At 33.1% G+C, this 141,988-nt stretch overlaps 16 protein-coding genes, 1 non-coding gene and 1 pseudogene across 29 annotated transcripts; 13 read left to right on the top strand and 5 right to left on the bottom strand.

Moving 5' to 3' along the window:
- Positions 1-9,194: 9,194 nt before the first annotated feature.
- LOC100245075 (aspartic proteinase nepenthesin-1-like) lies at positions 9,195-10,982 on the top strand. Its single transcript, XM_002263928.5, has one exon. The coding sequence runs from the start codon at positions 9,283-9,285 to the stop codon at positions 10,750-10,752; it is 1,470 nt and encodes a 489-aa protein (XP_002263964.1). The 5' UTR covers positions 9,195-9,282; the 3' UTR covers positions 10,753-10,982.
- A 1,584-nt stretch (positions 10,983-12,566) lies between these two features.
- LOC100250210 (UV-stimulated scaffold protein A homolog) lies at positions 12,567-19,255 on the top strand. Of its 4 annotated transcripts, XR_009467768.1 has the most exons (4): positions 12,648-13,035; positions 13,824-15,665; positions 15,773-15,814; positions 18,723-19,255. XR_009467768.1 is itself a non-coding variant. In XM_002264035.5 (2 exons), exons 1-2 carry the CDS (start codon positions 12,844-12,846, stop codon positions 15,582-15,584), a joined length of 1,953 nt encoding a protein of 650 aa, XP_002264071.2. In that variant the 5' UTR covers positions 12,567-12,843; the 3' UTR covers positions 15,585-15,913. The 4 variants fall into 4 exon arrangements, 1 of the variants encoding a protein (XP_002264071.2); XR_009467767.1 differs by having other exon boundaries at positions 13,824-15,814; XR_009467769.1 differs by lacking the exon at positions 15,773-15,814.
- A 6,548-nt stretch (positions 19,256-25,803) lies between these two features.
- Positions 25,804-36,135, top strand: LOC100262215 (E3 ubiquitin-protein ligase SINAT3). The gene is given in 4 exon segments (XM_059742953.1): positions 25,804-26,024; positions 35,036-35,422; positions 35,627-35,873; positions 35,876-36,135. Coding segments are annotated over 4 exon segments (825 nt in total). The 5' UTR covers positions 25,804-25,925; the 3' UTR covers positions 35,968-36,135.
- Positions 26,116-28,693, top strand: LOC100257109 (E3 ubiquitin-protein ligase SINAT3). Of its 3 annotated transcripts, none has more exons than XM_059742954.1 (3): positions 26,116-26,652; positions 27,614-28,000; positions 28,205-28,693. In XM_059742954.1, the coding sequence occupies exons 1-3, from the start codon at positions 26,638-26,640 to the stop codon at positions 28,526-28,528; spliced, it is 726 nt and encodes a 241-aa protein (XP_059598937.1). In that variant the 5' UTR covers positions 26,116-26,637; the 3' UTR covers positions 28,529-28,693. The 3 variants fall into 3 exon arrangements, with proteins under 3 accessions (XP_059598937.1, XP_059598939.1, XP_059598938.1); XM_059742956.1 differs by having other exon boundaries at positions 26,129-26,342; XM_059742955.1 differs by having other exon boundaries at positions 26,130-26,673.
- LOC132255153 (pectinesterase QRT1-like) lies at positions 29,565-32,316 on the top strand. Its single transcript, XM_059742957.1, has 3 exons — positions 29,565-29,728; positions 31,013-31,216; positions 31,330-32,316. The coding sequence occupies exons 1-3, from the start codon at positions 29,630-29,632 to the stop codon at positions 31,546-31,548; spliced, it is 522 nt and encodes a 173-aa protein (XP_059598940.1). The 5' UTR covers positions 29,565-29,629; the 3' UTR covers positions 31,549-32,316.
- Positions 36,136-37,610: 1,475 nt separating the features above from the next.
- On the top strand, positions 37,611-40,241 carry LOC100267384 (E3 ubiquitin-protein ligase SINAT3). 2 transcript variants are annotated; one of them, XM_003633894.4, is made up of 3 exons: positions 37,611-37,858; positions 39,171-39,536; positions 39,743-40,241. In XM_003633894.4, exons 1-3 carry the CDS (start codon positions 37,754-37,756, stop codon positions 39,815-39,817), a joined length of 546 nt encoding a protein of 181 aa, XP_003633942.2. In that variant the 5' UTR covers positions 37,611-37,753; the 3' UTR covers positions 39,818-40,241. The 2 variants fall into 2 exon arrangements, with proteins under 2 accessions (XP_003633942.2, XP_010661950.1); XM_010663648.3 differs by having other exon boundaries at positions 39,813-40,241.
- Positions 40,242-40,827: 586 nt separating this feature from the next.
- LOC100245070 (uncharacterized) lies at positions 40,828-46,161 on the top strand. 4 transcript variants are annotated; one of them, XR_009467772.1, is made up of 6 exons: positions 40,828-43,338; positions 43,635-44,281; positions 44,413-44,622; positions 44,760-44,983; positions 45,099-45,201; positions 45,786-46,161. XR_009467772.1 is itself a non-coding variant. In XM_059742969.1 (5 exons), exons 1-5 carry the CDS (start codon positions 41,010-41,012, stop codon positions 45,136-45,138), a joined length of 3,450 nt encoding a protein of 1,149 aa, XP_059598952.1. In that variant the 5' UTR covers positions 40,870-41,009; the 3' UTR covers positions 45,139-45,377. The 4 variants fall into 4 exon arrangements, 1 of the variants encoding a protein (XP_059598952.1); XR_009467770.1 differs by having other exon boundaries at positions 40,870-43,338; positions 45,645-46,161; XR_009467771.1 differs by having other exon boundaries at positions 40,870-43,338; positions 45,843-46,161.
- Positions 46,162-46,289: 128 nt separating this feature from the next.
- On the bottom strand, positions 46,290-46,935 carry LOC100250204 (uncharacterized). The gene has a single exon (XM_002263545.4). It carries the CDS (start codon positions 46,933-46,935, stop codon positions 46,351-46,353), a length of 585 nt encoding a protein of 194 aa, XP_002263581.1. The 3' UTR covers positions 46,290-46,350.
- On the bottom strand, positions 46,290-50,853 carry LOC100255375 (phosphatidylinositol 4-kinase gamma 4). Of its 2 annotated transcripts, XM_010663642.3 has the most exons (3): positions 48,814-50,853; positions 47,682-48,077; positions 46,290-47,379 (listed from the first exon to the last, which is right to left on the bottom strand). In XM_010663642.3, exons 1-2 carry the CDS (start codon positions 50,164-50,166, stop codon positions 47,700-47,702), a joined length of 1,731 nt encoding a protein of 576 aa, XP_010661944.1. In that variant the 5' UTR covers positions 50,167-50,853; the 3' UTR covers positions 46,290-47,379; positions 47,682-47,699. The 2 variants fall into 2 exon arrangements, with proteins under 2 accessions (XP_010661944.1, XP_002263546.1); XM_002263510.4 differs by lacking the exon at positions 46,290-47,379 and having other exon boundaries at positions 47,452-48,077.
- Positions 50,854-51,652: 799 nt separating this feature from the next.
- On the bottom strand, positions 51,653-54,452 carry LOC100260453 (uncharacterized). Its single transcript, XM_002263483.5, has 2 exons — positions 53,669-54,452; positions 51,653-51,971 (listed from the first exon to the last, which is right to left on the bottom strand). The coding sequence occupies exons 1-2, from the start codon at positions 54,263-54,265 to the stop codon at positions 51,810-51,812; spliced, it is 759 nt and encodes a 252-aa protein (XP_002263519.1). The 5' UTR covers positions 54,266-54,452; the 3' UTR covers positions 51,653-51,809.
- Positions 54,453-55,372: 920 nt separating this feature from the next.
- Positions 55,373-60,227, bottom strand: LOC100265671 (probable sugar phosphate/phosphate translocator At3g14410). Its single transcript, XM_002263442.5, has 8 exons — positions 59,723-60,227; positions 58,392-58,499; positions 58,264-58,298; positions 57,504-57,616; positions 56,977-57,238; positions 56,599-56,867; positions 55,863-56,018; positions 55,373-55,652 (listed from the first exon to the last, which is right to left on the bottom strand). Exons 1-7 carry the CDS (start codon positions 59,822-59,824, stop codon positions 55,894-55,896), a joined length of 1,014 nt encoding a protein of 337 aa, XP_002263478.1. The 5' UTR covers positions 59,825-60,227; the 3' UTR covers positions 55,373-55,652; positions 55,863-55,893.
- Positions 60,228-64,441: 4,214 nt separating this feature from the next.
- LOC100255379 (dynamin-related protein 5A) lies at positions 64,442-71,653 on the top strand. The gene is made up of 16 exons (XM_002263306.4): positions 64,442-64,752; positions 65,457-65,520; positions 65,642-65,761; positions 65,916-66,017; positions 66,151-66,201; positions 66,321-66,382; positions 66,734-66,824; positions 67,769-67,833; positions 68,571-68,765; positions 68,965-69,084; positions 69,319-69,389; positions 69,525-69,750; positions 70,343-70,393; positions 70,579-70,807; positions 70,973-71,112; positions 71,196-71,653. Exons 1-16 carry the CDS (start codon positions 64,624-64,626, stop codon positions 71,322-71,324), a joined length of 1,845 nt encoding a protein of 614 aa, XP_002263342.1. The 5' UTR covers positions 64,442-64,623; the 3' UTR covers positions 71,325-71,653.
- A 252-nt stretch (positions 71,654-71,905) lies between these two features.
- TRNAA-CGC (transfer RNA alanine (anticodon CGC)) lies at positions 71,906-71,978 on the bottom strand. Its single transcript has one exon. It is a non-coding gene; the product is annotated as a tRNA-Ala (tRNA).
- A 6,093-nt stretch (positions 71,979-78,071) lies between these two features.
- Positions 78,072-82,307, top strand: LOC100260458 (wax ester synthase/diacylglycerol acyltransferase 11). The gene is made up of 7 exons (XM_002263101.4): positions 78,072-78,587; positions 79,491-80,057; positions 80,841-80,907; positions 80,992-81,101; positions 81,299-81,508; positions 81,660-81,797; positions 81,935-82,307. The coding sequence occupies exons 1-7, from the start codon at positions 78,312-78,314 to the stop codon at positions 82,106-82,108; spliced, it is 1,542 nt and encodes a 513-aa protein (XP_002263137.1). The 5' UTR covers positions 78,072-78,311; the 3' UTR covers positions 82,109-82,307.
- A 3,019-nt stretch (positions 82,308-85,326) lies between these two features.
- On the top strand, positions 85,327-88,907 carry LOC100248474 (wax ester synthase/diacylglycerol acyltransferase 5). Of its 2 annotated transcripts, XM_002263373.5 has the most exons (7): positions 85,327-85,749; positions 85,955-86,521; positions 86,635-86,701; positions 86,799-86,908; positions 87,870-88,079; positions 88,284-88,421; positions 88,557-88,907. In XM_002263373.5, the coding sequence occupies exons 1-7, from the start codon at positions 85,471-85,473 to the stop codon at positions 88,728-88,730; spliced, it is 1,545 nt and encodes a 514-aa protein (XP_002263409.1). In that variant the 5' UTR covers positions 85,327-85,470; the 3' UTR covers positions 88,731-88,907. The 2 variants fall into 2 exon arrangements, with proteins under 2 accessions (XP_002263409.1, XP_019081272.1); XM_019225727.2 differs by lacking the exon at positions 87,870-88,079 and having other exon boundaries at positions 85,379-85,749.
- Positions 88,908-103,198: 14,291 nt separating this feature from the next.
- LOC100241611 (wax ester synthase/diacylglycerol acyltransferase 5) lies at positions 103,199-105,878 on the top strand. The gene is given in 6 exon segments (XM_019225730.2): positions 103,199-103,542; positions 104,442-104,492; positions 104,494-105,006; positions 105,177-105,243; positions 105,417-105,526; positions 105,642-105,878. Coding segments are annotated over 6 exon segments (1,248 nt in total). The 5' UTR covers positions 103,199-103,251; the 3' UTR covers positions 105,858-105,878.
- An 18,379-nt stretch (positions 105,879-124,257) lies between these two features.
- On the top strand, positions 124,258-128,215 carry LOC100246741 (wax ester synthase/diacylglycerol acyltransferase 11). 2 transcript variants are annotated; one of them, XM_002263216.4, is made up of 7 exons: positions 124,258-124,572; positions 124,750-125,316; positions 125,684-125,750; positions 125,938-126,047; positions 126,846-127,055; positions 127,231-127,368; positions 127,833-128,215. In XM_002263216.4, the coding sequence occupies exons 1-7, from the start codon at positions 124,294-124,296 to the stop codon at positions 127,986-127,988; spliced, it is 1,527 nt and encodes a 508-aa protein (XP_002263252.1). In that variant the 5' UTR covers positions 124,258-124,293; the 3' UTR covers positions 127,989-128,215. The 2 variants fall into 2 exon arrangements, with proteins under 2 accessions (XP_002263252.1, XP_019081274.1); XM_019225729.1 differs by having other exon boundaries at positions 127,888-128,215.
- Positions 128,216-138,562: 10,347 nt separating this feature from the next.
- Positions 138,563-141,988, top strand: part of LOC100251870 (wax ester synthase/diacylglycerol acyltransferase 5-like) — a 16,380-nt pseudogene continuing 12,954 nt past the window's right edge.

Raw genomic sequence — 141,988 nt, forward strand, 5'->3', positions numbered from 1 at the left:
GTACAGCCTTAGAAGGCTCATTTTCCTTTTAGCTCTTCTTTTGATTGAAAATGTAGTTGTAAATCCTTGTTTAGAGTGACCCATAAATCACAAGATTCACAACTATGCTAATAGTGATGCATCGGATCCCATCAAAACTTCATAATTAAATGCACTTGCATGAAATTAGTACTATGATGGATGACTTCCTGAAAGTCCTCATTTTACACGGCTTTAAGGAAAAAACCCTAAAAATTTAAAACTAAACTTTATAATTATACATACTTGCATGAGAGTAGTACTAAGATGGGTGACTTTCCGAAATTCCTGGCTTACACGACTTTAAAAAAACCCTAAAAGCAAGCTTTATAATTAAGCACACTTATATAATTAGTACAAGATGGATATTCCTTTTCTTACACGGCGCACACTTGCATGATAATAGTACTAAGACGGGTGACTTCCCGAAAGTCGTAGTCTTATTCGGCTTTAAATAAAAACCCAAAAACCTTAAAACTAGTCACAGTGAGCACTGATGCCTATCCACCTTGCCTTGACCATGCATTTCTAGGTGTTGGCAATTGGACGTCATAAATTTTTCTCACATCACATGTCACCAATCCACTTACAACACTTCACTATGGTATTTAAATTCGAGTGGTGTCCTTGTGCTACCTATCTTAAATTTCTAGCTACCCATTAATTTAATTTTAATGTTTAAAATTAATTTTTAAATACTTTAGTATTTGGAAAATTTTCTGAATCACGGAAATTCTACTGTAAATATAGGTAACCTGCATCAGTGTTCGGGTGTGAGCGTTTTAATTTTAATTTTTTAAAGGAACCTTTTAAATTAATTAATACCTTTATTTTATCAAATTTATAAGATTATAATGTAATTTTATAACTTTTAAGGTTGACAATTGTAGAGGGACAATTTCGGTGGGTTAGTCTTATTTGACCAGAGCCTAACTCGATGTTTGGACGGATTGCATAATCATTTTTTATATTCAAATCGGGATCCAAGTTTTGTAAAATCGAAGCCTAATTTGAATTTAAGTTAATATTTTTATAATATTTATTGTCCTTTATAATAATATATATATTTTTAATTTTTTAAAATTATTAAATAATAAATTTATTTTTACCTTTTTATTATTATCTTATTTATTATTTAAATTTTGATATAAATATATAATTTTTTTTTTAAAAAAAAATATTATAAATGAATTTTGAATCCAATGCGAGACTAATCTAACCAATATCTCTAAAGTTGGAGTGAACGTTGGTTTAGGGTTGTTTCTTCATCTTTTACTTACGTGGCAGCCCCTAAGTGGATATTGCAGGAGCAGAGCGGTGCTGGCATGCACGAGCAATAATTGAGTTGCGTGATCAGCGGCGATGAGCGAGATCTAGAATAACAAACGAGGCGGTGAGGTGTGGTGGGCCCGAACCTTCACTTCATTGTAGGCCCAGACAGCACTGTGGGCCCAACCAACATGGGCTTTGCTTTCTCTGAGTATGGCACCTGTCTCCTTGAAGAGGGAAGTGACTTTCCTTTTTTGTCGGTTGCTTGGAAAAATATCAAAACCTGTTTGCTTTTCTTTTTCCTCTCTTAAATTAACATATTTTTATTATTATTTATGTATGGATCAGTGTCACTTGTAACCCATCATGAAGAATGTGTTTTATTAATGATTTTAAGGACATTTTTAAATTTCTTTTAACACAAAGAATAATAAAAAAATTTAAGACTAAAAAACTTTTCTAAAATCACTATCAAATAAACTATAAAAGTGTATAAATCACTATCAAACAGATTGTAAAAATGCATTCAAAAATGATTCTACAAAACGTTTATAATATTTCTAATACTTAGAATGATAAAAATTTTCAAATATTATAAATATTAAAAGTGTTTTTTATAATCATTGCTAAATGGGTTCTAAGAATCATTTGATATTGATTATAGAAAACGTTTTTAGTATTTTTAACATTTGAAAATTTATATATTTCAAATATTAAAAGGACTAGAAACACTCCTATAATTATTATCAAATAGATTCTAAGTATATTTGTCTTGGATTTTACTAAATACACTTCCTAATTGATTTGAAATTTCTTTAAGGGTTAAATACACTTATGCTCCTAGTTATAAAATCTTTGAAGATATTGTTCTTTTTGTATTTTAATTTGAACACGAATTTGAATTTGGATAGTATCAATTTTTGAAGTGAAAATTTTCAAATGCTTTTGAAATATGATTGATTTTTAATTTTAAATAGATGATCATGTAAGTGTTAGTTATTCTCACATGTAACTTCAAATTTAGACGACACTTTTTTTTTTCATTTCAATCTTGTTCTTCGTTTAATAAGTTTAGAAGACAAAACATTGATTTTTAAATATAAAGAGTAAAATACATCAAATGTTGATGGGTAAAATGTGTTGAACCTTTTTAGAAAATACTTTGAGAGAGAATGCAAATGAATATGGTAAGGGAGGTATTTGATGAAGTTTTAAATTTGGTTTATTTAGTAAAAATCCCGATGAAATTAACTCTTTGTTTTTAAATTTATTTTTGGATTTTTTTTTAAATGAAAACAAGTTAAATTTGTAATACAACATAGACGAGTCATATTTTTTTATAAATCTTTATTCAAATTTTTAGAAAAGCTGAAACATATTTAGATTTTTTTTTTCTTTTAAGAGAAAAAACAAACAACTTGTAAATTGTTTTTTGTTTTTTTTGTTTTTAATTCAACTAATGAAATAATTTTAAAAAATATAATATAAAGGTTTTTTTTTAGATTTAATAAAGAACTTTTTCCTTTTTAGAAGTTAATCCAAATAAGGTTTAAAAACAACTCCAAATAGCATCTATATTTTTCTAATGGTTGATTATTTTTTTAAAATAATGGCACTTATAAATAAAAATATATGAATTTTATTTTCTTCTTGAAAATAAAATTTCTAAAATTTTGGACAATCAACTTTTTTAATGGGCAATGAGTGGTAGTTTTCCTCCCATTATAAGAACAAATGGACCACATACAAGTAGCACACATGATGGTTCATGCACGTTCACAAGGGACCATATGATCCAGATGTGCCCTCCCATCTTCTTTTGTCTGTTATATATATGACTAAATAAGTCAACTCAAATACGATACAAATTACGGTATATTTATTAAATACGTAATACGCTTGTGTAACCTATTTAATAATCATCTTAAGTTTTCTTTGAGTTAATGTGACTAATTTCTTAACTTGATGATTTAATTTACTTATTTTAAAAAATAAAATTTTAAATGAGTTATATGTTAAGGAAGTTATAGTTGTAGTTTGTTAACCAACATGGCTTTAGATTAAATTTATATTATTTAAGTTAGATTAAAAAAGACAAAAGTGTTTTATTGAATAAGTTATGTAAGTAGAAAAAAATTTGATTCAAATATGATTACACTCTGTGTAAATTCAAAAAAATATGTTAAGGTTCAAGTCATGTTGATAAATTGAATCAAATTTTGTCCTTTTTATTTGAAACGTTCTAAATTTTTATAAGATCATTTATTCATGATAAATAATAATAAAAACAATTTTCATTTTAAAAATATTTGCAATAATTGATTTTTATATATGATCACGATTGATAAATAGATGGTTGTAAGTAAATTCCTTGTTGATATTAAAAAAAATAAAACATAACATTTAAATCTTGATTTAATAAGACCATGAGTTTGGATTGTTAGAAAGTTTTAAAATGATTAATTTTAAAAATAATTAATTAATTTTTAAATAAAATGATAAATTATATTAAAATGGTATATGAAAATTTTATTAATTAGTTTTCAGATAAAATAATTAATTATTTTTTAGATACAATGACTGAAAAGCCCTCTAGGATGTGATGTGAAATGTCGTGAAGGGTTAGTTATTAAAAAAAACGGAGGATTTGAACGTACGATTCCATGAGTCATGGCAATAACGGTGGAAAATATCTATAGAAGGAAGTCACAACTCACAAGATAAGGGCCCACAACTCACAAGATAAGGCCCCATGCAAAAGGTCACGTGGAGTGACCAATGCCATTGCAAAAGAGCATGATTTTTTATTTTTTTTTTGTATTTTCACCCATTTTTTGGCTTTTTTATTTTTGTATTTTATTCATTTATGGATATAATATTTATAAATGAGAACATGAGAATTCCATGAATGTAGTTTCAAAGGGAGAGATAGGATTGATTGGGTGAATCATGGAAAATTTTATTGGATTCATTATTATTATTATAAAAGAGGAAATTTTGATTTATTAAAATTTTATTAATATAATATTGTAGTCAAATAAAATTTTAATAACTACATTAATAATAATTTTAAATTTATTTCTTGGTTTTCAATTATTTTCTTTATTTTATATGATTTGATTAAATGAAAATTTTCACATATGCAAGTGTCATGCAGCCAAAATACATTATTGACTATTGTTAAATTAATTATATTTCTAATTAACATATAGTTTAACTCAATGATTATTAATAGGTCATTCAATATTTATGAAGATGATAGTATGTATTTAATATTACTCATTGGATTTATATGCAATTATTCATCTATTACCAAAGTATGCTTTTGAGTTGATTGTTAAGTTTTGTTGGATTGGTTTTAAGATGTGAAAGGCTATTATTTAAATTAAATAAGTGTTTTAATACAGTATTTTAATAGATGCGGCTTTGGCATTTTGAGAAAAACTTATCATACTTGAATTTCTAAGTCCAAGTAAATGACATCGGAATCTTTGTCTATGAGATTTTACTCCTTTCAACTCCATCTAATTTGATTAGATCTCTATTTTGGAGCTTAGTTTAAATTTTGGACACAAGGTTTAAGGATAAAAGATGAAGTAGTCTATTTTTGGGTTATGGGAGGACAGTACGAACCTCACATGGGAGTTTTGTGATGAATGTTTCATTTTGATTTTTAAATTATGAATCTCGATGCAAAAATCACAATAATGGACTCACTTGGAGGATTAGACGAGCAAATAGGGTGATATCAAAGAACATGCATGCATCAAGGTTCATAACCTTTTGAGGAAGAATTTACAAATGAGACCTCTTTGACTTTCAAACAAGGATGACTATGGTTGTATTAAAAAAACTTTCAATATAATTTATTTTTCGTGAAAATATTTTAATTAACTTTATATTTTCATATTTAATGAAATATAAATAGTATTTATTGGTGTAAGGAGTTTTGTAGGTTTGTGATGTTCCACATCGGATAGGGGAGAATGTTCCTGACTCTATATATGTAGAGACTCCTCTTAACCAAGTAGACGCGTTTTAAAGTCGTGAGGGCTCTCTTGGGCCCAAAGCGGACAATATCTAAATGGTTGAGTGCGGGTCGTTACAAATGGTATCAGAGCCGATCCTCGACCCCGGTGTGGGGGTTTGTTTGGCTCTGTAAGGGGTGTTTGTTTGTTTGGCCACAACGAGGATGTTGTGTCTGTATGGGGGGATATTTGTGATGTTTCACATCAGATAGGGGAGAATGTTTCTGGCGCTATATATGTAGAGGCTCCTCTTAACCAAGTAGACGCTTTTTAAAGCCGTGAGGGCTCTCTTGGGCCCAAAGCGGACAATATCTAAATGGTTGGGTGCGGGTCATTACAAGGTTGGTAGATGGTCAAGCCTAAAATCATCCTAACCTTTGCTTAGTGAGCAAATGACAACTTGCTTTGTGGGAATGAGCTTTTGCCCTTTCTATAATCAAGTTATTTTAAGGACGCCTAATAATGCATAAAACAATTGGCTCAGGGTTGGAAGTTCAATCTTAGCAACAAGTGTGGAGTGTAAAGTTGAGTATGGGTGATGAATTAGGGTTGAAAGGGTGACAAATATGATTGCTTTCTTCCAAGGCTTAAGTGCTCTCATCTAGTCGTCATTGACCTAACCATGGGTGATTTACCATAGTTAGGTTAACATACATTTAGTTGGCTTACAGTAATAAAGTTTAGATACCATTTATTAGTAAACTCTTGATCTCCTAGGCGACATATGGGCTATCATGCCTTAGTTATTATTAGTTGATTAGGGATGCCCAAATAGTGTTTGATGGACAATCAGAAATGCTCCATACTAATGGGATAAGTCAACATCCACATGCCCGTAGTTGTGCCAACTTTTAGAGTGAACCTACTTGAGTTAAAGGATTTAAGTAGCCTTGTAGTTGTGGATTTTTACATAAGGCCATATAATACTCAATCAAGTTGATAGCTCTGGTTGTGCATCAATGTTCAGGCTTGCTGTTATGGGCTTTTTTATAGACTAAATGTTTGTAGATTCATAGTGTTTGGGGAATGATAACTCTTGCTTGTCCATAACGGTGTTGGCCTTAAGGTCTTTGTGGATTTTTTTAGGGTTTAGATTTGTCTAGGAGGACCCATTGCTTCAATGCTGCCATTCTCGACCATATGGTGCATGAGAGGTTAAATGATGCTTGGACTTTCTGTACACCTATGGATGGGAAGTTGGTTCAACTTAAGAAGGAATGAGGAGAAAGCATGGGACTTCTAAAAATTGAATTTTGAATGTAAGACATGTGGCAACATAGGGTTTGGCACCACCATGCATCACATTAAGTAGTTGTGCATCGATGGGTCGAGGTTGACGTCAAATGGTGGCTACATAATCCCCAATCTACCTTCATTTATAAATAGCTAATCTTTCCTTACAATGCCACATTTTACCTTTTTTCAAGCTTGCCATCATTTTTTTCTTTCAACCGTTATTCTATTTATTGCTACCATCTTTGGTGTTACTTAGACTATTTTTTATTTTTATTTTTGGCTCTACTCCTTGTTCTCTTATGTAGGTCTACATGGGCATTAGTGACCTTGATCAGTGCCTCAATTATTTGCATGACAAACCAAGTGCTACTAACTCAATCCAAGCTTATGAACCTCACTATGGTGGAAGTAAAAAAGATAACAATAACTACAAAGCTCTAGATGGTGAAAAAAGTGGTTAATTGAATGAAGCCTTAGCCATGCAAGAGGTGGCAGTCCTTAGAGATCCACTTGTCCTATCCAATAAGGATAACTTGTAGTGTATTAAATGCCCACCGGTTAGATAGGTAATTGATCAAGTTATTGATTAGAGCCTTTAGAAAATATCCATGACAGCTAGTTTGCTTCAAATGCATGTATAAAGGCCTTTTAACTATCATTGTTGTTCTTCTAAGAACCTAATATTGATTATCGTTCATGGGGAGAATGTTTTTTTAGTATACCATTGTTCAAAATCTTGCATTTTTAATTAGTCCACTTCAATTTTAATTTTGTTTATATCCCTTAAGCCAAATTGTAAAACTAGGAATTTGTTTCACTAAATTGTTTTCATTCTTGTGAGGAAAAATCTTCAACAAATTTTCTATGAGGAAAAAATTATGTGTGGGGTATTACTTAAGGGTTCTCAAGTGTACAATATCACTTGAAAATTGTAAAGGTCTTTTGAACTACAATCTAAGTGTAAAATGTTTGGAGGCTCTGGCTTGAAAGACCTCGTTGATAGTGAAACATTCACTTTGTTGGACCTTGAGTAAAGTGGATATAGGCCGGGACTAGGTTGAACTACTATAAAACTTGGCATTTAGATTTTCTTTTCCCTTCTTTATTTATTTTAAGCAAATTTTCTTTTATTGTTTTATATGATATTATTGCTTAAGTTATCTCTTTGCATTCATAATTGATAAATTTGTAAAAATTAACCATCACCCAATTCAAATACCATAAGTTGATTAGGTCATAACATAATGTCATCTCTTGTTCTTTTTCTTTGTGGGGAATCTTCAATGCTCAAGATCAATACGTTCTCTCCTTCAACCTTGATGATTCAACCATAAGAGACACTATGTCAGCGTGGGAGCTCTCATATGATATTTGTCGAGACTTAGCCCTTCAAGATGTGACTTGATTTATAGATAGTGCTAAAATCCCACAACTCAATGACCCATTTTACTAATTGCTTAGATAGCTTTAACTTATAAAGTGTTTCTCGGATTGCCTAGGAGTGCTCAAATTTGATTTGGATTTATCTTAATCTCTCGTCACATTATTAAGTGGCTAAAAACTTACCTAAATGTCACAAATGCATACTAATAAAGATTGAGTACCATGTAAATCTAGATTTCTAAAACGTCATGAAAGAGATTCCAACACATGCCATTGGAACTTCCCTAAATGGGAATGCATGTACAAGATTATTTTTCTTCTAATGGGAAAGCTCGATTCCCAAAAAAACTCAAAGCAATAGTAAGTGTTAGAAAAAATCATCAATTAAACAATGAATACAAACACAACTCTTTACCAAACAAAAGTAAACGAAATTCGGATATTTGTCCCCATAAGGGCATTTTGGACTTTTCTCCCAAAAATAAATTAAAATTATTGGTTGATATCTTTCCATAAAGATTGTACATTAGAGTACACCCCACTATGCTATACACGTACCTCAAATGTGTCATTTGTCAGTCAACTTATTCGTCTTATTGCACTTTTGTCAAAAAGTTTATAGATTCTCTATCTTTTGTTTTATTTTAGAAATATTACGATTTACGAATGAGCAAAAATTAATGTATAGAGAGAATTTTGAAAATTTAGTGTTTAAAATGTAAAAAAAATTAGACTGAATTTTTTAAGGAGTTAAAAGTTATTTTTTAAAATAATTAAATTATTTATAATTAAAAAAATTGGAGAAAAATTGCTTCCGACAAAAATCTTGATTTAATAAAAAATTATTATATTTTTTAATAAAGTTTTTGTAATTCTTTAAAAATTATGATTTTAATTTCAAATTAAAGTAAAATAAAAATATTTGGATTTGTTTGATAATTAGAAAATAATTTTTAATGTTATTTTTTAGAAAATATTTATATTATTTTTACAATTTTAACACCTTGAAGAAAAAGAAGTGAGAAAATTAATTTTCATATTTTTAAATAAGATTTTATTTTTAAAAATTATTATTATTTTTAAAATTGACAACCATTTTTTACATTTATTTGATATATTTTAAAGAAATAGCATTATATTTTTAAATATTTTATTTAGATAAATAATATAAATTGGGCCCCACTGCGTAGTGACTAGTGGGGTCGTAATTATTTTCTTTCATTCTATTTATTAAAAGTTCAATATTCACACCTTTAACCGCTTTTTCTCTCTCCTTTCTCTCACCCTCGCTTTTATTTATATACTGTCTCATCTCTGCTACCTCTTCAGTGTTTTTTCTCTCTCTACCATGGAAGGAAAAGCAAAAGCAAAAGCAGAAGCACTTGCTATCCTCTTTTCCTTCCTCTTACTCTCTTTCTTCTCCTTCACCGGTGCCGATAAGCCTCTTGAATACCAGTCTCTGGTTGTGCGTCCACTTGGTGAAAATCCAACCACTAAGTCTCAACTTTCATGGACCGAAACAGAGACCCAAATCAGTACCCTGCCGGTGTCGGAGACGGACCCCACCATGACTATGCATCTCGAACACAGGGATGTTCTGGCTTTCAACGCCACCCCAGAAGCCCTCTTCAACCTCAGGCTCCAGAGGGACGCATTTCGGGTTGAGGCCTTGTCGAAAATGGCGGCCGCAGCCGGAGGCAGGCGTGCCGGACGAAACGGGACTCATGCCCAGGGCGGGGGTTTTAGCAGCTCCGTGACGTCGGGGCTCGCTCAGGGCAGCGGCGAGTACTTCACGCGGTTGGGTGTTGGGACTCCTCCGAAGTACGTGTACATGGTGTTGGATACCGGATCGGATGTCGTGTGGATCCAGTGTGCCCCGTGCCGGAAATGTTATTCTCAGACTGATCCTGTCTTCGATCCGAAGAAATCTGGGTCGTTTTCGAGTATCTCGTGTAGGTCGCCGCTGTGTCTCCGGCTTGACTCGCCCGGCTGCAACTCGAGGCAGTCGTGTCTGTACCAGGTTGCGTATGGTGATGGGTCGTTCACATTTGGTGAGTTCTCCACTGAAACGCTCACCTTTCGCGGAACTAGAGTGCCGAAGGTGGCTCTCGGCTGCGGCCACGACAACGAGGGCTTATTCGTGGGTGCCGCCGGTTTGTTGGGTCTCGGCCGTGGGAGACTCTCGTTCCCCACCCAAACCGGTCTCCGGTTCGGCCGGAAGTTTTCATACTGCTTGGTGGACAGGTCAGCCTCGTCTAAACCGTCCTCCGTTGTGTTCGGACAGTCCGCCGTTTCGCGAACCGCTGTCTTCACTCCTTTAATCACAAACCCTAAACTCGACACCTTCTACTACCTCGAACTCACCGGAATCAGTGTCGGCGGCGCCAGAGTTGCGGGCATCACCGCCTCTCTCTTCAAGCTAGACACCGCCGGAAACGGCGGGGTCATCATCGACTCCGGCACCTCCGTCACCCGCCTCACCCGGCGAGCTTACGTAAGCCTCCGCGACGCCTTCCGGGCCGGAGCAGCGGACTTGAAACGGGCGCCAGACTACTCACTCTTCGATACCTGCTTTGATTTGTCGGGGAAGACGGAGGTGAAGGTGCCGACAGTGGTAATGCACTTCCGCGGAGCTGACGTGTCGCTTCCAGCGACGAACTATCTGATTCCCGTCGACACTAACGGCGTCTTCTGCTTCGCCTTCGCCGGAACCATGAGCGGCCTGTCCATCATAGGGAACATCCAGCAACAAGGGTTCCGGGTTGTCTTCGACGTGGCGGCTTCACGGATCGGGTTCGCTGCCCGCGGCTGCGCCTGAACCGGGTCAGGCCATGGAGGGTCAAATCTCTTTCTTACCCTCTTCTCCTTTTTTTTTTTTTTTAAGTTTTTCTTTAAGTTTCAATTTTAACCTAAGCAGCAAAAAGAGAGAAAGAGAGGAAGTAGGGTTTGGAATGGAAGCGGAACGTGCCTCGCACGTGTGGGTTATATATATTATGTAAGTGTAATACAGGGGTAATTTGGTCAAATACAAAATTGAGTTTACCTCTATCTTCTAGTCGTGATTGTGAATGATGAGATTATATAAATTTATTGTGGTTTGGAAGATGAGGTTGAAAAATGATATTTATAGGTGGAAACCTAGTGGTATTTAATCATCAATCTTGTCTACCCAATTACCATTAAGTATTGGATAGCTAATTACCAAAAATAAAATTAAATTCTTTCATCAATTATAATCCTAAATCGGTATAAAAAAATTACTTATGTGACTACTTCGAGGGTAAACTAGACATTTCCAAATATTATACAAAATATTGGTAATTTATAGGTCTTTTTTAATATATATATTTCGATAAAATAATATAGGAAATTGAAATGAATATTTTGTTTTTTATTTTTTTTATAAATGGAGATAAGTTTGGTGATTTCATTTTTAATGTTTAATCAACATTGGGAATGATTATTTGTTTTTATTTTAATATTTGATAATAATAGTAATAAAAAAAATGATAATAATATCTTTATATATAGTTTAAAATATTATTTTTATTTTTATTTTTAAAAATATAAATTTTGAGAATTTTTTTTTTTACTAAATAATAAGACTAACCATTATAATTTTATTATGAGACTTGTTGAATGAAATTTAAGGGTAAAATAGTAATTTTAGATTTATTATAAAATAAATGAATCAAAATATCACAAATTTGTGATGTAGCATTGGATTTTTTAAATCATTTTTTATTTCATTTCTATGTTAATCCAATTTATCCAAACATGGCATAGGAACAAGGAATGAAAGAAATGAAATATCTATTATCACGTAAAAAAATACCCCTATTTTATATTTAAGTTTTTAAATAAAATTTTATTCTAAAAAGTAATTAAAAACTAATTCTTAAAATATTACCAAATAGATGTTGCATTCTTTTATTTGATAAGAAAGTAAAAATAAATCTAAACATATAAGAAAATTTAATTAGAATCAAATATAATTTTTATTTTAATTTCAAGTTCCAAGAATCCAACAGGTGGATTTTCGTGATAGAAGAGGGAGCAAACAAGAGCCATTCGCGGCAGGCTTTGTCTTGACCAAACCAACCCCTTTTTGTCATATATGACGTCTAGATTCGTACCAACAGCTTATATGATAGCTCAAGCTCCATCAGCTACACAAGAAAAACAAAGGAACAAAGGGGTGGTGTAATTTTCTGACTTGGAAATGATTTTGAAAAACACTTTTCAAACTTCTATTATTTTAGATTTTAGAAACAAACAAAACCTAGACATGAGACACATGGCTGAGAATCAAATCTCACGAGTCACAACCACCAGCATAAATGGAGAGAAAGCCCATGCTTAGTAATGGTAATACTACATCCCCAGGATGGTCAGGACTCAGGAGGAGGCACATGGCAGCAAGTCAAAAATGGTGGCCACCAAATCCTTCCCATTATTACAACACCTAACAGCAGAGGTGAGTGGGCTTTTTTCAAAAGCTGTAACTGCTGTCACTTTATCCATGAGTCCCAAAGAAAGATTTCTTTTGTTTTTCCCAAAGATTATGGTGGGTCCAAGATGCCACATCCACCCACTATAAGAAAATTCCATGAGAATACCAAACCCTAAATCCTCTCCCAACCCCATGTGACATTGACCAAAGAACATGAAACATATAAGCAATTAATTGGTCGTTGGATGATAGAACAATTGTCTAATCCTTTAGGGAGAGAGATGGATTGAAGCTTAGTAATTCATTTGGGCTTGGTTTGACAAGGGGGTCAGCATGTGGCCCAGATTGATCATGGGCCAACCAGGCCCAAAATGTACCAAGGATGAAGCTACGGAGAGCATAAACCCGATCCAATTGACTTTGAGCACTGAGGTGTAGATTGAGAGATCGTGGACGATGGAGGAAGAGAGCGGAGGAGGGCCGAGGGTGGTGGCGATTTCGCTGATAGAGAAGGCGACGAACTCCACGGCGTCGGAGGTTGACCCGCGCCTTCTCAAATCCATCAAATCGGTGGTACGATCTTCCGATTCGGAGCTCCGAATCGCCGCCCAAACCTTAATGGACCTCATGAAGCGAGACCATGCTCAGGTTCCGTTTCTTCAATCCTTGTTTGTTTGTTTGTTTTTTTTGGTATTCTTGATGTTTGGTTTCTTGAGAAAGCCGAGAAAAAGAAAGAAGAGAAACGACAGTTTTAAATTTTCTGTTCTTTGTTTTGGTTTTGAGAGATTGATTGAATCTTAGGGTTTTGTTGTGCTAGGTTTTGGTTACGAAGTTAGGTTGAATTGCATGTCGAATGAAAATTTATGCTTCGATGTAACTCAGTTGGGATTCAATCGAATTCAGAATTCCTTTGAATCCTAATTCACAATAGACAATATGTTGTTTAAATCAATATTTCCAGATTCCAATGGGAATTCTTTGAAAATTTGAAAAAGATGAAATGAAAATATGAAATGCATAAGTCACTGTTTTTTATAGTTTACGGTTATGCTTGTATCATTTGGTTTTATTCAGATGAATCCAACTAGTTCGAATGACATTATGGGGAGTTGAGTTGAACAAAAATAATGTGTGTTGGTTGTTATTCACTTGAGGCATTCTTGATGAGGTTATTATCCAGGTATAGAGATGACCTATTGGGTTGAATTTGTGGTGTTATTATGTGTTGAAAGGTTTTCTTTTATTTGTGAACATTTTGCGGGTTGAGGGTGGGTGCTTAAGAGTAAAGACTGTTTGTTTAATAGCTCTGGGGTCGGTTTGTATTAAATTACTTCTTTTGATTTTCAGTTGTTTGTGCTCTCTCTCATAGTGATAATCTCTCATGAGAGAGAAGAATTTTGGCTGATAAAAATTGATACTTTGGATGTGTTCCGCAGGTGCGGTACCTTGCACTTCTCATAATTGATGAACTGTTCATGCGATCAAAGCTTTTCAGAACCCTCCTTGTTGTGAACTTGGATCAATTATTGAGTTTAAGTGTCGGATTTAGAAGAAATCAACCACTCCCTGCTCCTGCTGCTGTTGCATCTATTTTGCGTTCAAAGGCAATTGAATTCTTAGAGAAGTGGAACACTTCATTTGGGATTCATTACAGACAGCTCAGATTAGGGTTTGACTACTTGAAAAACACTCTTAGATTTCAATTTCCTAATCTACAAGCAAATGCTGCCCGGATTCAACAAGAGAGAAAGGAAAGGGAGATGAGGTCAAAAGAGATTTTACTGAAGAAGTTTGAAACACTGAAAGAAAAGTTTTCTTCTATTAAAGAGGAAATTCAGTTAACAATGGATGAGATAAGGGAATGTTTAGACATTGTACGTCCTAAAGATGAAAGTGTGCCCCTGGATTTCATAGAGGATGATGAAATGGAAGAGTTCTGTAGTTCTGAATTGCGGCAGATCCGTCTTGATTCATTGAAAGAAGCAGAAAAAGTTCATGAGAATAGTGATAATAAAGTGGTTTTTGATGCATTGAGGGAGCTGTACAAGCTCCTAGTGACAAGGCATTTGGTTTCAGCACAAGAATGGATCTCTGTTCTTATAAGGGTTGAAGTGGCAGATAACAGATCCAGAGACTCGATGCTGAAGGAGTTCATTGATATCCGGAATCATATCCAGTCAGTGAAGAAGAAATGTGAAGAATCAGGCTGTGTTCTTGCTAATACTATGAATGATGAGGAAGAGGATTTTTGGGAGGAGGGTAAGATAGAACTATCTGAGAGTGATAGTTTTACTGCAGCAAACAAGCAAAGTAAAGATCTTGCCAAGGCATCAACTTCCAGCAAAGCAAAAAGTGAAGCTCCTGAATGTAGTAATAAAGAGTCTAATGGCAATAAGAGGTCAGGTCGGGAAAGCATTGAAAGTGATTCAACCTCCCTGAGAAGTAAGCTTTTGGCTGAAGCTCCATTAATGAATTGGGGCTCCTTCTTGGATAACTGGGGTTCAAAGCAAGATGTTTTGGCTAACCAGAGAGGATTGGAGCTTGAAGGCCACTGGGGTAGGGTAGATTATGATGCAGTTATTCCAGCAGAAAAAATTGCAGAGTTGAACATTCAGACAACTGTTTACAAGGAAGAACGTGTCGATATCCAACCATGCCGTGCTCCATTGAGCAAAGGCGGGCTTTGTCAGAGACAAGATTTGAGAGTTTGCCCTTTTCATGGGCCCATAATACCTCGAGATGATGAAGGAAAACCAATCCATGAGAACTCTTCAACAGAAGAGATAACTCTTGATTTAGGGTCTGATTTAGTAGAGCAATTAGCAAAGCAGGCTGTGAAGAATGTTCGAGATAGAGATAAAGAAGAAACAAAGAAGAGAGAATATGATAAACAAGCATTGAAGCGTGCAAAGCTTGCAAAAGTCCGAGAACACAATGAAGCAGTCTTACGAGAAGCTGCAATGGCATCAACTTCAAGATCGGAGGCTTTTGGTGAGGATTTGGGGGCTACCAATATGGATAAACCCTTGGCCAGAAATAAGAAGCAAACTCTAGCCTCCATGTTGCGCAAGAAAATAACAACAAAAGATCGGTTAGGTCAAAAACTTTTGAACACCCGGGTAAGGGATGAAACTATGAGACAGCTAACGCTGGGTGAGGATGCAAACTACAGAGAAGCCTTCCCAAATCAGTGGTAGAACTCTTTTCCCTGTTGCACCATAGGCTGGCTTTCTTGGAGGCAGGAAGTACAATGGATTCATACGCCCAGTAATGCTCAGGTGCATTTCAGGTTTATTTATTCAAACTCTCAAACCTAGTGCATGAACTTGTTGCTGTCTGCCTTCTGATAATCCATTTGCTGATTTAATGCAATCCGGGCTTGAAGAATGGTGAATGATCCAAGGGGAGCCGTCCAGTCTATAATTTTGTAAGATATTTGTTTGTATGTTAAATTTTTCTTTAAATCTTTCTGATAGATTTTGTTTATTGGAGATGAATAAAGATTTAGATTGAAAGTTCTCAATAATGACTTACGAAATTCTTTGGTTCAGAAGTCAGTAGGCGTCTCAAACATTTGATAGTTTATATTTTTATATTCTGATGTCATTGTTTCTACTCTCATGTACATTCAATAAATATAATAATAATAATATTTTACAAATAATAAAATAGAATGCTTATCTAAAGTAATATTAGATTTAAATATCTATATAAAATTATCCTTTCCTTATTTTATTTATATTTATATTAAATTATAATTATATTTTATGCTTATATTTTTTAAAAATAAATCAAATTACCTTACTTGAAGTTACCCACAATTAATTTGAAATTTAAATTATGAGAAAGAATAGAATAGACATGAGAAGCTCCTTCCACAACCACAAATATTTGAAAAAAAAAATAAAAAAAAAATCCTCCTCTTTGAAAAAATAATCTTCATTTTCTAAAAGTAAACTATAATTATTATTTTAATTCTACATTTTTATCTTTAGTTTCAAAAAAAATAAAAAAAATTAATGAGGATAATTTTGTTTAAAAAAAGTAAGGCCAAAAAGATTGAGATTATTCTTGAATATGCCTCTTTGATCTAATTCGTTGTATTTTTATTTATTTATTATTTTTATATTATAATTATATTTTTTAATACTTTGATTATTTTTTAATAATTGGGTTTAGAAATATTTTCTAAAAGATACGCTTTCCATGTCATGTTTATCCTTAAAATGTAAAAGGATTTATATACAAAGCATATCTATTATTTATATTTTCTTATCGAAAAAATACTTCATTTACTTTTTTATTTTATTTTAATAAATACAAAAAATAAAATCCAAATCCATGCTCTCTTTAATTTCTTCTTCCATAAAAGCAAACTGTGAACACTCACTCAGAGAGGTACAGAGCCAAAGAATCAAATCCACAGTTTCAGTTTCTCTCTCTAGTCTCTCTAGCATTCATTGTGAGTTGGGGCGTTGGGTGAATGGAATCGGGAGAAAGCAGTGAATGTGTTGCAAGTTCTGGTTGTCATCATCACCACAGGTCCTCCTTGAGGCATCATCAAAACGGCGTCGTTTCCGGGGTTCTTCGTCGCTCCCTCACCATGGTCCTGGAGCTGCTTAAGTGCTCTGTTTGCTTCGATTTTATGTACTCACCTATTTATCATGTTTGCTTTTTGATCAATTTTGCTTAATGTGTTCTTCCCTTCTCTCTCAGTTTAGTTGTTTTTCTTACTTTAGTCTTTTGACTTTGTCTAAAAGGAAACCAGAAAATTTCCCTGGAAAATTTTTTTCGTCCAAACAAATAGGGTCGTTCTGGTTTTTTTTTTTCTTGGATTTTATAGAAATTGTAATGTTGGGTTTTGTTAGGTGTGAATGTTCTTTCTCTTTTTATTTTTGGTGGTGGTTGATTGCTGGGGAGGGTTTTGGATTTTTTTTTGCCTGAGCTGCACTGGCACCGAATTGAAGTTGTACATTGGATTAAAATTTTTTTAGATGATTTTATTTATTGGATTTTTTTTTTGTTTTTGGTTAAGTTGGATTGAATTGGAGTCAGAAAAAATAAGGTGAATTTGTGGGATAAAGGAGATTTATGAGTTAAAAAAATGATTCTGGTTAGAATTTGAGTTATTTAGGCTCTGAACTTTTATGGCTTTTGAGGTAGATTTTCTCCTGAGTTTATTGATTGAATTCTCTTCTTTTTTCACGTGGTTTCTTGGTTTCATTTTGGATGTGAAGTTGTTGGGGAAACTTAAGAATAACTCCACTGTATGATAAATTTGTTAAGAGTCCAATCCTATATCTTTCTGGCAAAAGGCACTAAATTTGTATTGCCAACTGGATTTTAGAACTGCCTCTCCCTATTCCTGGCCCCTGAGGCCTGTAGTAATTGATTGACAATACCAGTTCTCTTGCTCAGTTCCTTGGTTGTTGAGAAAGAGGCATGGTTATAGAAGAGCATACACCTAGCTCTAGGCATCAAGCACTTGGATCTCTTGGTATGAGTATGACAAGGCTCTGAGTTTGAGAATTCGTGATGCCAATCTTACAAGTGAGATGAAACCGTAAAAGGGTTTGTCTCACATACCTTTTTATCGCACACGGAGGTGTTACACTAAAATGAGTTTCTGCCTATTCAATTCCAAATACTACACCTTGCAACGCCTTACAAAAACTAGGTTGTCACGCGCATAGATGATATCTGACACTCCTTTGATCAGGGACAATATGATAAAGTAGAAGGTCTAAAGGGAAGGTCATTGGAATTACAGAGAGAAGAGTAGACAACATACTAATGATGGTGTTGGATTGTAGAAACAGAGGTGTCGGGATATCAGTATTAAAGAGGAGGGACTATCAATAGGCCTTGAAACTGATGGATTTAGGAGGCGGAATTTTGGTGCATGCGTAAACTTGTATAAGAAAAAACTAAATGTGACTTGTATGATCAAAATTGAATTGTTTTGTCATTTGAAAGCTGTGTTTGGGAGATGAAGAATTCGGAGCTACTTGGCACTTGCTAGTTCCTTTGCGCCTCTGGGGAGTTATCCCAGGCCTGGTTCGATTGTTTCCTTGGACTTTGAACACCCCTTTTCATCTTTCTTCCATTTTTTTTGTCTTTAAAAACATGGTTATATTATTGTTGGTCTTTTCTTTTATTAGCATCCTCCACTTTTGATGATAGAGTGATTTTGATCATGAATGCCTTGAATTGGTATAGTGCCTAAATGTCCCTTCCAGTTTTATAGATATGTAAATGATGTCTTCTTGTTTGTCTAGGAAACCAAAAGTTTTTGTTTTTTGTTGAGCTTTGAAACAAAGGTTTTGTTCTTGTAGTGCCACAATGGACACACACTCTGTTCAAGCTGTAAAGCAAGGGTACTCAACAAATGTCCCAGTTGTAGGCAGCAGCTCGGTAATATAAGGTGTCTAGCTCTGGAGAAGATGGCCAAATCACTTGAACTGCATTGCTAGTATGAGGAGTTTGGATGCCCTGAGATCATCCCTTACCACACCAAGCTCATGCATGAAGACTTCCGGCCATACAGCTGCCCATGGTATGGATGTCCGTGCTCTGCTGTTGGGGATATTCCACTCCTTGTTTCTCACCTGACAGATTATCACAAGGCAGTCATGCTCTATGGCTGCAAGTTCCTTTTTTTAACACGGCAATCTTCAGAGGGAGTGACAGTATTGGAAACTTTGGAATGTTGGTCCTTTGAGAGATCATAGGAGAGTGAACTGGGAACAGATTCTTCATGCTTTTTGCTCGAAATGAAATTTGCTTTTGTGTTTTGCTGCTTCTGGTATATTACTCTTCTGTCATAAATATGGTGTTATGCATCTAAAGGTGCCTACTTGCTCTGTTATTAGTAGTCTGCAGGAGGTTATATTCCAGCCCTGGGGTTTGAACACCCCTTTTCATCTTTCTTCCATTTTTTTTCCATCTTTAAAAAAATGATTATATTATCCTTGGTCTTTCCTTTTATTGGCTACTTTTGAGATAAAGAGTGATTTTGATCATGAATGCCTTAAATCAGTATGGTGCCTAAATGTCCCTTCCAGTTTTACAGATATGTAAATAATATCTTCTTGCCCATCTTGGAAACCCAAAATCTTTTATTTTTGGTTGAGCTTTGAAACAAAGCTCCCATTCCTGCAGTGCCACAATGGACACACACTCTGTTCAAGCTGCAAAGCAAGGGCACTCAACAAATGTCTCAGTTGTACGCAGCAGCTCGGTAATATAAGGTGTCTTGCACTGGAGAAGATGGGCATGTCACTTGAACTGCATTGCAAGTATGAGGAGTTTGGATGCCCTGAGATCATCCCTTACTACACCAAGTGCATACATGAAGACTGTGTAACTTCCGGCCATACAGCTGTCCATGTTCTGGATGGGAGTGCTCTGTTGTTGGGATATTCCATTCCTTGTTTCTCACCTGACAGATTATCACAAGGCAGACATGATCTGTGAGTTCAAATGTCGATTTTTAATTGCTGATGTCAATGAAGAAGAAACCTGCACATGGATGGTAAAAGTAAGTATTTTTTTTTACATTGCCATAACTTTAGATTCAGAAAACATAACATTAAGATGAACACCTTGGCACCATACATTAAGAGAGTGATGCCAAAAACACTGCATACACGATTCACAGGTTTGCTGAAAAACAGTCCCAATATGATAACATGGTTGGTTGTTGGATTATGGCAAATAACTGAATTTTTTCTTTTGTCTTTTTCAGATCATCAATTGTTATGGCAAATACTTTTGTGTTCATGCTGAAGCCTTCTTTCAAGCGTCGACTCCCATTTGCGTGGTATTCCTCAGCCTGACAGGCAACCATGCAGAGGCCTGCAACTACAGCTGCAGCCTGGAGATAGGGGGAAATGGGCGGAAGCTTACTTTTGAGGGCATCCCACGAAGCATTAGAGAGAGTGAGAGGAGTTTGGAGAGTGCGGACAGTCTCATTGTGCTGGGAAGCATGGTGCATTCCTTAGGAGGGGAGACGAGAGAGCCAAAACTTGAAATTACATGTCGGATACGGAAATCCCAGATTCCAATGTGTGCATGTGTGGATAAAACCGGTTGATTGATTGATATGAGATTCATCCTCTGTAGTTTATCTTTCTTTCCACTCTGTAAACAAAGACGAAGAAGACATGAGCAGAACATGAAAGAATTGATTGGGTAGATTCGTGGATTGAATTAATACATCCAGTGATACATGATATAAAATTTTTTGACTTTACAAATATTTATATTATTTTTTCCTTTAGTACTGATTTCATGTTTTATAACTAGGAGCTTTGACCCAAAACGTTTTAAAAAAAAAATCCATAAAGTACCCCAATGTAATGTGTCTGCGTCACGTAGATTGCCACGTCATAAAACCGTAGTTGATAACTACGGTTTTATTTTTTAAAAACAGTCAAAACCGTAATCACCAACCAACACGGCTTTAACTTTCATTTACCTTTACCCCCTTTCCAGATTAGTTTTATTCATTTAAATTAATTGGTTTTAGGTTTAAATTTAAACCAATTATATTTATAACTAATTAGTTACAACAACACTATAATGATATAGAAAAAATAATATATTAAAAAAAATTTACAATCTAAACCTCCAATCAAAATAATTTTTTAAAAATTGAACATTCACATGATTTAAAATTTGAACTTGAAAAATTGGTTTTAGGTTTAAGTTTAAAATTACGATCACCAACTACTATTTTGACTTTTTTTAAAAAAAAAAAATCAAAAATCATGATTATCAATTACAGTTTTGTGATGTGAATACCCACATGAATAAGACACACATCACATTAAAAATTATTTTGAGAATAAAATTATTTTATGAATTTTCTGTTTTAAAGAAATCATTTTTGCCCAAAACTCTCATTAGTACCCAATAAAAAACATTTTTCTTATTATCAATGAATTTACAAAAATATTCCAAAAGCATTTTCATCTATTTAATAAAACAATTAAACTAAATAGTGAATTGATTGGAAAAACAAAGGTATTTTCTTTTTACAATTCTATATTTTAAGAAGTGGAAAAACAAATTCTTTTAGGTTGGCATTTTAAGTTTAACATTTTAAGTCTTTCCATTCCATTTTGATCCCATTTTGAAAGGAGAAAAATGGAAAAAAAAAAATTATTTTTGTTGTATTTAAGTAATTTTCCAATTATTTTACCCACATGAAGTCATATTATATTTTGAACAAGTGCATAATTGCCTTTAATTTTTGCACAAAGTTAATACTCTTCGTTATGAAGGTATAAAATAGTATATTTATAACTAATTATATTTATATTGAGTGTAGTGCCAAATATTTTCATAAAATTATCAAAATACATTTTTATATCAAATTAAAGACATCAATTATTTAGTTTTATATATTACTATTCTTTAAATAATGAGATCATTTAAAGTTAAATATTTTTATTACACCACTTACATATTTTTAATTAATATAAAATCAAAATAATATAATATTTTATTTAAAAAAATTAAAATTAAATATATATATAAATATAAAATTAAAATTAAAGTTGTAGTTGGTGACTACGGTTTTGTAAAATCGTAGTTACCAACTACGATTTTATGATATGACAACTTACGTAGCATAAACACATTAAATTGGGCATTATTTTAGAAATGAGGGTATTTTATGAATTTTTTTTAAAACATAGTATTTTGGGTCAAAGCTCAGTAACTAGTCTTTTGTGCTCTCGATACACGGTCTCATCCATGGTTTTAAAAACCGGATCGGACCGGTCGGTCCGACCAGTTTGACCATCGCCCGGTTACCAGTCCGGTCCGGTTCGGCCATTTGAGCCGGGGCCCTTCAAACCGGAGCCGGATCGCCGGAACTATGGTCGGACTGATGAATCGGATGACCCGACCGGTTTCTGGTGAACAGAACGGCTCTCCTCCCCCATCCAACGCTTCATCAGCCCGGCTCAGCGCCGCCGCCCCGCACTGCCCCCAACCAGATTTTTTCCCCTTTTTGGTGCCAAAACCCTTCCTTCTTCCTCGCCCTTCGCCCTTCCCCACCTGGATTTTTTCCCTTTCCGTTTCCAGCGCCCCGCAACCCTTCCTTTTTCCCCACTGCGACATCCCCACATAGATTTTTCCATTTTCCGGTCCCCCAAAACCCTTCCTTTTTGCCGCCCTTTTTGACCGCCAAGATTTTTGACATTTTTTATTTCCTACCTTGGCCGCCCTTTCCAATTTTTTTTACTCCATCAACATTATTATTTATTTTATTTTATATTTATTATATTTTTACTTCCTGATTTTTAAAACTTGTGATTTTAATTAAAATGAATGAAAATAATAAATATTATAATTTTAAATAAATTTATGATTATAAAATAAGTTTTTGATTTTAATTTTAATTTTTAATTTGAAACTAATTTTATGATTTTTCAAATAAAATGTTAATTTTTAAATAATATATAAATTATTATTATAATTATAATTATTATAAATTATTTTAATTTTAATAATATATATAAAATTGAAATTCGAACTCCCGTGAACCGTGGACTAGAAATGAATTGTGAATCGGTCACCGATTAAAATTTGACCATAAATTGTGGATTGGAAATGAATCGTGAATCAATATAATATTGATGATAGAATAAAATATATTTATGTTATAAGATAAGATAAGATGATCATATAAAAAGATAATATAATTTTTATATTTTAAAAAATATCCGCTTAATTTTAGGATAATATAGTTTTTAATATTTTTAAAAATAATTTTTATATCTATTATTTTATTTTTAATCATTTTACATATTTGTATAATTAATTTTTAAAATAACCTTTAAAAAATAAGTGAAAATAGTAAAAAATAATTAAAAAATATTATTAAAAAAGAAAGTAGAAAATAATTTTTCATTGTTAAATATGTTTTCTTGTTTTTTTAGAAAATAGAAAATTGTTTTAGAAAACAATTGTCAAATCGGTTATTAATTTTATATTTTTATTTTTCAATAAAAAATTTGGTATGGTGTATTTTGCAAAAAAAAAATTAAATAGTTATATTTTAAAAAACATGGAGGTTGCTCTATTGGATACGTAGGAAAAAAAGTTATTATATATATATGTATTATGTTTTTAAAAGATAGCGATTATTTTTGAATTTGATCTAATTTATTGTATTTCTTATTATTTTAATATTATAATTATATTTTTTATAGTTTGATTTTTTTTTTTAAATATTTATACAATATCTTTCTAAATTAATTTTAAAAATATTTTTTTAAAGATACACTTAAGGCTTAACTAACATAGAAATATCATGTTTATCATTAAAATACAAAAGGATTTATAAACAATTTATATTTTCTTATTGTAAAAGGATTTCTACTCAACAAGAATGGTAACTATAGACTTATTCCTATTCAAGTATTGGTTTGTTCTTCTATAAATAAGAACTGAACTCAAGAGAGAAAAAGGGTAAAAAACCAAGGGAGAATTCTTGTTAAGGGTGGGCTGGGAAAAGATATGACCGAAAATGGTGGGTATATTTAATAATTCTTATGAAGGGTAGGGTGGAATTATGATAATTCTTTCAAAGACTTTATTTTGTTTAAATGCCAAGACTACCCTTAACAAGTGAAAAGCCAGCCAACAAAAAAAAAATCTTCTTTTAACCCGGCTGTAGCACTTTAGATTATGATCTGAACTGTCTCCACAAAGCTTGTATTTTTGTGTGAATCTAGCAAGAAATCCATTAAAGGTAAGATTTAAAAAAAAAAAAATGCCAAAAAAAAATAAAATACGTTAGTTTATGTAAATAAATAAATAATTTAAAATTTGGATTGAATGAAAGAACTATTAATAATTTTAACAATGTAAATCTGAAATATTGAAGGAGGTTTTGAGAAAGAAATTACATTTTTTTTTTTGTGTAAAATGTTATTAAATTTTTTTTTTTTGAATTTTTTTATATTATTTTGGTCATATTGAAGATGTGTTTTTATTTTTAATTTATTTTCCGGGTGGGTTGTTTGATATGATTATTATTGATTTCCATTGAAAAGGTTTGCACTTTAATTTTGTTGTTGAGACTTGTTTGGCATGGCAGAATAAAAAATTTTCTCAGTTGTTTTATGCTTATTTGGGTATTTATTAACATATTTGGATTTTCATTGAAAACTAAAAATTATAATTAATTGAAACATATTTTATATAATAAAGAACAATATTTGTTGTATATTAGACATGTATATTAGACAATTGCCCAGTTTCATAAGAAATTTGAAAATTTTAAAATTTTACCTTATCGTAATGTATCGTAATGTTATTGTATTTATATTATAATCGTAGTGTATTTTTATTGTACATTTATATTTTTATATAAAAAATTAATTTTATAGATTTTTTTTTATATATCATTGGATTACCATGAATAACTTATGTATTAAAATTATAATAGTGTATTTTTATTGTCTTTTTATAATTTTGGTTTGCAAGGATGTTTTATGATAGGAATATAACATAATAGCCTAGAAATACTAGTTCAGTAAAAAAACGAATTAAATAATTTGTCATTTTGGTATATTGTAATGTATTGTAATGTTAATATTTTTTCATTGTAACTATATTGCATTTGTATTGTACTTATACTTTATGATTATTAAGAAAGAAGATGTACTTTTCAATAGGTAAATGGATTTGAAAAATCAGGGTAAATTGGTCTAATAAAAATATAAGACTTTCATAAGAATTATCAAATCTACCCACCCTTTTCAGTAATTTTTTTCCCCAGCCTACCCTTAGGTTATGTTTGGTTCCCGGAAAATACTAAGGAAAGAAAAAAAATGCAAAGAAAAATGATTTTTTCATGTTTGGTTGTCCTATGAAAAATATAAAAGAAAATAAAATATAATTAAAACTAATTAAAAACCTATGTATTTTAAAATTATTTAATCTTTATATTAATGATTTAAAATAAATAAAATGAGTTTGAAGTAAAAAATAAAAATAACTTATCAACTTTTAATCCATTTTTTATTTTCTTTCACTTTTTCTTTCCTTCTATTTTTCCTTTGTATTTTCTTTCCCTTGCATTTTCCCTCAAATTTTCTGAGAACCAAACATAGTCTTAAGGTTATGTTTGGTTCCCGAAAAATACTAAAAAAAGAAAAAAAAATACAAAGAAAAATGATTTTTTCATGTTTGGTTGTCCTATGAAAAATATAAAAGAAAATCAAATATAATTAAAACTAATTAAAAACCTATATATTTTAAAATTATTTAATCTTTATAAGTTAAAATAAATAAAATGAGTTTGAAGTAAAAAATAAAAATAACTTATCAACTTTTAATCCATTTTTTATTTTCTTTCACTTTTTCTTTCCTTCTATTTTCTTTTTATTTTCTTTCCCTTGCATTTTCCCTCAAATTTTCTGAGAACCAAACATGGCCTGAGGGTAATTCTCCCAAAAACCAATCTCTCCACAGTTTCAGTCTCTCTCTAGTCTCTGTAGAATTGGGGCGTTGGGGGAATGGGAAACCGCGTCGCAGATCTTCACTCCCTAACCAAGTTCCAGGAGATTCTCAAGTGCTCCGTTTGCTTCGACTTTATGCAGTCTCCAATTTATCAGGTTTGCTTTTTGATCGATTTTGCTTAATGTGTTCTTCTTTTCTCTCTAAGTTTAGTTGTTTTTCTTTGACTTTATTTAAAAGGAAAATAGAAATTTTCTTGAGAAAATTTTTTAACAGGGTCTTTTTGGGCTTTTTCTCTGCTTTTATATAAATTGTAATGTAGGGTTTGATTAGGCGTGTACGGTCTTTCTCTTTTTACTTTTTGGTGGTGGTTGATTGCTGGGGAGGTTTTGGATTTTATTTTATATCAGATTGAAGTTGTGCATTAAAATATTTTTAGATGATTTTATTATTTGGATTTGGTTAGAAGAAACAAGGTGAATTTGTGGGGTAAAGGATATTTATGAGAAAAAAAATATGATTCTGGTTAGAATTTGAGTTTTTTATGTTCTGAATTTTGATTATTAGTGTTTATGTTATTGATAGGATTGATTGCTTGAAAACTTTTCTCCCTTTTGAGGAATATTTTCTCCTGAGTTTGTTTCCTTGCTCTCTTCCTTGGTTGTCAAGAAAGAGGAACGGTTCTAGAACAGCATACGCCTACCTCTATGCATCAAGCACTTGGATCTCTTGGTATGAGTATGACAAGGCTCTTGAATTTGAGAATTCGCGATGCCAATCTTACAAGTGAGATAAAGTCGTAAAAGGGTTTGTCTCACGTACCTTTTTATTGACAGTAAAATGAGTTTCTGCCTATTTAATTCCAAATACTACACCTTGCAATGCCTTACAAAAACTAGGTGATATCTGAAACTCCTTCGATCAGGGAAAATATGATGAAGTAGGTGTAAAGGGAAGGTCATTGGGATTACAGAGAGAGGCGTAGATGACATACTAATGGTGTAGAAACAGAGAAGATGTTGGGATTGCAGTGCCAAAGTGAAGCGACTATCAATAGGCCTTGGAACAGATGGATCTAGGAGGCAGACTTTTGGTGCATGCGTAACTTTGTATCAGAAAAACTAAATGTGACTGTTGCATGATCAAAATTGAATTGTTTTGTCATTTGAAAGCTGTGTTTGGGAGGTGAAGAATTTGGAGCTACTTGGCACTTGCTAGTGCCTTTTTTGACACACCAATCTTCATAGGGAGTGACAGGATTGGAAACTTTGGAATGTCGGTCCTTTGGGAGATCATAGGAGAGTGAAGTGGAAATAGATTCTTCATGCTTTTTGCTCAAAATAAAATTTGCTTCTGTGTTTTGCCATTTCTTGTATATCACTCTTCTGTCATAAATATGGTGTTATGTATCTGAATAAGGTGCCTGCTTGCTCTGTTATTTGCGCCTCTGGGGAGTTATCCCAGGCCTGGTTCGATTGTTTCCTTGGACTTTGAACACCCCTTTTCATCTTTCTTCCATTTTTTTTGTCTTTAAAAACATGGTTATATTATTGTTGGTCTTTTCTTTTATTAGCATCCTCCACTTTTGATGATAGAGTGATTTTGATCATGAATGCCTTGAATTGGTATAGTGCCTAAATGTCCCTTCCAGTTTTATAGATATGTAAATGATGTCTTCTTGTTTGTCTAGGAAACCAAAAGTTTTTGTTTTTTGTTGAGCTTTGAAACAAAGGTTTTGTTCTTGTAGTGCCACAATGGACACACACTCTGTTCAAGCTGTAAAGCAAGGGTACTCAACAAATGTCCCGGTTGTAGGCAGCAGCTCGGTAATATAAGGTGTCTAGCTCTGGAGAAGATGGCCAAATCACTTGAACTGCATTGCAAGTATGAGGAGTTTGGATGCCCTGAGATCATCCCTTACCACACCAAGCTCATGCATGAAGACTCGTGTAACTTCCGGCCATACAGCTGCCCATGGTATGGATGTCCGTGCTCTGCTGTTGGGGATATTCCACTCCTTGTTTCTCACCTGACAGATTATCACAAGGCAGTCATGTTCAATAGCTGCAACTTTAAGCATGGATTTTTAATTGGAGATCTCTATAAAAACCCAGGCCGCAGATGGATAGTAATTGTAAGTACTTTTTTTACATTGCCATAAATTTAGATTCATAAAACGTAACCTTTAGATAAGCACCTTGGCACCATACATTAAGAGAGTGATGCCAAAAACAGTGCATACATGATTCACAGGCTACTGAAAAACAGTCCCAGTAGGATTACATGGTTGGTTGTTGGATTATGGCAAATAACAGAACTTTCTCTTTTGCCTTTTCAGATCATCAATTGTTTTGACAAACACTTCTGTCTCCATGCTGAAGCCTTCCTTATAGGGTCGACTCCCGTTTACATGGCATTCCTCAGCCTGATAGGCAACCATGCAGAGGCCGGCAACTACAGCTACAGCCTGCAGATAGGGGGAAATGGGCGGAAGCTTACTTTTGAGGGCGTCCCACAAAGCATTAGAGAGAGTGAGAGGAGGAGTTTGGAGAGTGCGGACAGCCTCATTGTGCCGGGAGGCATGGTGCATTCCTTGGGAGGGGAGACGAGAGAGCCAAAACTTGAAATTACAAGTCGGATATGGAAAACCCAGTGTGGATAAAAGTATAAAACAGGTTGATTGATTGATATAAGGGTTTTTGAAATTCATCCCTCTCTCTGTAAACAAAGACGAAGAAGACATGAGTAGAATATGAAAGAATTGGTTGGGTAGATTCGTGGATTGAATTAATACAATACATGATATAAAAATTCTTGATTTTACAAATATTTATATTATTTTTTCCATATATTTATGCTAAAAGATAAAGATAAGATGATCATATAAAATGATAATATAATTTTCACATTTTAAAAAATATCGGCTTAATCTTAGAATAATATAATATTTAATATTTTTAAGAATAATTTTTATATCTATTATTTTATTTTTAATCATTTTATATATTTATATAATTAATTTTTAAAATAACCTTTAAAAAATAAGTAAAAATAGTTCAAAAATATTATTAAAAAAAGACAGTAGAAAATAATTTTTCATTGTTAAATATATTTTCTTGTTTTTTGAAGATAATAAAAAATTGTTTTAGAAATCGATTATCGTCGTTCTTAATTTTATATTTTTATTTTTCAATAAAAACTTTGGTAAGGAGTATTTTACCAAAAAAATATTAAATAGTTATATTTTAAGAAACATGGAGGTTGCTCTCTTGGATACGTAGGAAAAAAAATTATTATATATATATATATATATATATATATATATATATTATGTTTTTAAAAGATAGCGATTATTTTTGAATTTCATCTAATTCATTGTATTTCTTATTATTTTAATATTATAATTATATTTTTTATAGTTTGATTTTTTTTAAATAATTATACAATATCTTTCTAAATTAATTTTAAAAATATTTTTTAAAAGATACGCTTAAGTCTTAACTAACATTGTAATATCATGTTTATCATTAAAATACAAAAGGATTTATAAACAATTTATATTTTCTTATTGTAAAAGGATTTCTACTCAACAAGAATGGTAACTATAGACTTATTCCTATTCAAGTATTGGTTTGCTCTTCTATAAATAAGAACAGAACAACTCTCACTCAGAGGTGAATCAAATCAAGAGAGAAAAAGGGAAAAAAAAACCAATCTCTCCACAGTTCCTCTCTAGTCTCTGTAGAATTGAGGCGTTGGGTGAATGGGAAACCGCGTCGCAGATCTTCACTCCCTAACCACGTTCCAGGAGCTGCTCAAGTGCCCCGTTTGCTTCAACTTTATGCCGTCTCCAATTTATCAGGTTTGCTTTTTGATCGATTTTGCTTCATGTGTTCTTTTCTCTCTAAGTTTAGTTGTTTTTCTTTCACTTTTTTTAACAGGGTCTTTTCGGGTTTTTTCTCTGCTTTTATATAAATTGTAATGTTGGGTTTTATCTGCAATGAAACATGTAGAATTCATACATATATCCTATGATCAATGTAGAGATACATGAACAAAAAGGACTAGATAAAAATGTAAAAACGGGTATCAAAACTAAGGTAAAAGTAGCTGTAGATTTGATTATCCTTAAGTTGGTTTACACAACTTCTAACAGCAACCAGCCACTGAAATTAGCCAACTATACATAGTGCCACTCCACAACCCCATGATCCTATCTATACAAAACATATCACCTTAAGCACATGAGGCAATCAAGCTGAACTTTGTGCTCTGTTCGGTAGCTGCAGAAACGTAGATGATCATATAAATCAATGAAAGAAGAATTCCAAAATTTAAAGCATGATAACAAAATGAAACTCTTTCTAAGTTCATTATTCAGTTTGAAATTTGTATGATTACTTAAGAATACTTGGTCCTCCACTTGGTTTTGGGATGAATGAAGGAGAGTAGAGCATTAAGAAGAAGATGATGAATGAATGACAAAGAAGTGAACTTACCTGAAATCGTTCAGCTGCCAAAGGGTCACTGGGATTTTTATCAGGATGAACTTGCTTTGCTTGCACAAATAATAGCAAAAGTTTTGAGAAAGTATTATTCTTGCTTTGAGTGAAAGAAACAGGAGTATGCATTGTTCTGTAAACCAAACAAGGCCATGGGGTCAATCTATGTCCGTCTCAATCAACATTAAATGGCATCGAGAGAAAGGAAACCCACCATAATGTAGAAACTATAAAAATGGTATTACTCCATAAATTAACATCATCAGACAGGTCAGTACCAAATGGCAAAATTCTTAAACTATAAACTTAGATCATCTTAACCAAATAAGAATATCAGAAAATTCACAAATGAGAATTTCAAGAAACACAATAACCATTGAAATTGAATGCAACAAAAGTAAATTAGGTAAAAAGAAATGGAAAACCCATACATTATTTTAGTTGAAATGCAACAAATGGGATCACCATTGAGGTTCCTTTGATACAATGTCTAGTTTTCCAGTAAAGCCAAATACTACTTGAATGACCCTTTATATATATATATATATATATATATATATATATATATATATATATATATATATATATATATATATATATATATATATATATATATATAACTGATATGTGAATACTGCTTACAGAATTCAGTGGTTGCAATGCCTGGACTGCCTGGAATGCAAGCAGTGGCACTGAGTATAAACGGTGATAAAGCCATGTTCTATAATGTCAGGCTCTTGGGGGCACAGGACACCCTCATGGATCTGTCTGGAACACACTACTTTAACCAGTGTTACATCCAAGGAAGCATTGACTTTATCTTTGGTGGGGCAAGATCAATCTATAAGGTAAAGGGGTTGATCTTGATCATTTTGATAATAGAAATTACTGTTAGTGCTTCAATCCAAATGTTGGGTATTTCTGTATGATTCTGATACTTGAATTTGCTGTGTTGAACTAGGGATGTGTCATCGAATCAATAACGACAACTTCAGGAGCAATTGCAGCTCATCGCATGGAATCACCTAATGATGGCACAGGATTCTCCTTTGTAAACTGCACAATCATTGGAATTGGTAAGCCAAACCTGTTTTCTTTCTTAATTAGTGTGTCACATTGCAGGGTGATGTTTCAAGCTACCCTTGCTAAAGTTGGTCACCATTTGTTTAGGAGGGGATGATGGTAGTATGGCAATAGCCACAACACAAATAAAACTGAAAACAACAACCATCCCCTCTTCTCCCACTCAAACAAATCACAATCCCCACTTCCCATTTGAAAACATAACACTAATTACAGCATATCCCACCTTCAAGCCCCCCCACAAACCAAAAGACGGGACAAGTTTATCCCTAGATACCAAAAAGGCTTGACAATAGAAAACAATTGAAATTGATAAAATACAACATATCTAAGCATTTATCAAAAGCTTTAGACAATAAAACAACAGTTTTCACAATCAATAGAATAACTTGTCTTTATTTCACTAAAATAACAATAATACAAATGAATGACAACTTCTAGTCAAGTTTCTCATTTAGTGTCATGTGATTAATTTCACATTTGAATAATTTCACATTTGAAGATATATGGGAGAGTCCCATCTCAGCCCGCTACCAAATTTATTGACTATTTTCAATTCGTTTTATTATTTAATCTATTGGGTCTGTACGCAACAGACATCTTAATTTTGTTTTATTTTTTCTTTCCTTTTATTTCTTATTTTCCTTATATTTTTTCTCAAAATTTTCGAAAATCAAATATAGTCTTAAAATTTTATAATTTGTTCATCTAAAGTTTCAAGAGGTAGCATAGATCAAGTGGTGCTGCATGTACCTAGAATTTGCCTTACACATCTAATAAATAAGCATAATATATCACCTAACTAGATTTCACCTTATACATGCATCCAATAAATATAATAATAATAAATAACCTACGGGATGAGTATTGCATATACTGTAAGGAAATGCTTTTATGTTTTCATGATTTTTTTCACTAAAATGCTTTCATAAGATAATATTAGATTTTAAATATATGTACATATAAAATCATAATTTACTTATTTTATTTATATTTATATTCTTTTATATTTATGAAATATATATATATATAAAAGGTGTCATGCTTGTTTTTAACTTTTTAGTAAGCTTTTTCCATTTTTTGTGTTTTCACATTTTTGCTTTTTTAGCATTTTTATTTTGATAAACCTTATTTTCAAACTTTGTTTCTTTGTTCTATTTAAAAATAAAAAATGAAAACATTTTAAAGAAACAAAGCCTATGTTATTAAGAAATTATAATTATATTTGTCCACACTTAATTTGAAATTTAAATACTCTTAATTTTAGATTTAAATTATGAGAAAGAATAGGATAGACATGAGAGACTCCTTCCATGTATTAATTAATAGAAATATTTGGGCCCAAAAATAAGATAATTCTTGTATTTGGACTAGTAATATTCGTTGACCCAAAAATGTAAATATAACTTCAAGTTAGATATTTTTATGGATTTTAGTTTTAATTGTATTTTTAATTTTAATTTTTTTTATTTTTTTGTTGATGTTAATTAACAAATTTTTTATTCAATTTCATTAGAAAAAAATGAGAAGACAATAAAATTTATATAATATAAGATATAAAATTATTATTAAATAGGGGATAAAAAAGATTTATTTATCCCCGGAGAATCTTAGAGAATTTTTCTAGAATGATTTGTATCTCATGTTATATAATATAAATCCAATCAGGAAGCTTGCCTTCTGTTTGTAGAAATAGTAACTAACTTTAAAATCCATTAAGGGAAGCTTTCCTATTCGTGTCTGTCTCTCTGGTTTGTTCTTCTATATTAAGAACTGAACAACACAGAGAGGAGAGAAAAAAATACCCAATCTCTCCACAGTTTCAGTTTCTCTCTCTATTCTCTGTAGTAATTGATTGACGATCCCGGTTTCAAAACTTGGGGCGGTGAATGGGAAACCGCGTTGTTCCCGGCGATCTTCACTCCCTAACCATCTTCGAGGAGCTGCTCAAGTGCTCCGTTTGTTTTGAATATATGAACCGTCCAATTTATCAGGTGTGTATGTTCTTTCTCTTTTCATTTTTGGTGGTGGTTGGTTGCTGGGGAGGTTTTGTTTTGTTTTGTTTTTTTGCCTGAGATGCACGGATACCAAATTGAAGTTGTTCATTGGATTAAAATTTTTTAGATGATTTTATTTATTGGATTTTTTTTTTTTGTTGAGTTGGATTGAATTGGATTTGGTTAGAAGAAACAAGGTGAATTTGTGGGGTAAAGGATATTCATGAGTAAAAAAATATGATTCTGGTGAGAATTTGAGTTTTTTAGGCTAGTGTTTATGTTATTGATAGGATTGAATGCTTTCCTGAGTTCGTTGATTGAATTCGCTTCTTTTTCCACGTAGTTTCTTGGTTGCATGAAGTTGGTGATGAAACTTACGAATAACTTCCATGCATGCATGATAAATTGTTAAGAGTCCAATCCTAAATCTTTCTGGCAAAAGGCACTAAATTTGTATTGCCCACTGGGTTTTAGAACTGCCTCTCCCTATCCCTGGCCCCTGGGACCTGTAGTAATTGATTGACATTACCGGTTCGCTTCCTTGCTCAGTTCCTTGGTTGTCAAGAAAGAGGAACGGTTTCTAGAACAGCATACGCCTACCTCTATGCATCAAGCACTTGGATCTCTTGGTATGAGTATTTGAGAATTCGCGATGCCAATCTTCCGAGTGAGATAAAGTCGTAAAAGGGTTTGTCTCACGTACCTTTTTATTGACAGTAAAATGAGTTTCTGCCTATTTAATTCCTAATTCTACACCTTGCAATGCCTTACAAAAACTAGGTGATAGCTGAAACTCCTTTGATCAGGGAAAATATGATGAAGTAGGTGTAAAGGGAAGGTCATTGGAATTACAGAGAGAGGAGTAGATGACAAACTAATGGTGTAGAAACAGAGAAGATGTTGGGATTGCAGTGCCAAAGAGAAGAGACTATCAATAGGCCTTGTAACAGATGGATCTAGGAGGCAGACTTTTGGTGCATGCGTAACTTTGTATCAGAAAAACTAAATGTGACTGCTGTTTGGGAGGTGAAGAATTTGGAGCTACTTGGCACTTGCTAGTGCCTTTTTTGACACACCAATCTTCAGAGGGAGTGACAGGATTGGAAACTTTGGAATGTTGGTCCTTTGGGAGATCATAGGAGAGTGAAGCGGAAACAGATTCTTCGTGCTTTTTGCTCAAAATAAAATTTGCTTCTGTGTTTTGCCATTTCTTGTATATCACTCTTCTGTCATAAATATGGTGTTATGTATCTGAATAAGGTGCCTGCTTGCTCTGTTATTTGCGCCTCTGGGGAGTTATCCCAGGCCCGGTTGGATTGTTTCCTTGGACTTTGAACACCCCTTCTCATCTTTCTTCCATTTTTTTGTCTTCAAAAACATGGTTATATTATTGTTGGTCTTCTCTTTTATTTGCATCCTCCACTTTTGATGATAGAGTGATTTTGATCATGAATGCCTTGAATCGGTATAGTGCCTAAATGTCCCTTCCAGTTTTATAGATATGTAAATGATGTCTTCTTGTTTGTCTAGGAAACCAAAAGTTTTTGTTTTTTGTTGATGTTTGAAACAAAGGTTTTGTTCTTGCAGTGCCACAATGGACACACACTCTGTTCAAGCTGTAAAGCAAGGGTACTCAACAAATGTCCCACTTGTAGGCACCAGCTCGGTGATATAAGGTGTCTAGCTCTGGAGAAGATGGCCGAATCACTTCAACTGCATTGCAAGTATGAGGAGTTTGGATGCCCTGAGATCATCCCTTACCACACCAAGCTCATGCATGAAGACTCGTGTAACTTCCGGCCATACAGCTGCCCATGGTATGGATGTCCGTGCTCTGCTGTTGGGGATATTCCACTCCTTGTTTCTCACCTGACAGATTATCACAAGGCAGTCATGCTCTATGGCTGCAAGTTCGAACTTGAATTTTTGATAGAAGATCTCTATAAATGCCAAAGCTACAAATGGGATGTAACTGTAAGTACTTTTTTTACATTCCCATAAATTTAGATTCATAAAACCTAACCTTTAGATAAGCACCTTGGCACCATACATTAAGAGAGTGATGCCAAAAACAGTGCATACATGATTCACAGGCTACTGAAAAACAGTCCCAGTAGGATAACATGGTTGGTTGTTGGATTATGGCAAATAACGGAACTTTCTCTTCTGCCTTTTCAGATCATCAATTGTTTTGACAAACACTTCTGTCTCCATGCTGAAGCCTTCCTTATAGGGTCGACTCCCGTTTACATGGCATTCCTCAGCCTGATAGGCAACCAAGCAGAGGCCGGCAACTACAGCTACAGCCTGGAGATAGGTGGAAATGGGCGGAAGCTTACTTTTGAGGGCATCCCACGAAGCATTAGAGAGAGTAAGAGGAGTAGCTTGGAGAGTGCAGACAGCCTCATTGTGCTGGGAGGCATGGCGTTTTCCTTAGGAGGGGAGACGAGAATGCCCATGCTTCGGGTTTTAGGTCGGATATGGAAAGCCCAGATTCCAGGATAAAATTGGTTGATTGATTGATACAAGGGTTTTTGAGATTCATCCCTCTGTAATTTATCTTCTTTTCACTCTGTAAACAAAGACGAAGAATCATGAACAGAATATGAAACAACTGATTGTGTAGATTCGTGGATTGAATTAATCCATTCAGTGACACATGATATAAAAATTGTTGATTTTACAAATATTTATATTATTTTTTTCCTATAGTACTGATTTCATGTCTTATACCTACACCTAGACTCTCTTTTTATAAATCCACAAGTCAAATTAATTTTTAAATTGGTATTTCTGTGGTATGAATTTTTTATTATTATTATTTTTTGGAATTATTTTGATAGGGATTTACTTTGAAGATTTTTTTTTAAAATTAATTATTTTTACTAGGACCCTCCATTTTTCACTGGAATTTTTTTTTAAAAATAGTCAGATAATTTATAAACAAGCATGTATATTAAGAACTTTTTGTAATAAATAAAAAATAAATAATATCAAGAATAGAAAATAGAGAAGACCATAAAAATAAAATAGGAATATTTGGTTAGAAGGGTTAAAATAAGTTGTATTGAATACAATGTAAAGATTTATTTACTATAATGAATTTGTAATTGTAAATTCACTCAAATGCTCCATTTATTAATTAATAGAAATATTTGGGCAAAAAAGAAGAAGATAATACTTGTATTTGGAATAATAATATTCACTTATTCAAAAGTGTAAATATAACTTCAACTTAGATATTTTTATGTATTTTAGTTTTAATTGTATTTTAACTTTTAAAATTTTTTATTTTGTTGTTAATGTCAATTAATAAAATTTTTATTCAATTTTGTAAAAGAAAAAGACGAGTAAACTTATATAATATAAGATATAATATCATTATTAACTAGAAGATTAGAAAGATCTTATTCATCTCTCGAGGATCCTAAAGAATTTTTCTATAATCATTTGTATCTCATATTATATAATAAAAAATTTATAATATATTTATTTGTAAAAGAGTTTTAAAAAATTAGAATAATAAATTAATTTTGGAAAATTTTATTTAATATTATCAAGTAAAATGGTTATTTCAAGAAATAATTATTGTGACTTATGAAAAATTATAATATTTTTAAATGGATGAAAAAAAAACTGATTTATAAAAGTTGAAATCATTTTTTCTATATTTTTTTAAATTAGTGAAGAAAGAATACCTATTTTTTCCTATATATTATATCTTTGAGTGTCATAGATATAATTCATTGTATTTTCTATTATAATTATATATTTTTATAGTTTGATTTTTTTTAAAAAAAATTATATAATACTTTTCTAAATTGATTTTAAAATAATTTTTAAAAGATACACTTAACTAACATTGTTATAGCATGTTTATGGTTAAAATACAAAAGGATTTGTAAACAAGTATATCTATTATTTATATTTTCTTATAGTAAAAAGATTTCTATTCAATATGATCTGATTATCTTAGATTTGATTTAAATTTAGAAATTAGAAACATATTATAAAATTTTTTTAATAAATATAAAGTAAATAATATTGAGAATAGAAAGTAAAAAAATAAAAAATAATAAAAATAAAAAACCAAACAAAAATCTAAATCAATTAAGGAAAGCTTACCTCCTAGTTACAGAAATAGTAACTAACCCTACTCAAGTATTCGTCTCTGGTTCTTCTATAAATAAGAACTGAATCAGAAACAGTAACTAACACTATTCAAGTATTCATCTCTGGATCTTCTACAAATAAGAACTGAGCGACACTCAGGAATTGGGGCGTTGGTGAATTCTCTGGCGGTGAATGGGAAACTGCGTTGTTCCCGGAGATCTTCACTCCCTAACCATGTTCGAGGAGCTGGTCAAGTGCTCCGTTTGTTTTGAATATATGAACCGTCCAATTTATCAGGTGCGTTTGTTCTTTCCCTTTTCATTTTTGGTGGTGGTTGGTTGCTGGGAAGGTTTTGGATTTTTTTTTTTTTTTTTTTTTCCTGAGATGCACGGATACCAAATTGAAGTTGTGGATTGGATTAAAAATTTTTAGATGATTTTATTTATTGCATTTTTTTTTTGGTTGAGTTGGATTGAATTGGATTTGGTTTTTGCCACTAAATTTGTATTGCCAACTGGGTTTTAGAACAGCCTTTCCCTATCCCTGACCCCTGGGGCCTGTGGTAATTGATTGACAATACTGGTTCTCTTCCTTGCCCAGTTCCTTGGTTGTCAAGAAAGAGGAACGGTTCTAGAAGAGCATACGCCTACCTCTATGCATCAAGCACTTGGATCTCTTGGTATGAGTTTGGCAAGGCTTTGAGTTCACACAGAGGTGTTACACTATATTGAGTTTCTGCCTATTTAATTCCAAAGACTACACCTTGCAATGCCTCACACAAACTAAGTGATATCTGAAACTCCTTTGATCAGGGAAAATATGATAAAGCAGAAGGTCTAAAGGGAAGGTCATTGGAATTACAGAGAGAGGAGAGTAGATGACATACTAATGGTGCAGAAACAGAGAAGGTGTTGGGATTGCAGTACCAAAGAGAAGAGACTATCAATAGGCCTCGGAACAGATGGATTTAGGAGGCGGACTTTTGGTGCATGCGTAACTTTGTATCAGAAAAACTAGATGTGAAAGCTGTATTTGGGAGATGAAGAATTTGGAGCTACTTGGCACCTGCTAGTGCCTTTTTTAACACACCAATCTTTCAGAGGGAGTGACAGTATTGGAAACTTTGGAACGTTGGTCCTTTGGGGGATCATAGGAGAGTGAAGTGGAAGCAGATTCTTCGTGCTTTTTGCTCGAAATGAAATTTACTTCTGTGTCTTGCCATTTCTGGTATATCACTCTTCTGTCATAAATATGGTGTTATGTATCTGAAGAAGGTGCCTACTTGCTCTGTTATTAGCGCCTGTGCGAGGTTATCCCAGGCCTGGTTTGATTGCTTCCCTGGAGCTTGAACATCCCCTTTTTATCCTTCTTCCATTTTTTGTGTCTTTTGAAAATGGTTATATCACCGTTGGTCTTTTCTTTTATCCGCATCCTCCACTTTTGATGATAGAGTGATTTTGATCATGAATGCCTTAAATCGGTATATTGCCTAGATGTCCCTTCCAGTTTTATAAATATGTAAATGATGTCTTCTTGTTTGTCTAGGAATAGAAAACCCGAAAGGTTTTGTTTTTCGTGGATGTTTGAAACAAAGCTTCTGTTCCTGCAGTGCCACAATGGACACACACTCTGTTCAAGCTGTAAAGCAAGGGTACTCAACAAATGTACCAGTTGTAGGCAGCAGCTTGGTGATATAAGGTGTCTAGCTCTGGAGAAGATGACCGAATCACTTCAACTGCATTGTAAGTATGAGGAGTTTGGATGCCCTGAGATCATGCATGAAGACTCGTGTAACTTCCGGCCATACAGCTGCCCATGGCCTGGATTGCCGTGCTCTGCTGTTGGGGATATTCCATTCCTTGTTTCTCACTTGACAGATTATCACAAGGCAGTCATGTTCAATGGCTGCGACTTCGAGCTTGAATTTTTAATTGAAGATCTCCGTAAACACTCAGGCTGCAGATGGTTAGCAATTGTAAGTACTTTTTTTACATTGCCATAAATTTAGATTCATAAAATGTAACCTTTAGATAAGCACCTTGGCACCAGACATTAAGAGAGTGATGCCAAAAACACTGCATACACGATTCACAGGTTTGCTGAAAAACAGTCTCAATATGATAACATGGTTGGTTGTTGGATTATGGCAAATAACTGAATTTTTTCTTTTGCCTTTTTCAGATCATCAATTGTTATGGCAAATACTTCTGTGTTCATACTGAAGCCTTCTTATTTGCGTGGTATTCCTCAGCCTGATAGGCAACCAAGCAGAGGCCTGCAACTACAGCTACAGCCTGGAGATAGGGGGAAATGGGCGGAAGCTTACTTTTGAGGGCATCCCACGAAGCATTAGGGAGAGTGAGAGGAGGAGTTTGGAGAGTGCGGACAGCCTCATTGTGCTGGGAAGCATGGTACATTCCTTAGGAGGGGAGACGAGAGAGCCAAAACTTGAAATTACAGGTGGGATAAGGAAATCCCAGATTCCAGTGTGTGCATGTGTGGATAAAACCGGTTGATCGATTGATATGAGATTCTTCCCTCTGTAGTTTATCTTTCTTTCCACTCTGTAAACAAAGACGAAGAAGACATGAGCAGAACATGAATGAATTGATTGGGTAGATTCGTGGATTGAATTAATACATCCAGTGATACATGATATAAAAATTCTTGATTTTACAAATGTTTATATTTTTTTTTCCTTTAGTGCTGATTTCATGTCTAATAACTATAGTCTTTTTAACAATTATTTTATAATATTTTGTAGGATAAAATTCTATTTGAAAATCTTAAAATATTTTTAATCAACTTTTAATATTTTTAAAGATAATTTTTATGTCTCATGATTGTTAAAAAATGGTACTTAAAAAATAAGTGAAAAGGGTAAAAAATAATTAAAAGTTGTTCTCTCCATATTGTATTTTATTTTATATTCTTAAAAACAGAAAATAAAAATTAATTTTTGGTTATCAAAATGTGTTTTTCTGATTTTTTTTATTTTAGAGAATAAAAAATTATTTAAAAAAATAATTATCTATTAATTTGATATTTTTATTTTTCAATAAATTTTTTTGATAAAGAGTATTTTGCTAAAAAAATATTAAATAATTATATTTTGTATTTTTGAAACATGGAGGTTGCTCTCTTGGATACGTGACTGTTTTATTCATTCCAGTGAAATAAGCCATTAAAGAAAAAAGGAAAGAAAGAAATCCACCGTCTAGTTGCAGTCCAAAACGTTGCGTTTTGACATGTAACGGCGTCGTTTAATATACGACGTCAGTGGGTGTTTATCTTGTACCTGAACAAAGGGTTTATGAGGGGTTTTTTGCCCCTTTTTCTCAAGCGTATTCGCAAAGAAAAGGATGATTCTCTTCTTAACCTTTGTTACAGGATCCTTCCTGTGAATCATAGATAGCTTCATTTCCAAAAATTTCTCTGCCATTCGTCCATGGAGCTTCTCACTTCCCCTTTCTTAAACCGCCCTCAGTTTCTGTCTAGGGTTTCGTTTTCTTCTTCCAGAACTGCAAATAAGAAGAATTCATTCGAATTCAACATACCCCACTTCAAATCTCCTCTGTGTTTCCCATTTTTCTCTAATTCACCCTTCTCTAACGCAAAGAAATTGGAAATTTCCGCTCATTTCCGCCGGCCTTCCAATCGTCGAAACTCGCTTAGGAAAAAGCTCGTTGGTGATCAACAGGTGCGTCACAATCCAATTTCAAATAACCCACATTCTGATTTTCAAAACCCAAGTAGTAGTTTAAATGATACAGAAAGTTTTCGAGAAAATTTGAATTATGACAGTGTAAATGAGAATCACACTGCGGAAGAATCGAAATCCAAAGTTCTGGGTGAATCTGTTTTGTTGAATGAGCTGGAGAATTGGGTTGATCAGTACAGGAAAGATGCTGAGTACTGGGGTATTGGGTCGGGTCCCATTTTTACAATTATCGAGGATTCAGATGGTAATGTTGAAAGGGTTGTTGTTGGTGAGAATGAGATTCTAAGAAGAAGTGGCCATGGAGAACTTGAGGATTTATCACAAGTGAATTTGAAAATTTCGTATGCAAAGTCTTTGGCTAGAGAGATGGAGAGTGGGAAAAATGTGATTCCAAGGAACAGTTCGATAGCTAAGTTTGTAGTTTCAGGTGAAAAATCGGGTATTGTGAATGTAATTCGGAATGTTACTCTTCCACCGGAATTGTCCAAGAAGTTATCGAGAGTTGGGTTTTCAGTGTTATGCGGATTTGTTGTTGTTTGGGCAGTGAAAAAATTATTCACTACTGGAAATAGGAAGGTGGAATTCACAAGTCTGGAGAAGGAAATGATGAGGAGAAAGATCAAGTCCAGAATGGGGAAAGAAGAGGTGGAAGAGGTTAGTGTAGAAGTCGTTCAACCTTCCCCTGAGCTGCCTATGGTGTCCACTGAAAGGCCTAAGCTTGATCAGCAAGAACTCATGAGTAGCATTTTGAGAATGAAAGATGACTTGGCATCAAAGGATTTTGATGGTAAAATTCAGGAAATCAGAGAAATGGCCAGGCGAGCCCGGGAAATCGAGGGACAAGATCCTTCACTTGTTGATGGAGATGGAGAGGAAAATCAGATAGTGATTGAGGAATTGTCTGATGAGGCTGAAGTGATCAAACAGCATACAGAAGAAGATGCGAGTTTTCTAAACAATCTTTCAAAAGGAGCTCCCATGCAAGCAATGGGCATTAATGGAACTGTAAAGCCATCATCTCTAGGCGAAAAGGAAAGAGATGATCTTGGATTATCTAGTGAACCTTCTCCAAAGAATAAGGATTTGCAAACTTTAACTGCTTTAAGTGGTCCATATGACAGGCAAAGCACTACACAGGATCTAGAAGATAGTGAAAATACTTCTGACTCTCTGGACGCAATAGAAGCAATCCAGTCCACTGATAGTCATTACGGTCAAACAAGCATGCCAAAGAAAGGTTCTACCAGTAAAATACCAAGGGTCATAATGTCTGTGAAGGAAGCTAGGGATTACCTCTCTAAGAAGCAAGACAAACAAGAGCTCCAAGTTAGAGTCGCACAAGAAAGCCATGATGATTTAAGGCTATTGAATGGTAAAACATCGGTCAATAATTCAAGGTATGGATTGGACATGAACGATAATGTGTTTGAACATTCCATTGTATGTGGAACATCAGATTTCACACCTGCTGCCAATGCTAGTGATGAAGGTAATACTGATTTAGAGCTATCTATTGATAAAGCATTGATGAGCGATACAAGCCATGGACTGGATAATGATGATAATGACCCTGAAGATGCTGAGGAAGAAGTCGGAGTGCTTAATCTTCAAGCATCGAGAGGTTCCATGGATCATGAAGGCGATGACAGCTTTCCAGAGACAGGACCATCTGTGATTAAGGAGAACTGGATGGAGAAAAATTTTCACCAATTGGAGCCAGTGGTTAAGAAGATTGGAACAGGCTTTAGAGAAAATTACATGGTTGCTAGGGAGAAAGTAAATCAAGAGTTAAATATGAGTTTGGAGGTGCCAGAGCTTGAGTCTGGTGAAGACCACAGCGAACTTGAGTGGATGAAAGATGATAATCTTAGAGAAATTGTTTTTCAAGTTCAGGAAAATGAGTTAGCAGGGCTTGATCCATTTTATTCAATGGATGATGAAGATAAAGCCGCATTCTTCAAGGGTCTTGAGAGGAAAGTCGAGAAGGAGAATGAGAAGCTGTTGAATTTGCATGGGTGGATCCATTCAAACGTCGAAAACATTGATTATGGAACAGGTAGTTCTTTTTACTGGGATTCCCCTCAATATTTTCTTAACATGGAATGAGCATATTTTAACTTATTTTAAAATACACTTACATGTATATCGAAACCCTACACTGAGATCCACCGAGTTTATATTGGTTTCTTTAGAATTGTTAAAATTTTCCAGATGGCCAACATTGCATACTGCTGAATAAGCATCAGTTTGTCACATTTCGAATAGCTCAAATAGAAATTTACTTAACAAAACCTAGAATTTCAAATTTTTGAAAGCATCGGTTGCTGATAGAGTTTCTTGCTTTTGGTCTAGATGGTATTAGTTTGTATGATCCACCAGATAAAATTATACCACGCTGGAAAGGTCCACCCATAGAGAAAGACCCTGAGTTCCTCAATAATTTTGTGGAGCAAAGGAAGGTGTTTTTTGCTGAAAATGCAGGAAGCCATTACCCTATGAAGAATGATGAACAAGTTTCTCTTCAAGAATCAAAAGAATCTCTCCCACATGAAAGCCCTTCCACTTCCAGTGCAGTCTTTGATCCAAAGAAGAAATTTCATGATGGGGCCTCAAAAAGATCGAAGACAATTATAGAGAGTAGTGACGGTTCCATTAAAGCTAGCAAAAAATCAGGAAAGGAGTACTGGCAACACACAAAGAAATGGTCTCATGGGTTTTTGGAATCATATAATGCAGAGACAGACCCAGAAGTTAAATCTGCCATGAAGGATATAGGGAAGGACCTAGATCGATGGATCACTGATAAAGAAATACAGGAATCAGCTGATCTGATTACCAAAATGCGTGAAAGAAATAAAAAGTTCATGGAAAAGAGGCTTGAGAAGCTCAAAAGAGAGATGGAATTGTTTGGACCACAAGCTGTAGTTAGCAAGTACCGCGAGTTTGGAGACGAGAAGGAAGAGGATTACCTATGGTGGTTAGATGTTCCCTTTGTACTGGTAAGTTTTGTAAATACCCATCTTCCTTCCTCTGTTATCTTGATCAGATTCTTCCAATTTTTAGCCTATCTTCCTCATCAAGGGTGTAAAAATTACTGAAGAAAATCTTTATCTTCTGCCCATTCTTCCAGTGCATTGAACTATACACAACTGAAAATGAGGAACATAAAGTAGGGTTTTATTCATTGGAGATGGCTGCAGACCTTGAATTGGAACCAAAGCAGTATCATGTGATTGCTTTTGAAGACCCTGGCGATTGCAAGAATCTTTGCTATATCATACAAGCTCATATGGATATGCTTGGAAATGGCCATGCCTTTGTTGTCGCAAGACCGCCCAAGGTAGACTCTTTTTCTCAGTCTTTTATTCACAGTTTTCAGTGAAGAGGAAATTTTTTTGATTGTTTTCTTGTTCTAAGATGAAGTGAATTCAGAGATGAAGCCCTGTTATTCCTCTTAACTGTCTAAAACCTCTGCAGGATGCTTTTCGGGAAGCCAAAGGAAATGGTTTCAGTGTAACTGTGATTAGAAAAGGGCAGCTACAGCTCAATGTGGACCAAACACTGGAAGAGGTGGAGGAACAAATCATCGAGATTGGAAGCAAAATATACCATGATAAGATCACGCAAGAACGCTCTGTAGATATAAGCGCATTGATGAAGGGGGTGTTTGGTCCCATCAACCCAACCAAGCCTTCTAAGAGGTAATTTCTGTACCTTGTTGAAGCAACTTTGGCCAGATTCTGCAGTTTCATTGCTCTCAAAATAGTTTGGATTCTTCAGTCTGTCTAATTAAATTCCTTCCGTTTTTTTTTCCAGAAGAAGATTGAAGCGGAGACGGAAGAAGCCTACCAAATGAGGAAGGATGCTCCTACCTTAGAGCATTACCAGGAGAGACAATGATGGACCCCTTCCATTATAGGTATTGCCCCTTCATTTTGACATTTCTCACTTTTGAGTGTCTTTGGCTGTGTTTGGGCACTGTTTTCTAAGAGTAGTTTTTTTTTTTTCAGAACAAAAAGAATATAAAAACATATTTGATTATCAATTGTTCTCAAAACATTATGTTTTCTAATAACATATTTTAATTGTTTTAAATTGTTTCTAAAAACTGTTTTAAAAAATAACCATACCGAAGAATAATTTAAAATATAAAACTATAAATAAAAATTATATTTAAGAAATATTTAGAAGTATAGAAAACAGATTAAAACCATTTCCACATTAGATTCAAAAATTGTTTTTTGAGAACTGTTGCTGAAAATGCTCCCAAATAGACCCTATCCCTTTTTGTTTTTGCACCCATATAGAAACCTACCTGAGTTCCATTGCCAAAACTGACTTGTGCCTTCTTGATCCTCGTAGGCACGGTCTTACTTCCAATAAAATTTTAATCATGTTCCCAACAAGATCGGGAGCCAGAAACCACCACCCTCTTGAATGTTTGCCCTAAATCTTTGAGGAGGCTAGATGCCAACAACTCAGAAAGATTTTGATTTTGTGTAGGCGTCTTGCCCCCCCGGACCTTAAAAGAGAGCTTTAACGGGGTGTCCCTGTTTGCAGTCCCGCACAAATCATGCAGTTGGCTCAGTTGTATGTCCTCACCGGTTTTGCTGGCTCCTCCGGGCATGCAAGAGCAGAAGACCAAGAAATGAAGTTTATCTCATCAAATTCATAGAGTCCTTGTCCTGTTCCACCTGCGAAGTTTTATTTGTGGGTGTACAGAATTCCCAATGCTTCCCTCGTGATGCCAAGATAATTTTAGAAAGTAGGATTTGAGCAAAATGCCTGATACGTTGAGGGTTATATTACAAATTTATTTCAATTCCTAAGTAGGATTGTCCAATTGCTCGGTATTATAATAAAATTGGAGTCCTAACTATCTATCAATTCACCATTATTTTGCCCTAAAAAGAGATCATAGGGATCATAAATTAAGGTTCAGATCAGGATGAGTCATAACTTCGAAAAGATAAAGAACTCGGGGAAGAGAGAACTCTCAAAAAATAATGGTATGGAATGACGAAATTATATGCAATTTCCCATAAAATTTGGAGTTCTGACAAAATCATCAGCAATGAAATCCAAGTACAGAGCCGTTACTCACTTCAATGGCAACGCTGCAGCTCACTCTGCTATCAACTGTATGTGTGAAGAACCACAATACCCTAACCCTACCCACAAGCTTCATCCTTGACTCGATCTCCATCGTGGGCTCCATTCCCATGCCCACCCCACCCACTCCATCATTCAACGCCGTCACCCCACTCAACGGCGCCTGCGTCACCGGAAACGACTTCACGGCGAACGTTGCCAACATGTACTGCGTCCTCCCGGCATCAATCTTGCCGGCCGGAATGAACATGAACCCTACCTCGCTGCCGGAGTAGACGAGCTGGACTGAGCTGTCATAGTGAGTGAAGGCATCGCGGTTAGGGTTCTTGACAGCCACGTACTGAGAGAAGGTGAAGTCGACAGTGCCGTTGGAGATTGAGAACGTCGGGAACCTCATGGCGTGGACGGCGATCTTTGGATCTTTAGGCTTGAAGACGCAGAGGTAAACGATGACAATAACTGCGACGGCGAGGACTAAGAAGACCGTAGCCACTATACATGAAGCTAGGTTCGTACGGCCTGGTCGCCGAGGTTCATTCATGGCTGAATTGTAAACTTCCTCGGCAATTCTTGGTTCTTTTCTGTGTATTTTCCCGAGAAAGTGACGGGAGTAAAATGAGAGAGAGTGACTCAAAGGAGTAGTTAGAATTTAGCAAAAGCAAGGGAGACAAGATTTGATTCTACAGTGGCTGGATAAGTGCCACGTCGCAGATTCCATTGTTTGAAAAAAATTTCTCAGAAGGGTTGAGTGCAGAGGATCACTGCCTGATGCCTTTTTTTTGAGTAAGAGTTACGTTTAGTATATTTCTAATTTCCATGATTACACTTCCAAATTGGGCTCCCAACTGCAGGGATTTCAGCCCTTGGGGCCCCATATGTAGGTCCCATCTGATGCGTCAAACGCTGATTGGAGCAAGTAATAATTACGGCTTACGCTCCCCGTCCAAAATAGTAATTACAAATGACAAAATTTCATGTCCGGACCCTGGAGGAATGAAAATAAAATAAAAATAAATGTAAATCAGAATTTTCACATAGAAAAATAAAAAATAAAAAATAAAAATGAAATTTAATTTTTATATTAATGATCTTTTTTTGTTGCCATGTAAAGAAAAAGCTTCCAAGTACTAAAACTTAAAAGATTTGCATAGTATTTTCAACACAAATCTGTGGGTAACCCCCCAATACAAATTACAATACATAGAAACAAATGAACAGATGAAAGAATCTGTCATCCAATTGAAGCCTAGCATGTAGTAAACCCATATACACTGTGTATTTACTTACCTACATTCTCCATTGATCTCATTCTGAGATTTCACTAAGTCGTCGATCCATGATCTGTGATACAGATTCAAGGAATGAAGCGTCACTGAAATCTGGGAGCATGGATGCCTGAGCTTCAAGGACAATCTCCTCAATCATTGATTTTGTATTCAAGGTTTCCCGGCACATGACGCTTCCAATGGCGAAGGGTGTGAGCCCCAGCTCTGCTCCTTTCTTCAGAAGCATGGTAGAGATACGAAGTATGCGGGCACATTCAAGCGGCAGATCCCAGCCATGGAACTGCAAGAGGGCAATATCTTCCTCAGCGTCGAGTGATTGAATGTAGCGGATGGTGGCAGCACTGTAAGGCACCCGAGCTTGAGGCCAGTAAAGCCATTCAAAGGTACAGTCCTCAAACTGAAAGGATTAGCAAAGATGTGAGTCGCTGATCATGAATGACCAACCAACCTATGTTGTATTGCTTAACAAAATGAAAAATAATTTTGCCCTAAACTATGCTCAAATCTCAAAAAGGGGCATTTTGTAAAGATTTTCCACCAAAAAATAAATGCATGGAGAAACTGGTATGACAAAGCACATGGACATTGACATGAGTTTTTATATGATATGTTTGGATATGTCCAAGTTTTTTTATACGCTTTTCATGGGTTTCTTCATCTATTTTTTTATGGAAAATCTTTTATAAAAAAAAAAAGGCATATTTTTTAAAAAATGTTGGGAAATGGCATAATTTATATAGTTTAGAGTTGACATTACTTGAAAAAAAATGTTCACAGACTAAATTAAGATTCGGGTGAAAGTGTTGGGGTGATTTTTGTAATACCCATAACAATTACACAAACACGAGAACTATAAACTTTAGACCAGATTATTTCTAAAAATGCATCCCCAAGGGAGCTTTTGAGGAAAACTATCAGCAAAAGTTATGCAAAATGTAACTAGTTAATCCTAACTTTAACTGCTAAATCTAAAGCTTAACTGTATCCAATAGCAACACATTTGCCGAGCATTTCAGATAACAAGATCACTTCATAACAAAGCATATATGGCAAGCAAAGGCAGGGTAATGGCATATATGAAGTAGGAAAAAAATGAACTGTTTCAAGTGAAAGTGAGGATTCACCAAACTTACCGACTCTGGTAAGCAGTAGCCATGATCAATTGGGATTAATAGAGTCCGGCCATCATCATCTTTGCTCATCAAAATATTTCCAGCATGCCTGTCCGCATTAGCCAATCTAATATCCAAGACGGTGATCTTATGTACCTCCTCCACCGGAAAACCTGCAGGACCAATATCCTCACAGCTTCCATTGTTCTCCATGAAGCTCTGTAAGGAACCAATCTTGACCATTACATCCCCAGTATGGTTAAATGCTTTATGCAAGCACTTAACCATTGTTGTGGGAGGAACCCCAGCAAACCCCTTCTCATTGCTAGAAAATGAGCGATGCCCGCTCCTTGGGTGATCCAAAATGTAAGCTGCAACTTCCCTAAATGCTCCTTCTCCAACTCTTGTGCCTCCTTTGAGGCCTTCACCATTTGTTGAAATGGGGAGTCCTCTAGGGTTGTTCACAGCCATGGGCTCTTCATCCATCGGCTTAAAAACAGAAATATACCGGTTCCCTGACACATCGGGCATCAAGTAAACTCCCCCAGTACCCTCTGAAGACCTCAATGGATAGTTCCCTGCATCGAGCCCATTAGAAGTAGAGTTAATCAAACTCCTCATCACTGGAGATAATTCAACCTTTTGATTAACAATAATGGGCTCCAACCAATCATCTTTGTTGTGAGGCTTTCGCGGCACAATATCCTTAGAAACACAGCCGCGTTCTCCATCCACTCCATCATAATCTTTCTTCTCATTCAGCTCTGCTGTCACAACAGACAATTTGAAATTCTTTCTAACAGGCCTGCAGCTAATTTTGGCAGATTTCCGAACCAACAAGTGAAGCACTGCATCACTGTGCTCACATATATCATCAATAAGTCTTTGGTCCTCAACCCGCTTGCCATCACACACAATTTCTTGATCTTCAACATCGACCAAACCTTTCCCCTTCTTAGCAACCTGCTGCTTAACATACCCCACATCCCTGGACCTCTCAACATGGAAAGTAAACTCTTCTCCATATGCAGTCCTAACATTGATGATTTGCAGATCAGAGAGCTTGAGAACCAAATGAAAAACATTCCCATCTGAAACCCCATAGTCTCGGACAAGAGTATCGCTCCTTGCCAATTCTCTGCCCCCACAAACCAATTTCTGTTTCTTCACAAACCCTCCACAATTTTGGATCCTAAGTTTCACAGCCTCAATTGAATCAGACCCCATTACACGCATTGGAATCATTGAACCCGAAAACGCCAGATAAATCAGAATTGATTCGTTTGAAAACAATCCGGGTTGGGTGTGAAAATGGTTGTGAGAAAATATTGCCTCACTGTTAATTGAGGCAAGTACAAGAGCCGCAGATGACATTGTTTTCACAACAAAATTAAAGAATTTGAAGCTTTAAACCAATATTAAAGCCTTAAACCCTAGAAATTCATCAACGAGTGTCGACCCATGATTATACCGAAACGAAATTCCGATTGGTACACACCCATCGTTTTGAAACTAAATATTTAAAAACTGTACAAGAAAAATGAAAAAAACCACCCTAAATAACAAGTAATGTTCAAGCCAGGAGATTCATGTATGAACCAACTGCTCGTAAACAAACCGTAGAAATGAATTAATAAGCCAAAAACCCATGAAGAAATTATTCTGAAAATTTAAAACAATAGGATTATTGAAATCAGGGCTTCAGAATAAAATGAAAAAAATAATAACAATAAAGAAGAAAATAGGGTTCTTACCAAAGAGGAAGAACCAAAGAAAATGGTGGGGCGGATCAGAGCTTAAATTGAGAGGCAAAAATAGCAAAAAGTCGGATGAATTGGCGAGGAGTCGAGGAGGCTGGGGAAGCAGCTATTTTAGGAGAGCTGAGAATTTGGAATGGAGAATGGAGAAAGACGCGTGTTGGGGTGGGTGGAAAGGAATATGGAGGGGAGCCTGGGAGGGTGTACAAGTAGAACCGCTGACTTTGACAGATATGGTAAGAAATATTCTGCTCTTCCATCTTGCCCCTTCTCCAAGCTGGTTTCCCCCAAACTTTCAAAACCCAACAAAATGGAATTTAATTCAATGACATTATTATAATTAAGATGATTTTGTGGGGCCACCACTATTCCCTATTAAATGTCTCATCCCATCTCAGTTGAACATGCCCCCAAATGAAAATATGACCAAAAATATATAAATACTATGACCGAAGTATAAAACTTTTATGCTATATTTGATTTTTGAAAAGTTTGAAAGAAAAATAAAATAAAAATGTGAAAGAAAAATAAATAAATAATTTTTTTTTCCTGAAAATTTTGAGAAAAAGAAAATTAAATTTATAATAAATATTTTTTTTTCAAAATTCTTTTTATCTATTTTCAAGAAAGATGAAGAACAAAATCTTTTGATAATTTTTTTCTTTTTTTATTTGAAAAAACATTTTCATTAATATTTTGTTTCTGTTTTTTTTTCCCCTTAAACCACATTTGGTTCCTAGAAAATACTAGAAAAAACTAACTTTTTATTTTTTTGATTAATTTCCATGTCCAAATAAATGGAGGGTTGAGATCTTCAGAAGAGAATCATTAAGCGTGGAAAGAGGCTTGAGAGTCAAGATGGTAGGAGCTTTCCAGGAAGCCGTGTCAGTGGAACATAAGCCATCAAGCTTGGCCACCAACCATGAAAAGAAGACCCAAAGGACCCACACTCCCAACAGTCTGATCATTCCCTTTGAAAAAAGATAAGGAAAAAGAGGCTTGTTTCACATCATTAATGGTCTTCCTTTTGGAATTGGGTTTTCCACTTTTCCTTCTCACCTCGCCCAGAATTCCTCCCAGCTGACTTCTAGATGTAAAAAAACTAGGTAAAAACTATACAATATCATAGAAACAACTTCCCTTGTGCATTTATGAAATTACAACATTATTTCAAAATTCCAAGGAAAATGAAATACAAGTCAGAATCCATCCCAATGAATCACAGATCAATCAGGAAAAATGACCTGCAGGAGCGGTGGATTAGGTTGCAACTAAGCAACCTTGACAGCAGATACATGCAATCACGATGCCCAGCACAGCTCCAGCGAGAACCTGCGATGGAGTGTGGCCAAGAATTTCCTTGAGCTTTCTTTGACTGATGGGATGCCCTTTAAACAAGTCCTCAACGATCATGTTGAGTACCTGCATGGATTGGCACACTTTTGGTTGAGGCAGGGAAAATGAAATGATTTGCTGACTAAATTCAAAAAGAACAAATGGGTAATCAATGGTGAGTGGTTTCAAAGAAATCTCAAGCAAAAACCACACCAGTATATATGTTTCAACTAGATTCAACGCATTAGAACTCATAGGTACGCATGGGAAGGAAGGTATTAAGACAGGGTTTAAGACCTTTACAACTCAAAGCATGAGGTTTAACCCGAAATCTAAAACTTCTCTGTTGCAGCAAAAGCAGACAGACGCAAAACAAGTTATGATGATGGGGTAAAACAAAGGTTTCAGTGGAAACCCTGCACCCCCAGCAGTAAGATTTTCCTTAATTCATACAATATAGAAAGGGGAAAAAATATCATCAATCGATATCTCAGTATTAAATGAAATAGCTGCAGAAGTAAGCCCAACAATTTATCCTTTTTTCTTTTCTTTTTCAGAATTCTTGTTCATTAAAATGAAACCATCTGGTTCAACAAACACTGAGAGAGAGGACAAGAGAGGTTAATGTACGAGGTTGCTCATCTCAAGCATGAATGGGACCACTACATGCTCATGAATGCTTGTAAATTCTCAACATGGCCTCTCCTAAACAGAACCAAAATGTGTTAGGTAGAGCATTGTCTTGATGAGAGCCTCATGACATAGACCTCATAATCACATACCTTTCCCGACTATGACCCAGGCTCTAAGCCTCCAATAGAACATCTCTTCGTTTACCATTCTTAGTCTGGTGGAACAAATAGCGGGTTTGATGGAGTTGTAAGGACAACTCCCCTTCCATTGTGTCGCTTTTCACTTTCTAATAAACCCTCCCATTCCTCAAAAGAAAACAATGAATAATTATTTCCATGCACTTCACGATCCCATGATCTCATGTACCTTCACAACTACAATTGAAACCCCAACGGAACATCACTATCCTAGTCTGGTAGTGTTTCTTTGTGGAGCTCTCTGGACAACTTGCCCTTGCCCTTCTTCCTATATATCACTTTTGTCTTTCTAATTAAAACTTTCCTTCCTAGAGGAAAGACAAATAATTGTTTTCCTTCATTTTGTGATTCTGAACTCAATACTAGTAGCATAAGCACAGGTTCATGAATCTCAGTCCTGCATAGCTCTAAATAATCCAACCTACACTATAGTTAATTGGGAAAACAATGTTTGTTTCCCTCTGCTTGAGTTCCATATGATCACCCTAGTCCAGTTTGGCACTGAAGAAAGAAGAAATGAAAATAACATGGAAAGCATGTTTAATAACAAGACCTCAAAAAGTTATCTTCAGAAACAGTTTAAACTGTTGAATTCCACATTTCTAAAAACACAGACACTTCAGCCATTGAAAACAATTCAAAAATGAATAAGTTAATAGTGTTCATTTTCCCGGAAAAATCTATTTTCATTTTGTCAAAAGACTCCATTGGGGAAGATGCAAATTTAATTGAGAGTTAATCAATGTGTTCATGAACAACCAATTTATCAAATTCCCCAACCAGCATTAGCAGACAAATTGATCAGAAAACTCCACAAACCAATCCATGAATCCACACAACAGCTACTAGACCTTTTTCCAATGAAATAACCCAAATAAATCATGAAAATCTACACTATCAACACTGTTCCATAAAAATTAGCAGAAAACACAAAAGAATCAAACAGCACATTACCTCAGCCTGCATTCCAGCATGCCTCCTCACTCCAGTCGCGTCATACATCACAATGAGGCTAAATCCCAAACAAACCGGAAAAAGCGAGTCCGCCACGCCGTGACACAGCGCCACCGACGTAGTCAGCGCCGTGCACAGCGCCGTGTGCGACGACGGCATCCCCCCAGAAGCAAACATAATCCTCAAATCCCATTTCCTCTCTACAAAGAAATTCAATACCACTTTCACCGATTGCGCCACAACCCATGCGAAAACCCCCGAAACAAAAGTGGAGTTCGCCGCCAGCGTCGCCAAAAAGGGGCTGAACCGCACCTTCGCATTAGTCGTCAAGCTCAGTAGTGCCACACCAAACGCACCGTTTTGATAGTACTCGCCATTGAACTCCTCCCTAAACCCGAATCCCCTCGAAGCCAAGCCTCTAATGGTGTGAAAAACTACAAAAGGGTTTATGACTGAACTGTTATTACTCCGTTTTGGACTGGGGTTCTTGGGATTTGAGAGCGAGAGAGAGACTACAGAACTTCTGGGTCTGAAAAAGGAAGGTGAAGATTTGAAGTTAAATGCCCTGAAAGTCGAGCTAATTACGAAAGAACCCATGGCTTACGAGCTGAGTCTGCATTGAAATATTTAAAGAGAAGAGGGAGAAACAGAGAGACGAGAGGGAGAGATTGGTGGAGCCGTGGGGAAGGGGGAGAGAGAGAGAGAGAAACAGGGGTTCATGGGTTAAGGGAGAGAGAATCGTGTGGAGGAGAAAGAGCCCTTGTTTGGTCTCATTATATCGAAGATGCCATCATTATACTTTCGGCTCCTAGAATATGCTAGATTTGGAGTAGTGGTCCATAATGGTAAGATGATTTGTGCAATATTTTTAAATTTATATATTTTAATTGTCCAATAAAAATTATAAAATAAGACCTAATATTTTATTTTATTCTTAATTAATGTAGTTTTTTTCATGGTTAATTTTTTTATAATTAACAAAATATATGAAAAAATCAAAACTTTTTTGCTTTTAGTGAATTCAAATTAAAAACTATAGTTTAAAAATATTTGTTTTTTGCTGTGTTGTAAATTAGATGTAAGTATGTGAAAATTAGGTATTGATTCTTAAGAATAAAAGTTAGAAAACAAAATAATTTTTTTTAAAAAAATAGAATTAAAGTTAATGAATTGTTTTTATGGTTTTTTATAATTTTTTATATAAAAATTAAATATTTTAACAATCTATAAATTTTTAAGTAATTTTAAATATATATTTTTCTTGTACTTTCCATAATAAATCAACTAAAAAAACCCACTTGCTTTAACATTTATTTTTCTTTTTTAAAATCCCATTAAATTTATTAGAAAATACATAAAATTTGATATTTAAAAAAGTAGTTTAGGATGGTTTCTTGTTTCTTATAAGGGAGATTTGATCGATTGGACAATATCTTTAGTAGAAGGATAAGGTGGCCCTCACCAGACCTGATTTAACCAAATTGACTTGTTCTAAATGGCATAAGAACAAAATGAACTTGATTAAAATGCTATGTGACATAGATTGAAATGATTTCATTTCCATGCTAAGCCCAAAAATAGTCTCAGCAGTAAGGGATAACTGAAAGATTCATACTTTAAACCCTTTTCGGTTATGGCTAAAGGCCAAAGTTGTACAACAGAAACACAGAGGATTTGAACTGCCAGAAGGGAAAATCAGCAAGATCAAGAAGGAACCCAGTTTCTAAAATTTCCAGAAAATACTTGGACTAATGACAATTTTCAAGATTGTTATTCATCATTATTTGTCATGTTCTGATAATACTTTACAAAAAGGTAAAACCTCCATGAGTAAAAAGGTATCTCAACACCGAATCTTCTGCAAGCGTCCAGCCTCTTCCAAGGTGGAACAAATGTATGAATTTCTCAAAAATGTATACCACTTTCTCCTCTTCCCCAGTTGCTTTGGCCTGAAACTATCCGCCCAAAAAAATTCTGAATGCAGCTGCGACAATCAATTGAAAGGATTTTAGGATCATAAACATCAGTCCCCGACAAGCCAACATCCAAAGCTATTCGTATGTGGGTATGTGGGTATGTGGGTGGCTCATGAATTTGAGGGGTGGAAAGTTGAGAAATAGCTAATATCTTTCTGAGAAAGTTGGAAATGACAACCTTCAATGGAAGGAAACTGTAAAAATGAGTAATTCCGTACCTAAGAGTAGCTAGCCATACCACTCTCTCCATCACTTGTTAGGAGCCGATGGTGAAACCATTCGTATAGATTCCAAATGTTGAGGCTCACCAGATGTGTTTCGTGAAGCTTCCTTTTTCAACTTGCTGTTATTGTATGCCGCCACACCTGCAATGGCTGCATGAACAATGACAAGTTACTTATGTTTCAATGCAAGTTATCTATATGAATTACCAAGTTTCTTCATTTTATTTGTTTTTACCTATTTATTTTTAAGGGCCAAGCATGTTAATTTACTAATAAAAAACTTGGGGAACATCAATGTTCCAGAACTTGGGACACAGATTGTTTCATATAACAGAATCATACACCAATTCTAAGTGTTGTTCAAGCTCCGAAATAGAAGACGATTGGACAAATACCAGTAAATAAACAAACAAATTAGGAAACAACCCATAGAATACTGAGAATGAGGCTTGGAAGTAAAAATTAAATATGACAAAGAATAGCCAGTTTATTTCACAGAAATAAGTACGAGAAATGGCATGGTCTCATAAGAAAATGCTAAAATAGCACCAATTTTTATCTAAGGAAAAGGGTGCAGTTTCCAGTTCCGGTTTTTCATGGTAGATTATTGAGTATGTAAGTCATTTACATGTCACATATGACATACTCATTAGCCATTTCTAAGAGGATATGCCAGATTCCAATGAGATCAAAGTATCAAAATGCAAAAAACATTTGTTCAAATACTTACCAACTCCATAACCAAACAGATTTATAATTGTCAGTTTTGTGTCTGCAAACAGAACTGCTGACAGTAAGACAACAACCCAATCCTTTACAACTCCAGCAACACGAATGGTTAGAGCACTGGTATGGGAGATCACAAGGAAAACTGAGAGATTGAGTGCAAAAGTACAGAGTGAGTTGAGCGCTAGCACGACAGGTGGAAAATTCCATGTCCCTTGAGCATCCATCTTTGGCTTCTCTAGAAAGATCCATGGAATGAAAAGACAAAGAGCACTGCATAGGAAACCAAATTTTGATTCAGAAGGGGAGAAATTTTCTGGATTCAAAAGAAGGAACTGCTATTTTTTTTTAATCACGAATTTGGAGAGCAAATATTACTTGCCTGCAGGGACTAACATAGTACATGACAGATACAGGGTTCAATTTAAGACCCTTCCGTTTGACCAGAATCTCCATGAAGATAAGCCTTAAAGCTTCTGCAACAACACCACCCATTTGGTAAACAACTCCGACCCAGTTGATATCTATTTCCCCATAAGAAGCCACTAGAACTCCAAAACTGATCACTGACATTATTAAGAGCATTCTGCAGCTCATAATTTCAAGGCCGGCTGCTACTCCGAGAATGAACACAGCTACTGGCACTGTGAAAGAAAAATCAGAAGCTCTCTTGTGATGAATGATTATAAAGAACACTTGACCCAGGGCTTATACCAACTTAAGCTCCTGCCAAGAAAACAGATAGGCCCCCATGGAGGGAACCATCATATGAACCATCTGAAAGCAGTCCTACCATCTAAATATATAACTTGATATAGATTTTGAAGCTGTAGCAATTAAAGTATTTATCATTAAGTATAGATCTCTTGTCAGAAAGATAGATGAAATAGAAGAATTGCAAGAACTTACTAATTGCCTTCAACATTTGTGCAAATGCAACAGAAATATACAGGTAAGCAGTGTTTCCCAGCCAAAGAGTCATTGCAAATGTTGCACCAATAGGGATCACAGATGTAGTATATCTGAACATTGAAAATTTAATTATATTTGTTCTAAAGGAAGGAACATCATCAAGTATGCAATAGAATAAACATGCTATCCACATGTGCAAGAGAGAGAGAGAGAGAGAAGGGGGGAGGGGGTGTGGAGAGAATACATTGTGCGCATAAGATTTCAACTTGCAATATCTTTTCTCCTTTCCTGCTTAATAAGAACTTGATCTTTAGCCCTATAGCATGTAGATTTCAAGGCTTTTGTGCTGGTATTGCAGGAACTACATCTAAACATTTTCTGTTTTTCAGCATTACATCCAAGTATTCTCAGCCCCATTTAGTGTTAATTACTGGAACTCGTTCTGTTCTAATCAACTTGTGCACAAAATTTAAAATTTTTTCAGCAATTTGACTCTCCAGCAGTCCATTTTCTTTCCTAAAAAGTGCAATTTTTTCAAAGAATTGGCCAATTGGACCATAAGCAGATATTCATTTTCTTGTAAAGAAAGATCAAAGCGAACTTAATTTTCTTGCCCAATGATAATTCTTTTCTCTTGTATTTCAAAAAAGGCAACATAAAAGTTTTTTGTAGTAAGTCACAACAGAAGGGCCAAATAGATCAATATGAGACATTGTGCAGGGAAAACATCACATGCAAGGAGTATGCCATTACTTACAGTTCTAGAGTCATGCCTTCCTCAACCTTCAAAACCTGTGAGGAATTAAATATCAAGATCAGAATTGCACAGACAAACTGAAACTGATTCATGACAAAGCCCAACATGCTATTAAGTAAACTAAATACCTTGAAAGCTCTGGTGAGAATAAAGCACAATACAGAGGAGAAGACCATGTGAAGCAGAGTCAGTCCAAGTGGGTAGGGGAAATTTATTTCCTTTGATGACAAAACCCACTACATTTTACAATTTTAGAAGAAAATCATCTGTTAGCCATGTGAAGCAAAGCTCAAACAGAGATATCAAGGATAAGAGAGAGGTAAAGAAAAAAAAAAAAACACCTTAATCTTCTCAATTTATAAGAAAGAAAACATTTAATGCAAGTGCAAGAATGATGGCAATAAATGCAACTTTGCATCAAGCAGAGCAGTATTAATATTTCCCAATGACGAAGGAAATATGAGAAAATCCATTTTTAAAACATTGAAATGCACAAGATATGAGGTTTGAAGCATGAGGTCTATGACTTTCATGCCAAAATCCGATCCACACACAAAATTAAAGACTAGCTGTCTTCCATCTAACATAATTTTTCATGTATTTAACTATTGCACTTCATGGCTAAGTTTTGTTCAAGGTATGCCATGGTTACCCATTTTTCTTCATGAAAAAACCGCATACCCTTAATTCAAAATGAGTCCGTTTAAGCACTCAGACAACTTCATACACATCTACTTGACTACACAAGACTAACAAGCAAGGATTCAAGAATCAAAAAACAATGGGCCTAACCAAAAAGGGTAATACTGAGAAAGAATTAGAACAAGGAGAAAGTTTGGAACCTTCCAATTTTTCTTCATTCCTTATATTGCATCATTTAGGTGAATTTATTTACACTGAATAGGGAACTTGTGAATTGGAATTAGGAACAAAGGTCCCAATCCCACTGTTAGGTTGCTTTATGAACCAATGGAATCGGAATTACATTCAAAATTCATAAACCTAACTCCACCAAACGCCAGAAACAACTGCATGTTTCTGAGATTCCACAAATTGGAGCTCCAATTTCCAAATCAAATCCAACTCTCCCCAAACACAAACAGCCTTACTGCAATCACCACCAAAATCCCATATCAGATGGCCTAAAATCATCCTGATGGAATGTTCTAAGTGTTGGGTTAAGGAAATAAGCAAAATCACACCCATTAACCCTTCCATTCCATTTCAAAAAGACCCATTCAACCCGAAAACCCCATTAACCCTTCAATTCCATTTCAAAATAACCCATTAAACCCGAAAACCCCATTCCAAATAACACCCATGAACCATCATTCGTCCATACCCATATGAATTTTCGAATTCAATCCCAAATCTGACAACTTTCCCAGCTCTGAAACGCAGGGAAATGGACAGAAAAAGACAAAATTAACTGCGAATATAAACAAAATTCAAGAGATACCTTGTTGAAGAAGATCTGACCACTTGAGAGAGCTATGTATAGAAGAATGTAAGCGTAGGTTATCGTTCCTTCACTCAAGAATTTCTTCTCTCGATCCGCCATTGAAGCCAAATCAGTGAACCAGTCCAAAGGCGACAGAGTTTGAAGAGACTCCTGACAGGCTACTGAAGACTTGGCAGAGGTTGAGTCATGGAAGAATACAGGAGGTATGAATTAAAGGAATTTATAGAAAATTTTCTAGGCAATCAGGAATTAAATCTGCAAGGATTTTTTTCAATTGAAAATTAGTAAAAATAATAATAAAAAAAAAAACATAATTAAGAATTAAATCTTAGGGATTTAAAAAAAAATGAAAATTAGTAAATTTGCTTCATTTGTCTTATTTTAAATTATTTTAGTGATATCACACTAATTAAAACCCAGTAATTCAAGAAAAAAATCAGGAATTATGAAAAAATACATGTAAAATATTCTGCATACTCCTTAGTCCTTACCATTGGAGACTATTCTAGAATAGTAGAAAATTTTCCTCAATTATATGGAGTTGGCGAATTTAGAATACTTTAAAATTATTAAAAATAGGATTTAAATCAACTTAATAACTTAATTTAAGTTATTAAGTAAATTAAATATGTTTTGTAAAATAACTTAATAATATGATTTAAACTCAATAAGTAAAAACAATTCACTTATTTTTAAGTGTACATCATCATTTTACATTTTTACCCTCTTAACTAACTTCATGAATCATGATCTTTTTTGTTGTTCCATAACCTTGGTTGTTACTCAACATCTTTTACCCTAATTATAATTTATGAAAATAAATATATTAATTTCGTGATTTAAAATAAAATTTTAAGTTAATTTTATCAAGAAACTTTAATACTTAAAGTAAAAATTAAGTAATAAGTTTTAAGTCAACAACTTAAATATAATTTAATTGAAAATCAATTTAAGTTATTAAACAATAAGTATTAAGTCGTATCAAACACTCACTCAATTTTTGTCTTGTTTTTCTTTTACATAATTTTAGTTAGGATTAGGTAAAAATATTGATAAAATTTTAGAAAAAAATGTGTATGGGATAAAAATTGATCAAAAGTCATAATAATATTAAAAAAATATAAGAAACAATAATACACATATCAAAATTGCTATATTGAAAAATAAAATTTGATGATAAAATATTTCACAATAATACATAAAACTTGAAAACACATTTTAATACTAAAATGTCGATTTTATAAATGCATGAGGCATTAAGGGTAAAATTGCCCTTAAGGGTTATAATCCTTCCATGAGGACTAATTTTTAACCAATGGGTTTTTTTTTAATATATCATTTTCGTGCCAATGTGTATAAATGCATATGAAACATTAAGGGTAAAGTTGATATCATATGTTATTTTTATTTGAATAGAAAAAATCAAAATATTTGACTTTTTTAACTTTTTTTTATTTAATTAAAAAAACAAATGCATATGAATACATACGAGACATTAAGGGTAAAATGTTAAAATAATTATGGACTCACATATATTAATAACTATTTATGATTAAACTATCTATATATATTCAATTTATATTTATTAAGTATGGGTCACCTTGTATGTAGAGCCCAAGTCACATGTGTCTTACATGATGGGCCTAAGACATATGTGACCCAACAACCAAATGGGTATGATCCCTAAGGCATAGAGAAAGTTAATAAAAGGGAAAAGTAAACTGAAGTTTAGTGTCTTTTAGTTTTCTTTTATGAAAATACAAAATAAAAAAAAAAAAAAAGTTCCCTTTCCTACCTCCCATCACAAGAAAAAAAATAAAAATGTGGTTTCCTCCTCTATTGCCTTAAAAGAACCATATTTCTTCAAGAGGAACAATGGATTCAGGTTTGTCTATATTCTCTAATCTAATCAGCACGTTTTCTTTATGATTTAACATGAGATTTCTGGTTTTAGGTTGATAAAATATTTGGTAATCTTTAAAATTGTTCTACAACATAAAGTTGATATCAACATGTTGCTTTTAATTAAATAAAAAAATCAAAATATTTGAATTTTTTAGTTTTCTTTATTCCGTTAAAAAAACAAATACCACCTAATTTCCTTTACCCTTTACCACTTTTGACATTTTTCCTTCTAAATATGCTTAAAGTAAATTAAATAATTTTATTTAACATATTAGTAAATAAAATTATAATTTTCGCTTGATATGGTCAATGTTACAAATTTTAGCTTCCATTTATTGATTTTTCAATAAAAAAAAAAAACTTTAATATGAGGACCCTTTACCATTTGGGCCATTTTGCCTTTTAAATATGCAGAAAATAGATTAAGGTGGTATTTATTTTTTGGCTGAATAGAAAAAACCAAATTTTGGCTTTTTCTATTCAATTAAATGTAACTCAGTGACATCAACCAACATAATTAAACTAAACTTATTGATAATAAGTTCACTTTACTTAAGTTGGTTAATATCAACAAGGTACTTTTAATTAAATAGAAAAAGTAAAATATTTTTGTTTTTTTTATTCGACAAAAAAATAAACACTACCTAAATAATTTTATTTAACATATTAATAAATAAAATTAGAAACATTTTATTTTTATTTTTCTGTTTTGCTTGTTATTGTTGGCATTACAAATTTTAGCGGTTTTTCAATAAAACAATTTCACTATATGTATTTTTTTTTATCATTTTTTGCAGGTTTTCCCAACATTTCAACGAGTTTTGATCCATTGTTTTCTTCCAAATTTCCATCCAATATCTTTGGTATTTTTGAAACCTTTTGTAAAATCTAACTACTGATAGTTCATAAATTTATGATATATATGTATATATCATAATTGTGTAGATGTTTTCCATACCACATGATTGTAGGATCAACCAAACAAACATCTATTCACTTCCAAGTTGTGGGATCAAAAAACAAAGTCCTATGTTAGGATTAAGGATCGACTTTGATATTATTTGTAATAGGTTAATTCCAATTATGTAAATATTATATGTTTTGGGTTTATAGTGTGCATGTAACATTAAAATGTGTTATGTAATAAAAAGAAGTTTATACATATACATAACATCGATAGCTTTTTTATATTAGATCTGGGTGGGATATTACAAAGTTCTACATATTATTATCAAATATTACAAATTTTATTTGACACTTATCGGAACTCTAGTTTATACCTCGAGGCATCTTGTTTGTTTTTATTTTTGTTTTCAAATTTGTATCCACTATTTTCAATATATTTTCAAAAATTTCATCATCGATGTTTCATTAATTTTTAATATTTTCATCCTTAGTTACAATAAAATATCTCGAAGTTAGAATTTTTAAAAGGTTATGTTTAGTTTTTGGAAGATTTAAGAACTAAAGAAAAACGTGAAGGAAAATAAAAATAGATTCAAGGTATATTTGGTTTTCGTAAAGTCTGAGGGAGAATAAACACAAATAAAAAGTGATAAAAAATAAAAAATAGGTTTAAAATTAATAAGTTACTTTTATATACCACTTCTGACTCATTTAATTTATTTTTAACTTTTCTATATAAAAATTAAATATTTTAAAAATAAATAAGTTCTTTTACAAATTTTAATCAAACTTTAATTTTTTTACTATTTTCTATGGCAAAAATAAATTTGAGAAAATGATTGTTCATAACATTTTTTTAATCCTAGTGCTTTTTTGGGAATCAAATATATAAACTTTTAAATAATTTTAATTATTTTCTCATTTTCTTTTATATTTTATTTGATAATAGCTATGTTTGGTCCTAAAAAAAGTAGTAGGAAATAATTTCATTGTTAATATGAAAATAATCAAACATAATTAATATTAGTTAAAAATTTATAGATTTTTCAATTATTTAATATTTTATATAAGAGAAAAAAACAAGTAAAATAAAAATTTAAAAATATTTAAAAATAATTTATTGATTTTAAATGTATTTATTATTTTTCTTTTTATTATATTTTCTTTTCATTATAATTTGAAGCATAGAATAATAATATCCTTTTTTTTTTGGTATTTTCTTTATAACCAAACATAGCTTTAACTCCCCTTATCATTTCACTCTAATTATCCTTTCAATTTTGAACACCTGTACCACTCATGCAGCCAAACTTCTTTCCTTCCAAATCAGGACATCTTACCATCATATCACTTGTAAAAATCTAACATAATTAATATATTTCAAATTTTAATTTTTATATCCAATATTACTTCAAATAAATAGTTAAAAAAAAAATTTAAAAGGAAAACTAAAAAAAAAAAAAAATTATATTTCATACTTCGATACTTGAGTTATATTTAATTTCCAACAAAATTAAGAAAATATGAGAGAAAGAAAAAAAAATGAAGCAAAATAAAAATAAATTTAAAATAAATAAATTATTTTTTTATATTTGAAACTTATTTAACTTATTTTTTTTCATTTTATATGAGAATTAAATAATTTAAAAATGTATATTTTTTAACATTAATTTTAATTATATTTATTTATTTATTATATTTTTTTTAATGAAATTAAAGACAAGAGAATTATTTTTTGTATTTTTTTTATTTTAAAAAATCAGACATAACCTAAAAAAATAAAAATGGCGAAAAAGTTATGATTAAAAATGATTTTTAAAAACATTTTCTGACAGCGGTTGTCATTTAGAGAAGAATGTGGAAGGTTTCTAAATACGGCCCAGGTTCACTCTTCACCCGGTTCGAACCGCCAATCTCATTTAAAAGTTTTGACACGCTCCAACAACTCCCAATCTCTGTTCGTTTCGTACGCTGCATTCACAATTTTGAATATTCTCTCCGTGTGCACCGAGCCAACTCGCCAATCTCCGAAACCGACCTTCCTCGCCGCCACAAATCACCGTTGGAGCCTATTCGCCGATCCTCTTATGGAGAATCTCATCTCATTGGTCAACAAGATCCAGAGGGCTTGCACCGCTCTCGGAGATTACGGTGAAGAGAGCACGTTGCCGACTCTCTGGGACGCGTTGCCGGCTATCGCCGTCGTCGGAGGCCAGGTCAGATCTCGATTTCGTATTCGGATTTTGATTTGAAAGATTCTTTGTTGGTTTTAGACGTTAAGAGTTTTTTTTTTTTGAATTGTTGGTGCGTTTTGGTTTTATTTGTTCCTTTGTCATGCGTTTGGATGCCGAGAGAACGAAGGAAAAGGACAGAAAATCAAATATAATATATCAAATGTAAAATTTAAATCTAAACTACTTTTGTTTGCTGAGAAAAGGCATGAAAGGAAAGGAAATTAAAAATTTGGAGCTAGAGGTTCGTTTGGTTATTGAGAAAAGTTATGAAAAGAAAATGAATTAAAATTTGGATCTGAAGCTCGTCTTGGTTGCTGAGAAAATGGTAGGACAACGATAAGAGTTAAGCTTTTGAAGTTTAAGCTCCATTTGGTTGCTCGTAAAAGTTGTGAAGCGAAAGAAATTAAATTTTGGATTCAAAGTTCCTGCTTGGTTGCTGAAAAATGATAAGAAATGAAGGAATTAAGCTCTCAAATTTTGAGCTTTGTGTGTTTGGTCAGAGAAGGCATGGGAAAAAACGAACAATAAAATTTTAATCTTGACGCTTATATTATAAGATTAGTGACACCATAAGGCTTCTTTGGGCGTATGCAGTTGGATTCGTGTCAATCATGGCTTAGGTTTCATTCTGGTCTCGAAACTCTGAAATATAATTTGGTTTCATGATATCAATTATTCATTTGCAGAGCTCTGGGAAGTCTTCAGTGCTGGAGAGTGTTGTAGGAAAGGACTTCTTGCCTCGTGGATCTGGTAATTAAGGGTGTTAATGTGATTCATTTACATTTATGAACTTACTAAATTATAACTTATAAATAATATAATCAGAGAGGTTCATTTACTCAAACACTGTAATGATGCAAATCATATGCAGGTATTGTTACTCGTCGTCCTCTTGTCTTACAGCTTCATAAGATTGATGAAGGAAGAGAAGATGAAGGAAGAGAATATGCTGAGTTCCTTCACCTCCCGAGAAAGAGGTTCACTGATTTTGGTATGTTTCTTCTCAGAAAAGTACTTGTTAGTATTTATTTGCTTATGTTGTATCGTTAGTTTTGGTCTTGGTTATTTATTGTGTAGGAAAGTGTTGTCGATTGATATCCTCTTAGCCTCATCTTAGATGCTAATTTTGGTTCTTTCTTCTGTAGCTGCTGTAAGGCAGGAAATTTCTGATGAAACTGATCGAGAGACAGGCCGCTCCAAACAAATTTCTTCTGTTCCAATTCATCTGAGTATCTATTCCCCCAACGGTGAGAGTGTTATGGGTTTCATTTTTTGTTTTTTGTTTTTTTGGAGTTTCCTTATAGAGTTGCTGCTCATTGCTAAGAATAATTTTTTAGAAGTTGTAACATAATGTATTCTTTGATTGTTTGACATTAATAGTTGTGAACTTGACGCTGATTGATCTTCCTGGACTTACAAAAGTAGCTGTTGGTGAGTTATCCTTTAATTTTTGCTATATGTTTATGTTTACATATGCCTCTCCATGTCATATGTGTTTCATGTCATTTAATACTTGGTGAATTGACATTATGGTTGCTGGGATTCTGTAGAGGGTCAACCTGACAGCATTGTGCATGACATTGAGAATATGGTTCGGTCCTTTATTGAGAAGGTGATTTCTGTGCTTTAAGAAGGTGTCTAATTCAACTGAAGAATTTGATTTTGTATGCATTGAAGTTCTTCAGAACTTTTGTTCAAGTTTGGTCTGTTTTTTTTTCATAAATATGTGAACTTCATTACAGTTCAATGAATTAGGGTGAAAATGTCTAGAAATCTTCAAGGATTGTTGTTTTAATAAGTTTACATGCTTTCTACGTTACAGATTTCATGGTATAATTTAATTCTTTATAAGCTCTATAGATTCTTGAAATTTGTTTTTATGGTGATTTTCCATACTCTTGCATGAGAAAAATGTTAGCAAGTGAAATTTTACATTGGTTTATCTATGTTCTTTATCTGGCAGCCCAACTGTATAATTCTAGCAATTTCCCCTGCCAATCAAGATCTTGCTACATCCGATGCAATTAAGATCTCTCGTGAAGTTGATCCCAGAGGTAAATTTTATCAATTTCTTTTTCACTTGTGATATCTATTCCACCTGGGTGGATTGACTCATTCTCTTTAAGTGGATCAATATTTTAGGGGAGTTAGCTTCCTACATGCTTATACGGGTGGTGAATATGAAAATTAAGAGAACCTTGAAAAGAAAAGTTCACATAAGTTCACCTTCCTACCGTTGGAGTGTGATTGGATCCATCTTGACTTGGATAGTGTCCAATGCATCAGAATGGGCTGTTTGATATAATATGCAATATAAAATACACTTCACTAAATAGTTGGATTTGCAAATACTTTGCGCAGATTGGAGATACAACCCAAGTCAATTAAAATTTTCATCTTGAGATGGGGATTCTTGGGTCCCATTGGCTCCTTTTGGAAGATGTTTTTTTCTTTTCATTGTCAGTCGTTGTTTGTCCATCTGCTGTATATTATGAAAGAGCACTTGGTCCTTCCTTTTATAGATGTTTTGTTATTTTTTCTACTTAGAGAATTAAGACTTGCCTCTTTAACATTGGAAAAACTGTGAAAGTTGTGTCATAATTCTGGCAGAATCTTGTTACATTCTAATTCATAGATAAGCACAAAGCAATCATGTGCATTAAGTAGTTTGGGAAGCAAGGAGAGGGACAAGAAGGCAGCCAAAACAAACGTGAATTAATTAGTTTGGTGTTCTCTTGGACAGCATCCTTTCCAAAGAGTGCTTCCACTTTTTTAACTATCCAAAAAACAAAAAAGACATTGTTATTATGAAATTCATATCTGAAGCTCTGTTTATTTGAACAGGGAAAAGTGTTTAATATTTGTTTAAAATTGGTTTGAAGGTGTCCACCATCTGCAAGTTAAATCTTTTGGAACTTGGAAATTCTGATTCCTTGTGATTTTATAAGTCTCTTCTTTTAGTATCCAATTCACAATTTTTTTTGTGTCCAATTTTCAGGGGAGAGGACATTTGGAGTTTTGACGAAGATTGATCTTATGGACAAGGGTACTGATGCAGTGGATGTAAGTTAGCTTTTGATTGATATAGAAAAACTACTGTGGTACTATTCCATTATTTTATTTCAGAAGCTATTCTTTCTGGGATTTAAATATGGTGAAGCCTGCTTCATTTTTACTGAACTTTGCTACAATGGTTCTTTTTTGTTAAGTGAATTATGTCATGAAAAGGAACCTAATGATATGGAGCACTTGCAGACATCTTTTGTCTATATATTGGCCACCTCATAGTGGCTTAAGTTCGAACTCTTGCTAGTGATATCACTCTTCCCCAATTCCACATGCATGTTCGCTGATAGGGGTAAAATATGAACTTTTGTTCAACTGCTTATTTTCCATCATTTTTCATGGAAGTTACACATTAGCCCCTTCCATTTATTTTTGTCTTCAGACTCTTCCCTCTTGTGATTCTTAACCATTCTAAATGTTTGCATGTATTACTAGAGAGTTTTCAATGTTCTTTGTTTGCCGCAATCTTTTGCTGATTTCTCCCTTTTGGTATGCTACTTCATAGAATTGTTAGATCATAAATAGAGATTTCTTCATTCTTGGATAGTTTAACAGTTGCAGTTAAATTTTCACTGCTTTTCATGGGATGTTCTGGGTTTGATTCCCAAAATAAACAAAAATGCTACCTACAAAACAAGGCTCATTTCATTTATGTGTGTTTAAGATTTTATTATATGAAGGTTTTAAATTTCACCTAAGGAAACTGTTCCTAATTCATCCTCTGGCTTTCTTAGATCTTGGAAGGGAAGTCATATAAGCTACAGTTTCCTTGGATTGGTGTTGTTAATCGCTCTCAAGCTGATATTAACAAAAGTGTGGACATGATTGCTGCTCGCCGTCGAGAGCGGGAGTATTTTTCCAACAGCCCAGAGTACAAGCATCTTTCTCACAGGATGGGTTCTGAGCATTTAGGAAAGATGCTTTCTAAGGTACACAGATTCTTTTGTTCTGATGTAAATTTTCTTTAGTGGGATATATGTGTCCAAATATCACTTCCCTCATGATACTTATTTTTGATTAAAGAGTTGGGATCTTTATATTCTTGTTGACTGTTTTGATTATTTCTTGGCAAATTTACTCAAAACACATTATCCTTATCATGGAAATTAATTTATGTTAAATTTTCAGCATTTGGAAACCGTCATTAAGTCTCGAATCCCAGGCCTTCAATCTCTAATTAGCAAAACTATTGCTGAACTTGAGTCAGAGTTGAGCCGGCTCGGGAAGCCAATAGCATCTGATGCTGGGGTAAGAATTGCTTCTTATTTTGGTTTTTTTGTACTGATTTTCTTTATTTTAGCTTAATATATCTGTGAGATGTATTATCTTGTTCTTGGAGATGGCTTTGTTATAGGCTACAATAACTTGGGTCTTTTCTCACTCTGCATAGCGTCTACTGTACTCCCAGAATCCATGATGCTTGTTCTTTAGATTATGGATAAAATGTGAAGCACTGATGATGTTTTTTCTCCACTAATGCAGGGCAAATTGTACATGATAATGGAAATCTGTCGTTGTTTCGATCAAATATTCAAAGAACATCTTGATGGGATGTAAGTTTCATATTAATATGATTTTATTTTTGAAATTTATGAATATCTAGTTTTTTTCTGTATTGCACTGTAGCGGTTTATGTTTATTCACATTGATATCTCCAATTTAGTACTGGGTTCTAATGATGTCTGCAGACGCCCTGGTGGTGACAAAGTCTACAATGTCTTTGATTCCCAGCTACCTGCTGCTTTGAAAAGGCTGCAATTTGACAAGCAACTTTCAATGGAGAATGTAAAAAAGCTAATTACCGAAGCTGATGGATATCAACCTCATCTAATAGCTCCTGAACAAGGATATCGCCGTCTCATTGAGTCTTCTATAGTTACTATTAGAGGTCCAGCGGAGGCAGCTGTTGATGCGGTAGGCATTCAAATTCAATAATTATTTCAGTCTGGGTTTTATTCCATATTGTTATTGCACTATAATAAATGCTTTCTTCACTAACGGATGGGAGGTGGTGGTGTTGGGGGCTGACGCCCCATCAACCATCTTTAGAGAAATGGTTTTTTGGCAGCTTCAGGTTTGGTTTCATGAACACCAATTAAACTTGAGCTTGACAAAATGTCATCAAGTGCTTTTGATAGATTTTTAGATTTTTGATTGGAGCCAGCTTACATTGTTGTTCTTCTCTCTCTCTCTTAAATTCATTTCTTTCTCCTGCTTGCCTACCTGCTAAATCCTTGTGCATCCTTGTAATTTCCTTTTCAAGGGTTACCCATTTTAATTATTATTATATCATGGCAAGCATTGGACATAGAGCTTTGTTAAATTTCTAATTGTTGAAGTTTTAGAGTTCTCTCTTTTCTCTACGGAGGATGGGATGCAAACTTGGTTTATTCTATATCCTTATCCTTTCTTTCAAAATTGCTGTCCTTTTGTTGCAGATATACTCCATAATATCGTATCATTATTGCTAATCAGTTTTATTTGGTTTCTTTTTCCCTGATTTCAGGTTCATGCTATACTCAAGGACCTAGTTCACAAGTCTATCAGTGAGACTCTGGCAAGTTCCTGATCGTTTTAAATTATGCAATCTCCAAATTGCTTTATTTTTATCTGTATTTCATTCTATTGTAGTCATGGTGTATGCTAATTAGACACAAACTAGAAAATACTTCTACTCTGATAAAGCCTTTAATCTCTAATTCTCTGGATTTCCAAATGGATGTTTCTTCCTATCACCGGCAGGAACTAAAGCAGTATCCCTCTCTGAGAGTGGAGGTCACAAATGCAGCCTGTGAAGCATTGGACAGGATGAAGGAAGAAAGTAGGAGAGCAACTGTCCAACTTGTTGACATGGAGACGAGTTACCTGACAGTTGAATTCTTCCGGAAACTTCCTCAAGATATTGAGAAGGGAGGCAATCCAACGCATTCAATTTTTGATAGATATAATGATTCATATCTTCGCCGAATTGGTGAGTACAAAAGAAAAAAACTAGAAAAATGCCTATATGATCATGGTGATTCTTTACTTACATGAAAAAACTAGAAAATATGCCATTTGAGACGGAATAAGATTGATTCTCTCACTTATTGAAGTCTATTAATTTTTACCTTTCGTCATCTTGAACAAAAAACAGGAACAACCGTCTTGTCTTATGTTACTATGGTGGTTGCAAGTCTGAGGAATTCCATCCCCAAGTCCGTTGTTTACTGTCAAGTCCGTGAGGCGAAGCGCAGCTTACTCGACCATTTCTTTGCCGATCTGGGAAAAAAGGAGGTGAGGATCTCACTGCAGCCCCTCCCCCCCAGCTGAAAACCCTTACCCGATGCTTATTTACGCTTTTGTTATTTTCTCTGCAGACAAAGCAGTTGGGTTCTTTGTTGGATGAGGACCCTGCAGTCATGCAGCGCCGGACCAACCTCGCTAAGCGGCTGGAGTTATACAGAAGCGCTCAGGCAGAGATCGATGCAGTGGCCTGGTCTAAGTAGAGCTTGCAGCTTATATATATATATATACACATATTCTTCAGTCTTTGAATCGTCTTATAGGAATGCTGTGATTCTTTGATTCTTGATACCAATTCTTTACGAGCTGAGTAGGGTACGTGCTACACGGCTTCCTCCGGTAGAATACAGCTTTGCGGAAGACATGATAACCTCTGATTGTATCCACTATTTAATTTTTCCCATTTCTTCATAAGTTGGCAGCTCCAGGTAGAAAGGACATTATTTTCCATGTAAAAACCCTAATTTATTGACTGATATTGCCAATGCCTTTTTGTTCATTGTAAAATTCTGATTAAGCCAGTTTTGCTTTACGATTTTTGGGTTGATTAAACGCTATGTAATAACTAATAATCAATAACTAGTTGATACAAAACCGATCAAATAAATTGGGGGAAAAATGCTTATTTCATATAGAAATAAGTTGTATTTTGACCAAATACAACATGTATTGTAAAATCGGGCTTCAATGTAATGTGATCACCGCAATGTAGAATTTATAAGAGATAAATTTCAATTTCTACACTGCCTCACGAAAATGGTCTTTACATCAAAAATGAAAATTGTGGAGGTGCGGGGAATCGAACCCCGTGCCTCTCGCATGCGAAGCGAGCGCTCTACCATATGAGCTACACCCCCACATCGCTTGGTTCTTCAAAAGAATTGTAATAATTAAATAATAATATTCTATTCTATGCCGTTACTCTGCTCTAGCGGTGACTAGTTGACTAAATTGTCCTCTTTCCGCAAAGCTACAAAACAAGTAATAAATATGCCTACCCACTTCGCCTTAATCCCAACCATCTCATGGGGGTGGGCTCTTCCGTCTTTTCCTATCCGAAATCATAAAGCCTAAAAAAATGAAGAAAAAAAAAAAAAAAAAAAGAGGAACTCTGAAAGTTTGCTGCACCGTTACAACCTCTGCATCCATGGAGTCTCTGAGATGGAGAGGGCCAACCCTCAAGCCCATTCGAACAAAGAGGGAAGGAGAAGAAGGAGAGCAAGAGTCAGCGGAGGGGGAGCCGTTGAGCCCGGCGTCGATAATGTTTCACCAACCGGGGTTCAACGTGTATAACATAGTAGTACTTGGGTGCCAGACCTCCATTTCTGTTGACGTCGTTAAAGCCAGATTGATGGAGACTTTGGTGAAGCACCCCCGTTTCTGCAGTTTGCAGGTGACGGCTCAGAAAAATTAAATTCCTTTGTATTCATCCAGACTCATCTTTTATTTGTTGTGGATGAATTATAAAAACAATCTCTGTATTTAATTTATGTCTGAAAGTGTTAATTTGGGAAGTGGGAAGTTTGTTTCCAATGATTAGTCTAACTCTAAAACCCATTCAAACTCAACTTCTGGTATATTTAAAGAGTAACAAGAACCTAAACAATGTATTTGTTGTTCATTCAATTCTCTTAAATTCAAGTAAGTGTTTTAAATCCAGACTTGCCCATTCTCAGTAAGAGCACTTACACTTGAGTTTTTGCATCTTTAGAAGATGAATTTGAAAAGAGTTGTGGAATTCTTCTTGGTTGATGTAAAATTCCCTTGAAACCTAGGAATCCAAGTGTACAAGACATTTAAGAGATTTGGTTGAGAAAGCCCTTGAAATAGTGAAAAGGTCTAAAAACTTAAGAAAAAACTAGAAGGGAGTGGACAACTACTTTATGATTTGTAATTAAAAATTGCTTATACCTAAAACGAAAGGTATATCTCCTTAAATCCAAAATTAAATAAAAATTTATTAAATTTCAAAATTATGAAGGCATCTCACCCCTACCTTCTTAAGTATTACTCAATTTAATTATAAATCTACTACCTATAAGTCTTAAATGTAAATTTAAGTGCTCTAAATCAAATAAAAATTTATTAAATTTCAAAATTATGAAACCACCTCACTCCTAACTCCTTAAGTATTACTCAATTTAATTATTAATCTACTATCAATATGTTTTAAATGTAAATTTAAGAGATCTTAGCTATGTGTCATCAAAGAAAAGGCAAGATTTGTTAGCTGTGTTTTAATTTTAATTTTTTTATCCTCTTTTTGGTTGTTCATCATCCATGGAATGAACATTGCAAGGATATGCTTCAAAAATACCATTATAGTGTGTAGAGTCATTTCGTTCTTCTAAATCTATTATAAGGAGATTTATATGAAATTATATAAATACTATTAATCATATAAGAAAATGAAAATGAAAATGTTTTTATAGAGTGATAAAAAAAATGATATGTGCCTATTAATAGCCAAATAAAAAATTTCCATATGTAGTAAGGTATACAATGATAAGTGTGGCAAAATAAAAAATATCACATTGGAAATAGCTTCATCAGATTAATTAAATTACGACTAATGTCACATTAGAGAATTAAAGAATTTTGAAAATTAAGATATAATTATCAAAATAAATAAAATGTATGCATATGATAATTAGAAAGGTAAGTACCAATTTTTATTAAAAAATAAATTAAAAAATTTAAATATGATATTTCGTCTTTTTTTTAATAAGTTTTAGTGAGTGTTTTATACACTACCTTAATAACTTAAAATAAATTAATAACTTAATTTAAATTAGAAATTAAATTAAGTATGTTTGGTAAAATAACTTAATAATATTACTTAAAGTAAAAAATAACTTTAAATAATAAGTAAAAATAATTAATTTATTCTTAAGTTCATATTTTTATTTTACCTTTTTACCCCTATTTGTTTTAGTTACCTTCATCATCTTTTTTGCTATTCTAAGACCTTCATTATTATTTAACATCTTTTACCTTAGTTATAATTAATGAAGATAAATATTTCAAATTTTTAATTTAAAATAAATTTTAAATTTATTTATCAAACAACTTTAATATATAAAAGTAAAAATTAAGTAATAAGTTTTAAGTCAATAATTTACCACTTAAGGTCAACTTAAATTATTAAGTAATGAGTATTAAATTTTACAAAATGTCCCATAATTAAAGAATAATATTTTAAGAATCAAAACTATTCTAAGAATCATGTTTAAATATTAATTACAAAAAAGAAATAATATTTAGAAGGAATAGTACAATTATCCAAATTTGTCCCTCAAATCCTATAAATAAAGTCTTCAATGTTTTTAAAACATAACACAAGAACCTACTTAGAGAGATTACTTGTAGATTAAGTTGAAGATTTTGAAAATCCTCGAATGTTTGAAGGTTCTAGTCTCTAAACAACACATTTGATGTCCTTTTTAATATAATTTTAATCACGTAGCACTCAAAGCTTCAAATAGTCATTATTTTCTCTTGTAGAGAAAAATCATAGTATAAGATATAGATTGTAGACCTTTTTCCCTGCATTAATAAAATTTTAATTTCATCAAATTAAGAAAGTATTACTTAATAACTTAATTTAAATATAAATATTTTATAAATAAATTTATTGTTTAAAATTAATAAAAAATAAATGAGTTAAAATTAATGAAGATAAATATTAATTAAAATTAACGAAGGTAAATATGTTGATTTGATGGTTTAAAATAAATTTAAAGTTCATTTTATTAAACAACTTTAATACTTAAAATAAAAAACAAGTAATTTATCTTAAAATCAACTTAATTCATTAAGTAATAAGTATTAATTTTTACCACATGCCCTCTACTTTGTTTGTTTTTTTTTAAATTATACACCGAGAAACAAAATATAGATGAAAAATCAATCATTTTCTTATAGATAAAAGAGTTAGTTACATAAATATTGGATTAAAAGGGGCATTGAAAACTCAATTACAGAAATCTAATCCTCCATCTTTTTTTTGGTCATATATTTGATAAAATGTCTTCACTCTTTTCTTATAGAAATAACCTTTTCTTTTAAAACCTATGTATAAATACTTGAAATTATCAAAGATATTTGTGTCAAAATTTTCAAGTAAAAACATGAAAGAAGTTAAATTTACAAATATGAGTACTATTTCATCCCTTTTAACCCGTTAATTCTGACATAAATGATCAAATATTTTTTAATGCACTTACTACATTACTTGTTGTTACCCATTAAATCATCATCCACCTTTGACTGTATTCGATGATCTTTGAACATCTAAAATTCATTATGAGATAAGTCATTTTACCTTCCATATTTAACATTAATTATTATATCTTCACCTACCTTCATAATTATAATTTGATGACTTTTAGTACCTAAATTATTAGATGCATTGCATATGGTTGGAATTCAGTTTTTAAACGTTATTCATCTCACTTATACTACATGATTTCTCTATGCTTGTGTTTTGATGTTGAGATAAAAAAAATTCCATCTTCACAAAAAAAAAAAAAAGAAAAGTCCTATATTGTTTGAACCTTCAAAAGCAAAAATGGAAATAGATAGAAAATGAAGGATCCTCCAATTAATTCTCCTAAAGGCAAAATACAAAATAAAATGAAATTCTAAGTTTTTAAAAATTTTGAAATAAAATTGATGGAGATTAGGAGAAAGAATATTGGGTCTAGCAAGGCAACTATTTTTTTATTTATCAAAAGTTTTTATTTTAGACAACTAAAATGGCCTCAACCCATAACAAATGAGAGTACAAATAGTTATAATTGCAGATGACAAAGAAGAGTAGTGATTTCATGGATTGAAGTCTATTTGTATTTTTTGTTCATGAAAGCTATCATACAGAGTCTTGACACCCATATTCACTTATGAACGAAAGATAGAAGTTGTTCATTATTACATAAGACAAAATGGAAGATGGGCTAAGACCAAAAGTTGGGGTGATAATTTGTGGTGGTAGATGTTGTTGGTGTCATGTTAAAGTTTAAATATTTTATTATATAATTCAACCAAAATCTAACATGAATATACATTGCCTAATTATTAAATAGATAACACGTAATATAATTTATTTAAGCAAATTAATAATTAAAATTTTCTATTTAATAAATCAGATTGAATTCAACTTGTATATGTTTATATTATTAATGTTTCAATCAAATATATTTATAATTCAATTGATCTATTTATTTAAAATAAATCAAATATGAGTTAAATTGTTAAAAATATAATTAAATTAATAACAAGATTATTAAATAGGTTAATTATTATTAAATTCGTGTTATATAAATTGACCTAAAAATTATCATATTTATTAAATGGATTATATAGATTGACATGAATTTTATCCAAAATCATTTATATTCAATTTAAACTTGTAAAAAAGGTGTTGGTTCATATTATATTGGTGAAATATATCAAAATTTACTACTTTTATCCTATGTAATGTTTGAATTTGATAAAGATTGTATATGAAATATCTTTCAAATATCAATATATAAATATTTTAAATTTTATAAAAAATTTATAGAATATGTAAGAGAAGCCTTCTACACCACCTAACAAGGAAAATTTATTATTTTCTCTCATGATTTCTAAAATCTCCAATGAATTTATCTCAGTTTTACACTTGTGCCTAATGACTTTAAAGGTCGGCCAATAGATAATAAATCCATTCAGTGTACTACCCTTCCATCAACAGCCACTTGTGAACATGAAAGGCATAGATCTGAAGGATCAGCCGAATTTATGAAATGAAGTTTTTAGGTAGAGTGTAAAGTGCGAGGTGAAAGAGATAGTCTTAATGGCTGCTCCCACATTTACTCAGTGACCTACTACGCTAGGTCATGTATACATCATCCATGGGGCAATCCCTAAATTAATTGGATCAGACATTGGAATAATTCATTCTTGTTGCATACAAAATGCCAAAATAGATTTCTATATCCATATATGGAGCGGACACATTCATGTAACGTGATGGGTTTGATGAGTTTTGGTGTGAGTAGTAATTGTCAATAATGTTGAGTCATTAATTAAATCTACACCTGCAAAATTGTATTTTTGATTTATATGAAATTTTCTTCTATGAATTTATGAGGAACATCAACCTCACTCAGTTAGTAGTACTGTGATGATTATTGGCAAGAGTACTTATTATCAATAAAGTTGAGTCATTGAATCCACACCAACAATCTTGTGTTTGTTTGTTTGAAGTTTTACGAGAATATCAACCGGATTTATTATTTATCACTTTCTCCGTTTAATTTAAAATATGTTCGATAATATTTTTATTCGAAATGTTTTTAATGATAATGTTTTCTCTAAAAAAGTTTTTAGAAAAATTATTTATCTAAGTATTTATAAAAAAAATATTATAAGTGATTTTTTTGATATTATAAGTGATTTTTGAAAATTTTAAAAGCATTTTTTAAATTTTATCAAAAGTTTAATTTATTTTAAAAATACTGTTTAGGTTACTATCATTACCGCCTGGACAATTAGATATCAACCTAAATGGTTTCAATTTCAACCAATCTGTAGTTGATAGCCAATGTCGTGTAATTAATACTTGGGCTGATATTATCAACCGTGCTAACCTTGGTATGGAAGTTATTGCTTGTGAAGTATGAAAAGAAATCAAATTTGAATTTCCAGCAATGGATACTTTCGTAATCCAGTAATTATTGTTTATTTCCTAAATTGAATTGCAATTAAATTCGGCCCAATCTTTTACTAAAAAAAAAGGATTGAGTCCAATACAAAAAGACTATTGTATGTCTATATTTTGGATTGAGTTTAAGAGTGATTTTAAAAAGTGTTTTTAATATTTTTGATACTTACAATTTTTTATTTTTTAAAGTAATAAGAAAGAATAAAAACACTATATAAACTTTTTATATAATCGTTAGAAATGTAACATATCGTTCCGGAGTAACTGTCAGACACATACTCGGTTTTCTTCAATTATGTTTTTAGGCAAAAGAGGTTGGGAAGTGGACGGACCGATCTGGTGAAACCCTTCAAATACTGACAACCCTTCTGCTAAGCTCACAGTTCTGCAAGCATTTTTGCTTTTATTGCCGCTGAGATAGCGGAGGAACAGTTTCTAATATTTCATACCCTTTTTGAGTCCAGAAGCTGATCAGCTCACTGCCATGGAGTCCGTAAATGATCTGGATTCAAAGCAGCAAGCTCTCAAGCCTATTCGAACGAAGATAGCAGGAGGAGAAGAAGAATCTGGGAAAAAACCCTACGATATCGAGGAGGAGGAAGAAGAGCCATTGAGTCCAGCAGCTCGAATTTTCCATGAACCAAACTTCAATGTCTACATCATAGCCATCATGGGATGGAAAACCAAGATGGATTTACAGGTTGTTAAAGCCCATTTCGTGCGCACACTGCTTAAGCACCCCCGTTTCTCAAGCTTGCAGGTATGGAACCAAAAAAAAAAGGAAAAAAAAAGAAAGAAATGTATTGTTTAAGCTTTTGTATTAATAGGTAACCTAATACGGTATTAAGCTATGCATTGTCACATTCTTATTTGCTATCCGTGAGTGAGATATGATTTGTATCTTTATTCAAGGTTACACATTTGATCGAGTTGCATAAGATATTAATATTTTGCTCTACACAATATTTTTCAAAATGTATTTTTCTAACTCTCATGGGTTTTTAAGTTCTTAGACTTAAGATCTTTAGGGTTAGTTTGGCAACATTTGTAAAAACAATTTCCAAAAAAATAGGTTTTGGGTACCATTTAGTTGTCAATTATTTTTATGAAAAAAATTCTATTTGGGAAAAACAGATTTCTTGACTTATTTTTTATATTTTTTTTATTGTTGCTCAAAATATTTTATGAAAAAAAAACTAAAAAAATTTGTTATAAAAAATAGTTTGTTTTTATTATTTTCTAAAGCAGTCATTCGAAAATAACTAAAATATATTTTTTGAAAATACTTTATTTTTATTCTTAAGAATAAAAAAAACAATTTTTAATTGACAAACATAATTTTTTGCTATGAAGGATAAAAAATTATTCTTGAAAACACTTACCAAACAAATCTTTAATATTTTTCTTACCTATCCATTTTTAAAATATAAACAAAAGCTCAAAAAGATAAAAGCATGACTACATTTGCATTTTATTTGTGAATTTAGATAAGTCTAAGTTTACCTAAATTCTAAATACAAATATCCAGAGAAAAATACCATTCAACCTTCATATTTCTAATAAACACTAATTAATCTAATTTAAGGTTATTTATTATATTTTATTAATTTAAAAAATATAGTTGTCACATGATCTGTTATACCTCTAACCTGAGGAACGTTAGGTTAAGGACGATGACAAAGGTGGAGCAATGAGATGGGTTCGAACTAAAGTTGATCTAGACAAGCACATTATCATGCCCGACCTCGATCAGAAGACGGAGTCAGCGGACAAGTTGGTGGAAGACTACATCTCCGACCTCAGCAAAACCTCCATGGACCTCTCCAAGCCTTTATGGGAGTTCCACATTCTCAACATTAAGACCTCCGACGCGGAGTCCTTGGGAGTTTTCCGAATCCACCACTCCCTCGGCGATGGTGTGTCGCTCATGTCCCTTGTCCTCGCTTGCACCCGCCAAGTTTCCGACTCGGAGGCCCTCCCAACCCTGCCGGTGCAGAAGAGTTCGAATCCTAATCCAGTCAAGTCTGGTGGGGTTTGGTCGCTTATAAAGATGGTTTGGTATACCTTTGTGGATGTTTTGATGTTTATTGCGACGGCGCTGTTCTTGAAGGATACTGTGACGCCCCTCACCCGTCACCGGAAAAAAGGTGTTGGGTCAGGGTCGAGGAGGTTTGCTTACCGGACGGTGAGTTTTGATGATATCAAGCTGGTGAAGAATGCCATGAACACTGTAAGTTGATTTTGTATTATCCATTACTGGTGTTATGATTTTAGGTTCGTTGACTCTGAAATGAAAATGTTTTGATGATAATGACCTAAAATAGGTTTATTTGTAATATTTTCAGGCTATGCTTGGTTCGAAAAGTGCTAGAAAAAAATTATTATTATTATTTAATATTTATTTGATTTTAGTATGAAAAATACGAAAAAAAATAAATCAAATATAATTAAAATTATTAAAAAAAATTATATATATTTAAATTATTATATATATATAACCTTAGTTTTGATTCTTTATTTTAATATTCATTATGCCTTGTTACCTAATCTTTTTGGTCAATATTAGAAAACTTAACAAGTTGTTTGAGGTCTTGAGTTCTAGTCCATCTCTTTGCTAGGGCTTTTGTCCCGGCCATTGATACATAAGGTGTGAATTAACATCTTCACCTTTGGGTTAGTAAGTAGTTTAATATGGTATTAGAGTTTTGATTTACCAATTTTATTGACAAGTGTAAATTCAAAAAAGATTATTCATGATATGGGTTAATAAATAGTTTAATATGATATTAAAGTGGTTCCATTTTATTGATCTTATAGATAAGTCTAGAGAAAGATTATCGATAAAGCTTGACTTATTAATAACAGTTTAAACTATTAGCTTGATTTAAGTCAATTTTATGGGATAACACCCATTCTTGTATTCTATAATTAGTAATTAAGAAAAACACCACCATATTATTCCAAAAACCATTATTATAAACTAAAAAGATCATTGTGGTTTTGTGCATTGCAGACTATCAACGATGTGGTCATGGGGGTGTCACTGGCTGGTCTTTCTCAATATCTCAACAGAAGATATGGTGAGCTTACAACTTTATACCTAAACAACTAGAATACTTCATCTAATGTAAGGTGAGACTCTTAACATATCTCCTTAATGGCAGGTGAGGCTGAGGGAGAGGCAGTAGCTACACAGAAGAAAAATAATATTCCTGAGAACATTCGCCTCAGGGCCACTCTTCTGGTTAATATAAGACCTTCCCCAGGGATTCATGTGAGACATTTTCCTGTTGAATTCGAAAGATTTATATGAAAATATGGTCGTTAAGATAGTAAAAATGATGGTGCAACTAACATTTTTCGTAAACATCAAATTTGAATTTTCAAATTTATAAATGAACTCGAGTAAATTAATTATCCATGTACTGTAAATTTGATTGATTATATCGTATCATATCATCAAAATGCTAGGCTTTAGCTGATATGATGGAGAAGGGAACCAAAGCAAAATGGGGTAACTGCATTGGATCTGTGCTTCTCCCCTTTGCTATTGCGTTACGAGATGACCCGTTAGACTATGTACGCCAAGCTAAGGCTACCATTGACAGAAAGAAGCAGTCTCAAGAAGCTGGATACACATTTCTCATTGTTAAGTTAGTCCTCAAGTTATTTGGAATTAAGGTACGTATGAACTTCCATGAAATTTTTTGGAACCAAATACACGAAAAATTGGACACATATACATATGCTTACAATTCCCTCTTGATTGTTTAATTTCACTATTTCTAGTCTAAATTAATCATTCTACTTTGGAAATCATTTGGTAAAACAGGCGGCAGCATTTCTATTCCATAGAGTTCCAAATCACACCACACTGTGCTTCTCAAACATAGTTGGACCTATAGAAGAAATCGGTTTTAATGGTCATCCATTGGCTTTCATTGCTCCAAGTTGCTATGGGCAACCCCATGTAAGTATATATATACATTTCATTAAGCCAAAATATGCCTTTTGTTTAATTTCATTTGGCTATGAAAGTATTATGATTTATATCATAGAGATGAGTTTGGTTAGTCTTAATAAGCATAATAATTGTGTTTGGTGTAGGGATTGATGGTTCACTTTCAAAGTTACACGAATAAAATGACATTTATTCTATCGGTTGATGAAGCGACCATTCCTGACCCTCACCAGCTATGTGATGATATTGAAGAATCACTCAAGCTCATGAAGGATGCTGTTATAGCAAGAGGGATTGTTAAGGAAAATCTCATTAAATAAAGAGTGATTACACACAAAAAAGACCAATAGCCATATTACATTATGCTTGAATTATGTTAATTGTGAAAATGTTGTGTACTCATCTTTGCTTTCATGTATACTGGTAATGCTGATTGCTACCAAATAGGGACTATAAACCTTTGGTTTGTGTATCTTATAAATTTGTTTCTCAATTGGATAAGTTGGAATTTGGATTAAATTCGCTATTGATCATCATCCTAATTAGCTAGATTGATTAGGACGTGCTTGCATTTTGTGGTTGATGATAATTTGTCTCAAGTAGCGATAGGCTAGACTTTTTATTCATATCAACATTACATGACTTAACTTTCCATCGACCTCGGATTAGGATTGTTTCCTATAATCAACAATAAAGGAGTAAAAAGTTGAAGAAATATTAAAGAGTTCAAAATACAGTTGATAAAATTACCCAAACTAATTTTGCATATGAATATTATTCCTTTTCTAAAAGAAATCTTTAATGATAAAAAACTTTCAAAAAATTAAAAGAAAAATAAAATTTTCAAATATTGAAAATCTTTAAAAAAAATATTGTAATGGTGATGGGAATTGAAATATAAGGAAAGTTGAAATTTCAAATAAAGGATATACATGTAATTGATTGGAAGAAAAGAAAAACTTAAGAGTATGTTCGATAATTATTTTTAAGAACAATTTTCTATTTTTTAGAACAAAAAAATAAGAAAATATGTTTAGTAACTAGAAATTATTTTTTATTTTCAAAAAACATAATTTAGTTGTTTCTTACTATTTTTATTTGTTTTTTTTAGGATTGTTTTAAAAAATAATTATATAAGCATATAAAATAATTAAAAATAAAGTACTGGATATAAAAATTATTTTTAAAACATATTTAAAAATAGGTTAAAAACATTTTAAGTTTCCAAATTTTTGTTATAAAACATTAGAGAACAATTTTTAAAAACTATTTTCAAAAATTATTTTTCATAATTGTTTTCGAAAATAATTATCAAATAAAACCTAAAATTTTGAGTTAGAAATTTTTTTTTTTACTTGAATAAATACTTTTCCCAAATCATTTACAATTTTTGAACTAAAATATAAGTCTTTAGATGGACAGGAAGATATATTACAACTAAAGATTTTTTCATTACGTGTGGAGAGTATGTCTAGGTTGAATATTATTCATCAGCTCATGAAATTTTAATTTTAAATTAAACTCTCGTCATCATTATGGTTTGGCAAAATATTTGAGGTGGTTTCTACTATCTTAAAGCATCAATAAGATGAAATTTTGAGTGTGTTATTTAAGCTTCTTCTGAACTCAGAAAATCGGGGAGAGAAGGGAGGTGGAAAATAAAACAGAGAGAAAAAAAATACAAAAATGAAAAAAAGATTTGAACTTGATATATATACCCATATTTTCTATATAGCTTTTTAAATAATCTCCTAAAATACACATGAATTTTTAAATAATTTCTTATATATATATATTTTTTATTATAAACTATAGAAAAGATTCAAAGTGTTTGATAACTCTATTTTTAGAAAAAAAAAAACAAGAAATGATGTTTGACAACCAAAAAATAGGAACAATGGTATTTTCTAAAAATATCTTTTAGTTATTTTTATTTATGTTTTAAATTTTATTTTAAAAAATATGGTATTTTTAGAGAAAATATTTTTAATTGTTTTTATTTTTTATTTTAAAAATAATCATATAAATATAAAAAATGATTAAAAATAAAAGATAACATATAAAAATTATTTTTAAAAATATATTAATATTTTAGGGTCTCAAATAAATTTTTGTTTTATAAAATATCATAAACTGTTATGAACAAACTGTTCTCAAAATTGTTTTTAAAAACACATTTCCGAACATAACCCATGAGCCAAAATTTTCCTTTCGTAATTCAAACGTAATCGGAGCGTAATCATTTTCTTTCGTTCCTCACCAGGTGCAACGTTTCTGAAAGAGTATTGATATTGATATACGAGAAGCATGGTGTGAAGGCATACAGCTGGGCGGCAGACGATTAATTAAATGGAGGTCTAGATGGTCTCAATATTCAACCAACTGAGAATGAATGAATGATTAATTGAATTTGAATTCATATTTGGTACATAAACAGTCTGCACGGCTGCCAGCCTGCCACATGCTCTGTGTGGCTACCTTCCACTCCATGTGTGTGTCTGCCGAACTTCATTAATTGGATTATCAAATCAATCTTTTTATATGAAAATAGACTATTATTATACTCGATGCACAGGCCAATAACATTTTGACGGGTGGCAATCAAAAGTTATTTCTAGATGACGAGGCCTCCATGGAAGAAGCCGTAACCTCAAAGGGCGAAAACAGTGATTAGCAATGGTTTTAATGACTTGAAAGGGCTACCTACCTACATAATTAACAAATGGCTTCTTTTGTTTTTTGGGAGGAATGATTTGATTTTCTTAATATTATCATTAAGCCTTTTAGGGATTATAAGGATTGGTCAGGATGATGATTAATAAAAAATTATGGCAAATTTTGAATCTAAGCATACCAGTTATTTATTTTATTTTGTTTATATCATAGGTAATCTCACGAACCTCGGTATATTCCTTAAACCAAGTGTACGTCTTGTTTGTCTTTTTCTGATTCTACTATTTTGTTTGTCAAATTAGAAGAACCTTCATACATAAAAACCTACATCATTTACGCATGGCTGATAGTAAAAAAGATATATGATGTACTCATGTACCAAGCTATTTGTAAAAGCTAACTTGAACAACTTTCCCAAAGATCCCGGATGAGAGAACCTTCGATCGGGAGGATAAATGATTCCAAGCAGCATTCATGTACGATTTATATTTGATCCCATTGATGATACCTATCATTCTTCATCGGCTGTCTTTGTTACTCTTCTCCATTACTTTGAAAAAATAGAGTTGCTTACTCAAGTACAAGATGTCTATTAGACAAATAAATGACCCACCTGCAAAAGTGAAGCTCTATCAAATGAACTATATCACCTTGAGCCAAATGAAGCATGCATGAATGAATCAGATGATTAATATACAACACATAAATATCACTTGTAGAAGCCTTGGTGAAATTAGTTGAAATAATACCAGCCACCCTCCAATTAATTTATATAGCCTCTCACACATTCTTAAGGTCAAATATTTCAACATCTGAACTACATCAGACCATTAAAAATCCTATCAAAATTGATGTAAATCATGTCACTGGTGTCCCACATGAAAGACGTGTCCTAGCACTCCAATGACCACCAATAACCTCCCTATCAATTCATTTAAGTATGTTGTGGACTACAATACTTGACATTCCAATATAATTTCAGTCTCATCTACATGCTGAGCTGAGTATCATGGAGCCTGTAGGTGATCTGGATTCAAGACAGCAGGCTCTCAAGCCTATTCAAACAAAGAGATCAGCAGGAAGAGAAGTAGAAGGAGATGGCGAAAAACCCGAGGATATCGAAGAAGAAGAAGAACCTCTGAGTCCAGCTGCTCGAATATTTCATGAACCTTGCTTCAATGTCTATGTCATAGCAATTGTTGGGTGCAAAACCAGAATCAATGTTGATGTTATTAAAGCCAATTTGGGGCACACTTTCCTTAAGCACCCTCGTTTCTCTAGCTTGCAGGTATGAAAAATAGATATAGGATGACTAAATTAATGTTGGTGATGTAGCCATAATTATCAAACAGGTTAAACTTTTTGGTAAATTAATATCTTAGCATGATACTAATCTAAGCTTGTTTTACACAAGGCCTTAATTAGAATTATCCTAATTACCACACCATAATTTGGTTTATTGGTTCGTTTTTTGATACTATTATCTTGCTTAGGTGAAGGATATGAAAAAAGATGGGGCGATGAAATGGGTTCGAACAAAGGTGGACTTGGACAAGCACGTTATAGTACCAAGAATCCACAACACCATTGATTCACCGGACAAGACGGTGGAAGACTATATTTCAAATCTCAGCAAAACCTCCATAGACTTCTCTAAGCCTCTCTGGGAGCTCCATATTCTCAACCTCAAGACCTCGGATGCCGAGTCCATCGCCGTTTTTCGAAGCCACCACTCCCTCGGCGACGGCATGTCCCTCATGTCTCTTGTCCTCGCTTGTACTCGTCAAATCTCCAACCCGGAGGCTCTCCCAACTTTGCCGGTGAAGAAGAGTTCGAATCCTGATCCGGTAAACTCCGGTGGGATTTGGTGGACAATTCAGTTGTTTTGGAATACCATTGTGGATGTTTTGATGTTTGTGGCCACCGCGCTCTTCTTGAAGGACACAGTGACGCCGCTCAGCGGTGTCCAGAAAAAAGGAGATGGGCTTGGGTCGAGAAGGTTTGTTTATCGGACCGTTAGTCTTGATGATATTAAACTGATCAAGAATGGGATGAAAACAGTAAGTTTATTTTGGAAAGTGGCATGACCCAATTTTAAAAATACTAAAAACATTATTTAGATAATATCAAATTACATTTTTTTAATAATTCATGGTGTTTTTGGGCATTGCAGACTATTAACGATGTTGTAATGGGAGTGTCACTGGCTGGTCTTTCTCGATATCTCAATAGAAGATATGGTAAGCTTCCATTAATTCTCTCTTCAATTTCTCTGCCTACCATGCCATTAAACTTTATGAGTAGAAACTCTCTTAACATGCTTTCCATTAATTGCAGGTGAGGCCAAGGAAGACAAAGGAGCCACCGAAGAGAAAAATAATCTTCCTAAGAATATTCGCCTTAGGGCAACTCTTCTCATGAATATAAGACCATCACCAGGGATTCATGTGAGTGATTTTTCTTATGCATTAATTGGTTAAAAAGAATGAAATAGTCTTCATATTTGTGAATTTATTAAATTATTTTTGACATAAATGTTATTAACTATTTTAAGTATTTACGATATATTTTAAAAGAAAATTATTTTTATAAGAAAATAATAAGGACATTTTTGTCAAAATGAGACAAAAAAAAGATGAAAAGTTAAATTTCAAAAATTGGGTTTTCAATGAGTTTTTTAATCAACTAATCATTTTTTTATATTGAATTTGAAAGAAAAATTTGGTTGTTGTGTGGACAAATTAAAATTTTCAAAGAAAAAAAAAAAAAGAAAAAAAAAAGTAGAAGCAGAAGAACAAACAATGGCCTTTAGATGCATTTATTATTTTTAATTTTTAAAAATAGAAAGTTAGATATAAAATATAGGTAAAAAAAATATGTGTATATCTTGTACACTTGAAAATAATTTTTTTAATTTTAAGAAATTTTCAATTCATCAAATTTTTAAAATTTTGATATTTTTTAATACAAGGTAAATATAGGTATACTTTTTGTTCTACCTTTTTAAATCCTAATACATTACTTTGAAGGGCTAGAAACATTTTTTAAATGTTTGAAAAAGTTTTTTTAATACAAAAATTAGACATTTAACAAAGTTACTAGAATTATTTCTAAAAAATTTAAGAATTGCTTGAAGTGGTTTTTGGAGTAACACTTTAGACATTTTTTTTTTCCAAAATTACATTTTTATTATGTATCTTAGTATAGAAAATACTTTCAAAACACATTTTCTTTTTAAATTAAAATATTAATTAATTTTCTATAAAAATATCTTCTACAGAAGTGTTATGTCAATGATAAAAATAACCTAAAAATATTTTAACAAGAAACATTGTTAAATGGATCCTTCATGTGCTAGCTACAAAACAAATTGATTAATTATTCATAATGAAATTTGATGGTAACTAGGCTTTAGCTGACATGATGGAGAAGGGGTCGAAAGCAAAGTGGGGAAATTGGATTGGATCTGTGCTTCTCCCTTTTGTTATTGTCTTACGCGATGATCCTTTAGACTATGTTCGTCAAGCTAAAGCCATAATCGATCGAAAGAAGCATTCTCGTGAAGCTATATTCACTTTTTTCATTATTAAGATGGTTCTCAAATTATTTGGCATTAAGGTATGAATTTCCTTTTCTTTAATATTGAGATAGATCACATAGAAAATTATTCATTTTCAAACCCATCTTCTTTGAAAAGCAACCAAACAATAATAAAAAAAAAACAATAAAATTATGTAACAATTGTTTTTGTTTCCTTTATACTTCATTTTCTTTGATGCTTATGATCTTACCTTGGAGATCATTTTTTTGCATGACAAGTAGGCTGCAGCATTTTTATACCATAGAGTTCCGAATCACACAACAATGTGCTTCTCAAATATAGTTGGACCTGTTGAAGAAGTTGGGTTTTCTGGTCATCCATTGGTTTTCCTTGCTCCTAGTGTTTATGGCCAACCCCATGTAAGTACATATATATTCCTAACAAACCAAAGAAGCTCCTTTGATTTGTTGGCTAAAGATCAAGAACAATAGCATTGATTATACTCGAACTAATTTTTAATTCGATATGCATAATGATCATGGGTCTTGCTGCAGGGATTGATGATTCATTTCCAAAGTTACATCAATAAAATGACACTTGTTCTTTCGGTTAAAGAAGAAATTGTTCCCGATCCTCACCAGCTATGCAATGATCTTGAAGAGTCACTCAAACTCATCAAGGATGCTGTCATAGCAAAAGGGCTTGCCAAAGAAAATTCCACAAAATGAGCATGATTATATATGAATATATACAAATAAACACACAACACAATTAAAGTTGTGTTACATATTTATGAACTATGAAGATTTGTACTTATATGGTATTGTAGTTTTGTGATTGTATGTGTTCTATAGATCTAAAGGAGATCAATTTGAAATAAAGGGTAAATGTGAGTTGTAGTGAAATGGGTTTTTTTTTTTTAAATATATTTATTTTTTAATAAATTTTGAACTCTCTAATTTTACATATTGTCAAATGCATGTATTGAGAGGCTTGGAAATTTTTATATAATAGTAAGACATGTGGGCCAATCTTGGGCTTGAGCCTAATTGGTTCTTAAATTGGGTTAATTCAAATGCTATGAAAACAATATTATAACAAATATATAGTTGAATGTATTTAAGGATGTAAAAAATATGATGGTACACATGTGACTATTTTTTGTTTTAAAATATTTACAAGTTTATACTCTTTTTTTTTGTTTAATATTAAAAATGTTAATTACAAAAATTATCATATGGTTTGATAAAATTTAAAACATAATTAAAATTTATTTATTTATTAAATTTCATTAAATCCATTTTTTTCTTCACTTTATTTATTTATTTATTTTTTACTTCTACTTTTACTCTTTATTACAATAAAACCTCTATAAAATAATATTCTTAAGATTAAGAGAAATTATTATCTTAGTGAAATTAAATTATAATTTTTTTTAAAAAAAAAAATCCTAAAATGAGAGAAGTATGTGTTGATATATATATATATATATATACTTCATTGATTATTCATTTATATTTGCTTAGTGTCTAAGGATTTCTAAAAATATTATTGTCTTCTACATGTAGTGAGGTTCTTAATTAAATACACTATCCTGTGTTGAGATTTAAAAATTTTATTATTTAAGGAAAATTATTAATTTATTAAATATTCTTTTATTGAGGCTTTACCATGTCTTTCCCTCATATTTTTTGGCCAACCAAACTTATCATAAATACTTCATCATGTTCCTTTCCAATCTTTGGCTCTCGTAACAAGTCCCAAATGGACCCCAAGATGAAGGTCATTTTTCTCAAGTCTTAAAGATGGACACAAGGACAGACAAAAATATGTGGACGCTAACGTGAAGAAACCTGATAAAGATCAAGAAACTAACAACATCAACAGCTCCGCAACAAACTGATGTATTGATGAGTTAGAGAGTTACACCTGCAAGCAGTTCGAATAGTGGTTAAACCAAACTTGTATTCTTTCATAATTGTTCTCTTTTAAAACCCACTAGTCGTAGCTTCACCACCACTTGCTATGATACGTATCCCAATAATGGAGGGGGCAAGTCTCTTCTTACACTGTTCATTTGTTGACACTAAAAAAATATTGCATAAGATGGTGATGGTGGGACTAAAGGCCATCTTACTTTATCAAAAATTTAATTTATTGTAGACCCCTGTTGGGGTGAGGACCGGGGAGAGTGGATGTTTCTTTTTTTCATTTTTCATTGCATTCTTTTTGAAGTGTGGGGGACCCCCTCTCTAGGCATGGATCCCGGCTGCATGGGACGTGTAGCAGCAGGAGGGGATGGCTGGCCATGCTTGCTGATGGGTGAACAGCAGGGCAAGTAGTGGCTTGCCAAGGAAGGAAGGAAAAGGGAGATTTAGGAAAGAAGAGAGAAGAAAAAGAGAAAAAAGGAAGGGGGAGAAGAAGACGTTTGAGCAAGGTGGAGGAGAATCCAGGAAGAAAGGAGGGACGAGCGGAGAGAAAAGAGGAAGATTGATCTTTCTGCTAGGACTTCCAGGTAAGATTACTATGATCTTATCATATTCTCTTATTCGTTTGTTGCAAATGGTCAGATTCATGTTTGGGCTCAGTTTGGTGAGTGATGGTCATATATTATTTTCCGTTTGTTTTACTGGTTTTCAATCTGTTGATAACTCATGAAGCGAGGTTACAGCTATTAAATCCTCAGACCCCTCATCCTTGCTCTGTTCCTTAGCAATTTCTTTCTTCATACCTCTCATGCTACCAACTTCCTGCTCATGCACACAAGAACTGCACATCCACTACTAACCTTCATTTTCCCCCCTCATTTTCCTCCCGTTTTCTCACTCCTCAAAACACCAGAAGAAGACGTCTACCAAGACGGCAATCGGAGATGCTCAAAACTCCAACTCCACTTCGAGCCTAACGCCAAAGCTCCAAAATCCTAGCATGGAGAGCCCCGGATGCAGTTCTGGGAGCATAAGGCTCTCTTACGGCGCTCCAGCGAGTCCCATGCACCTCGCATTCTACGTGACGGCGTCGCCATCAACTCTCCCCTCATCGTCGCCGTCCCTTGAAGCCAATCTACACAGCTCACCCGCTACAGGAACTCGGTGGCAGCGGCATTGTCGGCAACGTACGTGGCGAACTCTCCCCCAGACGGCCAGGTTCGACCGAGGAAGCTCCTCATGCGCCTATAAAGGCCGCAGCTGCTGGCTCCACTCTCGGACACGGACACCAGGCCGCAGCTGCTGGCTCCACTTCCAGACGCCGACACCGAAACATGACAACGAACACGGCATATGTGGCGGCAATCGAGGCGGCGCGGAGGATTGGCAGCTTGGACCAACTTCGAGGACCTCCGGCGATGCCTCTCTCACCTCCATTTCCTCCTTCATCATCATCTGAGTTGAAAGAAGAACATGTGATGGAAGGCCCAGAGAGAGATGAGAATTGATTTGGGCTTTGGTGGGCTGGACCCAGATGAAAGGTCCAAGTTTGTCATGAAGGTAGTGGGTGCCTTGGGCTTGCCCATGATGTCATTGGACTTGGGCTTGAGTTGGGGCACTAGGCCCAAGCTGTGATGGTGATGGAGCCTTGGGCTTGCCCATGGTGGCGGGTATGGGCTTAAGTTGGAGCCCAGGTCCAAAGTTGCTAATGAAGGGCCCCATTTCTCCTTAAGCCAATCACTCTCATGGCCCATGTCCATTTCAAGCTAGCCCATTAGGCTGCCCAAATTCTAAATAATTCTTTTAAAAACCTCTAACATCCATAATTAATTAATTCAATCATTCCCTTTTATTTGTTATCTTATTTTATTTCTACCAATTTAGTTAGCTCAACTTAAACACAACTAAAAGATAATTTATTAGGATAGAATATCGTTTTTAAAACTTAAAATAATTTATATTTTATCTTCATTGCTTTAGTTATGTCTAATCACCATATATGAAAATTTGCATATAATTAATTTATGTTAATCTCAATGAATTTTCTACATTCTAAATTTTAAGTCCCATCTTCAAAACTTATGTCATTTAAAACCATTCTTAAAAAATTCGACTTCCTAAATTAATTTTCAATTTCGAATATTTGACTCTTTAGATATTATTCTTGTTATTATCATTATTAGTCCGTATTTATGTATTTAATTCTTTTAAAAATTCCAATAATTAAAATTCAATTCTCCGAAAATTCGACTTCTTAAATTAATTTTCAATTTCAAATATCCGACTATTTACTTTCATTCGTTTAGATATTATTCTTGGTATTATTATTATTAGTCCATATTTATGTATTTACTTCTTTTAAAAATTCCAATCACTAAAATTCAATTCTTAAAAAATTCGACTTCCTAAATTAATTTTCGGTTTCAAATATCTGACTATTTACTTTCATCCATTTAGATATTATTCTTGATATTATTATTATTAGTCCGTGTTTATGTATTTAATTCTTTTAAAAATTCCAATCACTATAATTCAATTCTTCAAAAATTCGACTTCCTAAATTAATTTTTGGTTTCAAATATCCGACTATTTACTTTCATCCGTTTAGATATTATTCTTGTTATTATTATTATTAGTCCATATTTATGTATTTAATTCTTCTAAAAATTCCGATCATTAAAATTCAATTCTTCAAAAACCTGACTTCTTAAATTAATTTTCAATCTCAAAATTTCCACTACTCAATTTCACTCATTTAAATATCATGTTTGTTAATCATTATTATTATTTCATATGTATTTATTTATCCTCTTCTAAGAATCGCATTCATTAAAGTCCAATTCCTTCAAAAATCCCATGTCTTAATTTAATACTCGATCCTAAAAAGTCCACTATTCGTCTAAATGTTATTTTCATCAATTAGAATTATAATCTCATACTTATCTAGTTATTTAAGGTCTAAAATCCTTTAAAAATCCTCTGCCTTAATTTAATTTTTCAATGACTCGTTCAAATCTTATTTTCATCAATTAGAATTATAATCCCATACCCATCTAGTTATTTAAAGTCCGATCCTTCAAAAATCTAATGTCTTAATTTAATTTTTCAATAATTCGTTTAAATCTTATTTTCATCAAATAGAATCATTATTCCTTATTTATCTAGTTATTTAAAGTCTGATCCTTCAAAAATCTAATGTCTTAATTTAATTTTTCAATAATTTGTTTAAATCTTATTTTCGTTAATCAGAATTCTTATCTCATCTATTTATTTATTTAGGGTCCAATTCTTCAAAAATTCAACGTTCTAATTTAATTTTCAATCTTAAAAATTCAACTACTCATTTTCTATTCGTTTAAAATATTGTTTTCGTCAAATAGCATTATTATTCTATATTTATTTATTTATTCTAATCGTTAAAGTTTAATTCTTCAGGACCCGACTTCCAAATCCAATTTCCAATCTCAAAAGCTCCACCATTCGTATACCGCCGTTTAATGATCATTCTCGTTATTAATGTTATCCCGTCCATTTACTTGTTCAGTTATTCATATGCCAAAGATCTCATCTCTAAAAGTTCTTAAGCTTTCAATCTTTAAGTTCACATCTTCAATCTCTAAAATTCCATCTTTCGCAATTATTTACCTAATCTTTATTATTTCGCCATCGTTGTTATTCCCTTCATTCGCTTGCTTACTCATCCACTTATCCACTCATTTAAAATCTCGAACTCTCAAATCATTTTCAAAATTCCGATCTCGTTCAAATTCAATTTCTAAAATTCTCGTTCTCACATTCAACCTTTAAAAGTCTGATATTCAAATAATCTCCAAAACTCCAATTTACAAATAATCTCTAAGACTTCGATTCTCAAATGAATTTCAAAAATCCAGTTTTCCTTCGAACAATTTTAATCCCTGTTTGGTGATGCATGTGATATGTTTTGTGCTCTATATTGTGCACTGACTCAGCTTTTATGATAGCGCATTGCTCGTCCGTGGCCCAGGTACGCATCCATTCCTATTCTGGCCATTCTCTACGCATGTTCTGATTCCCATATGTACATAATCGACTTAAGTATCCATTGATTTTCCTATTGATTGCCACGTCAGCTTCATTTTATTAGTAAAGACCCGACTTTAGGAACTTAGAGGGATGCTACGGTCTTTACTGTACCTTCCCGACAAGTAACCTGACCCTCGAACTCGATCCGATTTTTAGCAGATTACCTTTTTCAAAATGAGGAGTCATACTTAGGGTTTTCTTTCTTATTTTGTTTATCCTTTTTAAAAAATAAAACAAAAATAGGTAGCGACTTCGAATCATTTTTCCTAATCAATAAAATCATTTTTCAAATAAAAATCGAGTTCACCATCGAGTGGAAAATGCATGAGCCGAAATACGGGGTCCACAAAATGGCGACTCCACTGAGGATAGTCTTAGAGGGTCAAACTTGAACTTGAGATGAAGCAAACATGGCATTTGATGAGTCGATCAGCGGGTACCCATATCTTGATTGCACATTAAGAGTTCCCGAGTTTTCATTTGGGACATTGGCACGTTGATTGTGTTTGTTGATATCTTGATTGAGGATCTTGATACAACGATGTTTGTTTTTGTGCTTCATTGATATATTTGTTTGATTTGACATGTTGATTATGATGATTTATTCGTCCTGATTGAGGATCCCGTGATAGCTATTTTCTTTGTGCTTCATTGCCATATTCGTTGGAAATATTGACATGTTGATTGCATTGATTACCTATCTTGTTTCGTTTAGCATAGTGATTCCGATATTTGCCATGATTGTTTTGGTCACCTTGCATGTATAGATTCATTGTTAGCATGACGTATATCGATTGATTTGGCACGTTGATTCACTAGCTTGTATATTATATTGACCGTCTTTGAGCATGATGTTCGTATCGCCATTCATCCTGATTGTTATAGCTTTTGCGTGGGCATGAGTGATATATCCTGTACTCTGCTTGATTGCATGTTGCATGATTGCCCTTCTTCTGCGTGATTGCATGTCGCCTGTTTTTGTAGGCCGCATATATATCCCTTTACCTCTAACTCTCTTGGTTTCGATCATTCCTTTCATCCCGGTTCTCATTATTGCAAGTGTGAGACCTTCTGTGTGCTTGCTCTTTGACCGAGCCAGAGATTAGGAGTAGGGTCTAGCGATGGGCTATATCGATGCACGGGAGCATTCTGGAGGAGAGCGACACTTTGATGTCGATTGGAGTCCGATCATTGAAGACCTGTATAGCTCGGAGCTAGGTTTCATGGATATTTGTGTGGCCAGTGTGTTTCCTTTTCCTTTTTAGCTTCCTAGGGTTATCGGATGCACCCACATAGTTCACTGTGCACTATAGTTGGCTTTTGAGCGTTGAGAGTTTGAGAGGTTTCACCATAGGAAACCCCTTGGGATGTTGAGGTAGTGCATCTGTGGAGGTGATGACCACCTTGCATGGAAGCGCCCTGTCTCTTCGGAGGCATGCAGAGGGTTGCATATCGTCGGAGAGTATGATCGCTTCTGCTAGGGATCTTTTAAAGTCCACCCATATCCATTTAAAGCCACTTTCACCTCGTAGGTTGGACCGTAAATCATTTGATTAGGACTCCTTCCCTACACGTGGGTGCATCTGAGAGCTTTTAGAGCCTCTATGGTTATAGTTTGGATTCGGATGTTTTTTTTTTTTTTTTTTTTTGTCTCCAGTTGAGAGTGCATAGAGATCGGTGCGAGTTTGAGTACGGTCGGATAGTTCGTATTCTTCTTGGATGCATTGCTCATTTTAGTTTAGATTATCATTCCTTTCGTACTTTCCCTATACCATATCCTCATTTTGCTTCTCATCTTGTCAGGATCGGATTTCGTTCACAGTCTGGATACACCCTCTTTGGGTCAGAGTAGAGGGGAGATTAGTCCGGTATTGCGAGAGATCGAGCATGGATCAACAAGTTGTTATAGTGGATCAGTTTACGACTGCCATGTCTTCTATCCAGGAGGCTTTGGCTAGCCTTAGGCAGGAGATTAGCAGCCAACAGAGCAGACCGCCCATAGCCTAGGATGAGACTCTTCATGATTCGCTGCCACAGCCGCCGCCACCACCAGTGCCAACAGTGCCTCAGTCCTCACCTTATGTATTGCATGGGCATTCTGAGGTCGCTCCGCCCGCTGTTGTCCAGACCATTGTTGTTGATGACGCTCATGCGCGTATGGACCGCCTCGACAGTGTATGAGGCAAATGAGAGTGTTAGATGGATAAGTTGTTTGGGATGATTTTGAGGGTATGCCGGTAGCCAGTTTGCCGGCTAAGTTTAGGATGCCAGACATCGAGAGATATACGGGCATTGGTTGTCCGCGCCTCCACCTCAGACTCTATAGCACAGTGATGAGGGCTCATGGTTTGGACGAGTCTCAGATGATTACTTTATTCCTACTATCTCTGAGTGGGGCAGCCCGGCGATGGTTCGTTTCTTTAGAGTCTTCACGACGCCGGACATGGGATGACTTGGCCCGGGAGTTCCTACGACAGTTTTCATTTAACACTGTCGTGGATGTATCGAGGAGAAAGCTCGAGGCTCTTAGGCAGAGATCAGACGAGTCAATTTCTTCATTTATTTCCCACTAGCGCGGGAAGATTGCCGAGATCATGGATAGACCTTCGGAGAGAGATCAGATACAGATGGTCTTGAGGAGTTTACAATCCAGGATCACCAGGCACGTGGTCGAGGTATCGTTTGCAGATTTTGGTTCATTGGTTCTGGCTTTATACGATGTCAAGGACGGCATCTCGAGATGATTGTGGACAGATTCTTCCCCTAGTGATATTAAGGGGAAGAAGCCCTTTGTAGGACAGAGGTTAGTGGATGTGAGCGTCATTGGTTCTTCCAGTCAGGGGCCTCTCAGGTGCCATCAGCCGATCCCACAGCTTTCCGAGCCTCATTCTTCCTATGCACTTCATCAGTACAGGCCACGAGCACCTCGTCTGGCTTATGATCAGTCTTATGTGCCGCAGACTTTGGCTTTGCCTTATTATGCCTCCCAGGGCATTGAGAGATCCCTGGTTTCCTACATAACCACATGACAGCCATGCTATGCTGCTCAGTTCACTGCGAAACCCACAACGCCTTATTTCCGACCCAGAGCTCAGCAGACTTCTGCTTCATTTGCCTTGAGGACGCATGGGCAGTTCTCGCAGTTAGGCATGCCGTTGAGCCAGGCTCTTCGGAAGCTTACAGAGGCAGGGTTGTTGACTGCTCTCGCTCCTAGGCCGCTACCTCATCCGATTCCACCTCAATTCAGGATGGATTTGCACTGTGCATATCATCAGGGGCCTGGACACGAGACCGATCAGGGTTTAATACACTTGGATAAACCGAGTGTGACCACAAACTCGTTACCGACTCATACCACGCATGCAGTCCCTCCACCAGCCGATGGTATTCATTTCTTGGACTTTGATGAGACCGACGACCACGTCCATATGTTGAGTGAGGACGATTTAGACCCAGAGCCCATCATGCCATATGTGATTTATGAGATGAGTGGGGTGACTCTAGGGCCTCGGATGCCTGCTCCATTTCGATTAGTTACCAAGGCGACGTCGGTGCAGGCTGCCACTGTTGTGCCATTGATTCTGCCACATTATAGCATTCGGGCGCCATTCATCTTGATCCCGGATGTTGAGGGGGTTCAGGCTCCACATGTTGATAATTCTCAAACTTTGGACGTTCAATATATTCTTCGAGGAGGTCGAGTGATGTGACAACCACCTCCTGCGGTAGCTAGGCCAGTTGAGGGTACATCTGCTCCCGAGGAGGTCAGAGTAGAGGACGATGAGATCTTGAGACAGCTACAAAGCACTCAGGCTCGTATTTCCATCTGGAGCCTGTTGGTGTCCTCGAGTACTCACCGTGATGCTTTGATTCGAGCTTTGAGCCAGATCAGAATCGAGACTACCGCATTTCCTGAGGGATTGATTCATATGATGACGGCCGGCAGGGCCACATGCGGGGTCCACATTTATGTATCATTTAATTGGCATTAAAATTAATTATTTCTCAAAAAACCAATAGAAAAATTCTTAAACAAGAGAAAAATACGAAAAAATATATTAATTCTTTTTTTCATCTTTAGTTTTATTATAAAAATATAAAAAAAGTCAAATATAATTAAAATTAATAAAAAAAGCTTTTATATTTTAAATTAATTAATATTTATATAAAAAATTCAAATTAGTGAAATAAATTTGAAGTAGGATACTAAAATAATTGATTATTTTTATTTTTATTTTTTAAATTTTCTTAACTCTTTTACTTCAACGTTTCATTATTATTTTTGTTCTCCCTCATTTTCTCATTATCTCGAACTTTATGAAACCAAACATAGCTTAAAAATAATGATTTTTTTTTAATTTATTTATTTTTGCCTTCTTCTCAATTTATATCAGTGTGGACCCCGAAATTTGCTCGATGAGTTCTCACTCGATGGCGAAACTCGTTTTTTTTTTTATTTGATGAAAATTTGATTTTTAGAAAAAGACTTGGAGTCTCCACTTATTTTTGTTTTATTTTTTTTAAGGGAAAAACCAAATAAGAAAGAAAACCCTAAGTGTGACTCTTGAAGGAAAAAAACGGGTCTGTGAAAAACCAAGTCTAGGTCCGAGGGTCAGGTTACTTAATTGGGAAGGTACGATGGTGAACCGTAGCACCCCTCTAAGCCCGCATACGCACAACCTCTATTAAATGAATTGAGGAAATTGTGGCAATTAATTAATTAATTATGGATACCAAGAAAAATAATCAATATACAAGTCATGGTGAAAATTAATATGCACAAAAACAATGATGAAATCTAATTACAAAAATACACAAAATAAATAATAAGAGAATTATGCAAAATGATATATTGAATTAAATAAATAAAAGATATTAAAAAAAGTTTTAAGGAAATTTCAAAGGATTTGATTAAAAATGATTTTGAATTAATGATTTCCATTTATTTACTTATAAAAAGAAATAATTTATTTTCTCAATTTCAGTTGTATTCAATTTTCAAAAAAAGCTATTTACACTTATTGTATCAAAAGAATTCATTACAAAATTTTAATTTGGGTACAAAAATTATTTTTTACTTGCTTTTATTGGAAAATAATGAATTTTTATAATTTTATTTACAAAAGTATTTAGATTCATTTTCATTTAAAAGAGTGATTTTTATAAATTATTTAAAATGACTTAACTTTATTTGCAAAAGAAATTTTAATTAAAAAGAAAAACAAATATTTAAAATCTCTATTTCTAAAACACTTTTAATCTCATTAATTAAGGAAAAAAAAATTCATTTGAAAAAAATATTTTTAGACAATTTTATTAAAAATTAATTTTTGGAACAATTTTTGGACAATTTTTATTAAACAAAGAATTTTTTTTAACAATGTCATTAAAAACAATTTTTCGAATTCTATTAAAAACAATTTTTTTTTGGATTTTTCTAAATGCATTTTTCTGAATTTTTATAAATAATGAAAAAATATTTCTTTTATTAAAAAGAATATTTTAAAATTAGTATTTTATTAGAACATATTTACTGAATTTTTCCGCTCATTTAAATAAAATTTCTAATTTGTTTGATGTTCAATTCTGTACACACTTAATAAATACATACGAATATTTACACAAACTAATAAAAATAAAATCAAATAAAAGTGAAAAATAAAATATGTGCCCAAATAAACTTATAACAAGCTCCACGTGTCATCAATTTATATTCAGCCAATGAGATTACAGAGTGGGTCCATGCAAAAACAAGAATAACACAGATGTAAATATCCAGAGATGTATAAAATTGCACACAAATATTCAAACCCAAATTCCAATTTCAAATTAGTCCCATAAATTTTGTCAATTAAAATGAGCCCAAATTACTATAGGTCTTAACCTAGAACATCCAAATTAATAACAAAAAAATACAAACACAATCAACCAAACCTAAAATTGGATAAATTAAAATAAATTATACTAGACCTAAATTTAATATTTCATAATCTGAGCCTAGTTTAATATACACCACAATTGTCCCATGTCCAAATTAAACAATTCAAATTGACCAAGTTCATATCAAACATTCAAATAATTCAACAAATCCCACCCACATTATGGGTCCCAAAATTCACATCAATTAACAAGCCCACATAAAAAAAAAAAGAAAATACATGGTCAAAAGAAATAATATTTCAAATTCAATCCAATAAGCCCAAACAAATAACAACTTAACAATAGACCAAGTTCAAATAAATAATATGCAATTGATATAATCCAAATATCTCCAAATTAATCACTAAATACAATATACCCACAAACCCAAATTAACAAATTTCAAATTAATTCACTAACAATAAATTAAATCAAACTATGTATTAATCTACCCACAATAAATTAACCCCAAATTTCATATTAATTCAACAATCCAAATTTCACAAACAATAATTACTATTAAAATAAAATAAAATAACAATAATAATAATAATAATAATAATGATAATAATAATAATAATAATGGAAAATAAGTGATACGGGAAGTGAGATAATGAGAGAAAAGGGAGGAGGTCGTCGGTCGACAGGTGATCTTGCCAAAAATAGTGGATGATTTTTTTGGGAATCACAAATAAAATAAAATAAAATAAATTGAAATAAAAATAATAAAAAAATAAATAAAAATGGAAGAGCTGTCGGGTGTTTTTGGGGGAAGAAGAAAAAGGAAAAAATAAAAAATAAAAAATAAAAATGGGGGTAGGCTCTCTTGGGAAAACAGGAGGAGAAAAACTAAAAAAGAAAAAAAAAATGGAGAATAATGGAGGGGGCTGGCTGGGAAGAAGAAGAGGAATGGAGGAAGAAAAGAAGAGAGGAGGGAAAAAATCCCCCCGGGGGGGGGGGGGGGGGGGTCGGGGGCCCAAATAGGGAGAAAAAAAAAATGGGGGGAAAGGAAAGTGGGGTGGGGCCGGCCGTGTGGGAAGAAAGAAGAAATGGGTGGGGTGAGAAAAAAAGGAAGAGAGAGGAGAGAGAAAAAAAATTAATAAAATAAAATAAAATTATAATAATATAATAATAATAATAAAAAATAATAATTCATAAAAAAATAAATACTAAAAATTAAAAGACGAGTAAACCTAAAATAACACGTGTAATCGAAATTTAAAATTTGATTTAAAATTAATATAAAAATAAAATTAGAATAAATTTTAAGGTTTATAACCAGTATTTTTAAAAAAAATAATATTTTCTTTTAATAAATAGTTTAACAAATATAAAATATAATAAAGGAAAAACAGTACAATCCTAAGTACATATCTAACTAAAAAAAACAGCCAAAAGAAAAAAAAAATTATTCTGCTATTTTGTTTCTCAAATCAGGAGAACCGTCATACATCTAAACCCACACGAAAAATTAAGAACAACTTAGAAAAAAAATATTTTTATAATTTTAATTGACATGAACTCATTAACAAACAAATTTGTCTAGCTCAATTGGCTGCACCGTCAATTCATTATTGAAATCACTGGGTGAATCTCTAATTTCCTATGTAGTAATGCTAGCATTTTATATTTGAATTGGTGGCTTCACTTTCTTTAAATATGAAGAAGAAAATTACAACATATACAAAAAATAAAAACAGGTTAAATTATTTGGTAAACTAATATCTTAACATGATAATTCTTATGTAAAATGTAAAAAATTTTGTACAAAAACTGTAAACTTAGTTTATATCATTAAAAATTAATTTTTTTATAAACTTAGTTTATCTACTTAAAAATTATTTTCAAAACTTATAAAATTTAAAAATTAATTTTTTATAAACTTAGTTTATCTACTTAAAAATTATTTTCAAAACTTATAAAATTAAGGAAATAATTAGTATTTAAAAATGGTTACATTTTCAATGTAAAGCTGTTTTTTTATATAAAAATTATTATTATTTTCGATTTAAAAAATATAAAACAAAGAAAGACCAAATTTATTTATTTATTTAGGTGTATTAGAGCTATAGTCAATGCTTTTAAAAAAGTTGATAAATTAACTCTAAAAGTGATTGTCGTTAATGAAAATGTAAGACAAATAAGTTTCGAACTTTTGTAAAAAAATAATTTTACTTGATATAATAATAGATCCATGAAGAATTTATTAAAAAGATTTGTTAGAATAAATATATAAAGAGTTAATTAAATAGATTAGTTAGAGGACATCAATAAATAAAAGCAATATTACGAGGGTATTATGGGAAAAAAGTCTACAAATATTTATACTTTCATATATACTAACTATAATAAGAGGACTGTGCATGTGAGGGAGGAGTGCAGATAAGTGATGTTTTTCTAAAATTACTTTAATTTTTTTTTTTATTTCAATACGTTTTTTAATCATTTAAATTATTAATTTTCTATTAATCAATACTTCAAATAAATCCTTTAAATAAAAATTTATTATGATAACCCTAGAAATTGGATTTGAACAATATAAATAATTTAATGTTTGAAAATGATTTTTAATAATAACTAACTAGGTTATCATTACGGTAAAAGTTGAACCAACGTATGAATTTATTTTTATAGTATTTTTAATTTTTTTAATAATTATTATTTTAAATAAATTCTTTAAATTGAATAAAAGATGAAACAATATATGTATTTGTTATTTTATAGTTACCTAGATGGTTAGTTTTCTGCTAACTACTGTTTTAAATAATTTTCCAATGTAATAATAATTATTAAGAATAAATAAAATGATATTTTAAAGCTTATATTTTACAAAGTCAAGAATGACACTAATACAAAGTAATACGGTACAAATAATTATTAAATATTTAAAATTAATAAATTAATTTTTAGACATTAAATTATTAATATTTTATGAATATCATCTTTACTTTTATTATAATTAATTTGATCTAATGATCTACCAACCAAGAACCCTCTGATTAATCCATACAGCCTACCAATAACCCCACAATTAATTCATACAGCCTATCAACAACCCCCGAACTAATTCAGACAGCCTTATTTATTTCTACATGTCTTTCACACAACAGTTGGGAGGTCAAATATTTCAATATCTCAAGTTCTCAGCCATAAAGCCGGTCGAAAAAATCTTATCAAAATGAATTTAAATCATATCACTGGGCGCATGCCATGAATAGTAATCAGCAACAACCTTCCTATTCATTCAAGTATGTAGGACAACTACTATATATGTACTTACACAATGCTTTACGTTCCAATATAATTTCAGTCTCATCTACAAGCTAAGCTGAGTGTCATGGAGCCTGTCGATGATCTGGAATCGAGACAGCAAGCTCTAGAGCCTATTCAAACAAAGAGGTCCGCAGCAAGAGAAGTAGAAGGAAATGGCGAAAAACCTGAGGATATAGAAGAATTATTATTAGAAGAAGAAGAAGCTCTGAGTCCAGTTGCTCGAATTTTTCATGAACCTTGCTTGAATGTCTATGTCTTAGCCATTTCTGGGTTCAAAACCAGAATCGATGTTGATGTTGTCAAAGCCAATTTGGGACACACTCTACTTAAGCACCCTCGTTTCTCTAGCTTGCAGGTATGAAAAATAGATATAGGATGAGTCAGTTAAGCTTTTGGGTAAATTAATATCTTGGCATTATATATATAAAATCGAAGCTTGTTTTACATAAGGTTTTATTTGAATACATTTCTTATATTTTGCTTTTAAAAAATAAAACCCTCACCTCTTGTACAAAAAAAGTTAAAAAATTTAAGTTAGTAAAAAAATTTTAACTTAAAAACTAATACATTTCCGACATAATCATATGAGAGTATGTCTCGTTTTCATGCGTAAAAAAATTACTATTATTTTCTATTTCTATAATAGAAGATAGGAAGTGTATCCAAGAAGATATTAAAGTTTTTATTTATTCATCCAATCTACAATTCGAAAGAAGGTTCAGCATTAGATTAAGGTGGTGCTTGTTTTTTTGTTGAATAAAAAGAACTAAAATATTTTATTTTTCTTGTTTAATTAAAAGTAACATATCGATATCAATCAATATAACTAAAATGAACTTGTTATTAATAAGTTTAGTTTAATCATATTGATTGATATCAATTACTTTCAATTGAATAGAAAAAAATAAAAATATTTCATTTTTTTATTTAGTAGAAAAACAAAAACTACGAGATCTATTAAAGTTATAGTTTGTATGTGTTACTATCTTAAAACTTGTAAATTAATTGGTAACTTAACTCTAAAAGTCATTGTACCTATTTCTTAACTTTTATAGATTTTTTATTTATTAAAAATATAGGCATTGTTATCAAATTAAATTGGAAATTTTTAATATTATTTCATATAAAACTTTAGTAAGTTACAATATCATCAATAATTCTCTACAAATTAGTATTCTTTTGCAACTCATTATATTTTACGAATTTTAGAAGTGCGTTTACCAGTTTATTCTTTTATATTATTATCTCGATTAGGTAAAGGACGTGAGAAAAGGAGAGATGAAATGGGTTCATACAAAGGTGGACTAGCTTGGACAAGCATGTGATAGTACCAAGACTCCACCACACCATTGATTCACCAGACAAGACTGTGGAAGACTACATCTCCAATCTCAGTAAAACCTCCATAGACTTCTCTAAGCCTCTTTGGGAGCTTCATATTCTCAACATCAAGACCTCGGATGCCGAGTCTATCGTTGTTCTCCGAATCCACCACTCCCTGGGTGACGGCATGTCCCTCATGTCTCTTGTCCTCGCTTGCACCCGTCAAATCTCAAACCCGGAGGCTCTCCCAACTTTGCCACTAAAGAAGACCTCGAATCCTGATCCGGTAAACTCTGGCAGGATTTGGTGGACAATTCAACTGATTTGGAATACTATTATAGATGTTTTGATGTTTGTGGCCACAACGCTCTTCCTGAAGGATACCAAGACGCCACTCAACAGTGGCCGGAAAAAGGGAGGTGTGGTTGGGCCAAGGAGGTTTGTTTATCGAACCGTTAGCCTTGATATTAAACTAATCAAGAATGGGATGAAAACTGTAAGTTGATTCCATAAACTGGTTCGACCCTTTAACTTTCCTTGTATACTTGTGCTTTAATTAGAAACTTAATACAAGATTTATTTTTTTAAAATAAGACATGACGGAAATATATAACAATGTAAATTTATGTTTTAATAAAGAAGGTTGTGTGTTTTGGGGCATTGCAGACTATTAACGATGTTGTAATGGGAGTGTCACTGGCTGGTCTTTCTCGATATCTCAATAGAAGATATGGTAAGCTTCCATTAATTCTCTGTTCAATTTCTTTGCCTATCGAGCCATTGTATACAAGCTTACAAGTTACAGCCAACTATGTATATAATTTTGTACCAATTGGGAATTTTGGAAGAAAGCTATATAAATAATTTTTAAACTATATGAGTAGAAATATTTTCTATTCATTGCAGGTGAGGCCAAGGAAGATAAAGGAGCCACAGAAAAGAAAAATAATCTTCCTAAGAATATTCGCCTTAGGGCAACTCTTATCATGAATGTAAGACCATCATCAGGGATCCATGTGAGTGACTTTCTTATTGAATTTGAAAGAATATTTGTAGGAAAATCTGGCTGCTGTGTAGCCAACTGAAAGATATATTATAGATTTATTCATCATGAAATTTCATGGTAACTAGGGTTTAGCTGAGATGATGGAGAAGGGGTCCAAAGCGAAATGGGGAACTAAGATTGGATTTGTGCTCCTCCCCTTCAACATTGCCTTACAGGATGACCCTTTAGATTATGTTCGCCAAATAAAAGCTGCAATCGATCGAAAGAAGCATTCTCATGAAGCTATGCTCACATTTTTTATTATTAAGATGGTTCTCAAATTATTTGGCACTAAGGTATGAATTTCCTTATCATTAATAGTGAAATAGTACAAATAATTGAATGAAAGAAACATATATTTTCTTTTCTAGAAAACTTTCAATGGATATTGCATGCATTCCTATCACATCGTTACTACTACGTATAGTGTTTGGATTATGGACAATGATGTTGTCTTACTAATGAATTTTAGGAGGTCGAATTTGCCAATAAGATTTCTAGGAAAGGGTTTTATTATGGATTTTTGATATTTTTATAGTATATTAAAAATATTATTTGTAAAAATGGTAGTTTTGAAAATATGGAGAGAATTATGTGATTTGTATAAGCACCACACAACAATTTTAGTATATTTTTTTGAATTGTGTCTTGAAAAGATGATTTCAATGTATTAACGTAAAATCATGTTTTTAACACGTGATTATAATTCAATTATTTTTTAATTGTTATTCACATTTTTTCTTCTTATATATTTTTTTATGTATTTATAATTTTAATTTTGTTCTCATCATGTCTTTCAACTTTTATTGTTTTTTTCTTTTTATTTTATTTTTAAAATAATCATTTTATATGGATGAAATGTAAAAGGTAGTATAAAGGCTGCAATTCGCTTGTAGAAGTTTATTTTAAGGGAATGTTATGTGTTGGATTTAGGTTCTCATAGGATTTAGGTATTCATATATATATATATATAGAGAGAGAGAGAGAGAGAGAGAGAGTGCATGTTATCTACATTAGGTTTCTTTAGATCTAATGCAATGGAAAAACATGGCGTTAAAACAAAAAAAATAGAGTGGATTTAGAAAGTACAGAAATCATACCTGCAATCTGAATATTCCTAAGTTGATTTCAAGTTGGTGAAGATGTTAGAAACACAGTAAAACTCGTCTACTTGGTATTCTTCAACCTGATCTCTTCTCATGCGGGTCTAAACATGAGAAAAATGTGGACTTTTTTCTTCTTCTTTGAAGGTGGATAGAATTTCTCTTTGGAGGCTCTTTGGAAGAAAATAGACAAAAATCTAAAAATTTTATAATGCTCTTTGTGCATTTAAGTAATTTGAGTTCTTAGCCTCCCAAGGAACTTCATATTCTCAGCATTAAGACTTCGGATGCCGGATTAGTCGTGTTTTCCAAATCCACCACTCCTTTAGCAATGGTATGTCCTTCATGTTTCTTGTCATCACTTGCACCCACCAAATCTCCAATCCAAAGGCTCTCCCAACTTTCTCAATGAAGAAAACTTCGAATCCTGATCCGATAAACTCCAGCAAGATTTGGTGGATATTTCAATTGGTTTGGAATATTATTATAGATTTTTGATGTTTGTAGCCACAACGCCTTTCCTAGAGGATACTAAGACGTCACTCAGCAGTGGTCAGAAAAAGGAAGATGGGCTTGTGCCAAGGAGGTTTGTTTACCGAACCATTAATATTGATGATATTAAACTAATTAAGAATGGGATGAAAACTGTAAGTTGATTCCACAAGTTACAACCAAGCTATGTATATAATATGATTGATCAGTTGGGAAATTTGGAAAAAAGCTAGATAAAATCTTTAAACTATATGAGTGGAAACACTTTAACATATTTTCCATTAATGACAGGTGAGGCCAAGGAAGATAAAAGGAGCCACCGAAAAGAGAAATAATCTTCCTAAGAATATTCACCTTAGGGCAACTCTTCTCATTGATAGCCAAACAGAATACACTCAAGCTTCAGCTCTTCCAAACCAAACTGATCAAGAACTCAGCTCCCAATTAGTTACAACAACCCAAGGAAGTTAGAATAGCTGTACAATAGAGTAGTTAGTGTAACAGTTGAATAAACCTTTATAAAAACCATGATGCTGCTATTATATTCAAGATATGAAATGAAAAACACAGTTTCAGTTCAGTTTCTAACATGGTATCAGAGCAGAATGATCTCTTGAAAGAATTCTTCTTGAAAAGATAAGCTTCAGGCTGCACAATACGCTCGTCTCTCAAAATATCATCTGTCTCACTAATGGCAAATTCAACTCAGTATTTTGATTTGCAAACTAGAGTGGCACCTGTGTCTTCTTCCTCAAATGACATTCTTCCACAAACACAGGTACTTAATCATACACTCTCGATCAAACTTGATATAAATAACTACATTTTGTGGAAAACCCAAATAAAAAACGTAATATTTGCCAATGGCTTTGAAGACTACATTGATGGTTTGAAGGTGTGTCCTTCAAAAGAAACAAACATTGGTGTCTTAAACCTAGAATTCATTTTGTGGAGACGTTTTGATTGTATAATGTTGAGTTGGATCTACTCCACTCTTACTCTTGAAATTATGGGACAGATTGTTGGGTTTCAGACTTCTCATGCAGCATGGACTGCATTAGAGAAGATATTCTCAACTTCATCAAAGGCTCGAGTAATGCAACTCCGATTAGAGTTCCAAACAATAAGAAAAGGGTCTTTGTCAATGATGGAATATATCCTCGGGATCAAGAACATTTCTAATAACCTAGCAACAATTGGAGAATCAGTGTCTGAAAGGGACCAAATTCTTTAACTTCTTGCGGGTCTTGGAGCTTATTACAACTCCATAGTAGCTTCCTTATCATCACAAGAAGATGACCTCTCTCTTCACTCAGTTCATAGTATTCTTCTTACTCACGAGCAACGATTATGTCTCCAAAATACAGTACCTAAAAGTGATATTGTTAATGCAAATATTGCAACCACTCAACACAAAAATAATAACAACAAAAGGCACAACAACAAATTCAGTTTCTCTCAAAACAAAAATGGCCCTGGACTAGGAAGATATCCATCTGGTGGCAGAGGACAAGGAAACCACATTATCTTTACTGATCGTCCACAATGCCAATTGTGTGGAAAATATGGTCACACCGTTCACAAGTGCTATCACAGATTTTATATTAATTTTCAAGGCTATACATTTGCAAATAGTCCTTCTATACATAATACATCTAGTGGCAACAACCAAATGCAAGCTATGGTTGCATCTCCAACTTCGGAAAATAGTGAGACATGGTTCTTTAACATTGGGGTTACTCATCATCGGGCTCAAGATATTGAGACTCTCTCTAATGTTCAAGCATACAAAGGAAATGAGCAAGTTATTGTTGGAAATGGTAAGAAACTTCCAATCCTCCACAATGATTCAAAATTCTTTCGGTCCACCTTCAAAAAAATTCATTTAAAGAAAGTCTACCATGTTTCCCACCTCACTACTAATCTAATTAGTGTTTTCAAATTCTATACCGATAATAATGTCTTTTTTGAGTTTCATCCAAAGTTCTTTTTTGTTAAAGATAGAGTCTCAAGACAAGTTCTTATTCAAGGACAACTTAAGAATGACTTATATGAATTCCCTCCTTTGACTGATGATGCCCCTGCAGTCTTCTACCCTCCTACAACGTCAAACATCACCTCTAGCCTCTGGCATTCCAGGCTTGGTTATCCAGTTGATGATATTCTAACTAAAGCTCTTAATCTCGTAATTTTGCTTATCAAAGAAATAAAACGTGATGTTTGTTCTGCTTGTCCAGTTGCAAAAAGTCACAAATTACCATTTTCTTTGTCAAATTCCAGAGTTTCTCATCCTCTTGCTTTAATTCACACTGATCTATGAGGATCTGCCCCAAGTCCATCTACAATTGGTGCTCAATATTTTCTTCTATTTATTGATAACTTTTCCCGATTTTCTTGGATATATTCTCTACATACAAAAGATCAAGCCTTACCGACCTTCATCAAATTTAAAATAATGGTTGAAAATCAATTTTCTTTCTGTATTCAATGTTTTCAATCTGATAATGGTGGAGAATTCAAAACTTTCACTCCTTATCTTACCACTCATGGGATTACATATAGATGTTCTTACCCTACACTCCTGAACAAAATGACCAAGTTGAACGAAAGACGAGACATTTAGTTGAGACTGGTCTTGCCTTATTAGCCACAACTTCTTTACCATTACAATTTTGGTTTTATGTCTTTCATACAGCTATTTACCTCATTAATCGGTTGCCAACTAAAGTTCTTCAATTTCATTCTTTTTTTCAAGTGTTGTTTAATAAAATTCCAAACTATCACCATCTCAAAGTGTTTGGTTGCCTATGCTATCCATACCTTCTCCCATATAATAAACATAAACTTTGTTATCGCTTTAGTCCGTGTGTGTTTCTAGGCTACAGTCCTACTCACAAAGGTTACATGTGCTTTGATTCTAACTCCAACGGCATATATATCACTCGACATGTAAAATTTCATGAGACAAAATTTCCATCCCAGTAGACTGTTAACACCACATCTGCGTCTTCTTCTTATCCGTTCATGTCTATTCCACCAACTCAGACTTCACAGTCTTCAATTCCTACATCTCAATCTCCTCACTTGTCTAATTCTACTCATTCATGTCATTCTTCCCATAATTCAGCTTCCTTAATTCCCATACCCGGCCCTATTCCAGTTCCTTTCATTGCATCTTCCAGTTCTTCTCTTACTAATCCCTCAGCACCACACAATTCACATCTTATGATCACCCAATCAAAAGTTGGAACTTTAAGAAAAAACTTCTTTTGGCTCATAAACCTATTGAACCTTATTATTTCCAACAAGCCTCCAAGGATCCAAATTGGGTTTCAGCCATGGAAACGGAATACAAAGCTCTCATACAAAACCATACCTGGCAGCTAGTTCCTTCTCCTGCTGATAGCAATATCATTGGATGTTGTTGGATATACAAATTAAAATATAAACCAGATGACACCATTGATCAATACAAAGCTCGCTTAATCGCTCATGGTTTCACACAAACTCCAAGTCTGGATTACTTTGAAACTTTTAGTCCTATGGTGAAAGCTTCAATAATAAGAATTGTGTTTGCCATTGCTATTTATTTCCAATGGCCACTTAGACAACTAGACATTTAAAATGCATTTCTAAATGGTGACCTTGACGAACAAGTATTCATGGCTCAACCCCGTGGTTTTGTTGATCCTCAGTTTCCCTCATATGCTTGTAAACTCAACAAAGCATTGTATGGACTTAAACAAGCCCCACGAGTTTGGTTGCATAAGCTTAGTCATGCTCTTCTTCAATGGGGATTCCAAGCCTCAAGAGCTGATAGTTCCATGTTTTTTCGACATTTAGCAACTGATGTTTTAATCTTACTTGTTTATGTTGATGATCTTTTGGTGACTGGAAGTAATTCTTCTCAAGTTTCCTCTTTTATTTCCTACCTTAACTCTACCTTTGCCATCTGTGATCTTAGATGCCTGAATTATTTTCTTAGTATTGAGGTAATACACTATGGAAGCAGGATGCACCTCAGTCAACACAAATATGTTCAGGATCTTCTTGCACGTACAAATATGTTGGATTCCAAGCTAGCACACACACCTGGAATTCTGGGTAGAACTCTTTCACAACATGATGGTCCTCCATTTTTGGATATCAAGCTCTATCATAGCACCGTCGGTGCTCTTCAATATGTCACCTTAACTCGGCCCGACATTGCATTTGTTGTTAACAAAGCTTGCCAATTCATGACCAATCCCACAGAAACTCACTGGCTTGTAGTTAAACGGATCCTTTGTTATTTAAAAGGCACCTCCAGTTATGGTCTACAACTACACCAAGCTAAATCTCTTGATCTTTACGAGTATACAAATGCAGATTGGGTCTCTTGCCTAGATGACTGTCGGAGTACCAACGAGTATTGTCTCTTTCTTGGACCCAACCTGATATCTTGGTCATCAACCAAACAAAGGTTGGTATCCCGCAACAGTGCAAAATCTAAATATCGGGGTCTAGCTTCTCTAACCTCATAAATCATATGGGTCCAGTCTGTGCTCCAAGAGTTATGTCTCTCTCTCTTTGCTCCTCATTCTATCTGGTGTGATAATCAAAGTGCATCTCATTGATGGGATAAACGCAAACAATGCACAACCAGATTTTATCCCCTCTTGTGAGAACCTAATAGGAATCAATTTAATAGAGTAACAACAATTCACCCAATGCAACAAGAATATGAACACCAACAATTTTTAGCGTGGAAAACCTTCCTAAATGTGAGAAGTAAAAACCACGGGACCCTTAAGCCACTTAAACCCTCCACTAATATAATCAATGGGTTACACAATTCTCTCTAGATGAAACTAGAGGTTTACATCAGCCATATCTCAAGACAATTAGTCTTGACAAATACAAAACAACTTGCATAAAACAATGGAGGGATCTCACCAAAACAGAGTTACTGTTCCCGGACACAAATCACCACTGTTCCAAACTCCAAATCCAATCTCCACCGTTCAAAATGAAGATCAATGAGTTAAGAACGTGCTAACCAAAAATCATCTCGATCAGACCACGGATTAATCTCGATCAAAGCTGCAGATCAGAACTGCCCGGGTGAAAAGAAATTCAACAACAAAGATGCATTGTTCATGGACTGAAACAACAACCTTCCAGAACTCCAAATCCGATCTCCACCGTTCAGATTAGATATCAATGAGTTGAGAATCTCTCCTTCAAATTTTAGGTCGATCAGACCACACACGAAGCGGGATCGGCCGTTTGATGAAATCTGGACAGTAAAGAGAAGAAAAGAAATCAACGTTTTTCTTCTCTCTAACTTCAAACTCAATGGCTCTTTCTCTTTTTCTCTCTAACTTTCTCTTCCTTTTTCTTCTTACTCTCCTCCTAGGGCTACAAAGATGAAGAAGAAGAAGAGAAAATGATTTCTTCTTCCCTTTTATACATTAAGGCCTAAGAAGCCTTAAATGTTTGGGCTTTGGGCTTTCCTCCACAAGAAGGAAATAACCCAACCCAACACTCATTTGGCTGCTAATCGAGTTTTTCATGCTCGATCCAAGCACATTAAACTAGATCTTCACTTCATCCGAGATCATGTTCTTCGCAAAAATCTCAACACCCACTACATTCCAACCTATGATCAAATTGCTGACCATTTTACCATGCACTTACCAAACTCTCAGTATCTTGGATTTAGAACAAAGCTCTCCATTGTTCCTCGCCCTGTGAGCTTGAGGAGGGATGATAGCCAAACAGAATACACTCAAGCTTCAACTCTCTCAAACCAAACTGATCAAGAACTCAGCTCTTAGTTAGTTACAACAACCTAGGGAAGTTAAAACAGCTGTACAGTAGAGTAATTAGTGTAACAGTTGAATAAACTTGTATAAAAAGCATGATGCTGCTATTATATCCAAGATATGAAATGAAAAACATAGTTTCAATTCAATTTCTAACACTCATGAATATAAGACCATTACCAGGGATTCATGTGAGTGATTTTCTTATTGAATTTGAAAGAATATTTGTAGGAAAATCTAGCTACTGTATAGATAACTTAAAGATATATTATAGATTTATTCATCATGAAATTTCATGATAACAAGGCTTTAGTTGAGATGATAGAGAAGGGGTATGTCCAAAGTGAAATGGGGAAATTGGATTGGATTTGAGCTCCTCTCCTTTACCATTGGATTATACAATGACCCTTTAAAATATGTTCGCCAATTAAAGCCACAATTGATCGAAAAAAGTGTTATCATGAAGCTATATTTATATTTTTCATTATTAAGATGGTTCTCAAATTATTTAGCACTAAGGTATGAATTTCCTTATCCTTAATACTCAAATAGATCATCTAGGATATTATACATTTTCAAACTCCTCTTCTTCGGAAAAAAAAAAATCAATAAAATCTAACATCTATTTTTTGTTTCATTTCCTTTCTATTTTCTTCAATGCTCATGATCTTACCTTAGAGATCATTTTTTCTTTCTTTTTGCATGGCAAACAGACTATAGTATTTTTATTCCACAAAGTTCTGAATCACACAACAATGTACTTCTCAAACATGGTTGGACATCTTGAAGAAATAAGTTTTTATAATCATCCAATGGTTTTCCTTACTCCAAGAGTTTTTGACTAACCCCATGTAGGTATATCTTTGCGGTTAGAAAGCATGAAACGTAATTAGGAAATTATATTTGCATTCACCAAATTTTTCTTTACATCAATCCTATTTACACATTCACTTTAAAATACTAACCTTATTAACACATTACCTACAAAGTTCCAATATCACAAGAACACCATACCCATTCTTCTCTTTTATGTCTATCATCTTCTTTATTTTTCTCTCAACTTTTTTCTTCTCAACAACAAATCCTGAGAAAAACTGTCTTTTAAGGCTTAGTCTTTGTGTAAATTTTGATTTAAAAAAAATTGTTATAAAAAATAATTGAAAAATAATTAGAAAGAATTTATAAATGATTTCAAAGTGAGAAATCACCAAAGAAAAAAAAAATGCAAGAGAAATGAGAAAATAACTCATTTCATGGTGTTTATACCTAAAAAACTGAATTCCATGCAAATGTTTAGGCTTCAACCTAGACATTGAAAAGGAGTCCAAACCTAGAAGGTTGGACACTAAAGAGGGATCCAAACCTAAAAGGCAAACACCGTGCAAATGTTCAACCTTAGTGTGTTGGACACTAAAAAGGAAAATATATGTGTATTTCTCCTTCAATGTAGTTCAATTATTTCCCAATATAATCCTCTTCGGTTAAAAATACCCTTTACCAATTTTTTCTAATCTCTATCTCGCATCAAACACTTTTTGGATAAAAAATTATATATATATAACACTTATAAATGAAAGAAGCTACTTTGGTTTGTTGGATAAAAATCAGGAAATATGACAATGATCATACTTAGACTATTTTTTTTTATACGAAATGCATAATCATCGTGTGTTTTTCTACAGGGATTAATAATTCATTTTCAAAGTTACATCAACAAAATGAGACTTGTTCTTTCAATTGATAAAGATATTGTTCTTGATTGTCACCGGCTATGTGATGATTTTGAAGTGTCAGTCAAGCTCATCAAGGATGTTGTCATAACAAGAGGGCTTGTTAAGGAAAATTCCACAAGATGAGAATGATTATATGTAAATATACACAAATACATCCACAACACAATTAAAATTATGTTACATTTGTATGAATTGTGAAGGTGTGTGTGCTTCTATGGTCATTTGTAGTTTTATGATTATATGCGTTTTATAGATCTAAAGTAGATCAATTTAAAAGAAGACATCTAAATGGAAATTAACGATAAATTATGATTTTTAGTTGATAAGCATAAAATTGTTTACAACATATATTTACATATTTAGGCTATTCTTTACCAAATTTATTACATATTTAGGTTTTACTATTTTATTCGCAACATAGATTTGCAGTTAACGAGCCTTTAGATAGCTATACCCAAGCCTCCTTTAGAACCGTTTGGATGAATTGATGGATGAAAACCCTTCTAATGACACTGGTCATTATCATGGGTCACAATATTTGCACTACAAGAAGACAAGGTAATGAAAGCAATAACTTTTTATTTTATTTTAATTTTCTATTTGATTGAATTTTAGTCTATTGATTACTTATTTTCGCCACTAAAATTTAGATAATCTTGTCCTTTGATTTTTTTTTTTTTTTGAACACACCACAATTTTACTGTTCTTTCTTAAGAATCAACAATAGTATTTCAAATCGCCAAAAAAGCTCACTATCCACGTGAAAATGATACTCGGATCTCTTTCCAATCGTATTGTAATCATGATTCTTATGCTTCGGAACTTGACTTGTAAACGTTTAATACTTTTTTAGGAAAATAAAATGAAATTAATAAACTTTCACTCTCACACATAACACTTGAAAAAAATCAACAAGCATTATTAAAATGGTTTATATATATATATTTATTTATTTTTTATTAAATTTTGAACTCTCTAATGTTATAGATATATTATATTGTCACATGCATGTATCAAGAGGCTTGGAAAATTTTATATGATGGTAAGACATGTGGGTCATGCCTTGTTTTGGGCATGGACCCAGCTTGGGCCAGTCTTGGGCTTGAGCCTGATTGGGTCTTAAGTTGGCGTTAATTAGTATTATGAAGTCAAAGATTTACAAAATTGATTGGGCTCCATGATATCTCACATTTTCAAAAGAGAAGTTCCTAACACTTCAAAATTTTTAAACAACAAAGATAAGGAGGCAAGAGGGTAAAATATCTACATAGGTTGTTTGAGAAAAAGTAAGGGATTTTCACAACTCAAATGCTATCAAAACAATATTTTAATCAGGGATGATAATAAGATGGGTTTGGAATGGGTCACCTAGTCCCAATCCTGTCTCGTTTATTTAAACTAATCTCATTCTCGTTCCATTAAAAAAATTAAATAGGACGGGGTGGGAAAGAGCAGATGGGGCGAGACGGGTATGCGAATTTCCCATACACGCCTGCCCCACTCCATTTAACTTTCTTTTTAAAAATTGTTTTTAACTTTTTTATAAATAATTAAAATATTATAATTTTTATAACTTATTTTATTGAAAAATATTTATTATTATTATTATTATTATTATTAAAAATAGGAAAATAAAAATTAAATTAAATTAATTTTATATATAATCGGGGTGAGGTGAGACAAGACAATACCGAAACCCACCTTGAATCCCTTTCGAGTTTTAAAAAAAAATTCTCAAATCCACTCATAACCTATTTATTTAAATTTCAAACTCATCATATTAGGAGTCGGGCATGATGAGTACTCAAAAAAACTTGTCCTATTATCATCCATAATTCTACACTTTTTTTTTTTGTTTCTTTTTTTAAAACAAAAACTTAATAATTTCTATATAAAAATGTTGAAGCTCTTATATAAAAAGTATATGTTTACCTTGTGTCCCTAATTTTTTTTAAAAAATAAATAAATAAATTTGAGGTAATAATTTTTATTTTATTTTAAGTTTTTCAGTTAGGTTTTAAAAGTTATTATTCCTTTTAATACAAATTTTTTTATTTAAAATAAAATTATTACTATTTACTACTTTAAAAAATAAACCAATACTAAGATATTTATTATGAAACAAAAATTACTAAATGATGCATTTATTTTTTGTGGGCGAATGTTATGACTTATATTATTTGTAAGGATAAAAATATTGGAAATATGTATAAAAATATTGTGATTGGATTTTACGAAAATATTGAAAAACCAAAGGAATAAATAAAATGATGAATGTATTTAAGGATATAAAAAATGATTATGCGGATGTGACTATTTTTTGTTTAAAAATATTTAAAATTTTATTTATAAGCTTATACTTTTCTTCTATTTAATATTGAAAATGCTAATTACAAAAATTATCATGTAGTTTGATAAATTTAAAAAAAAAAAATTAAAAATTATTATTCATTAGTTTTTAATATTTCATATCATAATAAATCTATTTTATATCTTTTGTAAATATCAATCAAGTTTGGCTTGGTGGTTAATGTAGGGAATTAAACCAAATTCCCAACCCGTGAGAAACAAAAATTAGAGAAAAACACACGCCAAAGAAAAACAATCACACGCACAAGACAGTATTTATGTGGTTCGGCAATTTGCCTACGTCCACGGAGTTGCAGGGATATCACTATTATCAGGGAAGAATACAGAGTACAACCTAGCGGCTACAATATTCTCTCTATATATATAATACGACAACCCCACCACACTAAAAAACCCTAATTACAAAAGGTGGTTCCACAATGGGCTAAACGAGCCCAATAGGCCTCAATAAATCTCCCATTAAAAAGCCATGCAATATTATTCGGGTCAGGTCGTCTAATCAGATTAAACAAAACTAGGCTCCACAAAGCCCAACAAATCTCCCACTTGGAGACTAGTCCAATCACCAACATCAAACCGCTATCCTCCAAGAAACAATCCCTCATCTCTACAACTCATCCTCCTATCCTCAAGCTAGAAGACCAATTGAAGCTGCGCACAACTTCAACTTCTCAATAGTGACACCCTTAGTCAACATGTCTACCGGGTTCTTAGATCCACAAATCTTCTCAAGTATTACCAGTTTATCTTCAACAAGATGACGGATAAAGTGGTATTTTGTTTGTATATGCTTCGACTTTGAATGAAAAGTCGAATTTTTGGTAAGAAAAATTGCACTCTGACTGTCACTGTGTAGAATGCCCATCTCCTGCTTCTTACCCAATTCATCTAAGAAACCATGTAGCCAAATCATCTTCTTTCCAACTTCAGTTGCTGCAACATACTCAGCTTCTGTGGTAGACAAAGTAACAATCTTCTGTAGATTTGAAGCCCATGATATAGCTGTACCACCTAGAGTAAAAACAAACCCAGTAGTACTCTTTCTACTATCAATATCACCAGCAAAATCAGCATCTACATAACCCTGCAATTTCAAACTTGCACCTGTGAAGCAAAGACATGTATCTAATGAACCCTTCAGATATCTTAAAATCCACTTGACTGCCTCCCAATGCTGCTTTCCAGGCCTACTCATGAATCTGCTCACAACTCCCACTGCATGTGCAATGTCTGGCCTTGTACACACCATAGCATACATCAAGCTGCCAATAGCTGAGGCATAGGGCACCTTGCTCATATGGTCCCTTTCTTCTTCTGTCTTTGGTGACTGTTCTTTGCTTAGTTTGAAATGACTACCCAAGGGTGTGCTCACTGGTTTAGCTTCATTCATGTTGAACCTGCTGAGAACTTTCTTCACTTACTCTGACTGTGAAAGTTTCAATGTACCATTAGCCTTGTCTCTAATGATTCTCATACCAAGGATTTGCTTTGCAGCTCCCAAATCCTTTATTGCAAACTATTTGGACAATTGCTTCTTCAGATTATTAATCTTCTCAATGTCAGACCCTAAAATAAGCATATCATCCACATACAACAGTAATATGATGTAAGAGTTGTCAAAGGACTTAACATAGCAACAATGATCAGCTTCACATCTCTTGAACCCAATTCTATGCATAAAATTGTCAAACTTCTTGTACCACTGTCTAGGAGCTTGTTTAAGGCCATACAAGCTCTTTCTCAGTTTGTAGACTAGATTCTCTTGTCCCTGAACAATGAACCCTTCTGGCTGAATCATGTAAAGGTCTTCCTCCAAGTCACCATGAAGGAATGTTGTCTTCACATCTAACTGCTCAAGATGTAAGTTTTCTGCAGCCACCATTCCAAGTACAAGTCTAATTGTTGACATCTTCACAACTGGAGAAAATATCTCTGTGTAGTCAATGTCTTCCTTCTGCTGGAACCCTTTAACAACTAATCTGGCCTTGTAACGTTTGCTACCATCATGCTCATTCTTTATTCTGTATACCCACTTGTTGTGCAAAGCCTTCTTTCCTACTAACAATTCAGTCAGTTCCCATGTCTGATTCCCCAATAGGGAATCCATCTCATCCTTCATGGCTAACTCCCACTTGCTTGAATTCTCATCTTGCAAGGCTTCATCATAACACTCTGGCTCACCACCATCAGTCAACAGGAGATAATTTAAAACAGGTGAATAACGTTGCGGAGGTCTAGTGTTCCTAGAAGATCTGCGAACTTCAACTACAGGTGTACTCAGATCTACCTGTGAATTTACATTCTCCTTATCTTCTTCACCCCCTTTTTAGACAGTACTTTCAGTCAATTCATCAAAGTTGACAAATTCAAATTTCTTTTGATCTATCTCTGTAACATCTGACACTACAGATGACCTGTCTTTGTACATAACCTGTTCATTAAATATCACATTTCTACTTCTGATGATTTTCCTGTTTTGTTCATCCCAAAACCTATAGCCAAATTTCTCATCACCATAGCCAATGAAAAAACATATTTTTGACTTTGCATCAAGTTTACTACGAGCATCAGAATCAATATGAACATAAGAAATACAACAAAAAACTTTTAAATGTAAAAACTTCACCTCTTTACCGCTCCAAACCTCCTCAGGAAGTCTGAACTCCATGGGAACTGATGGTCCTCGGTTTATCAGGTAAGCTGCAGTGCTAACAGCATCAGCCCAAAAAGTTTTTGGTAGTCCAGCATGCAACCTCATACTTCTAGCACGCTCATTGAGAGTTTTGTTCATGCGCTCAGCCACACCATTCTGCTGTGGTGTCCCAGGAATGGTCTTCTCCATCCTAATTCCCTGTGCAGCACAATACTCACTGAATCCTCCATCTATGTACTTTCCTCCATTATCTGACCTCAAACATTTTACTTTCAAACTTGTTTTTATCTCAACCATGGCCTTCCACTTCTTAAAAGTTACAAATACATCAGATTTATTTTTCAGAAAATAAACCCATACATTTCTACTTGAGTCATCAATAAAGGTGATGTAGTACCTTGAACCTCCTAGGGATGCAACCGGAGAAGGCCCCCACAAATCAGTGTGTACTAGTTCCAATTTTTCAGCCTTCGGTGTCCTGCCAGTTTTCAAGAAGCTCACCTTTTTTTGCTTTCCTAAGATGCAACTTTCACACATGTCAAAATCAATGGACTTCAATTCTGGTAGTTTTCCTTTTGACAGCAACATCTTCATCCCTTTCTCACTCATATGACCAAGTCTGCGGTGCCATAGGCTTGTATCAGTATTTGCATCAGCAACTGCAATTGTGTCTCTTGGACATGAGGTCATATACAGAGTGTCAGTTTTCTTTCCACGAGCCAATACCCTAGCTCCCTTTGTAACCTTCTAAGTACCACCAACAAATAGTATTGCATGTCCTTCATCATCAAGTTGTCCAATAGAAATCAGATTCCTCCTCAGGTCAGGAATATGTCGAACCTTCTCCAGTAACCAAACAGACCCATTGGGCAACGATATCCGGACATCTCCCAGACCCACAACATCCAAGGCTGAACCATCAGCCAAATACACCTTACCAAAATCACCTGCAACATAATTCTGTATGATTTCTCGGTGTGGAGTGGTATGAAACGAAGCTCCTGAATCCAAAACCCAATCATCAAGTGGACTGTCTACTGCAAGAAGTAATGAATCATGTACCTCTTCTGTTACAGCATTAGCAGAATCATCTTCATTCTTCTTCTTAGGGCTTTTGCATTGCCTTTTAAAGTGACCTGTTTTCCCACAATTCCAACATTGTACTTGTTGGCCTGATCTAGATTTGCTTCTGTTCCGATTAGAATTTTTGGAATTTGATCTACCTTGATTTGAATTTCTGTTATTACCTCTACCTCTTGTCTCAAGGTTTAGGGCAGAACCAGATCCTGAGGTTTCACCTGCATCTCTTCGGCGAATCTCCTCAGCCAGAATTAAATCTCGTATATCATTGTACTTGAGCTTTTCCTTTCCCGTAGAATTGCTTACTGCCATCCTCATTGCCTCCCAACTGTTTGGCAAAGAAGCCAAGACGATCAGAGCACAAATCTCATCATCAAAATCAATTTCTACATACGACAATTGATTTGTGATTGTATTAAATTCATTTAGATGTTGTGCTACTGATGCATTCTCTGCCATCTTCAAATTGAACAATTTCTTCATCAGATGCACCTTATTGTTTGCGGACGGCTTTTCATACATACCGGACAAAGCCTTCATCAGATCTGCTGTGGTCTTCTCCTTTACAACATTGTGTGCAACAGACCTAGACAGAGTTAACCTAATAACTCCTAGAACCTGTCTGTCAAGAAGCGCCCATTCCTCAGCCTTCATACTCTCAGGTTTTGTCCCCAAAAGAGGCAGATGCAATTTCCTCCCATAGAGATAATCTTCAATCTGCATCCTCCAATACGCAAAGTCTGTGCCATCAAACTTTTCTATTCCAGACGCCTTTCCTGCTTCCTCTGCCATTGCTCCTACTCAAACCTAATCCTAGGCTCTGATACCAGTTGTAGGGAATTAAACCGAATTCCCAACCCGTGAGAAACAAAAATTAGAGAAAAACATACGCCAAAGAAAAACAATCACACGCACAAGACAATATTTACGTGGTTCGGCAATTTGCCTACGTCCACGGAGTTGCAGGGATATCACTATTATCAGGGAAGAATATAGAGTACAACCTAGCGGCTACAATATTCTCTCTATATATATAACACGACAACCCCACCACACTAAAAAACCCTAATTACAAAAGGTGGTTCCACAATGGGCTAAACGAGCCCAACAGGCTTCAATAAATCTCCCATTAAAAAGCCATGCAATATTATTCAGGTCGGGTCGTCAAATCAGATCAAACAAAACTAGGCTCCACAAAGCCCAACAGTTAAGTCACACGGTAGAAGTTAAGATTAAAAGTAAATGATCATGAGGAGGTGCATAAATATACTCTTAAAGGATAAGTTGATGTAAAAAAGACGTTCCACAAGATCTATCTAGTTCTAAATAAGTTAGGATAACTCAACTAAGAAATAAAGAAAAATTGAAAGTAAATAAACTCAATGTATTTACAACTAAGTTGTGTTTTTTACTCATTTATATTTTTATAAAAAATCAAGATTATTAAACCAAAAGGTTGAAAACGAATTGAGAAAAATAAAAAATTAATAAACTTTATTTATTTACATAAAATCGTGGCTGTTATCCATTTATAATTTTTTTTAATTAGGATAATTAAAAAAGTTTGAAAAAAATAACTCAAAATAATAAATAAACTCCATAAATTTACAATTAAAATTGTGTGTTTGATCCATTTATAATTTTATGCTAATCATGATAAGTGAACAAAACTTTTAGAAATCACAAAAATGGAAAACAAATAAACTTCATGTAAAAAATACATAAAAAAAATTGTATCTTGAAAATATGACACTAACATAATATAAAAAAAATTGGTGTCTCCAAGACATAATTTTAATAAACAAAGAAATCATGTATTTTAAGACATGACTTTAAAGCTTGGGAACTGTTTTTTAAAACAAATCTATCTTTTTAAGAACAAAAAACTGTTTTAAAACTTGAAGACATATTTGATAATTGTTTATAAGAAAACAACTTTTTGAGAATTTGTTTGATTTTTTTAAGAATATATTTTAATTATTTTCAATTCCTTTTATTTATCTTACATAAGCTATTTTAAAAATAATTGTATAAATAAGGAAAATAATTAAAAATAAAGCATTGAAATAAAAATAATTATTCTTACATTAAAAATACAAAAAATAGTTTGATAACATTCTAAATTTTCAAAAAAAAAAAAAACTTTTATTCCAAAAAACAAAAAGTAATTTTGAAAACTATTCCCAAAATATAATTTTTTTTTTTAGAATGGGTTTCTAAAATATTCCTAAATATGTCCTTAATATTCTATTATAATGTCCCCGTAGCAACTATGTGACATAACACCATAAATTTAGAAATATTTTAAAGTATCATATTTTAAAAAGTATTTTTAAAATTTTCTATATTTGTTTATATTATAAGATCCTTGTATTTATATCTCAAATTACTCAAATATCCTTGGATGGTTTCTATTTATTTAAAAAAGTAGTATAACAATTTATTTCTTCTGACAGTGTCTGTCGCTTTCGGCATTTTTTACAATTAAAACATGGCATGAAAGTTTGGTAAGGTGGTTGAAATTATCATAAATTTGAAAGGATGCCCAAGTTCGGTCCAAATCTCAAAAACGGCAGTTGGTTCAATTACTATCCATGTGCAAGCCAAATTCTTTCCTGGCAAAACCCTCAAATCCATTTCTTGGAAATAAAATTTGTACCGTCTCTATCATTAATCCTGAATTCAATTTGAAATTCCAAACTTCAATATTATGAGTTCGAAATTAATTTCCAATGTGGTCTTATAACTCATATGCCACTGGATTCTAGATAGGAGCAGAACCAACAAGGGTGGAGGCACGCCATCTTTCCATTTCCATTGATGACTTGAAGGGGGCCCTACCTACCTACATACCTATTAGATAATGAACATATACCCAAAAAAAGACTTTATTAAGAGAAGTATATAAAAAAGATAGTACATTAAGCTATTCGTAAAGACCGATTTGATCGACTTTTCTTGAGATCCTAAATGAGGAAACCTTAGGAAGGGTAAAAGACTCCAAGTAACAGTCACGTACGATATCAGCTTTTCCCCTTTCCTTTGACAGATAAGAGTTACCTACTCAATTGCAGGATGTTTATTAGACAAATAAATGCCCCAGCTACAAAAGTGAAGCTCTATCATGTGAGCTATATCACCTTGAGCCAAATGAAGCATGCATAAAAAAGAATTAGATGCTTCTTTATATATGTTTGTATATGTATAACACATGATAAGATCATTCATGCATCCTTTTGTATTTCTAAATGTCTTTTACACATCAGTTGAAGGTCAAATACATTTCAATATCTCAACTATATCATGCGATTAAAAATCTTATCAAAATTGATGTAAATCATGTTACTGGTGCCCCACACGAAAGACGTGTCCTAGCGCTCCAATAACTAGCAACAACCTTCCTGTCATATCATTTAAGTACGTGGGACTACTACTACATATATGTGTTTGCCCAGTACCCGATACAGTTTCAGTCTCATCCAAAAGCTGAGCTGCGTGTCATGGATCCAGTAGGTGATCTGGATTCAAGACAGCAAGCTCTCAAGCCTATTCAAACAAAGAGATCAGGGGCAAGAGAAGTAGGAGATGGCAAAAAACCCGGGGATATCAAAGAAGAAGAAGGAGAAGCTTTGAGTCCAGTTGGTCGAATTTTTCATGAAACTTGCTTCAATGTCTATGTCATAGCCATTGCTGGGTGCAAAACCAGAATCAATGTTGATGTTGTTAAAGCCAATTTGGAGCACAGTCTGCTTAAGCACCCTCGTTTCTCTAGCTTGCAGGTATGAAAAAAGCTTTTTGGTAAATTAATTAATATCTTGGCATGATATATATCTAAACCAAGCTTCTTTTACGTAAGGCTTTATTTGAATGCATGTCCTAATTTTTTGTTTTTAAAAGATAAAAACCTCATCTCCTCTTGGCTTATCAATTTATTTTTTTTATATTATCTCGATTAGGTGAAGGACGTGAAAAAAGATGGAGGGATGAAATGGGTTCCAACAAAGGTGGACTTGGACAAGCACATTATAATACCAAGCCTCCACCACACCATTTCTTCACCAGACAAGATGGTGGAAGACTACATCTCCAATCTCAGTAAAACCTACATAGACTACTCTAAGCCTCTTTGGGAGCTCCATATTCTCAACATTAAGACCTCGGATGCCGAGTCTGTCGCCGTTTTCCGAATCCACCATTCCCTGGGCGACGGCATGTCCCTCATGTCTCTTGTCCTCGCTTGCTCCCGTCAAATCTCCAACCCGAAAGCTCTCCCAACTTTGCCAGTGAAAAAGACTTCAAATCCTGATCCGGTAAAGTCCGGCAGGATTTGGTGGACAATTCGACTGGTTTGGAATACTATTATAGATGTTTTGATGTTTCTGGCCACAACTCTCTTCTTAAAGGATACCATGACGCCACTCAGCAATGGTTGGAAAAAGGGAGGTGGGCATGTGCCAAGGAGGTTTGTTTACCGAACCGTTAGTCTTGATGATATTAAACTAATCAAGAATGGGATGAAAACAGTAAGTTGATTCCAAAAACTGGCTCCACCCTTTAAGTTTCCTTGTATACTTGTGCTTTAAATAGAAACATAATACAACATTTTCATTTTAAAAAATAAGACAAATTTCAATTAATAATTATAATGATTATTTTAAAAAATAATTTAAAATAAATATAAATTTATTACCTAATTTATGTTTTTTATAAAATTTATTATTACTTTTTAAAAAATTTTATTTAAAAATGAAAAAGCCTACATGTGAAATAACAATGTAAACTTACGGGTTTAATAAATAAGGTTGTTTGAGTTCTTTTTTTTTGTTCAAATTGATAAATAATATAACATTATTTAGACTTAATAAATCTTATTGTTTTGGGGCATTGCAGACTATTAACGATGTTGTAATGGGAGTGTCATTGGCTGGTCTTTCTCGATATCTCAATAGAAGATATGGTAAGCTTTCATTAATTCTCAGTTCAATTTCTCTACCTGCCCAACCATTGTATTCAAGCTTACAAGTCACATTGAAGCTATGTATATAATATGATCAATTGGGAAATTTGGAAGAGAGCTAGATAAAATAATCTTTAAACTATATGAGTAGAAACTCTTTAACATATGTTCCATTTATTAATTGCAGGTGAGACCAAGGAAGATAAAGGAGCCACCCAAAAGAAAAATAATCTTCCGAAGAATATTCGCCTGAGGGCAACTCTTATGATGAATATAAGACCATCACCAGGGCTTCATGTGAGTGATTTTCATATTCAATTTGAAAGAATATTTGTAGGAAAATGTGGCTGCTGTGTGGCCAACTTTAAGATATAATAGGGATTTTGTTTTCAACAGCTTTTAACCTCTGTTTTCAAAGCGTATAGAACAACAACGGTTAAGGTCATGTTTGGATGCATTTCTTACTTTTTATTTTTAAACATAAAAAATAGTATATAAAACATAGGAATTATTAAAGAAAATAAAATAGGAAAATAAATGAAGGAAAATAAAATTTAGATTCAAAATCAATAATTTATTTTTATACGTTTCTTCAAACTCATTCTACTTAGTTCTTTTATCATATAAAGATCAAATAATTTTTAAATGTATAAATTTTTAACTAATTTTAATTATATTTAATTTTCTTTAAAAAAAAATTTATGGTGAAGTCAAATATGAGAAAACTATTTTTTTTAGCAATTTTTTTTTATTTTCTTATTACTTCCCAAAAATCAAACAACCAATATATTACTTTGAAAGGTGTATAAGAGTATGAAGTTATGTTTTAATAGTAACTTTAATGTTTAAAAAGTTCTCTCAACAAGAGGATTATAATATACATTAAACTCGATACTCTAATTATTAATGGATATAACTATCAAAATGCTCTCAAAACACATTTGCCATTTAAATTAAAATATTAATTAATTTTCTAATATCTTCAATAAATTGTTAGTGAAAAAAAAATGTTTTAACAACAATCACCTTAAAATCCTTCATGTGCTACAAAACAAATCGATTGGTTTATTCATTATGAAATTTCATGGTAATTAGGTTTTAGCTGAGATGATGGAGAAGGGGTCCAAAGCGAAATGGGGAAATTGGATTGGATCTATGCTCCTCCCTTTTGCCATTGCCTTATACGATGACCCTTTAGACTATATTCGCCAAACTAAAGCCACAATCGATCGAAAGAAGCATTCTCATGAAGCTATATTTGCATATTTCATTATTAAGACAGTTCTCAAATTATTTGGTGCCAAGGTATGAATTTCCTTATCCTTAATATTGAAATAGATCACCTAGGAAATTATACATTTTCAAACTCCTCCTCTTCCAACAAAAAAAAAAAATCTAACATCTATTTTTTGTTTTCTTTCCTTTCTATTTTCTTCTTGTGATCTTACCTTGGAGATCCTTTTTTTGGCATGGAAAATAGGTTGCAGCATTTTTATACCGTAGAGTTTTGAATCACACGACAATGTGCTTCTCAAATGTAGTTGGACCTATGGAAGAAATCGGTTTTTATGGCCATCCAATGGCTTTTCTTGCTCCAAGCGTTTACGGCCAACCACAAGTAAGTATATATATATATGGTTATTTGATTAAATGGGTCATTGAAAACTCAAATATGAAAATATGACCTTTGTGGTTTGAAAGTATGAACCATAATCGAGAAATTATATTTGTATTCATCAATTTTTTCTTTACATTTATCATATTTACACATTCACTTTAAAATACTAACAGTATTAATACATCACCTACAAATTTCCAATATCCTAAAAACACCCTTCCCATTCTTCTCTTTTATACCTATCTTTTTTTTTTCTCTTAACTTTTTTTCTTCTCAATAATAAATTTTAAGAGAAACTATCTTTTAGGGCTTATTCTTCATGTAAATTTTGATTAAAAAAATGTTTTGTAAAAATAGTTGAAAAAAATAGAAATCATTTTATAAATAATTAGAAGTGAGAAATCATGAAAAAATGCAAACGAAATGATATTATAACTGACTTTTTATTCTGTGTTTTGTCGTAGGGATTGATGATTCATTTCCAAAGTTACATCAATAAAATGACATTTGTTCTTTCAGTTGATGAAGAAATAATTCCTGATCCTACTCGATTATGTGATGATCTTGAAGAGTCACTCAAGTTTATCAAGGATGCTGTCATTGCAAGAGGTCTTGTCTAGAAAAATTCCATAAAATAAGAAGATTATTACATGTTACATCCAACTATGGAGATTTATGCTTTTATGGTCATTTGTGGTTTTCATCGTATGTGTTTTATAAATCTAAAGTGAAATGTTTTATTTTCGAATAAATTTTGAGCTTTATAATGTTATATATATGTCACATGCATGTATGCTTGGAAATTTTTATATGAGAATAAGATGTGGGTAATGCCTTGTTTTGGGAATGGGCTGGGCCAGCCTTGGGCTTGAGCCTAATTGGGTCTTAAGTTGGGCTAATTAGTCCGATGAAGTCAAAGACTTCCAAAATTTTGGGCTCCATGATATCTCAAATTTTAAAATTGATTAAAGCATTAATATCGGGCCACAGCAACGGCTAAAGTTACAAGGCGACAACTGCCATCACTTGGCAACTCCCAAGCTCTGTTGCTCTAATGGCTAGAGACATTAATCCGCCTGAACCCTAGAAAAAAACTCATAGATATATATAGAGAGAGAAAATATATTATACCCAAAACAAATTTAAAATAATGATTTATATACTCAAAAACAGTTTAATATAATGATTTATTTAGCTAAATATATTTAAGGATATAAAAAAATCATGATACAGATATCACTACTTTTTAATTATTTAAAAATATTTAAAATTTTATTTTCCAGTTTATACTTTTCTTATATTTAATATTAAAAATGTTAATTTAATTAGAAAATAGATTATGTAGTTTGATAAATTTTAAAAAATAATTAAAATTTATTTATTTTATTAGGCTTAATATTTTAGATTATAATAAACCGATTTTATGTGCTTTTATAAATATCAATCAAGTTTAGTTTGGTGTTAATTTTTTTCTTTAATAATTTTTAAAACTTCTATATTTATTTTTTATTTTCTTTCTCTTGCATCTATTGTGGACCAAACTTGTCCTAAAATACTTTGTCAAGTTCCTTTCTAATCTCTCTGCCCTCTAGCAATCTCAAATGGACCCAGTCATTCTCTCAAGCCTTAAAAATCGACACAAGGACTAACAAAATGTATGGACATAACATCCCTAATCATGAATAATCAATTGCATGCCTTCCTGAAATTAAATATTGAATGTCATTGTGGACCCCGCATTTCGGCTGATATGATTTCCACTCGATGGCAAGCTCGATTTTTTATTTTAAAAAAATGATTTTATCGATTAAGAAAAATGACTTGGATTCGCCACTTATTTTTGTTTTATTTTAAAAGGGTAAACAAAATAAGAAAGAAAACTCTAAGTGTGACTCCTTATTTTGGAAAAGGTGATCTACGAAAATCCGAATCGGGTTCGGGGGTCAGGTTACTTATCGGGAAGGTACGGTAAAAACCGTAGCACCCCTCTAAGTCCCTAAAGTCGGGTCTTTACTAATAAAAATGAAGCAATCATGACAATAAATGAGTAAATCAATGAATACCCAGAATAAATCATGCACATGTGAGAATCAGGACATGCATAGACAACAACTAGAGGGAAAATGGGTACATACCTAGGCAAAGAGCCACCATGTGCTATCAATAGAGAAGGTTAGTGCACAATTTAAGAATAATCTCATGCATGTCAAAGAGTAGGATAAATCAATCATGTATGATAATCAAATCAAACAATCAATCAATCATAAAATCACTTACGTAGGGCCCCCACCACAGCCCGTTTATTTTGCATGAATTAATATCACAGATTTTATTATTCCAGAATTATGAAAAATTCATTCATGCTTATTAAAATCAAGAGGAGCAGAAGATTGTTTGAAGACCAGAATGGAATTAAAACTATTTGAGAGAAAATCGGATTTTTGAAATTTATTTGAAAAATTGGAGTCTCGAAGGTTACTTAAAAATTGGAGTTTTAGAGTTTATTTGAAGATCAGACTTTTTAGAGATTAAACGTGAGAATGAGAATTTTAGAAATTAAATTTGAACGGGATTGGAATTTTGAAAATGATTTGAGGATTCGGGATTGTTAGAAATTTGAGGCTAATCCAAACTATGGTAATCACCCTAGAGGGGGGGAGGGGGAGGGGGGGTAAATAGGGTGATGGTATCTTTTTCACAAATTTAAACTATGCAAAAATAAGAGACAATTATATGCAAATATATAATAAACAAAATAAACACAATTGCATATAATTTAAAAGGGTTAGGGAAGAGAGAGTGCAAACACGAGAGTTTATAGTGGTTCGGCACTTCCTTGCCTACGTCCACTCTCCTCAACCTCCTAACCGAGTGAGGGTTCCACTACCTTAAAGTTTCAACCAAGCTTCCAATCTCTTTACAATTGGATTATGGTTCCAATTCACCCTCTTGGACTTTTGGCTCCAAGCACCCTTTACACTTCTCAAGAGTTATCCCACTCTTGAACAACCTCTCAAGTGATACCCCTCACTTGAGAAAATTCATCACAAAGATATACAAATAATGATCTCACAAAAGTCCTAGTAATAGAACTTTAGGCTCAAAGATACAAGAAAAACTAGGATTGAATGGTGCACTAAAGATATGCAAGTTATGAAACAATGGTGCACTCAAAAACACTCTTCGAAGGCTCAAATATATTCAAGAATGATTTGGGAAGGTTAAACTTATGAAACAATGAAGATTGGAGCCTTTTTATAGAAGAAAAAAAGCCAAACTAGCCGTTGGGGGTTCGACCGGTCGAGTTAAGGGTCGACCGATTAACTAGCCGTTAGGAAAAGTGACCGTTGGGTCTCAACCGGATCTCGACCGAACCTCAATTGGTTGAGGTTCAACCTTGACTAAGAAGAGAAGGCCACTGGGAGATAGAGAAACTTTTTGGCCTCTCTCAACCGGTCTTCGACCGGACGAGCACAACCGGTCGACCGGTTGAACTGGTTGAGCCATTTTTTTGGCTCAACACTCAACCTTTTTCAACTTAAAACCTTTTAACACAAGTTTGAAAATCATTTAACATAAGGTTTTAGTTGAAAACATGAAATCATCCAATTCTTAAGATATTTAAAACAATATTACTCTTGGATGATTTTGGTGCATAAATAAAGAATGAAATGCATGAAAGTCTTAGTGCACCAACAACCTTACAAAGAGATCTTAAGAAGCTTTGGTCTTGAAAAACTCTTCTCTTTGAGGTGGTCTTCTTCTTCATGATTTCTCTTTGGCTTGATTTGTCTTTGGATTGCCACTTTGGAAGTCGTCTTGCCTAATCACACTTGAAATATGATCATTAGTTCTAAACCTTGTTTTGTTATCATCAAAATCGAGATTAAACAAACCTTGGTTTCACAATCTCCCCCTTTTTTATGATGACAAAATCAAGGTTGTTAAAAAGCTCCCCCTCAATATATGCTCATTTGAATTTAGAAAATTTTCAAGTTTAGAAACTTCAAGGAGTATATTATGCTCAAAATGATATAATCAAACATAAATAGCATAAAGAGCATTTAGCAATTTGGCAAGACATTATTATTAAAAATGATGCATACAAATATAACCAATAAAGCACATAGCATCAATATGAATAGAATTGCTAAAACAATATTTGAAATATCTTCCCAAGTTAGCAACCTACCATTACTTCTCCCCCTTTTTGTCATCAACAAAAAGTTTCAATAAAGTATATAAGGGGAATCACATGTTATCAAAAAATATAATTTCTCATAAAAATGAATCTCCCCCTTTTTCATTTGAGAATAGTTTCCAAATAAAAGATTGTTTATCCTTAGAGTATTCCCCATTTAAAGCATGATTTGGAAAACAATATATGGGAGAACGTATGCATTAAAAAGATATTTAACATGAATTAAATAAAACTTTTAGGGCACACAAGCATATGATCATTCAATTTTACATAGATATATAAATTTTTTTTTTTTTTAAATCCAAAACCTTGGTTTAACAAATATGTCAATTTTATCAAAGTGATACCAAAAGTTATATTATCAAAAGATATACTAAGTGTTAGCAAAAATGATACCAATTGCAAATTTAGCTTTAGAAGGGATACCGTTACCAATATTGTCAACGCGTTCTTTCCAAGGTAAGCATATCCTTCTTTTTGCATAGATCCCTACAAAACAATTTTAAGAAACCTTTGGTACCCATATCTTTTTGGGTCCTAGAGGGTTAGTCTTTCTTTTCTTTCGAATCCAAAATAATTTAGAGTTTTGAAGAACATGAGGGGATTTTCAAATATCACCAAAATGACCTCTTCTTTCACAAAAATCGTAAATAGTTAAAGGCGAAAAACTAGAGGTTTCCTTTTTAAAAAAAATTGATTTTTGAAAGGCTTGTAGGCTAACCTCTTTTTATCAAAAATGCAATTTTTGATTTACCAAAATCATATCAAAAGTCTTTTGGCCATTTGAGAATTTTTAGCTCCTCATTTTTCTTTTCAAAAGGGATTTGCCTTCTCAATATTTTCAAAATTTTCATTATCCTTATTAAGCTCATTTAAAAGACAAGAAATCTTTTTCTTGAGAGGAATATTATTGGAACCGAGTTTTTCAAGATTAAAATATAATTTTTGAAGCTCATCTTGAAAATCAAAATGGTTAGAGTTGGAGTTTACCTCATCACTTTCACTTTCACTCTCTTCCTCTTCATCATCATTTGTTATAGCCATAAAGGCTATACTTTTCTCATTTTCTTCAACTCTTTGATGATTGTACAACTCTATCTCATAAGTCATGAGTGACCCAATGAGTTCTTCAAGTGAGAGCTTGGTGAGATCCTTCGCTTCTTGAATAGCCGTCACTTTTGTTTCCCATTTCCTTAGTAGAGACCTTAGGATCTTCATGACTTTCTTTACTTTGGTGTAGGTCTTTCCCAAGGCTTCAAGTTCATTCACAATCACAATGAACCTAGAAAACATCTCAACAATAGATTCAAAATCCTTTATTGAAAATAATTCATAATCATGCATAAGGATATTGATTTTAGACTCTTTAACTTGGTCGTTTCCCTCATAAGTGACTTCTAATAGTTTTCAAATTTCTTTAGCCGACTTACAATGCCAAATACGATTAAATTCATTTCTATCAATAGCACAATGTAAGATGAAAACGACTTTGGCATTTAATTGAATTTTCTTTCTATCAAGTTCATCCCATTCATGCTTAAGTTTTGGAACCATCACTCCATTTTCTAATTTTGAAGGAATGTGGGGACCATCTTCAATGACATCCCATAGATCAAGACTAGTAGATTGGATAAACCAAGTCATTTTAGTTTTCCAATACGGATAGTCAGTTCCCGTTAAAAGTGGAGGTCGGGTGGTTGAAAAACTTTCAATTTTGGATGAGTTTGATGGAATAGTTATTACTTCTTAGACGGTTAAGTCTTAACAAGAAGTCTTGCTCTGATACCAATTGTTAGAAATTTGAGGCTAATCCAAACTATGGTAATTACCCTAGAGGGGGGGGGGGTAAATAGGGTGATGGTCTCTTTTTCACAAATTTAAACTATGCAAAAATAAGAGATAATTATATGCAAATATATAATAAACAAAATAAACACAATTGCATATAATTTAAAAGAGTTAGGGAAGAAAGAGTGCAAACACGAAAGTTTATAGTGGTTCGACACTTCCTTGCCTACGTCCACTCTTCTCAACCTCCTAATGGAGTGAGGGTTCCACCATCTTAAAACTTCAACCAAGCTTCCAATCTCTTTACAATTGGATTATGGTTCCAATTCACCCTCTTGGACTTTTGGCTCCAAGCACCCTTTACACTTCTCAAGAGTTATCCCACTCTTGAATAACCTCTCAAGTGATACCACTCACTTGAGAAAATTCCTCACAAAGATATACAAATAATGATCTCACAAAAATCCTAGTAATAGAACTTTAGGCTCAAAGATACAAGAAAAACTAGGATTAAATGGTACACTAAAGATATGCAAGTTATGAAACAATGGTGCACTCAAAAACACTCTTCCAATGCTCAAATATATTCAAGAATGATTTGGGAAGATTAAACTTATGAAAAAAATGAAGATTAGAGCCTTTTTATAGAAGAAAAAAGTCAAACTAGCCGTTGGGGGTTCGACCGATCGAGCTAAGGGTCGACCGGTTGACTAGTCGTCAGGAAAAGTGATCGTTGGACCTCAACTAGACCTCAACCGAACCTCAACTAGACCTCAACCGGTTGAGGTTCAACCTTGATTGGGAAGAGAAGGCCACTGGGAGAGAGAGAAACTTTTTGGCCTCCCTCAACCGGTTCTCGATCAGACGAGCACAACCGGTTGAACCGGATGAGCCATTTTTTTGGCTCAACACTCAACCTTTTTCAACTTAAAACCTTTTAACACAAGTTTGAAAATCATTTAACACAAGGTTTTAGTTGAAAACATAAAATAATTTAATTCTTAAGATATTTAAAACAATATTACTCTTGGATGATTTTGGTGCATAAATAAAGAATGAAATGCATGAAAGTCTTAGTGCACCAACAACCTTACAAAGAGATCTTAAGAAGCTTTGGTCTTTAAAAACTCTTCTCTTTGAGATGGTCTTCTTCTTCATGATTTCTCCTTGGCTTGATTTGTCTTTGGATTGCCACTTTGGAAGTCGTCTTGCCTAATCACACTTGAAATATGATCATTAGTTCTAAACCTTGTTTTGTTATCATCAAAATTGAGATTAACCAAACCTTGATTTCACAGGGATTTTAAATGAGCGGATAAGTGGATGAGTGCATAAGTAAATGAATGGAATAATAACGATGGTGAAATAATAAAGATTAGGTAAATAATTGCGAAAGATGGAATTTTTAGGATTGAAAATTAAATTAGGACATAGGATTTTTAAAGGATTAGACTTTAAATAAATAAATAAATAAATATGGGACAATAATTCTGATTAACGAAAATAACATTTAGACGAATAATGGAATTTTTAGGATTGAAAATTAAATTATGACATTGGATTTTTTTTTTTTTTTTTGAAGGATTGGATTTTAAATAAATAAACTAATATAGGATAACAATACTAATTAACGAAAATAACATTTAGACGAATAATGGAATTTTTAGGATTGAAAATTAAATTATGACATTGGATTTTTTTTTTTTTTTTGAAGGATTGGATTTTAAATAAATAAACTAATATAGGATAACAATACTAATTAACGAAAATAACATTTAAAAGAATAAAAAAGAATAGTGGAATTTTTAGGATTGAAAATTAAATTATGACATTGAAATTTTTTTTTTGAAGGATTGGATTTTAAATAAATAAACTAATATAGGATAACAATACTAATTAACGAAAATAACATTTAAACGAATAAAAAATAATAATGGAATTTTTAGGATTGAAAATTAAATTATGACATTGGAATTTTATTTTTTTTTGAAAGATTGGATTTTAAATAAATAAACTAATATAGGATAACAATACTAATTAACGAAAATAACATTTAAACGAATAAAAAAGAATAGTGGAATTTTTAGGGTTGAAAATTAAGTTCAATGATTGAGATTTTTAAAAGAGATAAACAAGTATGGAGTTTCTTATTGACGAAAATAGCATTAAGACGAATAGTGGAATTTTTAGGATTGAAAAATTAAGTTAAGGGCATTGGATTTTTAAAGGATTAGACTTTGAATGAATAAATAAATATGAGACAATAATTCTGATTAACAAAAATGACATTTAAACGAATAGTGGAATTTTTAGGACTTGAAAAATGAAATTAGGGCATTGGATTTTTAAAGGATTGGATTTTAAATAAATAAACTAATATAGAATAATAATACTAATTAACGAAAATTACATTTAAACGAATATAAAAGAATAGTGGAATTTTTAGGGTTGAAAATTAAATTAGGACATTGGATTTTTGAAGGATTGGATTTTAAATGAATAAATAAATATGGGATACTAATTCTAATTAAAGAAAATAACATTTATACGAATAGTGGAATTTTTAGGATTGAAAAAATTAAGTTAGGGCATTGAATTTTTATAGGATTACTTTGAATAAATAAATAAATATGAGATAATTATTCTAATTAACGAAAATAACATTTAGACGAGTGGTGAAATTTTTAAAAATTATTTAGAGATGGAATTTTGGAAATAGATAAATAAATAAATGATAATGATAATAACGGGCATGATGATGGTTAAATATATAAATGTGAAAAGTAGGATTTTGGAAATTAGAAATTAAGTTTGGAGACGAGTTTCGAAAGATTATTTAAAGATAGAATTTTGAAATGAATAAACAAATAGAATAATATACCACGAAAATAAATGATTAAAAAGATGAATGTGAAAATTAGAAATTTTGAAATGGGAAATTAAATTCGAGAGTCGGGATTTTGATAAACTGAATTTAAAATTTTGAACCTTGGATAATTAAATTTAAAATTATGATAATTTTCGAAAGTGGAATTTTGCATAATTAAATTTAAAATCTTCATTATATCAAAAACTTAAGAGGGCCAAATACTTGGTCCATCACCTAGTGGTTTGAAAGCCCACCAACAAGGCCCATTGCTCAAAACATCCGCATGCAGAATACAGAGGAAGAGCCCACCTAACTAATTACTAACATGCTCGGGCTTACTGGTTGCACCACCTGCTTACTGGTTGCATAACCTAATTCATTTCCAAACTAGTTATTAACTAGAACTTAACTTCACCTCCACTTGCTATGATACATTGTCTTTATGGTTAATGTGTCATACATGCTAAACATTGAAAACAGATGTTGGGGGCAACTTACTTTATGAAATATTTTATTTATGTACTATCATTTTGATAGACATTAAAATTAATTATTTCTCAAAAAAAAAAATCAGTAGAAAAAATCTCAAACCAAAGAAAAGTACTTATCATTAAACTTAGAGAGAGTTGCACCACATATTTGTAGCTTAGGACTACGGGGTTCTCACATCCATAAAGTTTTCGTACTTGATTTGTGTATTTGGCCGCCAAACATACTGAAATTGTAGCTCAAAATCTACTGGTTTAATTGAAGTGGCATTTTTTACTTTTTATTTCTTTCTTTGTGTATGGACTTTTAAAGTTGAAAATCAAGTGGGAAAGAGACAGCCCGCACCCTCAACTTTGCATTGAGTTGGATCTATTAATTAATTGGTAGCCAATAATCCTTTTTTTCTTCCCTTCTGATCATACATATCCATTTAGAATTGATATTCATGAGGAAGTCTAAGACTCAGATTTGTTTTTCTTTTCAGATTTTCTTGGCTACCGATCATCATATCAAGAATTTTACATGAAAAAAATAAAATTAAAAAATAGCGATAGTTTACTTTTTATCTATATTTCTATCCCTTGAATTGAAAGTGGAGCTAAGAAAAAAGAAAATGTCCCAAACAACTAAAGTCCTTGAAATTAACCTCAACTTGATCTTAAATAAATAAATAAAATCCTAATGAAACCTAATATGGTGGAAGAAAACCATAAACCTTATTCCCGCAAGATTCAAACCCATCTATAATCCACATATTTCTTAATAATAATAATAAAGAACATGTTAAAAGGAAGAGAAACATTTAGGTAGAAGAGTCATGTTAATTGATGTTGTTGATATGACAAGTGAAATGGTCCTTTTGAAGAATATTTATATGAATCACAGAAAAAGTGCATGCATTTAAAGAAATTGTGGTCCTTTTCTCTATATTTTTTCAAATTAAGAATTGAAAACCCACTTTCCCCGTTATTTTTACTTGTCTTTGTGGGTTGTTCTAAAAATAATTATAAAAGTAAAGAGAATGATTGATTAAAAATAAAGCATAAAAAACAAAATTTATTTTTAATAAATATTTAGAAACATAAAAAACAAGTTAAGAATAATCTAAACTCTCACATGGAGTTTTGTTCTAACAATTTTTTAGAACAGGTGTCTAGAACATTGTCAAATATATTCTTAATTTTATATTGAAATGCCCATGTTGCAATTCAACTCTATGACATAAAGTATAATAAATTTAGAAATATTTTTAAAGTATCATATTTTAAAAAGAATTTTTAAGATTTGCTATAGTTGTTTATATTATAATTTATATCTCAAATTACTCATATTCATGAATGGTTTCTATATATTGATTTAAAAAGCAATATAACTTTATTTCTTCTAACAAGGTGTATTGCTAATATTGTAATTATATACTTGAACATATTACTATCTAATAAAATTTTAAAGGATATAACATATAAGGACTTGAAAGAATATTCTTGAAAATTTAGCATGTATCTAATTTTCATGCCTATCTAACCAAGAATTTGAAATGAAAATGAAATTCACTTTACAACTTTGAATCAAATCATCCTCAAATAAGAAAAGTTCCATCACTAATCTTTTGTGGAAAAACCTTCAAATCCTTTCTTCTTCTTCTTCTCCTTTTTAATAATTTATATGGTCTCTATCATTAATCCTAAATTCAATTTGAAATTCGATTCTAGAAATAAATAGTATGACTTCTTGTTCTAAACCCAGGTTGATCCTATAAATAGGAGCACAACCAATAATGGTGGAGGCACGCCATCTTTCCATTTCTATTCGTCTGTTGTTTTTTCATTCTGAAAGCAGCTAGCACCATGGAAACCCAATCAGGTTTGAAGGACACACTTAAGCCTATTAGAATTGCGCCCAAAGAAGGTGATGAAAAGGGAATGGTAGTTAAGCGTCATGATCAGGAAGATCATTAGCCATTGAGTCCAATGGCTCGTTTGTTTCATGAACCTGACTGCAATCTCTATGTTATCGGCATGATCGACACGAAAACTCGCATCGACCCTGATGTGTTTAAAGCCAACATGGTGCATAGTCTCCTTAAACACCCTCGTTTCTCTAGTTTGCAGGTAGAAATCTTGCATGCAAGAAGGAATGAACTTGCCATTTAGTAATTTAAAGCTACATTGAACATTTTTGAACTAAAATGCAGCGGTATTATTCCAAAAGGTATTGTGAAATTTTTCAGTATTATTAATCTATTTCCATTGTTTGCTAACCATTAAATGAAGAGAATTGAAATATTATAGGATCACATGTTAACATTTAAGCATGCATTTAATAGCAAAAATTCAACCGGTTACCTTGAATCATGCCATAGGAAGCCATTTCTTCTCCCTCTGATATCCAATAAGCTGCTTTTCGGGTGCGTGATGGTTCGAGAACGAGAGATCAATGAACTCTTCCCTTGTCTCCCAAAATTCAGTCCAAAAGTGCAAGTGTGTGTGTTTTCCTCTATGATCTTCTCAAAGGAACCTCATTAACAACAGTATCATCTACAGGAAGGCCAGATTCCACTTGTTCACCATGCTCTCCTTGATTAGTGGCTGGCTGTTGGACAATAGGAACATCCACATTTGGAACATGAGATGTAGGAAAAGGAATCACAACATGTTTTTCTCCAAAAGGTATCTCACGAGGCACAAAATTTGGATCAGCATTAACTTTATCCTCAAAATATACAGCCCTGTCTGACTCAATGATCCTGGTGGTATGAGATGGACAATAAAATCTGGAACCCCTTGATCCAATGCAATAACCAACAAACAAACCACTAATGGTTTTGGGATCAAGTTTCTTTGACTGTGGGTTATAGGGCCTAACCTCAGCCTTACATCCCCAAACATGGAAATGGTGAAGGCTGGGTTTCTTTCCTGACCATAGCTCATAAGGTGTCTTAGGCACAGACTTACTGGGCACTTGGTTCAAAATATATGCCGCAGTCCTTAAGGCTTCACCCCACAAAAATTTTGGTAAAGAGGAATTGGACAACATGCACCTCACCATATCTAACAATGTGCAATTCCTCCTTTCTGCAACCCCATTCTGTTGAGGAGTGCCTGGCATTGTATATCTCGCATCAATGCCACATTCCAATAGAAACTTAGCAAATGGTCCAGGATTCCGTCCAGTCTCATCATATCTCCCATAATACTCACCACCTCTATCAGACTTCACAGCTTTAATGGGTTTTCCCAACTGCAACTCTACCTTAGCCTTAAAGGCTTTAAACATATTTAAGGAGTCAGATTTCTCATGAATTAGTTCAACATAACCAAATCTAGAGAAATCATCAATAAAAGTGATGAAATATTTATAACCCCCTAAAGCAGTTGGTGTCAAAGGACCACATATATCTGTGTTGATCAAGTCTAAAGTACTTCCACACCTATCAATCTTATCCTTTCTGGTCTTTACTGTCATCTTTCCCTTTAAGCAAACAACACAAGTTTCGAAGTCTGAGAAATCAAGATTAGAAAGCACACCATCTTTCACCAATCTCTCTAATCTTTGCCTAGAAATATGACCTAGGCGTTTGTGCCACAACATGGAAGAACTCAAATTCATTCTAGCACGCTTGCAACCAACAACAGAATTAACAGAAGATAAATCACATAATAAACCATGATGCAAATTGAGACAATAAAGATTTCCAAACAAAACACCATTGCCAATTAAGACTGAGTTGCAAAAAATATCCACTTTTCCATATCCAAAGTGAAAAGAATAACCAAGTCTATCCAAAGAAGATACAGAAATCAGATTCTTCCGAAGCGAGGGTATGAAAGCCACATTGTGTAACAACAAAAAACTTTCTGTGATCAACTTCAGCTTTATCATGCCAAAAAATTCCACTTTCACTTTGCTTTCGTCACCCATATACACACATTCTTCATGCTTTGACAGTTTCCTTCTGTTTGTCATCTCCTACAAAGAATTAGTGACATGAATAGTGGCATCAGTATCTAACCACCAAGAATTGGCATGAACATCAACAATATTTGTCTCAATTATGTTTGCATTCAAATTAACCACAATCACAATTTCACTTTTCTTTTTCTTTTCTAGCCAATTTTTAAATTTGAAGCAATCAGCTTACTTGTGGTCAATCTTATGGCAAAAGTTGCACTTCCCCTTGAATTTCTCACTCTTTGCAGCATTAGAAGAAACAAATGCATTGGAGGTTCCTTGATTTGAATTCCCTTTCCTCTTGAACTGCTTAAAGCCTCCAAAATTCTTGCGTGGAGGTTTTTTCTTCATATTACTGACTTGATCAGTTACAAGAGCAAGGGAGTGAGTCTCATTTTTCTTCAGAGAGACTTCATGTTGCACTACAATGGACATTAACTCCTCCAGAGTCCATTCTTCCTTTAAGGCATTGTAAGTCAACTTCACTGCATCAAAGGAAACAGGAAGAGACTCAAGTATCAACCATTTCAGAAATTTTTTACCCAACTCCACTTTCATCTCATTTGCCTTGTTGAAGTAGTACCTTAGCCTGATGATATGATCTTTAACCCCACTAACTCCATCATATACAATAGTTGTGAGAAGCTTCAAATGAGTTGCCATTTCTGCCTTATCAACCTTGGTATAATTAGCCTTCACATATTCCAAGAAGTCTTTGGCCCTTTCCGTCTTTGGCATGCATTCTTTGATAGATTTATCCATAGTGTATTTCATCACCATCAAACAACTCCTGTTGGAGTGCTCCCATCTTTCATAAAATGATCTTTCATCTGCAGAGCTCACATCAGTGGGCTTACTTAGCTCATCAACCCTCAAAGCCAAGTCCAGATTTTGCAGAGTCATATGAACGTTAAAGGACTCAAACCATTCTTCAAAATTATTTCCAGTAAGAGGTTTGATGGCAGACAATTGCAGAGAAATACCAGGATTGCTGGTAGCTGGAAAATAGCAAAATTCAACAATATGCATGTTATTACAATATCATGCATTTGCTAGTTTCCATAATTTCTCAATTTAGTAATAGCTTGGAATTTTGAAAATTCCATGGCGGTAAGGACAACTAATTAAATATTACAACCAAGATGTACTAATTTTATTACCGAAAGGGCAAAGAAAATTAGTACGATTCATAATATACAATTAATTTCATTCACCGATCTAAGCATCCTACCAAGTATTGTTATCATCGATAGGACAATTACAATACCCGTAAGGATCTTAGTAATTACAATAATAAAGCAACTAAAAGTGGGAGTTAAATT

The sequence above is a fragment of the Vitis vinifera genome, chromosome 15, assembly GCF_030704535.1.
Source record: "Vitis vinifera cultivar Pinot Noir 40024 chromosome 15, ASM3070453v1".
Lineage (NCBI taxonomy): Eukaryota > Viridiplantae > Streptophyta > Magnoliopsida > Vitales > Vitaceae > Vitis > Vitis vinifera.

Excerpts from the sequence above, each read along its gene's own strand:
- LOC100260453 (XM_002263483.5), bottom strand. The coding sequence starts at position 54,265 with ATGGGTTCTTTCGTAATTAGCTCGACTTTCAGGGCATTTAACTTCAAA. Across the intron at positions 51,972-53,668 it reads ATGCTGGAATGCAGGCTGAG|GTACTCAACATGATCGTTGA; the intron begins GTAATGTGCTGT and ends CAATCCATGCAG.
- LOC100250210 (XM_002264035.5), top strand. The coding sequence starts at position 12,844 with ATGGAGGAAGAGAGCGGAGGAGGGCCGAGGGTGGTGGCGATTTCGCTG. Across the intron at positions 13,036-13,823 it reads TGAAGCGAGACCATGCTCAG|GTGCGGTACCTTGCACTTCT; the intron begins GTTCCGTTTCTT and ends TGTGTTCCGCAG.
- LOC100255375 (XM_010663642.3), bottom strand. The coding sequence starts at position 50,166 with ATGTCATCTGCGGCTCTTGTACTTGCCTCAATTAACAGTGAGGCAATA. Across the intron at positions 48,078-48,813 it reads GCTACTGCTTACCAGAGTCG|TTTGAGGACTGTACCTTTGA; the intron begins GTAAGTTTGGTG and ends TAATCCTTTCAG.
- LOC132255153 (XM_059742957.1), top strand. The coding sequence starts at position 29,630 with ATGGGAAACCGCGTCGCAGATCTTCACTCCCTAACCACGTTCCAGGAG. Across the intron at positions 29,729-31,012 it reads TGCCGTCTCCAATTTATCAG|AATTCAGTGGTTGCAATGCC; the intron begins GTTTGCTTTTTG and ends TACTGCTTACAG. Across the intron at positions 31,217-31,329 it reads GGGCAAGATCAATCTATAAG|GGATGTGTCATCGAATCAAT; the intron begins GTAAAGGGGTTG and ends GTGTTGAACTAG.
- LOC100248474 (XM_002263373.5), top strand. The coding sequence starts at position 85,471 with ATGGAGCCTGTAGGTGATCTGGATTCAAGACAGCAGGCTCTCAAGCCT. Across the intron at positions 85,750-85,954 it reads CTCGTTTCTCTAGCTTGCAG|GTGAAGGATATGAAAAAAGA; the intron begins GTATGAAAAATA and ends TATCTTGCTTAG. Across the intron at positions 88,422-88,556 it reads GTGTTTATGGCCAACCCCAT|GGATTGATGATTCATTTCCA; the intron begins GTAAGTACATAT and ends GTCTTGCTGCAG.
- LOC100246741 (XM_002263216.4), top strand. The coding sequence starts at position 124,294 with ATGGATCCAGTAGGTGATCTGGATTCAAGACAGCAAGCTCTCAAGCCT. Across the intron at positions 125,317-125,683 it reads TCAAGAATGGGATGAAAACA|ACTATTAACGATGTTGTAAT; the intron begins GTAAGTTGATTC and ends GGGGCATTGCAG. Across the intron at positions 126,048-126,845 it reads GACCATCACCAGGGCTTCAT|GTTTTAGCTGAGATGATGGA; the intron begins GTGAGTGATTTT and ends CATGGTAATTAG.
- LOC100257109 (XM_059742954.1), top strand. Across the intron at positions 28,001-28,204 it reads GCCGCAGATGGATAGTAATT|ATCATCAATTGTTTTGACAA; the intron begins GTAAGTACTTTT and ends TTGCCTTTTCAG.
- LOC100260458 (XM_002263101.4), top strand. The coding sequence starts at position 78,312 with ATGGAGTCCGTAAATGATCTGGATTCAAAGCAGCAAGCTCTCAAGCCT. Across the intron at positions 80,058-80,840 it reads TGAAGAATGCCATGAACACT|ACTATCAACGATGTGGTCAT; the intron begins GTAAGTTGATTT and ends TGTGCATTGCAG. Across the intron at positions 81,798-81,934 it reads GTTGCTATGGGCAACCCCAT|GGATTGATGGTTCACTTTCA; the intron begins GTAAGTATATAT and ends TGTTTGGTGTAG.
- LOC100245070 (XM_059742969.1), top strand. The coding sequence starts at position 41,010 with ATGGAGCTTCTCACTTCCCCTTTCTTAAACCGCCCTCAGTTTCTGTCT. Across the intron at positions 43,339-43,634 it reads AAACATTGATTATGGAACAG|ATGGTATTAGTTTGTATGAT; the intron begins GTAGTTCTTTTT and ends CTTTTGGTCTAG. Across the intron at positions 44,282-44,412 it reads TAGATGTTCCCTTTGTACTG|TGCATTGAACTATACACAAC; the intron begins GTAAGTTTTGTA and ends CCATTCTTCCAG.
- LOC100245075 (XM_002263928.5), top strand. The coding sequence starts at position 9,283 with ATGGAAGGAAAAGCAAAAGCAAAAGCAGAAGCACTTGCTATCCTCTTT.
- LOC100267384 (XM_010663648.3), top strand. The coding sequence starts at position 37,754 with ATGGGAAACTGCGTTGTTCCCGGAGATCTTCACTCCCTAACCATGTTC. Across the intron at positions 37,859-39,170 it reads TGAACCGTCCAATTTATCAG|TGCCACAATGGACACACACT; the intron begins GTGCGTTTGTTC and ends CTGTTCCTGCAG. Across the intron at positions 39,537-39,812 it reads GCTGCAGATGGTTAGCAATT|CCTGATAGGCAACCAAGCAG; the intron begins GTAAGTACTTTT and ends GGTATTCCTCAG.
- LOC100255379 (XM_002263306.4), top strand. The coding sequence starts at position 64,624 with ATGGAGAATCTCATCTCATTGGTCAACAAGATCCAGAGGGCTTGCACC. Across the intron at positions 68,766-68,964 it reads TAGGAAAGATGCTTTCTAAG|CATTTGGAAACCGTCATTAA; the intron begins GTACACAGATTC and ends TTAAATTTTCAG. Across the intron at positions 69,085-69,318 it reads CAATAGCATCTGATGCTGGG|GGCAAATTGTACATGATAAT; the intron begins GTAAGAATTGCT and ends CCACTAATGCAG.
- LOC100250204 (XM_002263545.4), bottom strand. The coding sequence starts at position 46,935 with ATGAATGAACCTCGGCGACCAGGCCGTACGAACCTAGCTTCATGTATA.
- LOC100265671 (XM_002263442.5), bottom strand. The coding sequence starts at position 59,824 with ATGGCGGATCGAGAGAAGAAATTCTTGAGTGAAGGAACGATAACCTAC. Across the intron at positions 57,617-58,263 it reads GAAGGCATGACTCTAGAACT|ATATACTACATCTGTGATCC; the intron begins GTAAGTAATGGC and ends TTCAATGTTCAG. Across the intron at positions 56,868-56,976 it reads TACTATGTTAGTCCCTGCAG|TGCTCTTTGTCTTTTCATTC; the intron begins GCAAGTAATATT and ends TTTCCTATGCAG.